This window comes from Mobula birostris, chromosome 20 (assembly GCF_030028105.1).
Source record: "Mobula birostris isolate sMobBir1 chromosome 20, sMobBir1.hap1, whole genome shotgun sequence".
Classification (NCBI taxonomy): domain Eukaryota; kingdom Metazoa; phylum Chordata; class Chondrichthyes; order Myliobatiformes; family Myliobatidae; genus Mobula; species Mobula birostris.
The window spans coordinates 24,113,923-24,258,101 of record NC_092389.1 but is presented as its reverse complement, the minus strand read 5'-3'; positions in this window follow the sequence as shown (position 1 = coordinate 24,258,101).

Here is a 144,179-nt window from a genome sequence, read left to right as displayed (position 1 = left end):
TACAGGTTCATGTCTTGTCCCTCCAAGGGAATACACTTCAGAATTGACAAGAAAAATAAAAATAATTGTCTGGCATTATGATTGTACCACAAGATGTCACCAAATTACTTTGCGCAGATGGATTACACACTCAGTATGAGCTATCTGTTCTGCACAGGATGTGCATCTGAGAAAGTAAATTGAAGAAACAAGGTCAATATTATGCAATGATAATATATAAAAAAACAAGTTGCACAAAGTGTGTGTATTAGGTAATGCCAAATATGAATTTTTAAAGTAACATGTATTAGAGAACTGAAGGGGGGTGTGGTGAAGGAGAGGTTTCTGCAGTTTAGAGATTAGTAGGTGTTGTGATGAATTTTGATCTCGACATTGGGAAAATGCAGGCAGAATCAGAATCAGGTTTAATATCATTGGCATATGTCATAAAATTTGTTGTTTGGTGGCACTCGTACATTGCTATACATAATAATGGAAAAGTGAAAGTTACAATAAGAAATATATATATATATATATGTGTATTAATAAAACGTATTAAATTCAATAAGTAGTGCAAGAAGAGAGCAAAACAATGAAATAAAATAGCAAGGTTCATAGGCTCATTGTCCATTCAGAAATCAGCAGGGAAGAAGCTCTTTCCAAAACATTGTCCTCAGAGTCCTGTACCTCCTCCTTTATAACAGCAATGAGAAGAGGACTTGCCCTGGGTGATGAGGGTCCTTAGTGATGGATGCTGCCTTTTTGAGGCATCACCTTTTGAAGATGTCCTTGATGCTGGGGAAGCGAGTGCTCATGCTGGAGCTGGCTGAGTTTACAACTTTCTGCAGCTTCTTCCGATCCTGTGCAGTGACCCCATTGTACTAGATAGTGATGCAACCATTTAGAAAGGAGAAAGCATAAAGAGCAGTCAATATACAGGGAGTTATGAGAAACTAGTAAAGAATGTTGTAAGAAACAATAATGGCAACTGGATAGAGATAGTTAAGTGAAAATCATTAAGTCTCAGGTTACAAGCCAGAGGTGAATCAAATTGTATTACAAACGTTTTCATGTCAGGAATACGAGATGAATATTAGCAGAATTTTCGCATATACAGATGCAGTTATATATTGCATCTTAACTTTGCAGTGCTTCTAACATGTAACATGGTATACGCACCAGTCTGCTAAGTGGATGTGCTATCGAAGAATACAAACTGGTAACACTGTACACAACACCACACCAGAGTAAAAAAAAACAAAGACTTTATTCAGCATATACACACTAAGCATCAGATGAAGCCTGTGTCATAAGGAGGTGGCTGGGAACGGACCCAAGTGCAAGACACCGACATTGAAGTACTAGGGACAGGATTAGGATACAGGGTGAGGGCTAGGATATGGACACGAAAACTGGGAACCTGGAACAGGACAGGACAAGGGAGCTAGGAGCCAGGGCTTGGACTCCGAGCCAGAGACTGGACAAGGACCCAGAACCTGGGTCTTGCCTCTGGCTCAGACCCCAGAACTAGGCGAGGCTTGAGACCTGAGGCTTGAGGTCAGAGACTTGAGGCGAGGCTTGAAGCCTGAGACTTGAGGTGAGGCTGGGAACCAGAGACTTGAGACCAGAGACTTGAAGCGAGGCTTGAGACTTGGGGTCTTGAAGCTTGGCTTGGGGTGAGGCGAGGCTTGACTAGAGGCTTGGGGTCTTGAAGCTCCTCCTGGGCAGGGCGCGGATCTCCACCCGACGGAGGCAAGAGACAGGAAGGGACAGAACCCTCCGTAGGGTAACGGCAATCTGGCCTGGATTACCCGACGGAGGCAAGGGACAGGAAGGGACAGAACCCGCCGCAGGGTAACGGCAATCTGGCCTGGATTACCCGACGGAGGCAAGGGACAGGAAGGGACCTAGATACAGGGTGGCTCAAAGACCAGACTTCAAGCGAGGCGAGATGAGAGTTACCGGCAAGGCATGGCAAGGGTTCAGGCAATGCAAGGTGAGACAAGAACTTCGGGTGCGGCGAGGCGAGAGTTACCAGCAAGACAAGGCAAGGCTTCAGGCAAGGAAACAGAAGGCAAAGGAAGGGATACAAGGAGTAAGGACAAGAACAATCCAGCAGCCACGCCCTGGTCACTGTATGTATTTATGCAACCAGCCCCAATGAGAATCAGCTTTCTCAATTAGTGCTCAACAGGAACAGAAACAGGGTAGACAGGAAAACCTGGAGCAAGAGTCGATGGACCGGACCATGAACCGGAATGCGGACTTCACGGACCAGGCCATGACAGCCTGAGGGTAGAAAAGTGAAATATTTCGGGGGGAATTACAGAGCCAGAGCAGTTAAGGGTGTTAAATTAGAGATGTGCAAAGGCTAGAATTAGGAATGAAGAGGGAGCTGGATGATTTTGCGTAGATTGGAGAGGTAGGTACTATGTTAGGGCAAGAAGCCCCAACAAGTCTTGAAAGTAGATAAAATTGATAAAAGTCTTAATGAAATTGAGTTTAATGAGCAGCTCCTAGTTCCTGGGTCCCTGGTGTCAACATCGCTGATGATCTATTCCTGGGCCCAACATATTGATGCAGTCATGCCAGCAGCTATATTTCATTAGGAGTTTGAGGAGATTTGGTATGTCACCAAAGACTCTAGGAAATTTCTAATCTGTATTGTGTAAAGCATTTTGACTAGTTGCATCAAGGTCTGGTCTTTATGCACTAATGCAAAGAATGGGTAAAAGCTGCTTGGGTTGTAAATTCAGCCAGTTCCATTATGGGCACTAGCCTCCCCAACATCGAGGACATCTTCAAAAGGTAGTAGCTCAAGAATGCAGAATTCATCCTGAAGGACCGCCACAATCCAGAAAATGTCCACTTCTCATTACTGATGTCAGTAAGTACAGGAGCCTGAAGATGCACACTCAATGTCCAGTGAAGATGGCACCTGCATACAATGTTCCCACAGTCAACATCTTCTAGATAGACCATGAAGATATTTATTTCAATTCTGTTACGTCTTTTATGTCTGTTTTTTGTCTTGAACATGCTTCTGGAACTGTTAGAACCTGTGACTGAAGTTTGGAGATCGTTTGGGTGACCCAGTGCTCTGCAGTCTCTGAGAGGATTCTGGGAGGCAGAGGCAGCGAATATGAGCCTCATGGTGAGGAGACTGTGGGACAGATCATGAATCGATATCTGACTCCATTTCGCTGATTCAGGCTTCCATTGTTCGCCAATTAAAGCAATAAAGGAAATTGAAACATCGAGGAGAATGCTGAAGGTGAGCGCTGGCTTCCTGCTTTTTGATCGCTGGTGGGATCGCTCTGCTACTAGAGAAGGGAGACCACCTTCTGATCACTGGTGGGATTGCTCTGTTGCCAGAGAGGGGAGAGCCTGCCACTGTGCCTGGAGAACATTACCCAGGTTGTCTGTGTTTTGGATATGGATATGAATATGGACTTGGACTATGGACATTTTTCAGTTTTATAGTTTCTTTTATATTCTGTTTTTCACCCTATCTTTCTTGTTTTTTTTGTGTGGGGGAGAGGGATTTGGGGCTTGGTGTGCCTGTTTCATTTCTGTTTGTTTTTTCATGCAGGGAGTGTGGATTTGGGGGTTGATGATCAATGCTGTTGTTCTTTTCTTTCTAGGTTTCATGGCTATCTGGAGAAGAAGAGTTTCAGAGTCGTATAGTTTGGTAAAGGAACCTTTGAACCTTTTGCACCTTTTTGAATTTTGCATTTTGGTCTTACTGCATGCAGGCATAGCCACATTTGCTGAGGAGCTGTAACTGGCATTGAACTTTTTTGCAACATCCCCATATTGTCGGAAGGTCATTGATGATGCATTTTGAAGATGGTTGGGTCATCTCTGAGGAACTATAATTTCACAGAGTTGGGATAATTAAACTCTGAAAACCACAACTACATTCTTTTTTAAAAGTTAACAGTTCAGCCATTAGAATGGGTTTTCTTTGATTCCCATTGACTTCTATTTCACTGGGTACCTTGATGCTCAAATGCAGCTTTGGTTCAATAGCAATTATTCTCACCTCACATTAGATTTAAGCTCTTTGGTCCATACATCAGTCACTAAATTTATGGATTGGAATTTGACAAAAACATACTGAGTACTTGCTTGAGTGGTGCATCCAAAGTGGACATATTATAACCTAAGTGTGAAGTCATGCTTTTCTGGATTTGACAGTGAAGTAAACTGCAAATTAAATTGAACATAAATTGAAGTCACTCAAATAGATAATGGTAACAACTGAAACTGAACAATCATTGACCAAATAATTAATAGGACCATATACCAATCAGAGGTTGGAACTTAAGATTGAATGACTCATCACTTCTCTTCCCAATGCTTTTCAAAGCTCCTTCTATCTACAAGACAGGAGTATGAGTGAATACTCCAACTCTGCCTGGATGAAACTCCAACAACACTTTAGAAGCTCAACGTCTTAAAGAATAATGCAGTCTACATAAATGAAAGATATTTGTTAAACTATACATTCACTCTGAGTATTTCCAGGTGATTTTGACTACAGTATCTCCATAAAATGTGTGGCACTAACTTGTGAAAACACCTGTCAAACACATAACCTCCAATACCAAGGACAAAAGCAGCAGCTATGTGAAACTCAGGCTCTAACAAATTCTCCTCTATATCAAACAGTAGTTGTGCAATGACAAGTATTGCCATTTCTTTTTCATCACAAGGTCAAAATTATGTTACTCCCTACTTAACAGTTGCAGGAGTACCTTAACTCCAGTTGCTTAAGAAGATGTCTCACAAACAGCTTCTCATAGCCTTTGCAGTTGGGCAGTAAAGCTTATCCTAAGAGATGTCCCTCTGATAAATAATAAAGCTATAATTAGTAATTGTGGAGAGAGAAGTAAATGGCAGACATGCATTTCACAGCAATAATTACTGCTAACCATGGTATATAAAAAGCACAACTATTGTGCAGGGAATGAAGAGGAGTAATTTTACCTTAACATTTACAATTTGATGTAATATAAGTGAGTGCTTAAGTGCCTGTATCAAGGATTCATTTAAGGATAACATGTTTGACAGGTACAGCAGAATTTTCAGAATGTGATAACTAGATTAACACAAAACAATTGATAGAGTTTATATGGATAACATAATACAGTAGATGAAGTCTATAGGGATCATCAGAAGGCACTTAGTAGAAAAGAAGACACTGTTGGGCAGATGCAACCAATTGCCAGAGAATCATAGCAAAATACAGCAGAGAAATTGGTTCCTTCCCTAAATCAGTTCCTTGGTGCTGCTTCACTGAATTTGGCAATTGCTCCAGTCCTGAGATGGATTGCTCTTTTTTTCAACATTATCTGCCTTTTTCTCTGATCTCAGAACTAACATCGTACCCAAGTTAACCAGTGTATAATGAGTTTTCCTTTTAAGTTCTTGTGCATTGAAGGAATGTCTATTTGTTTTAAACAATGTATTAATTCTATAAATGTGGGTTGTTGCTGTCTGTCGAAGTACTCCCAATGGATATCAACACATTCAGGACATTTTCAAAAAAGGAAGCTGTGTACATACATCTATTGATGCTTCTGGACACATCTTCAGTGATGTTCCTGGAATCATCGGGTGTTTCGGGTCTTTCACATCATACAACCTCCTCCAGGTGACCCAGCCGGGGCTGATCAGACCCCAGCTTGTGTCCAGGTGGCTAGCTACTTATGACTCCATGGCTCCCCTCTTTTGAGCCACAGCCATCTTGAGGCCCTCTCTGCCGCATCGGTGGTACTGCGGATGGCTCTCCTCTTCCTCTCTCCCTCGATGCCCAAAATGCTGAAGGCTCTAACTAAAGAACGGGCCATGAATCCCCTACAACCACCCTCCGCTGGGAGACACCTCGCTCTCCATCCAGCCTGCTGACAGTTGCTGACCAGTCCTGCGTACTTGGAGAGCTTCCTTTCAAAGGCCTCCTCCAAGCTATCTTCCCATGGGACTGTCAGCTCCAACAGCACCACTTGCTTAGTAGACTCAGACACTAGGACAATGTCTGGTCGCAGGGTGGTGGCTGCGATATGGTTGGGGAACTTCAGCTGCCGTTCGAGGTCCACCAACAGCTGCCAGTCCCTTGCAGAGGTCAGGATGCCTGCAGATGTTCTTTTGGTGGATACTGGCTGCTCCCCAGCTCTGACAAAGGCAATGGTCTGCTTGGAGGGTCGGGACCACTTCGCCCACTCAACTCCTGCGCCGACGGCTTCAGCGATGCTCTTCAGGACCTGATCATGCCTCCACCTGTACTGTCCCTCACCAAGTGCCCTTGCACAGCCGCTGAGGATGTGCTCCAGGGTTCCTCGCTTGGAGCACAGTGGGCACGCAGAGCCCCATGTGTGCAGGTTTGATGGGAAGGAAAATACCATCAGCTATAGATCCCCTCCTCAAAATTCACATAGCAAATGATCCAATTTTGTTCCCCTCCCCCATTTGGTTCCACCTGCCCACTATCACTCCTTATCTGGTTCGATTTATCACCTTTCTTACTTATCAGATTTCACCAGCTGCAGCCTTTTGTATCTCCACTTATCATTTTCTAGCCCTTGTCTCTATCTCCAACTTCCCTTCCCTCCACTTGGCTCCACTTCTCTCTCTGCTTATCTGCCTCTATCAACCTCCCACCCCCCAAATGATACCTCCCAACTCCACACTTTCCCCACTCCTTACCTGAATTCATCATTCCCCTCCACACCTACCAGCCCCTTCCTCAGCTCTTTATACTGGCTATCACTGGTCGATATTTTCAGTCCTGAGTTTGAGTCTTGACCTGAAATATTGTTTATTTCTTTGTCTTCAGGAATGTTGCCTGACTTGCAGTTTGATTTTTGCTCCATATCTTGGTATCTGGAGTCTTGTGCTTTTACAGAGCAAATTTTTTGATGTATAGGGTTTAAGCTAGTGAACATGCACAAATCCAATAGCCAAATCTTATTAATTGAATTGTATTGCAATATATCATACAATAGGTGTACTTCCCATGTAAATATTAACTAAATAAATAAGTACATAGGAAATCCATATGTAAGAAATCAAATTACATTGGTATCTACTGTATTTTGTTTCTTATTATCTCAACAAAAATTCTTTAAATAAAGAACTTATATAGCCCTTTCATGTTTCTGGAATTATTCAGTCCTGCACAAGCAATGAAAGCCATTGTTTCATTCAAAGTTTCCTCAACATCTAGGCCCAAATGAAGTACTCAAGTGGCTTTAAGTAGACTTAACTGCAACACCTTACAGCTGTGCGGTAAATGTGCACTCACTGAGCCAAGCTGACACTTCAATATCTTTTTCAAGTGAAATCAATAAATGTATGAATTTGATTAGAGCATTAAATATCCGAATGCAAAGCAGAAGTGTTATAATCAATTGTTTTCTTCAGCCATCCCTAACAGGATTGGAACTAATATAGAACCGTTCTGACTAATCTTTTCTTCCTATTACCAATGACCTTCAACATTCCTAATATCTTTACACCACTGTTTATTTAAGATGTTACTTTCATTTATTCTCTTTCACTGCCCATTCTTCACCTTATAAGAAGGAGTTCAATGGACACACCTGTATCTGTTTTCTCTTGCATGAAAAGAAAATCAACTTTTCCACTTATTCATGCAGTCAACAGTCAGTCCTTCCAGATTGCTCGATGCAAGTTTATTTCCCTTTAACCACAGCTTCATTGTTTCCCTTTTTGCTTTGAATATGTCTATATCTCCCTTTCCATGTCCAAAAGTCCATGGTCATTTGAAACGTGGTCAAGGCCACAGAATCTCTGGGTTTTCAACTCCCTTTGATACCTTTCCAAATTCCAATGTGGAACGAGGAAAGATTGCAGTTCAGTTCGATCATGACAGAACTAAGCCGTGTGCAGAGGCAGGAATCAGGCGAATTGGACTGATGGACACTGTGGACAAACTAGGGATACTGTTTTACTGCCAGAAGTAGCTTAATTGTCCCGGGGATGGGGGGCATTAAACTTGAATGCTAGCCAAGGTTGTAAAGGAAGATCTGAGGTCAACAACAGTGATTATGGTGGGTGAGATTGGCTGCGAGTGTTGTTAGCAATTTCTGTTCTCTCTGGCTGTTTCATGAGACTATGTAAAAGAGGTAATGATTAGCTTTTCATGACATACTTCCAATGGTTTGCTGACCCATTGTGTGTATGCATGGTGTGGGCAGGCAGAAAGAAACCTCTACAAATACATCATAAACAGATAAGGCCCTTTACTTATACATGCAAAGGAAGGCCTTCATCAGACTTATTTCCTAACATCGACTGTGGAGTTTAACAGGCGTTTGAACATGCAGCTGAATAGATTCAAGGTTCATTTCCAGTACATAAGTCATTTCCAGCTCAGTGAAGTTTAAGAGACCACTAGACAGGTATATGGAGGAATTTAAGGTGGGGGCTTATATGGGAGGCAGAGTTTGAGGGTCGGCACAACTTCGTGGGCCAAAGGGCCTGTACTGTGCTGTACTGTTCTATGTATATTTAAGTGTAAAATAGAACAAAATAATTGTTATTCTGGATCTGAGGTAGCATAAAGAAAACCCACAAAGAGGTAAATAACACAATAATAAAAAAAACACAATAAATATAAATACATAAGATTGCTTATATACATTGATTGTATGTCCATACGTTGCCATGGAAAAGCAGCATCCACCATCAAATATCCTCACCACACAGGCAATGCACTATTCTCATTGCTGCCATGTACAGGTGACTCAGGACTCACACCACCAGCTTCTAGAAAAGTTACTACCCCTCAACCATAGGGCTCTTGAACAAAAGGAGATAGCTACACTCATTTAAGAACTCTTATATTGTTATCTCTTGCTCACTATTTATTTCTATTTATATAAATCTGTATTTGCACAGTTTGTACAATTCACAGTTCCTGATATTGACAGTTTACTGTTCCTGTTCTATAGATAGATTTGTAGAGTATGCCCGCAGGGAAAAAATCTCAGGTTTGTATGTGGTAACACGTGTATACTCTGATAATAAATTTTACTTTGAACTTTGAAATGTGAAGTGATGCTAGGCACAGGAGTGCCTGTACGTAATGAACCTGACACTCAATGATAAAGTAGAGGTGGAGGTGTGTGGTGGGATGGGTTAATGGGTGGTGGCGTTGATCAGCCTTACTGCTTGGGGAAAGTAATTGTTTTTGAGTCTAGTGGTCCTGGATTGGATGCTACAGAGCCTCCTCACTGATAGGAGTGGGAAAAACAATCTATAAGAAAGGTGGGTTCAAAGATTCAAAGGTCAAGTTTAATGTCAGAGAAATGTATACAATATACATCCTGAAATGCTTTTTCTTTGCAAAACATCCACGAAAACAGAGAAGCGCCCCAAAGAATGAATGACAATTAAACGTGAGAACCCCAAAGTCCTCCCCCCCCCCCAGCTCCCTCCTTTGGCAAAAATAAATGCGCATCAGTACAATCACTGAGCCCAAGCATGTGCTACGCGATAGCAAAGACACAGACCTTGCAGTTACCCCAAAGGCTTCTCATTTCATCGGAATTCAATAACCCACAGGTTCTCTCTCTCCCTGGCAAGGGAGAGGGAGGGAGGTGTCCCTAATTTTCACAGCGAGCAGGAGACATAACAACAACCCACTGGTTTACAATCTTAAAAGTCCGTTTCGTCACTCTTGTCGAGCTCTGTGTCTGAAGATCGCAAAGACCTTGGGTGCGATCCATCATGATATTGCAGGCCCTCCTCTGGCACCTTTCTGTACATATGTCCTTGATGGCAGGTAGGCTGGTGTTGGTGATGTATTAGGCAGCTTTGACTATCCATTGTAGAGTCTGCCTGTCCATACCAAGCAGTGATGCAGCTTGTTATGATGCTCTCTACTGTGTATCTGTACAAGGTCATGAGCATAGATGTGCATAGTCCAGTTCTCTTCAGCCTCCTCAGAATGCAGAAGTGGTGATGAGCTTATCTAATTGTGTGGAATGTGTTCTAGGACCATGAGAGGTTGTGTGAGATGTGCAGTCCCAGGAGTTTGAAAGTGCTCGCAGTTTCCACTGCTGTGTCACCGAAGTAAAGGGGGATTTGAGTGGTATGAGTACTTCTGGAGTCAACAACCATCTCCTTTGTCTTGTTCACATTGACGAAGAGGATACTTGCATGGCACCATGCCCCAAACTCTTCCTCTCCTCTCCATAGGCCATCTCATCATTATTGGAGATGAACCCCATCACTGCCAAAGTTCAAAGTTCAAATTTTTTTATCAAAGTGTGTGTAATGTAAGCAACCTTGAGATTCTTGCAGGCAACCTCAAAACAAAGGAGCTCAACAGAATCCGCAAAAAACCCACACACACAACAAAGACTGACGAACAGCCTATACGCAAAAGAGGACAAATCATGCAAACAGTAAAACATAGTAAATTAATAACAAATAGAACATGAGGTGCAGAGTCCCCCAGAGTGTCCACAGCTGTGGAGTCAGTTCAGTGCTGAGGCAAGTGAAGCTGGTCCAGGAGCCTGATGACTGTAGATTCACAACTGCTCTTGAACCTAGCAGCATGGGACCCAAGACTCCTGCAGCTCCTGCCCAATTGTAATAACCAGGAGACGTGTCAAACGCAGGCAGATGGGCTGGGCTCAGGTGGGGGATCTTGGCTGTTGTGTCACCAGCAAACTTGACAATGTGATTACTCAGGTATTTGACCATGCAGTTGTGTGTACGCTGAGTGTGGCAGTGGGCTCAGCACGCAGTCCTAGGGGGCACTCGTGCTGAGGATGATGGGGAGGAGCAGTGTGCATCTTGAATACCTGAGGTCTATTGGTTAGGAAGTCCAACACCCAGTTGCATAGTGATGTATTTAGACCAAGGAGTAGGCGTTTGCTCACTGAGATCTGTGGATAATAGTGTTGAATGTTGAACTGAGATCCAAAAACAGCATTCTGACATATGTGTCCTTTAAAGTTATAAGCTTGATGTCTCAACTATAATGCAGTTTTTCCTCAGTCACTTAACCATGCTGGTCAAAACAGTAGTCATATTCTCAAATCAGTTGAAACTGTTGTGTATTTAATATTTCAGTAATACTTGAGTAATATTGTAAATATATTGTTTAAAAAGCATCCTTTGTTGTTTACAGAATTCATTGCAGGTTATATGTAAAAGTACATGAATGACATACATCAATACACTGCCACGTCATAAGTGTGTGTCTCACTAAAGTAAAAAAAAACTAAAAGTACACGAGTTATCCCCAGCTCCATATTTTTTGAGTAATTTTATGTTCTGGAGTTACAAAACATAACAGTAGCAATGAATAAGTTTTAAAATGAACTCAAGACGGCTACCTATCTGTTGAAGCACAGCAAGATGTTTGAGTTAAGAAGAAGCACAGCATGATTTTATATTTTGCAAGAGAAGATTATGGTTGACTTAAAAAAAGAAGAAAACAAGTGAAATTCATGAGTTCATAAGCAGTGATTATTGGGTGATAATAATAATACATTTTAAAAAGCAAGCAGTAATGGCTGGTTACATTTAAAAGATAGACACTTTCGATTGTACAACAGATAACTGGATATTGTATACTGAGCGAATTGAGCAGTATTTTGAGGCAAACGAAATAGACAATGAGAGGCGAGTGCCAGTTTTACTGAGTGCATTGAGTGAAAAATCATACAGTTTGCTTAGAAGTTTAACTGTTCCAACTAAACCAGCCGAAATGATCTTTGCTGATATTGTGAAAGTAATGCAGGAACATTTAGAACTAAAACCATTGTCGATTCCAAAACACTTTAGGTTTCAAAAGGTGGAATCAAAAGGAAAGGGAGTCTACTTCAGCTTGCGTGGCTGATTTGAAGAAATTGTCTGAGCATTGTCAGTTCAGTGATGGGCTGAATGATACACTGAGAGCTTTAGTTTGAGGAATCGTACAAGAAAACATTTTATAACAGCTCCTAATTGAAGCTCAACCTACATTTAAAAGAGCAGTTGAAATTGCTGCATCAATGGAAACAGCAGCCAGAGATGCAATTGAGTTGCAGTCAGGAATGAAAGTGAGTGTGAACAAATTTGCAACATTTAAACAGAAACTGACCTGGTTGAACAAATTGTGTTACTGTTGTGGCAGGGGCTCACATGCACCAGACCAATGCAGGTTTAAAGGTGAAATTTGCAGAAAATTTGCACAAAGTAGGACACATACAAAGAGCATGTCGGGCAGATAAAAATAAAAGTGCTACACAGGGAAGAGAAAAAGAGAAAATTCAAGTTTCTGTTTCAAAAAGAGCACTAATCTGCATGCTGTTAATGAAAAATAATGACGAGAGTGACAGAGGACTGGGTACTCTTGTGAAAAATAACACAAGACAAGCAATATAGGTTACATCAGAATTCATGGAACTGGATACTGGCTCGGCTGTTTCAGTCATTCCACAACATGAGTTTGAGTGGCTTTTCAAAGATATTGAACTGAAGCCTGCAGGTACGTATCCAATTAAGAACTTATACTGGAGAAAAGGTAATTCCTGTAGGAATGACATTTATAACAGTGAAATACAGCAGCCAACAAGCCACATTGGGCTTGTATGTGAAAAGAATAGAAGGGCCAGCATTGTGGGGCTATGATAGGCTGAGACAACTACAACTTGATTGGAGATCTAGCCACCATTTGCAAGCCATATCCCTTGCAATAGAGTCAACTGAAAGCGAATTAAGAAAGGTACTGGATAACGCCACAGCAGGTGTTTAAGGATGGCATTGGAAAATTCAAGCATAGGTTAAATAGTGTTAAATGAAGATACCACACTCAAGTTCCTTATACCATCTGTGATAAAGTGGACAATGAACTAGATCACATGGAATTTTTTTCTAAGCTTGAGCAACACCAGTGGCCCCAGTATCCAAGAAAATTAGGTCTGTCAGGATCTGTGGTGATTTTAAAGTCACAATCAACCGAGTACTGAAAGTAAATCAATGCCCTCTGCCAGGGTAGAGGATACCTTTGTAAATCTTTCTGGAGGAAAACACTTCAGCAAAGTGGACTTAGCTGAAGCCTGCTTACTGATGGAGATGGAAGAAAAGCCCATAATGTTTCTTACCATAAGCACTCACTAAGGGCTTTATCGCTATATTAGGACATGAGTAATTCCCAGCTTTGTTTTTTTAAATTAGTTTTAGGTTTTGGAATTACAAAACATAACAGACTGACACAGCAACACACACAAAATGCTGGAAGAACTCAGCAGGCCAGGCAGCATTAGGGTAGATTTAGGAGTAGATTTGAAAGGTGGTGAGAGGGGAGACAGAAATGCCAGGCAATAGGTGAAACTTGGAGGGGGAGGGATGAAGCAAAGAGCTAGGAAGTTGATTGGCGATAGAGACAGAAGGCCATGGAAGAAAGAATAAAGGGGGGTGGGTGGGAGTAGCACCAGAGGGAGGTGATGGGCGGGCAAGGAGATAACATGAGAGAGGGATAAGGGGATTGGAAATGGTGAAGGAGTAGGGGGAGGCATGACTGGACGCTTGAGAAATCAATGTTCATGCCATCTGGTTGGAGGCTACCCAAACGGAATATAAGGTGTTGTTCCTCTAACCTAAATGTGGCCTTATCCCGACAATGGAGGAGGCCATGGATGGACATGTCAGAATGGGAATGGGAAGTGGAATTAAAATGGGTGGCCACTGGGAGATACCACTTGTTCTGGCGGATGGAGCGTAGGTGCTCGGTGAAGCGGTCTCCCAATCTAAGTTGGGGCTCACCGATATACAAGAGGCCACGTCGGGAGCACCAAACATAGAATATGACCTCAACAGACTCACAGGTGAATTGTCGCCTCACCTGGAAGGACCGTTTGGGGCCCTGAATGGTAGTGAGGGAAGAGGTGTAGGGGCAAGTGTAGCACTTGTTCCGCTTGCAAGAATAAGTGCCGGGGGGAGATCAGTGGGGAGTCGCGTAGGGAGTGATCCCTGCAGAAAGCTGAAAGTGAGGGGGGGGGGGGGTTGAGAGAAAGATGTGTTTGTTGTTGGGATCCTTGGAGGTGGAGAAGGTTTTGAAGGATTATGTGCTGGACGTGGAGCCTGGTGAGGTGGTAGGTGAGGACAAGAGGAAGAGGTGGCAGGAGGATAGGGTAAGAGCAGACGTGTGTGAAAGAGAAGTGATACAATTGAGGGCAGTGTTGATGGTGGAGGAAGGGAAGTCACTTTTTTTTGAAAAAGGAGGACATCTCCTTTGTTCTGGAATGAAAAGCCTCATCCTGAGAACAGATGCAGTGGAGACAGAGGAATTGAGAGAAGGGGATGGCATTTTTTCATGTAGCAGGGTGGGATGATGTATAGTCTAGGTAGTTGTGAGAATTCATTGATTTATAATAGATATCGGTGGATAAACTGTCTCCGGAGACAGAGACAGTGAGATCGAGAAAGGGAAGGGAAGTGTTGGAAATGGACCAGGTGAATTTGAGGGCAGAGTGGAAGTTGGAGGCAATACAAGTAACAGGGTGGGACAGACACAGTCCACAAAAGATTAATACATTGTGCAAACCTCCTTATTCTCATTGCAAAATGCATCAGTCAATCAAAACAATTAATATCTGCAGCAAAGGTGAATAATTCAATTAAAACAGTATCACATAGCATTACATCATTAACACATATAAGCAATCACCACATAATCACTGGCAACACACTGACCATCCTTCTCACTGAGGCATAACATGATCAGTGTAGTCAGTCGTACAGTGTGATGCTTGTTGCTTACTGTGTAAAATGCCAGAGATCAGGACATTTAGTTTGTTATTCTAAATATAATGATTACAACTCCAATCATGTGTAAGAACACTGAAGGACCAATAGAATGAGATGCAAGAATGAAAACACACACACACACACACACACACACACACACACAGTCTTCACTGTAATCTTAGCAGTTTACTATGTGTTATCACATGAAAGTCAAGGACAAAATTACAAAATTGCTCACACTTTTAGGTGACAAATTATACATCTCTGATAACAGAATTACAGTTCAATAATGGTCAATTTTGGTCTATTTTGTTCCTAATATTCGGCCACATTTTTTCCAACAACCCTACATAGAACGCGCTCCTCAGTGTTGCCGTGAGGGAAATGGCTCCTGGAATGACTCATCCTGTTCTGGCAGTTTGACATGGTGATTACCCGACAAGCCTCAGTCATAGCGTACATCAGCAGCATTTGGTCATAAGCATGCTTGTGGTAGACCTACCATCTCCAGGAGGAAAAAGCACTCCTCAATAGGGTTGACGAATGGTGAAGGAATTCCGTGGACATGCGGGGATGAGTCTGAATGCAGATGAGTGGCGGAAAGATACATTGTCCCAAGTGATTAAGCCATTGGTCCTGGTATCCCATTCCTCCTCGAAGGCTAAGAGTTGTCTATAAAGACCTTCAAGGGATGTGATAAGATGTGGGGAGTTACATGGCCCAATTGTTGAGATGTTTGACAAAACTCCAGTGTTTGATATGGCTGCACACATGGCAATGCTTGAACTTCTCTGGCATTGCCCCCCTTTCCTTTGCTCTGCAACGTTCTTCCCTCATCTCCTTGTCTTAGACAAGTTTGGTATATCAACAAATTTGCAATGGTTGCTTACTGTAATGAGCTTAATTATGGAATTCACTGTGTTACTTCCACACTCCACATTAATTGATGACCATGATATTACATACCAAAATGCAGAAAATACTGGAAATGACAACGTCAATTAAATTCTCAACTTCATTTTAAACTAAGATATTGATACTGATTCTCACATAATTTAGTACTGGATTCCATTACATATTATTCATGGTTTTTCTTGCTTACAGGTAAATTTCATGATCTTTGGGTAGACATTTATACCAACCTTCTTAACCTGAGTCTTGGTTGTGCAATATTTCAGAGCTCCAGAGAGAGAGGGGGAGGGGAAAAAGGAGAGAGAGAGAGAGAGAGAGAGAGAGAGAGAGAGAGAGAGAGAGAGAGAGAGAGAGAGAGAGAGAGAGAGAGAGAGAGAGAGAGAGAGAGAAGGGAGAGAGAGGGACAGAAGGGGGAGAGAGGGAGAGGCAGAGAGAGAGGGGAAGAGAAAGAACAAGAGAGGAAGATAGAGAAGGGGGGAATAGAGAGGGGAGGAGAGAGAGATGGAGGGAAGGGTTGAGAGAGAGGGGAAGAAAGGGGGAGAAAAGAGAATGGGAGAGAGAGGGGGAAATAGAGTGAAAGAGAAAGGGGAAGAGGGAGAAGGGGAGAAAGAGAGGAGAGAGGAGGGAGTGAGAGGGAAGAGAGAGAGGTGGGGAGAGAAAGGGGAAGAGACGGATGTAAGAGAGAGAGAGATGGGGAAGGGAGAGAGGGGTTGAGAGAGGGGGAAGAGAGAGAGAGAGAAAGGGGAGAAAGAGAGGACAGAGGGGAGAGAGAGAGAGGGCAAAATCAATGATTTTTCTTACAAACATTTAAAGGGAGCTGATATACTTACACTATACAAAAGAAACATATTCAATTTAGCAAAATTATGTTTTTCTACATACTTTGGACAAGTATGATTATTTAGTAAAGTGTTGCAAAATTTATACATTTCTTCACTTAAGACTGTCAAAGATATGTTGGAAATCTTTTACTCTATACAAACTTTTCAAAGCATTCCATTTACTTAATGCTTGTGTAACATTTAAAAATATTCAGAGGATATTAGCATATAACTTAATTAGCCAATCATTGTGTTCAATAATAAATGTTACATTGTACTCATATTTTTTTTCCGAACTGAAACATTATGTTTAATTTATAATTTCCACTTTCAGTTTAATAATATTTTTGCCTTTATACATACAGGTGGGTTCTGTCAAACATGAATTTAAATATTCTGGAAAAGAATTTATTTTCTTCATTATATACAGTTCTGTGCAAAAGTCCTAGGTACATATATATAGCTAGGGTTGCTAAGACTTTTACATAGTACTGTATTTATCAACATGGAGCAGAGAGCAAGTTTGTAAATCTAGTGGGGGCAAAGATGTTGAGATGGTGTGAGGGGTGTGGGACAGGTGGCAGAGAAGGAGTCCCAGGGGTGGGGATGGGGCGGGGTGGAGGAGGTGACTCAGGTACAGATACACCCAGCCCTGAGGCACCAGGCAAGGTCATTTGATTCATAACAGTTGATTTATTCATCATTACAGAATGCCTCTCTGGTGCTTCCTGCTCCCTCCCCTCTCTCTGCCCCCCTCCCACTCTCAGTCCACAACAGAGACCCATATCAGAATCAGGTTTATCATCACTCACTAATGTCGTGAAGTTTGTTTTTTTTTTGTGGCAGCAATACAGTGCAATACATAAAATTACTATAGTTCTGTGCGAAAGTCTTAGGCACCCTATCTATATATACAGTATGTGCCAAAGGCTTTTGCCCAGTTTTATGATATGTTCCTTTTTTGCCATCACAGGAAGACCTGGAAAATAGAGGACACTTTATGATAGTCAATTGGCCTCCCAAACCGTATATCCTTAAGATGTGGGAGGAATCTAGAGCACCTGGACAAAACTCACATAATCACAGGAAGAAGCTGCAAACTCCACACAGACAGCATGAGCTGTCAGGGTCGAATCCAGGTCACTGAAGCTGATAGGAAGCAATATTACGTGTGATGCCATTCAAGTTTAAATCCATCTTTTCTTCTATTACTATTTCTTCAACCAATAAAGACCAATTCATCTTATTCAGGGACTCTGAATCAAGGCTCTTTCTGGTCAGGAAAAAGAAGAAAAGAACATCACTTTTTGTCAGCTAGGTATAAATGAATACCCTGACAAATATAAAAAGCTTAAGAGTAAGCTTGGGGGGAAATCAGAAAAGTAACAATAGGGTATGAGATGGATTTGGCAGACAGGGTTAAAGATAATCCCAAGAGGTTCTTCAGTTATATTAACTGTAAAAGTGTGATTAAGGAAAGACTTGGTCCTCTGAAAGACCATCAGGGCTGTCTATATGTGGAACCGCAAGAGATGGGCGAAATTTTGAATGACTATTTCTTCTTGGTGTCTAATAAAGAGAATACCATGGATGCCAAAGAAATGAGGGTAAAAAATAGTGAGGTCTCAGAATATATGCATTTTACAAGGAAGGAAGCATTGAATTGCATTCAGGTGGGCAAATCCCTATGGTCTCACCAAGTACACACCAAACCTTACAGAGGGCCAGGGAAGAAACCATGGAGGCCCTTGTAGACATATTGGCTTCATCGTTAGCCACTAGTGAAGTTCCAGAAGATAGGAGGGTGGATAATATGGTTCCATTGTTCAAGGAGGGTAGCAAGGACACGCCAGGGAACTACAGGTCAGCGAACCTGACTTCAATTGTAGGGAAGATACTGGAGGGAATTCCAAGGGATGAGGTCTACTATCATATGTATAGTCAAGGTCTGATCAAGAATAGTTTCCATGGTTTAGTGCATGAGAGGTCATGTCTGATAAATCTTTTGAAGACGTTCGAAGAGTAGCTAAGGGGATGGATGAGGTAGGGCAGTTGATATTGCCTATATGTAATTTAGTAAGGCTTTTCACAAGATCCCAAATGGCAAGTTGATCAGGAAAGTTAGGTCTCATTGGATTCAGGAGGAATTGTGAAGTGGGTTCAGAACTATATGATAGAAAGTAGAGGGTGATGGCGGATGGTCAATTCACCAGCTGGAGGTCTATGACTAGTGGGGTGCCCCAGGGGTCACAACTGGGATCTCTGCTATTCATTATTTATGTAAATGATTTTGATGTGAATGTACATGGCATGATTAGCAAGTTTGGTGATGAAGCTAAATTGTGTTTGTTGATAGTGAAGAAGGTTACAATGAATGACAAAGAGATTTGGATCAGTTGAGAAGACATGCTGAGGAAGGACAAATAGTTTTCAACTTTGACAAGTGCATGACGGGGCACTGCTCAGTATTGTGAAACAGAGGGATCTAGGAGTACAAGTTCACATTTCGCTAAAAGCAGCTGTGCAAGTAGACGGGGAGGGGGGTGGTAAAGAATGTGTTTAGCATACTGGCCTTCATCAGTCAGGGCATCAAATTTAGAAGTAGGGATATTACATCGCAGTTAGATAGTCATTCGTGGGACTACATTTAGAGTGTTGTGTAGTTTTGTTGTTCACCTTGTTATATAAAAGACATTGTCAAAGCTGGAGGAGTTGTAGAAGATATTTACAGGGACTAGAGGGACTGAGTTGTAGGGAAAGGTTGGCTATGCTGGATCTTTACTCCTTAGAGCGTAGGAGAAGTTTATAAAACCATGACGAGTATGCATAAGGTGGACAGTCATGGAAGAGAAATTTAAAAGAGATCTGAGAGGTAATTTGTTGACACAAGGATAGAGAGTATCTGGAATGAGCTGCCAGAGGAAGAGGTTGAGGCAGGTAATTGCAGCATTTTGGAGGCATTTGGATAGGCACATAGAGGGGAGGGACTTGCGGGCGTTATGAAAGCACCTGGGACTAGCAGGGAGGATGTTGTGGTTGGCATGGACCATTTGGGCTGAAGGGCCTGTTTCTGTGCTGTATTAGTCTATGACTCCATGACTCTATCTGCCTTCTCAAGTGAATGTAAAATACCCATGCATCACTTTGCAAAAAAAAAGAGATCTTCATAATATTTGCCAACACCAAAAAGTATTAGTTATTATAATTATAGTGCTATATGTGAGACCTTGCTATGGCTAGATAGCATTTTTATTCTCACAGTGGGTTATGCCTGGACTCCTATTTGAGATGTTCAAACATTCTGCATGGATCAATTCATATGCTTTTGTACTCTTATCTGGAGTTTATAGTTAATCTTCTTAGTTAATATATAGTTAATTATTAAAGCAGATAATAGTTACCAGAACCTTTCTTTTTGATGTCATTGATGGCCATAGTGGAATACAGCAGGATTTCCCAGTGACCACTCATTTCAATTCTACTTCCCATTCCCATTCCGACGTGTCAGTCCACGGCCTCCTCTACTGCCAGGATGACACCACACTCAGGTTGGAGGAGCAACACTCTATATTCCGTCTAGGTAGCCCCCAACCTGATGGCACGAACACTGATTTTTTTGAACTTGTAATGTGACCCCACCCTCTCCTTCACCATTTCCCATTTCTGTTTCCCTCTCTCACCTTATCTTCTTACCTACCCATCACCTCTCTCTAGTGCTCCTCCCCCTTTCCTTTCTTCCATGGTCTTCTACCCTCTCTCATCAGACTCCCCCTTCTCCATCCAGTTATCTCTTTCACCAATCAACTTCCCAGCTCTTTACGTCACCCCTCTCTCTCTCCCAATTTCACCTATCACCTGCTATCTTGAACTTCTTCCTCCCCTCCCCCCACCTTCTTACTCTGACTTCTCCTCTTTCTTTCCAGTCCTGATGAAGGGCCTCGGCCCAAAATGTCGACTGTTTATTCCTTCCTGTAGATGCTGCCTGGCCTGCTGAGATACACAAGAGTAAATTTCCATACTAGCAGCCTATAAGTTCAGAGCTGTGGCTGTACTCAAAGACATCTTCCTAAAGAAAGTGTCTTGATGTGGATTGTAATCAGGCATTTCAGTCCCAACTATGGGGACACTACGATCTAGTCCTGATCAGCAAGTGAATCATCTGATTCAAGAGTCACTTAGGTAAATACATAATACATTGGTCACTACATTAAAGTATAGGCCATTTATATTTTACACAATTCAGTAGATACACATGACAGACATGAGGTGCTCAATATGTTGTACAAACACCATAATTACCAGATGTATAAATAGAGACATACCTTAGAATTGGCACATGGTGCTGATCCTTTCAATGTTGCTTGATCCATTGAGCTTCAGTTTACTGGAAACTTATGTCTAGAGCCTATCAATCAATTCCCACCATTATAACACTGGATCGAGATTTAGCCACACTAACCCAACAATGTAAATGGTTTCATTCCTTGGTTCAGAGGTCACTGAGCATGCACTCTTTGGGAAATGCCTGGAGCTGTTCAGATTCGAGTGTATTATAAGGAGAGGATGGACAAATATGGATTGTTTTCTCCAGAGAGGGGTTCACAGACTTTTTAATGCCATGGACTAATACCATTAAGCAAGAGGTCCGTAGACCCCAGGATGTGAACCCCTGCCCTAGAGCATCTGAGACTGAGAGGATAACCGAGAGAGCATTTTTAAATTGTGACAGGCATTGACAGGGTAGATAAACCCAGCATTTTATCCTAGGGGAGAAATATCAAATATTAGAACAGATGCATTTAAGGTTGTGGGGGGGGGGGGGGGGTTAAAGGAGGAGTTTTTGACATAAAGAATGGAATTTGCCTGGTGTGCGTTACCAGAGGTTGTGGTGGAAGCAGATATGATAGTGGTGTTTTAGAGGCATTGAGTCAGACATATGAACATGTGTGGAATTGAGGGATATGGATCATGTATAGACAGATAAGTTTAGTTTATTTTAGCAATATGGTCAGCATAGATTTCACGGGCTGAAGGGCCTGTTCCTGCGTTGAACTGCTCTGTGTATTGTTGTGTTGATTCAATATATCTCCAACTTGGTTTCACTTTCTTGTAGAACCTCAAATGACTGCAACACCTTCCCCTCATATTCCATCACTCCTTTGCACAGGCCCCATTTCTGCAAAGTGACCCTTTCTAATGACTATCAATGGGAACAAAATGGCCATGTATCCAATCACTGAGAATGCAACTGAATTTGACCAACCAAAATGCAAATGGTACACTGGGAGCCCTGATTTTATTCATTGAATCACATATCCATCATTAAAAAGATAGAAATTATTTTCAATGTGTTTTCAGAACTACATAGAGTAATATTTTCATTGAGTGCATTAAAATGCATTACTCTTGATACTTAAATACATATACAGGCACCTGAAATTTCAATGTGCGATCTCATGCTACATGGCCATAATTATAAGGGAAAATTGACATGACCTCAATCAAAGCTGCATGAATATTTGAAATCAGCCATTTATTCCATTTTCCAGAAATCTGGAGAAATTGCATAGTAATTCTCTCTCAAGAATCGTGGGGGAAATAATCAACTACTATGAGATTAAGCAGGCTATACTTTAGCAGAGGTACGAATACGTTGCTATGATTTCCAGGATTAAAAACCAGTAGCAGAACAGAGGGAAAATGACTAGCTATGCTGTATACAGTACTAAGTTCAAAGTATCAAAAATTATGAGGTGCCCTGTGATTAGGAGTCTGTGTCTTCGCAGTGACACACTGGGAATAGAATTCGCTGATCTAAATATTATAGAACCACAAGAGCACTCTACAGTAAATGAACAGAAACTGTATCAGTGGCTTCAGCTAAAAATCAGGACACTTCCAAAATGGAGCTTATCTGATGTATAATCAACATCTCATTCATGAGAGCAAATGATCAGATAAAATATTTATGGATTCCCTCAGTTTGCAATGTAATTTTTGGTTTAAATTTCATTGAATTGATCATGGTTAACAGCTCAGTATACAAAAGAGACAATGAAGAGGAAAAATCAATGAATAACTGAATGATTTTCACTTCTCCAGCCTATGTTTTTACCTAAATCTTACCACACTTACTTTCTTACCTTCACTGACCCCTCCTTGGTTATGTTTTGTAACCCCAGAAATGAATCAAAAGAAAAGCATGGGAGCTGGAACACGTTTTGTCTACTTCATTTTACTTTAGCGAGACGCTCAAAAATGACATGGTGGCGTAATTATGTATGTCATTTATGTACTTTTATATATAAATTGTAATGAATTATATAAACAACAAAGAATGCTTAATCAAACAATATATTTACAATATTGTCCAAATATTAAATACATAATACCCTTCACACTTATCAGAACATTCCAAACTTTATGTCATGTCAGTTGGTCATTTTACGATTTTATTTGACTATGATGTATCCAAACTTGTGCAGTACACTTTGATTTTCAATTTAAGAAGCATCTATGAACAGTCAGAGAAACCACTGTTCAGGAGAAATTACACTGGACAGCAAATTGTTTCGCAAATGTTGCTTCCTCTGAATTTTTTTTTATCATAGGACACTTGAAGCTGAACACAGATATAATTTCAGACTACTCATATCACATAAGACTTTGGAGAAACAAGAAATTAACTTTTATTGAATATAATGCATTGAATCGCATAACAGTGCTGTTGCTTTGCAATAGTTCAACTAAGGTAAAGATGTTTTGTTGATGATTTTCATTTGTTTTCAGTGTCTGAGGCTTCTCGCTTAAATATGCAACAATCATCAGCCAGTATTGATGAATTCCAGTTGTCCTGATACCATTTCTCCATAACTGCAATGTCCTGGTGAAACCTTTCACCATGCTTGTTACTAACAGCGCCAAGATTTGCAGGGAAGAAGTCTAAATGGGAATATAGAAAATTAATCTTTAGTGACGCTTTGCACTTCATGGTTTTGTATGCTTCAAGCATGTTGCCAACCAGCTGCATGTAGTTTGGTGCTCTGCAGTTGCCAAGAAAATTTTCAACATCTTTGAATGATTTCCATGTGATTTTCTCTGGTCCCACTAGAAGTTCTTTGAATTGCCTGTCATTAATGACCTGTTTGATTTGTGAACCAACAGAAGCGCCATAATCTTGGTATCGGTTATTCTGGGAAACATTTGTCTCAAATATTGAAATCTTTCATGGAAACTTTTGTGCCTTGTGACATCATGGCATCTTCAACTGTCTTCCTTACACTCCATGTCTTTGGTGTTTTTGATACTGGTAGACTATTATCATGCAGCACAGGTCTTAATGGATTTCTCTTTTTTAGCAGAGAAACCAGACACACTGGTCAGACAGAAGTAGCAGTCTGTCACATGATCCTTCTGTTCTCATCATATCATCAGGATAGCCAACAGCACTGACTTCCAAATACCTCTGAGCCAAGCTTTAAGATTGACAGCACATATTGCACAAAAATGTGAGGAGCCCAGGCTTTGTCTTGGTTGCCAATTTTACACCCAAAGTAGGCTTTCTTAATAAGAGGAGTCATGCTCCATCTTTGAAATTTAAGCAGAACCTCGCCACAGATGTAACAGAAAGTATTGCACCTGTTATAATATTGGCAAGGCATTTTGCTATCACAAATACTCCTGAAAATACAATTATTTTCTTATAATGAGTACACGATTATTTTCTTGTAATGAGTGCACACGCACAATATGCTCCGCATGTAGGGCATGCACATCAACGTGATCGCAAACTGATATGCACATAGACGCAATGCAGAGAACGGTGTGTGCGTGATGCTTTTGTAGCCTTTCTAAAACCTGCCCTGCCATGCAGCATCCACCCTGTCTAAGCATGCCCAGACACCTCTGGGCAAGACAGAAAACTTTTCAGCTTACATTATGGGCAACATTTTAATTGACTTGAATTATGAATTAAAATAACAAATATAGGTGATTTCAAAAATTGGTGTGCAATAGGGAAATTTCATTGTGATTTTCATGATCAGCAGCCCAAAATCTATTAGATACACCCAAAAGTTTTCAGGAAGCAAAGTTTCTGTTGTCCAGTGTTGTCAGCAATTGGAATTTGTCAATATGTCAATTTTGCCATGGAGTTGCCTTTGGGTGCATGAGAATGGACATTGGCAATAATATGAGTGAGTAAAATTCTAAGGTTAAAATATACCTCCCATGCTGACAAGCAATCTGCTGAATGAACTTTGCATGTTGAGAAACATCTATACAAGGAAAGAAATTGTTGATGTTTTGGGTTGAAACCTGCATCTGGACCTCTGATGCAGGGTTTTGACCCAAAGCATAAACAATTTCTTTCTCGCCTCAGATGCTGCTCAACATGCTGAGTTCCTGCAGTGTAATGCTGCTCAAAAATCCATTATCTGCAGTCACTTGAGTCTTCACTGTCCATGGCTCTATTGGCATTAAGTGGATCTAAAATGAATTGTTTTCATGTTTTATCAACATCCCTGAACATTTGTGATATCAAATAAAACAACTTTGGTTGGTAGCTTGGAAGTGAACTTAGCTTCGTTTTCAACTTGAACTTTGTTTCTCTTATAACCATATAACAATTACAGCACAGAAACAGGCCATCTTGGCCCTTCTAGTCCATGCCGAACTCTTACTCTCACCTAGTCCCACCGACCTGCACTCAGCCCATAACCCTCCATTCCTTTCCTATCCATATAACTGTCCAATTTAACTTTAAACAGCAACCTCAAACCTGCCTCAACCACTTCTGCTGGAAGCTCGTTCCACACAGCCACCACTCTCTGAGTAAAGAAGTTCCCCCTCGTGTTACCCCTAAACTTTTGCCCTTTAACTCTCAACTCATGTCCTCTTGTTTGAACCTCCCCTACTCTCAATGGAAAAAGCCTATCCACGTCAACTCTATCAATCCCCCTCATAATTTTAAATACCTCTATCAAGTCCCCCCTCAACCTTCAACCTTTCCAAAGATGCTGACTAACCTGGAACATGGAACATAGTACAGCACAGGAACAGGCCCTTTATCTCACAATGTTATGCTGAAACAATTAAATTAGTAATCAAATGGTCAATTAAACTAAACCCTTCTGCTCACACAATGCCCATATCTTCCATTTTCCTCATATTCATGTGCCTATCTAAATGTCTCTTAAAAGTTTCTATTCTAACAGCCTCTATCACCAGCCCAGGTAGCACATTCCAAGCCCCCCCTGCTCTGTGTAAAAAGCATGCTCCTCACATCCCCAATAAATTTACTCCCCTCACCTTAAATGCATGCCCTCTGGCATTGGACATTCCAACCCTTGGAAAAAGATACTGTCTTTCTACTCTATCATCCAACATCAAACAAGTCAACAAATTCAAGTGCCTTGGCAGCCTAATAACAAGTAATGGCAGGTGTGACACAAATATCAAATACAGAATAGCAATGGCGAAAGAAGCTTTCCAAAAAATGAAGACCATATTAACAGAGAGAGAGATGAGCATGTACACTAAAAACAGAATACTGCAGTGCTACATTTATTCTGTCCTGACTTATGGAAGTGAATGCTGGACCATTTCTCCAGCAATGGAAAAGAGACTAGAAGCAGCTGAATTATGGTTCTACAGGAGAATGTTAAAAATATCATGGACCACACACACATCAAATGAAGAAGTTCTCAGAAGAGCCCAAGCAGTTCGATCACTCATACCAACAATAAGAGAAAGACAACTCAGATTCCTAGGACACATCATGCGGAAAGATGAACTAGAAAAACTCATACTCTCTGGAAAGATTGAGGGGAGTAAACCTAGAGGAAGACCTTGGCTTATGTAGATCAAAAGCGTAACCAGGTGGCTACAAATCGAGGAAATGGAAGTCATCCAAAAAACGAAGGATAGATCTATATGGAAAACCATGGTCACCAAAGTCTGCTTCGGATATGGTACCTAGACAGACAGACTCTATCATGCCTCTCATAATCTTATAAACCTCTAATAATCTCCCTTTAGCCTCCGTCACTCCAGAGGAAAGAACCTAAGTTTGTTCAAACTCTCGTTATAGCACATGCCCTTTCATCCAGGCAGTATCCTGTTAAAACTCTTCTGCAACACACATCAAAGTTGCTGGTGAACACAGCAGGCCAGGCAGCATCTGTAGGAAGAGGTACAGTCGACGTTTCGGGCCGAGACCCTTCGTCAGGACTAACTGAAGGAAGAGTGAGTAAGGGATTTGAAAGTTGGAGGGGGATGGGGAGATCCAAAATGATAGGAGAAGACAGGAGGGAGAGGGATAGAGCCAAGAGCTGGACAGGTGACTGGCAAAAGGGGATACGAGAGGATCATGGGACAGGAGGTCCGGAAAGAAAGACAAGGGGGGGGGGGGACCCAGAGGATGGGCAAGAGGTATATTCAGAGGGACAGAGGGAGAAAAGGGAGAGTGAGAGAAATAATGTGTGCATAAAAATAAGTAACAGATGGGGTACGAGGGGGAGGTGGGGCCTAGCGGAAGTTAGAGAAGTTGATGTTCATGCCATCAGGTTGGAGGCTACCCATACGGAATATAAGGTGTTGTTCCTCCAACCTGAGTGTGGCTTCATCTTTACAGTAGAGGAGGCCGTGGATAGACATGTCAGAATGGGAATGGGATGTGGAATTAAAATGTGTGGCCACTGGGAGATCCTGCTTTCTCTGGCGGACAGAGCGTAGATGTTCAGCAAAGCGGTCTCCGCCACCTCCGACGGGATCCCACCACTAAGCACATCTTTCCCTCCCCCCCCCCTGCATTCCGCAGGGATCGGTCCCTACACAACTCCCTTGTCCATTCGTACCCCCATCCCTCCCCACTGATCTCCCTCCTGGCACTTATCCTTGTAAGCGGAACAAGTGCTACACATGCCCTTACACTTCCTCCCTTACCACCATTCAGGGCCCCAAACAGTCCTTCCAGGTGAGGCAACACTTCACCTGTGAGTCAGCTGGGGTGATATACTGCGTCTGGTGCTCCCGATGTGGCCTTGTATATATTGGCGAGACCCAACGCAGACTGGGAGACCGCTTTGCTGAACATCTACGCTCTGTCCACCAGAGAAAGCAGGATCTCCCAGTGGCCACACATTTTAATTCCACATCCCATTCCCATTCTGACATGTCTATCCACGGCCTCCTCTACTGTAAAGATGAAGCCACACTCAGGTTGGAGGAACAACACCTTATATTCCGTCTGGGTAGCCTCCAACCTGATGGCATGAACATCGACTTCTCTAACTTCTGCTAGGCCCCACCTCCCCCTCGTACCCCATCTGTTATTTATTTTTATACACACATTCTTTCTCTCACTCTCCTTTTTCTCCCTCTGTCCCTCTGAATATACCTCTTGCCCATCCTCTGGGTACCCCCCCCTTGTCTTTCTTCCCGGACCTCCTGTCCCATGATCCTCTCGTATCCCCTTTTGCCAATTACCTGTCCAGCTCTTGGCTCTATCCCTCCCCCTCCTGTCTTCTCCTATCATTTTGGATCTCCCCCTCCCCCTCCAACTTTCAAATCCCTTACTCACTCTTCCTTCAGTTAGTCCTGACGAAGGGTCTCGGCCTGAAACGTCGACTGTACCTCTTCCTACAGATGCTGCCTGGCCTGCTACGTTCACCAGCAACTTTGATGTGTGTTGCTTGAATTTCCAGCATCTGCAGAATTCCTGTTGTTTGCGTTTAAAAACTCTTCTGCACCCTCTCCAAAGCCTCAACGTCCTTCCAATAATGGGGCAACCAGAATTGCATGTAATGCTCCAGATGTAGCCTAACTAGAGTTTTATAAAACTTGCTGAGTATATCTGGTGTTGTAGTTTCTGTTTCAGCTCATTGATTTTTTTTAATCACACAAATGTGTGCAAGTAACCAATCTAAGCTCATACAAACTAATTTCAGTGAGAAGGAAAATCTTGGAGTCATAGTCCTACTGAAGAGAAACTGTACTCCTATCAAGTACACACATCACTGAACTGTTTTAGGAACTTCCATTACCTACATACTTTAATCACAAATCAAAGAATGTATTAAAGAAGGCTATCAGACTCCTGAAAGAACTAATTAAAAAAGGTTAATTCCATTTGTCACATTATTCGATCTTATTGCAACCAGCAGTCACCTCATTACCTATTCATTACTCATTCCAGGCAGAGCATGGTTTAGCTATAATGAACTCATTATAACTGGGCCATACTGAGCATAGGGCAGATGAAGTGATCTTATCATCAGAAATAACACTAGTTTTCCAGGGGGCTTAGAGCAGTGAATTTCTTTTAGTCAGCTACTTCAAGCATGTTATCATGCATTAAAGAACATAGAACATAGAATAGTATAGCACAGTACAGGTCCTTCGGCCCACAATGTTGTGCCGACCCTCAAACCCTGCCTCCCATATAATCCCCCACCTTAAATTCCTCCATATACCTGTCTCTTAAATTTCACTAGTGTATCTGCCTCCACCACTGACTCAGGCAGTGTATTCCACTCACCAACCACTCTCTGAGTAAAAAACCTTCCTCTAATATCCCCTTTGAACTTCCCACCCCTTATCTTAAAGCCATATCCCCTTGTATTGAGCAGTGGTGCCCTGGGGAAGAGGCACTGGCTATCGACTCTATCTATTCCTCTTAATATCTTGTATACCACGATCATGTCTCCTCTCATCCTCCTTCTCTCCAAAGAGTAAAGCCCTAGCTCCCTTAATCTCTCATCATAATGCATACTCTCTAAACCAGGCAGCATCCTGGTAAATCTCCTCTGTACCCTTTCCAATGCTTCCACATCCTTCCTATAGTGAGGCAACCAGAACTGGACACAGTACTCCAAGTGTGGCCTACCAGAGTTTTATAGAGCTGCATCATTACCTCGCGACTCTTAATCTCTGTCCCTCGACTTATGAAAGCTAACACCCCATAAGCTTTCTTATCTACCCTATCTACCTGTGATGCAACTTTCAGGGATCTGTGGACATGTACCCCCAGATCCCTCTGCTCCTCCACACTACCAAGTATCCTGCATTTACTTTGTACTCTACCTTGGAGTTTGTCCTTCCAAAGTGTACCACCTCACACTTCTCCGGGTTGAACTCCATCTGCCACTTCTCAGCCCACTTCTGCAACCTATCAATGTCTCTCTGCAATCTTAGACAATCCTCTACACTATCTACAACTCCACCAACCTTTGTATCACCTGCAAACTTGCCAACCCACCCTTCCACCCCAACATCCAGGTCGTTAATAAAAATCACGAAAAGTAGAGGTCCCAGAACAGATCCTTGTGGGTCACCACTAGTCACAACCCTCCAATCTGAAAGTACTCCTTCCACCATGACCCTCTGCCTTCTGCAGGCAAGCCAATTCTGAATCCACCTGGCCAAACTTCCCTGGATCCCATGCCTTCTGACTTTCTGAATAAGCCTACCATGTGGAACCTTGTCAAATGCCTTACTAAAATCCATATAGATCACATCCACTGCACTACCCTCATCTATATGCCTGGTCACCTCCTCAAAGAACTCTATCAGGCTTGTTAGACACGATCTGCCCTTCACAAAGCCATGGTGACTGTCCCTGATCAGACCATGATTCTCTAAATGCCCATAGATCCTATCTCTAAGAATCTATTTCAACAGCTTTCCCACCACAGACCTAAGGCTCACTCACTTCCACAGCCTCCAGGCACATCTTCCCACCTTTATCTCCAATCGGTCCTACTTTCACTCCTGTCATCCTTTTGTTTTTCACATAATTGAAGAATGCCTTGGGGTTTTCCTTTACCCTACTCACCAAGGCCTTCTCATGCCCCCTTCTTGCTCTTCTCAGCCCCTTCTTAAGCTCCTTTCTTGCTTCCCTATATTCCTTAATAGACTCATCTGGTCCTTGCTTCCTAAACCTCATGTACGCTGCCTTCTTCCACCTGACTAGATTTTCCACCTCACTTGTCACCCAAGGTTCCTTCACGCTACCACTCTTTATCTTCCTCACCGGGACAAATTTATCCCTAACATCCTGCAAGAGATCGCTAAACATCGACCACATGTCCATAGTACATTTCCCTGCAAAAACATCATCCCAATTCACACCCGCAAGTTCTAGCCTTATAGCCTCATAATTGGCCCTTCCCCAATTAAAAATTTTCCTGTCCTCTCTGATTCTATCTTTTTCCATGATAATGCTGAAGGCCAGGGAGTGGCGGTCACTGTCCCCCAGATGCTCACCCACTGAGAGATTTGTGACCTGACCCGGTTCATTACCTAATACTAGATCTAGTATGGCATTCCCCCAGTCGGCCTGTCAACATACTGTGATAGGAATCCGTCCTGGACACACTTAAACTCTGCCCTCTCCAAACCCTTGGAGCTAATCAGGGGCCAATCAATATTAGGGAAGTTAAAGTCACCCATGAATTCAACCCTGTTATTTTTGCACCTTTCCAAAATCTGCCTCCAAATCTGCTTCTCGGTATCTCTGCTGCTACCAGGGGGCCTGCAGAATACTCCCAATAGAGTAATTGCTCCCTTCCTGTTCCTGACTTCCACCCATACTGACTCAAAAGAGGATCCTGCTACATTACCCACCCTTTCTGTAGCTGTAATAGTATCCCTGACCAGTAATGCCACCCCTCCTCCCCTTTTCCCCCCTCTCTATCCCTTTTAAAGCACTGAAATCCAGGAATATTGAGAATCCATTCCTGCCCTGGTGCCAGCCAAGTCTCTGTAATGGCCACTACATCATAATTCCATGTATGTATCCAAGCTCTCAGTTCATCACCTTTGTTCCTGATGCTTCTTGCATTGATGTACACACATTTCAGCCCTTCTACCTTACTGTCTTTACACCATTTATTCTGCTTCTCTTTCCTCAAAGACTCTCTGTATGTTAGATCTGGCTTTACTCCATGCACTTCTTTCACTGCTCTATCGCTCTGGGTTCCATCCCCCTTACAAATTAGTTTAAACCCTCCCAAACCATGCTAGCAAACCTACCTGCAAGGATATTCCTCCCCCTCGAGTTCAGGTGCAACCCATCCAATCTGTACAGGTCCCACCTTCCCCAGAAGAAATCCCAATGGTCCAAAAATCAAAAAACCCTGCTCCCTGCACCAACTCCTCAGCCACACATTCAACTGCCATCTCCTCCAATTCTTACCATCTCTGTCACGTAGCACTGGCAGCAATCCTGAGAACGCCATCCTTGAGGTCCTGTTCTTCAGCCTTCTGCCTAGTTCCCGAAACTCACACTTCAGGACCTCATCCCTCTTCCTGCCTATGTCGTTGGTCCCAACATATATCACAACTTCTGGTTGCTTTCCCTCTCGTACCAGGATGTCGTGCACCCAGTCAGAGACATCCCGGACCCTGGCACCCAGGAGGCAACAAACCATGCGGGTGTCCTTCTCACGTCCACAAAATCTCCTGTCTGCTCCCCTGACTATAGAGTCTCCAATGACGACAGCTCTTCTCTTCTCTGTCTCACGCTTCTGCACCACAAGGTCAGACTCAGTGCCAGAGGCCCTGCAACAGTGGCTCACACCTGGTCGGTCGTCCCCGCCAACAGTATCCAGGACGGTAAACTTATTATTCAAGGGAATGGCTACAGGGGTGCTCTGCACTACCTGTCTGCTCACCTTCACTTTCCGCCTCTGACTGTCACCCAACGACCTGCTTCTGGCAGCCTAGGTGTGACTACCTCCCTGTAGCTGTCATCTATGACTGCCTCATTCTCCCTTCCGAGTCGAAGGTCATCCAACTGCTGTTCCAGTTTCCTTACACGGTCTTCCAGAATGCCCAGCCACATGCACTTCTGACAGATGTGACTCTGCGGGAGAGGGGAGTTCCCCCAAGACTGCTACATCTCACATGAGAGGCACATCACTGTCTCAGATGGCATTGTAAAAACTAACTGGGAACAAGCTTGTTCTCTGCCTCTTCTCGTCAAAGCCTCTCGAATCAAAGCTTCAAAGCTCCACTCCTTCACTGGCCCACTCTCTCACTGGCCGCTTTCCACAGGGAATGCAACTTTTTACAATTAAAAGTCTGTAAAAACGTAAAAAGAAGTGAAAATAGATACCCAGCAATTCCCGAAGCTCATGATTTAAGAAATAGCCATTGTCATAGAATTGAGGCTTATTTACAAACTAGATGTTAGTGGCTAACTGACTGCACAAATACTGAAGCTCAGTAAGTCATGGTGTCATGTTTATAGAACATAGATTAGTCCATTTGGCCCATGATGTTGTGCTGAACTTCATGCCAATATGTATGAAATAGTCTGCTCCTGTGTATCATCCATATTCCTCCATTCCCTTCATATTCATGTGTCTATCTAAAAGTCTCTTAAACTGTCCAGATTGCCTGACCTCATACTACACACAATAACCTATTCCAGGCATGTGCCACACTCTGCATAAAAATTCTTGCCTGTTATGTCACCTTTAAATTTCCCCCTCTAACCATCAAAGCATGTTCTCTGATGTTTGACATTTCTACCTTGGGGAGAAGATTGTCTACTTTTATTCAGCACTATATCATGGAGAGCTTGCAGCAGTGTGCAGTGCTCTAAGTTACAGAGCAATTTCAGCATATATCTATACTGCTGGAAAGACGAATATACAAGAAAGACTACTTGCATGCAGGTAAATCTGTTACACAAGCAGATATACGTAACCAGGAGCTAATAACTACATCCATAGCACAAGGTATTTTTAATCATATGAGTGTGTGTTCCTTTTTTTGGCCATCTGCATTCAGTGCTGCATCCTGATTATGAAAGACTGTCTGATGTCTGCAGGTCTAAGCTTAGGACATTGGGTTACAAAAGTTCATTGAGTTACAAAATACAAATAGAAAAATGGAAGTTAGCTACTTAGTTCATCAACCCTTTTGTTGACCCTTCTTCCACACTACCTATGCCTCCCATAATTTAAAATCTCAGGTCTTCCCTCAGCCTGTAATGCCCTAGGAGATCAACCAAGTTCATCTAGCCTTTCCTTATAGCTCTTACCTGCTAATCTAGGCAACATTCTGGTAAACCTCTTCTGCATCGTCTCCATAGTCTCCATATTTTTCCAAAAATGGGGCGGCCAGAACTGTACACAATGTTCCAAGTGTGGTCTGACTAAAGTTTTATCTAGTTGCAGCTTAATTTCTTACTCTTACGTATATTCAACAGCTCTACCAATGAAGGCAAGCATGCCATATGCCGTCTTTACCAGATTATCCACTTCTATAGACACCTTCAGTGAACTATGTACCTGGACCCAAAGATACCTCTGTAATCAATGTTATTAGCGAGTCTACCATTAACGCTCATCTTTCCCCTTTCGTTTAACCTCCCATAGTGCAGAACTTCACTCTTGCCCTGATTAAGCTCCATCTGCCTCTTCATTGCTCAGATCTGTAGCTGATCTGTATTGCACTGTATCTTTGATAGTCTTTTACACAGTCCACAGCTCCACCAGTCTTGATGTTATCAACAAACTCATTAATTTACCCATCTGCAGTAACGTGCAAAAGACGTTTCTTAAACATTTCTTATATGTTTTCAGAATCACAATCAGGTTTAATTATCACTGGCAGGTGTTGTGAAATTTGTTAACTTAGCAGCAGCAGTTTAATGCAATACATGATATTATAGAAAAAAAAATTCTTAACAGTAAATAAATATATGTATGTTCAATAGATTGAAATAGTGCAAAAACAGAAGTTAGATATGTTAAAATAAAAGTGGGGCAGTGTTCATGCGTTCAATGTCCATTTAGAAATCGGATGACAAAGAGAAAGAAGCTGTTCCTGAATTGCAGAGTGTGTGCCTTCAGGCTTCTGTACCTCCTACCTGATGGTAACAGTGAGAAGAGGGCATGCTCTGGGTGAAGGGGGGCCTTAATAATGGACATTATCTTTCTGAGGCACTGCTCCTTGAAGATGTCTCGGATACTATAGAGGCTAGTACCCAAGATAGAGCTAATTAATTTTACAACTTTCTGTAGCTTCTTTTGGTCCTGCGCAGTAGCCACCCCCCCCCCCGCCATACAATGATGCAGCCTGTCAGAATGCTCTCTTCGGTACATCTATATAAGTTTTGGAGTGCTTTAGTTGACAAACTAAATCCCTTCAAACTCCTATTGAAATATAGCCACTGTCTTGCCTTCTTTATAGTTGCAGCAATATGTTGGGACCAGTTTAGTTCTTCAGATATCTTGACACCCAGGAACTTGAAATGGCTCATTCTCTCCATTTCTGATGCCCCTATGAGGATTGGTTTGTATTATAGATGGTATCTGAGTTATGCCTAGACACACAGTCATGGGTATAGAGGGAGTAGAGCAGTGGGCTAAGCACACACCCCTGAGGTGCACCAGTGTTGATCATCAGCGAGAAGGAGATATTATCACCAATCCACACAGATTGTGGTCTTCAGCTTAAGAAGTTGGGGATCCAATTGCAGAGGGAGGTACAGAGGCCCAGGTTCTGTAGCTTATTGATCAGGACTGGGAATGATGGTGTTAAACGCTGATCTATAATCAATGAACAGCATCCTGTCATAGGTGTTTGTATTGTCCAGGTGATCTAAGGCAATGTGAATTGCCATTGAGATTGTGCGTGCCGTAGACCTATTATGGTGATAGACAAATTGCAGTGGGTCTAGGTCCTTGCTGAGGCAGGAGTTCATTCTAGCGATGACCAACCTCTTAAAGCATTTCATCCCCGTTAATGAGTGCTACTGTGTGATAGATGGTATGGTCTCCACAGAGCCTTGATCTCAACATCAATGAGGCTGTCTGGAGTTACCTGGAGAGACAGAAGCAAATGAAACAGCCAAAGTCTGCAGAAGAACTGTGGCAAATTCTTCAAGATGCTTGGAGCAACACACTAGCCAATTTTCTTATAAAACTGCACAATAGTTTATCAAAAATAAATTGATGTAGTTTCAAAGGCATAGAAAGGGTGGTCACACCAAATATTGACTTGATTTGGTTTCTTTAATGTTTACTACATGCTGTATTATTTTTGATATTTAGAAACTTCTCACTTCTGAAAGCATCTTTGCTTTACAGATTTTTTTACATGTTGAAAAGACTTTTGCACAAAACTGTACATTTTCATCCAAATCATTGAGATGCATCACAAACCACGGAAGTCCCAGCTTCGAACCTTGTGGAACATCACTAGCCATGCACCTCCAGCCAGAATAATAGCCTTCTACCCCTACTCTCCTTCTTCTGTGTGTAAGCCAGTTCTAAATCCAAACTTGCAATTCACCCTGGATCCTATGCTTCTTTATCTTCTGAATCAACTTATTGAATGTCATGCTAAAGTCCATGTAGGGAATGTCCATTGCCTTACCTCATCACGTTCCTTTGTCACCTCCTCAAATAATTCAATCAAGTTTGTAAGGCATAACCTACTCTGTACAAAACCCTGCTGACTGACCCTAAGTAGGCCATGCCTTTCTAAGTGTGCATAAATCCCATCCCTCTGTCTCCTCTCCAGTAGCTTCCCTATCACTGATATGAAGCTCACTTGCCTATAATTACCTGGATTATCCCTATGTGCTTTCTTGATCGAAGGCAAATAACTGTATAGAATGGAAATGCTGTCAAAATAAATATTAAGATAGAACCTAAATCAATATTGAATTAATATTTCCTTTCTCTGGTTGCTGGGTTTAAACAAGAGTATGGATGTGATTACATTCTTCTCCCTGTCACACATGCAAACATACAAAAGTACATACATGAAAACATTCTGACACAAACAGACATGCACAAACATACAGGCAGAGACTTACTGGCAAACACATATGTTGGATTTGTTTTCCTTGGAATTTAAGAGGCTGTCAGTGTACCTCACAGAGATTTGGAAAGTTATGGAGTTATAGAGAGGAAGAGAGATATTAGAAAACCTTTCTCCATTGATGAACGAGAGAGCATAGTTTTAGGTTAAATGGCAAACAGTTCAGAGAAGATCCGAGAGAGATCATTTTCTCTCAAAAGCTTGCTAGAATCTGGAATTCACTTCCTGTGTGGATGATGAAGGCAAATCCCATCACAAAGAAGTATCGAAATGAGCACTTGAATCTCCAAGGCAGTGAAGACTGTGGACTGAGTACTGGATCAGTTAGATCAGCATTCCCAACCTGCGGGCCACGGGCCCCTCAGTTAATGAGAAGGTATTATCTCAATAATGTTGTGTCACATGTTAAGGTAGCATTTATTTTAAACATGTTCAGATTAATTTTGCAAATAAATTCTTTGTAAGCAGCTAAGACACATTACAGGAGAATTTATTTTGACAGCGCTCATTTCTTTGGACTGATACACAAGGTCTTCATTCAGTAGCTGCAAAATCAGCTGTCAAGCAGTACAGTCAGGCTGAGTGTACACTTTCCTCTTATTGTTAACTTTTTTTTAATTTTATTTTTATTTGGATAAGGAATTCACAAATATCATGTACTTTTTTCACACATATAACCTTTTCTATTTTTTTATATGTATAAAACTACAATTATTTATACATTCTTAAGTACACATTGAGATGATATAAAAGGAAAATAAACATTTAAATAGATAATTATGTACTGTGGTAAATCTAACCTATTAGGCTAAGTAATGGAATTAGTTGTTAAGAAAAATGGTAATAATAGTTTCCATATAACCCTTCTGGACCATTTCCACTGGTCCAAAATGTTGTATATAAGCCTATGTATCAACCATTGTAGGTGTTTATATCCTAATTTGTTCATGCTTGCTCCTGCCCGCAGACATAATTATCCAATCCCTATGTACTTATTTACTTAATTTTTTCATTTTTTTATCCCTTTCCCAAATCTTTCCCTTTGCTTGTGTTAATTCTCTATTTTCCAAAAGAAAACAAAAAAAACAAACATTTAGACTAGGGGTGCTTACGTTAGCAATATTACTGTGTTGATGAGAAGAGCAGTATAAATCATTAGGAGAGTCATCTAAAGTCTGCTCGCATTGGGGTTATATATTCAATCCATTTATTCCAGATTTGATAAAATTTTTCTTTTTGAGTTCTCAGGGAGTAAGTCAACTTTTCCATTTTAAATGTTTCCAAGATAATTTCGTACCAATCTTCTAATGTAGGTGGTATTGGATTTAGCCATTTTCTAGTGATTGATTTCTTACTTGCCGCTAAGAGGGCCTGCAGCAACTTTATATCTTCCTTCTGTTCAAGAAACAATACATGCCCCAATAGAGCGTCTCAAAGTTCAGAGGTATCTGGGACCTAAGTACCTTAACTAATGTTCTATGAATACCTTCCCAAAATAGACTTAATTTAGGGCAATCCCAAAAAATATGAAAATGATTTGCCTCCTTGGAGCCGCACCTTCTCCAACACATCACATTTGTATCTTTATATTTTTCCTGATATGGGGTCTTGAAGTACCTTATAATGTTTTTCCAACAATGTTCTCTCCAAGTCAAAGAATTAGTCGAGGACCATTGAAAGCTGCAGATTTTCTCCCAAGCCTCCTCTGAAAGTACCAACCCCGCTTCTTTCTCCCACTTCTCTTTAATATACAGTGTATTTACATTTTTAGCATTGGAGAGTGCACTATATAATCGAGAAACTGATTTACTAGGTATTGAACTGCAAGCCGAATTCAGAATCTTGAAAAATTCTAATTCTACTGTTGATAGGTCTGTATATCTACAACTCTGGTTAACATAGTTTCGTACTTGAAGGTACCTAAAAAGTCATTATGTTCTAGGCCATGTTTGTCCTGCAAGATTTGGAAACTTTGTAATACTCTTTTATCTATAAATGAGAGGTAGGTTGTAAGACCTTTCTTTATCCATAGCTCAAATCTTTTATCTCCTCTGTTGGGAAGGAATTCGGTATCATATGCACACCATCTAAAGAGTTTTAACATGTTATTAATTCCACATGAATTAACCACCTTCTGCCATACTTTTAATGTAAGATTTATCCAAGCGTTTTTAGATTTTTCCAACTGGGCCATCAATCCTTTGTCAGCTATTGAGGCCTGAAGAGGAAAACTGTCAACTAATCCAAATTCTATTTCCTTCCATCTAGCCTTATATTCCCTATTACACCAATATAACAGAGGGGTTATCTGTGAGGCATAAAAATAATTTCTCAGGCAAGGAAGAACCATACCTCCTCCTTCCTTCCCTAACTGTAAGGTGTTATATCGAATTCTAGGTTTCTTTCCTTGCCAAATGAAGCGGGAAATCCATTTGTCCCATTCCCTGAATTGATTATCATCCACCTCCACCGGTAAAGTACGGAAAAGATACAATAACCGAGGAAGAATATTCATTTTTATAGTATTTATCCTTGAATTTAAACTTAAAAAGGGGATAAGATTCCATCTATGCATATCTGCTTTTATCTCTGAGATTAATGGCCCATAATTTACCTGTGACAGTGTTGAAAGATCCTTCGGCAGGGTTATTCCTAAATATTTTAATGATTTAGCTTCCCACTTAAGATCATATGTATCCTGCAATTTTTTGGATGGTGTATAATTTAGGGACATAACCTGCGTTTTCTTTACATTTATTGACTTTATTGTCAACTTTCATGAAGTTTTCATGAAGTTTTCTCCGAGGCTGTGTGGAGGTTGCTATTAGATGAAGTTGATGCAGGACCCAGACACAGTGAATAGATAAAGATGGAAACACACTCTGTTCTATAGACAAGTGCCTCATGCCATATTATACTCTTTCAGGCATTAATGGAAGCAGTAGGTTTACAATAGAAATTTTGTAAAATGTGCTCACTGTTAGAGTGGATTTCTTTTGGGTAGATGATTTGTTTACACTTAAATGACTTTGGCCACCAGACTTCTATTTTAACTGTGTGACAAAGGACTGTGGACTGAGTCCACTACAATGGGCTTCCTAAAAGGTGTAAATACCAGATGCTTCTGGTGCCTAATGCTGTAGTTTCAAAGACAGTATTATCTATACATTATAAATATTAATTGTCTTCTATGTTAGCACGTAAAATGCCAAATAAATGTATTGTGGATTGAACTAAAGGCTGTGGATACCAACCAGACATGTTGGCATCGGAAGAAAAGGATGAAATCCAAAGGTGTGATATTTGTATGTAGCTTCAAAAAGAAGCATTGTCTAAGTATTGTCTATAACATTTTAAGTAGCGATTGCCTTTGTGTTTAGCATATAAATATCAAGCCCACATTGAGCTAACAGACCTTTCTGCGGAAAGCGTCTCCATCTGTTAAGATGCCTGCTGTATCTTGTTGTGTCAAATAAAGAAGCTGCTTTGTATCTATCAGTGACTCTGTCTCTCCGGTAATTTCATCCACGCTACAACGCTCACTTTCACATTCCACTCATATATCACTTGTACAGTTGAAACATACAATTTGTGTGAAAAAATGTGAAGCACTCACAGAAGGACTGTGCCCACCTGAAATGCAGGATAAATGAATACTGGCATTTTCATTACCATCAGATGAATCCTTCATCAACAGCAAAGCATCTCATATTCTCCAAAGTTGCTTCTTCATTTTGTTATTTATTAATTAACCCATAAAGCACAAGGGCATGGAACAGAGATTCAAGGCACTCCTTCCCATCAGTAGAAAGCTAACAGTCTCCATCTGCTTCTGTAGCCCTACAAACAGCAAGCTACATCTTAACAAGAAAGGTTATAATTTGTTAGTTTGCAAATCAGATGATGGGCCAAAGTCCAAAAGTACAGGGTATCAACAGATGAGTAAGAATGAATATGAGTTATATTGTGAAAAAGCACTGTGATATTGATTTGCGACCTTTATTTTACATTAAAGGAAACAATGTAGACTGCAAAGCTATAATATTTTGCAGAATTCAGGATTTATGAAAGTGACCAATAAGAAAATTTGGCCACATATCTTTTAAGGGTTTGGGCAATATAATATGGACATATTATTTAAGAGGGTATTCAAGTTTAAAGTTCAAGTTTAATTGTCATTCAACCATACACAGGAATACAGTCAAATGAAACAACGTTCCTCTGTGGCCAAGGTACAAAACACAGAACCAGCAGTCACACACAGTCCACAGCACGTTTAGCACATATAATTATGATAACAGAAAAATATACAATTATAAAAATATAATAATACAGCCCAAGTCCTTAAGTGTCATGGTCTGTAGATTGATAGTGCACGGATGTTGGCCTGGAGCCACGTTTCTGCAAGAACAAGTCCACCACAGTTCCTCATCTCTCACAGTGCAGCTGCAGATGAATGCAATCTAGCTTGTCTTTCATCAAGCTAACACTGGAGGGTAGCACTGACCCAGTAAGCAATCCTGCAGGACATAGCCAGCTCCTGTGCCTCCTTCCCCGGTGGCCGTAACAGCCAACCCCGAGGCATGAGGTGGGCTTGGGCCCTGTTCCTTGCCAAGAGGGCAAGATCACTGTATTTAATTCTGATTCAGAGTGCATGATATTTAACTATGAAAGCAAACATTCTCAGTGTTTTCCGAATTCATTTTTCTGGATCTGTATGCTGCTAGAAAGGGCAGTCTTCATGGGCTATCTACTACTACCTCTGAACCAGAAGGCTTCTTGTGCCATTGAAGAGGGCCTTTCACAGTTAGCTACATTAGTTAGTTTGGAATCCTAACCAGACTGGATGGCAGAATATCTCCCCTTAACGGTATCAGTGAACGAGATAGGATATAATCCATTATTTGTATAACCCATTGATCAAGTCAGCCTCAGACAGTTAGATGTCAAAAAATTCCATTTGTCAGAGAATAATGTTATCTATGACTCAGTCATATTGTTACAAAGCTCAGTTTTCTGGAAACAAACTAGTTGCACAATTATTTCCTCACAATGAAAGCATAAAACACTTAAAGCCAATGATTTGCAACCCCGAATACAAACTTCAGTTATTCTATATTTACAAGTGATATCTCTAAGATCTAGTACAAACAGAGACAATCAACCAGCAGTTCGTTTGTGCGCACTAAATATCACCAATGTCTCACCTGAAAATATTTCATATAATATTAATGCTCTATAGTTCTGTTTGAGATACCATTCCATGTTAAAGAATCAAGAGCAATTTTTATTCAAAGGAATTTATAGCTGTACAGATGTTGCTTGCTTTGTTGAAAGTTACAAGGAAAGAAGAGACATCAATATCAACATAACGGTTGATTTCCCTTTATCCATTTTTAGGAAGATGTCAGGCTCAACAATAATTCTTTCACTGAGGAAAATGGCTTTGATCTGTTGACAGCTTGTAGCATGGCAACAGTGTAAGCATTATGACAGCCCCATCAGTTTTTGGTGCTCTCAGTCCCAGAGTAAAAATACAAAGAGCACTTGTAATTATCCCTGAGACTGTCATGTTGTGTGATATACCACTCTGGCTAATCACAGCACAAGATGGTTCTGAAATGGAACAATTTGACTGGTGACTGAAATCTGCACTCATTAAAAGATAAATAAGAGATTTGAAACACATTTACTGGGCACCTAACATACTGAGAAGATGAAGTGAATTCAGTAGTATCAGAGGTGAAGTCTGAATTCAAATTATTGAAGGAAAGATTTGTGTATGATCTGAAAAACCAAATAATTCTGAAGGATTGGAATAGAATTAAGTTGCACTCTTTGATGTGTTTTGAGTTCATGTTACCTTAAAATGATGTTGATCATGTTTACAGTCAGGGGATGTAAAGCACAGGGATTGCAGGCTACAGTGCAACATTGTGTCAGTTACTCCTATGGATTGGGAGGTAACTCTGCTTCAATTGCATTTTAAATAAGGTTTCAATGGTGATAATCCATAATGAGAAAGTTTACTTCACCCTATGTAAAATAACATTTTAAATGGAAGCTTTTTTTTTAGCGGGTCGCATCAGACAGTCAGCCATTCTTGTCTGGCGCATGGTGTCAGGATTGGTCTCCTTTTAGGTTAACCAGGTCACGATATGAACGCTCCTGACTCGACCCTTTGTTTTATGAGGCTGAGTGGCTAGCTTGACGCTCAACCCGGCACGGATGGAAAGCATTCTCGGGGGGTGGCCTGACTTGGATTCAAACTCGGGAGCCTTCGCTCTGGAGTCCGGCGCTGATGTCTGGTCCACCATGGTTGATCAGAATCAGAATAAAAACTCATTTATTTCGCTGACTTCAATCACATAAAATTTGTTGTTTTGAGGCAGTGTTATAGTATAAAGACATAAAATCACTGTAAATCACAAAATAAGTAATGCAAACTAAAGGTAGAGCAATTTGTGTTCAGGGATCACTTAGAAATCTGGTGGCAGAGGGGAAGAAGCTGTTTCTGAATCATTGAGTGTGGACCTTCAGCGTCCTGTACCTCCTCCCTGATGGTAACAATGAGTAGAAAGCATATCCCAGATGGTGAGGGTCCTTAGTGATGGATGTAACCTTCTTGAGGCACCGTCTCTTCAAAAATGTACCCGACAGGGGAAGGGTTGTGCCCATGTTGGAACTAGTTGAGCCGACAACCCTCTGCAGCCTTCTGCAATCCTAGTGCAGTGGAGCCTCCATACCAGACTGTGATGTAAACCAGTCAAACTGCTCTCCACCACTAATCTGTAGAAATTTGTGAGGGTCTTTGGTGACAGACCAAATCTCCTCAAACTCCTAATGAACTAGAACCATTCATCTCAGCTCTACTTTCTTGCACTAACCCTATATCTTTTGATCCTTCAGTTCTGATGTTGAATATACTCTGTGACGTTACATCTTGGGGAATGAACGACAAAGATTCACTTCCTTCTCGGTGAAGGAATATTTTCTTTGTTTTTGGGATCATAAGTAAAGTTACAATTGTGATAAAATGATAAGCTTGAGATAATGGATGAAGTAAGAATATATAACTTTAATAGAACACTCTTCTCTTTATTTCGTTGAAGGTGCTAATTCATGTTGCAGTATAGAATCGAAGGATGGCGATTTCCCTCCCGGACTTTACTCAAGTGGCGACCATCAGTGTTAAGCTTCTCAGTGATGCATTGGTAAATTATTTAAGTACTCAGTTTCTATGCCATGACCAATTGTAACAAGATTCACTCTTCCCAAATGTATACTTTCTAGCAATATTCATTGTCCCCAATGTATACTTAATTTCATCTTATCCTTCTATCGTCAATAGTACATCCCTTCTTTCTGCACTTTCTTGGAATACCAAAGGAGGTATCTGGTCCTTTGTTGATCGAATATTTTAAGGGGTAAACCTGACTTTAAAGAACTTGAAATGTTCAGCTCCATGCATAAGAACTGCCGTAGAAGTGTGCTTGAATTGATATTCTTTTGTTTTAATATTCTTGCAGTTTAACAGCATAAACTTTTAGTCTTGTATTGAAAATCAAGTATTGACAATCAATCTTGTATTGAAATACTGAGATCTATTGTTTACAACTGATACCAGCAAGAGCTTTGCAGAATATACGTTAATACAATGTTGCAAGACCCGCAACTGTTTAGATTTTTGTTGGATATCAGATATTGTACTTGAGCACAACATTAAACACAAAGGAAATATAAATGTAAGTGATGGTTTGATGTTTTGATTCCTTGCTATACAGAAAAAATATTATTACCATTTGAGCTGCAGCCTGTGTTAAGCAGCACAAGCAGATAATATCTCAAATGTAAACAGTGTCAATTTGAATAATGTGCACACCTTTCATGAAGAGGAAATTGGAACACAGATTTACAGCTGTTCTATCACCATGAGACTTCCAATGAACATGACCTGAGAAAACAATCCTCTCCAATCACTGCTTTCAAAATCCTTAAATCAGGTTGGGCTAATATTTTAAATATATTTATGCAGAGACATTACACAAAGAAAATAAAATTGTATCCCTTCAGAATTACAATGTAAGCCGTTTTGGAGTGGACGGTTACTGCATACGTTTTCCACTCAGCTGCATTTAAACAATAAAGTACAAAATTCATAATAGGTGATTAACTTTAACCTTATTTATCTTCCCCCAGACCCTTGCCAAAGTTATTATGCTGCATGGTTAGGTAGTGCATTATTGCTGTTAAGATATGTCATTTTTCTTATTCTTACAATGAAATGCTAAATAAAGGTTCCATCTGTCTGCTTCAATGGATTAGATGAACTGTAAAGACCTTACAAAGAAAGAATTTGCATTTATATATCATCTTTCATGTCCTCAGGATGTTGCAAAGTAATTCGCTGGTAATGCATTGCTTCTGTAGCCTAATCACTCTTGTTATGTGGCAGCTAATTTGCACACAGTAACATCTTACAAATGGCATTAATGCCTGACAAGTTATCTTGATTTTGATGTCGTTGATTAGGCCATTAACTCAGGAAGGAAATCTACTTTGAGATTATGCAATGGAGTATTTAACATCCATTTGAACCAACAAAGTTTTCATTTAAGGTCTTCCCACACCTAGTCCCAGTGACTCCAGGGCTTTGGTGCCAATATTCTGCATGAGTTATCAATCCTTATGGGGATATAAATCATTGGCATGTGTTTCTGAAAGACAAGGTCCAAAAGCAAACCTGGAAATCAAAAACTTAAAAAAGCACAGAAATACTGGAAATACTAAGTAGATCAGGCAGCATCGGTGGAAAAAGAAACAAAGTTAACTTTTCAGATTGGAAATCCTTCATCAGAATTGGGAAGTAAAGGAAAAAACAAGGCAGTTTTACATTGTAGAGATGATGTGGGAGGAATAAAGAGATCCTTTGTATGTACGTATTAATGTATCTGTCTATCTATCAGTGTGTCTGTCAATCTGTCTATCTCTCTTTCTATGTAACTATATGTCCTAAAAACATACAAACTGCTGGAAGATCTCAGTGGAACAGGCAACATATGAAGATGTGAAATGGGCAGTTGATGTTTTGTGTCAAGACCCTCAATCGTCCAGCAGCAGTTACATCCACAGTGATGAAGTGTTTTGAGAGATTGTTGAAGAAACATATCAACTCCTGCCTGAGAAGCAACTTAAACCAGCTCCAATTTGCCTACCGGAGAAACAGATCCACAGCAGATGTCATCTCATTGGCTCTTCACTCAACCCTGAAATATCTGGACAGCAAAGAAGCCTACATCAGGATGCTCTTTATGGACTACAGCTCACATCTTCTTGAAATTAATCAATAAACTCCTAGACCAGTGGTTCCCAACCTGCACTCCACAGATCCCTTGCTTAATGGTATAGGTCCATGGCATAAAAAAGGTTGGGAACCCTTGTCCTAGACCTTGGTCTCAATACCTCCTTGTGCAATTGGATCCTCAATTTCCTTACTTGCAGACCCCAGTCGGTTCAGAACGGCAATAACATCTCCTCCACAATCATCATCAGCACATGTGCACCACAAGGCTGTGTGCTTAGCTCCCTGCTCTACTCGCTTTACACTTATGACTTTGCAGCTAAGCACAGCTCAATGCCATATTCAAGCTTGCTGATGACACCACCGTCATCGGCTGAATCAAAGGTGGGGATGAATCAGTATACAAGAGGGAAATTGAAAATCTGGCTGAGTGGTGTCACAACAACAACCTCATACTAAATGTCATCAAGACCAAGAGCTGATCATTGATTTCAGCAGGAGGAAACAAGAGGGCTATGAGCCAGTCCTCATCAGAGGATCAGAGGAGGAGAGGGTCAGTAATTTTAAATTCCTTGGTGTCATTATTTTGGAGGACCTATCCTGGACCCAACATGTAAAGCTGTCTCTATTTCCTGAGGAGACTGAGGTCCTTTAACATCTGCCGGACGATGCTGAGGATGTTCTACGAGCCGCTGGTGGCCAGTGCGATCATGTTTGCTGTTGTGTGCTAGGGCAGCAGGCTGAGGGTAGCAGACACCAACAGAATCATTCGTAAGGCCAGTGATGTTGTGGGGATGGAACTGGACTCTCTCACGGTGGTGTCTGAAAAAAGGATGCTGTCCAAGTTGCATGCCATCTTGGACAATGTCTCCCATCCACTACATAATGTACTGGGTGGGCACAGGAGTACATTCAGCCAGAGACTCATTCCACCGAGATGCAACACAGAGCGACATAGGAATTCATTTCTGCCTGAGCCAATAGGCTGGTCCTGAACTTATTTCCTGGCAAAATCTAGATATTACTATTTAACTATTTATGGTTTTATTATTACTATTTAATTATTTATGGTGCAACTGTAATGAAAACCAATTTCCCCTGGGATCAATAAAGTATGACTATGACTATGACTATGACTAAATGCAATTTTTGAAGAAAGCATGGCTGTGCCTCTACTTCCTTAGAAGTTTGCAAAGATTCAGCATGATATCTAAAAACTTGACAGACTTCTATAGGTGTGTAGTGAAGAGTAGCTGCATCACAGCCTGGTATGGAAACGTCAATGCCCTTGAACAGAATATCCTACAAAATAGCAGATACGGCCCAATCCATCATGAGTAAAGCCCTCCCCACCACTGAGCACATCTACATGAAATGCTGTCACAGGAATGCAACATCAGGAACCCCCACTACCCAGGTCATGCTCCCTTCTCACTGCTGCCATCAGGACTCACACCACCAGGTTCAGGAACAGTTACTACCCCTCAACCATCAACCTCTTGAACCAAAGGGGAAAACTTCACTTAACTTCACTTGCCTAATCATTGAAATGTTTCCATAACCAATGGACATACTTTCAAGGACCCTTCATCTCATGTTTTTGATATTTATTGTTTAATTATTATTGTTCCTTTCCTTTTGCATTTGCACAGTATGTTGTCTTTTGCACAAGACAACAAGCATGCAAGTTGGTGCAATCTTTCATTGATTCTGTTATGGTTATTATTCTATAGATTTATTGAGTATGTGTGGAAGAAAATGACTCTCAGTGTTGTATATAGTGACATATATGTACTTTGATAATAAACTTACCTCGAATTTTGAACCCAGCTTGAAATGTTGCGGGTCTATTTCCCTCTTTAGATGGTGCCTAACCTGCTGAGTTCCTATGCTGGTTTGTTTTTTTTTGCTCCATATTCTAACAGTCTCTACCTGTTTATTCCTCCCACAAACATTCTGCAAGTTTGACTTGTTTTCCTTTTTTTCCCAGTTCTGAGAGAAAAAAAAACTTCACCCTGATATATTAACTCTGCTTCACCTTGCACAGACACTTTTGCTGCGTTTCCAGAATTATATGTCGTTAATCCAAAAATAAGACTTGCAAATCAAAGAACAAATGTTGTATGGAAAGTGTGCAGGAGAATCAGAAACTAGCCAATGGCATACTAAAATTTAAGGCCATCCATGCTCCAAACACTTAAAGGAACTACTTCACAATGAAAAGATTGGAGGAAACCTTATTAAGGACAGGAAGGTAGTCATCACAATCTCAAACAAAATCTTCAAGTCCTGAACTGAGATTTTGCCTTGGTATCCTTGACTCTATTACCTATTACAAACTCAGTTCTCATACAGCCTACCATCTGGCAGCTGGAAAACAGCAAGGTCTCTGAAGTTCTTCTGCATGAATTCATTACCTCATTTTCCTAGCCGGTTACCTCAGAATAATAATGTTCATTTTCATGAAAGGATACCAAATTGTTTGCAGTAATTACAAAGACGCTTTCCTGCTGTGCATCATAAGCAAAATCATAACAAGCATCCCTTTCAATAATTCTCTTCCAATGGCTGGAGCTCCTCTGAGATGCAGTGTGAGTTCCACTCATTGGAAGGTTCCCGTGACAAATCTGGGAAAATTTCGGAAGCAGAGCCAACCACTGTACATGCTCTTCACTGCCCTCACAAATCCTTCAGATTTATCAACAACCTCACCTTAATTTTCTGTTCATGCTAAACCAGCATCCCATATCCTGACATCAGACTGCTTGGATGCAGCAGCAGCTGGACAAGATGACACAGGGGCAAACCAGATAATTTGCACCTGTACTGCATGGTGTGAGGCAATAACATCCTCCATTTCCTTCCAACGTTTAATTCTAATGCAAAATCGCCTTCCAATATCCATCAATATTCTGGGGCTATTAACCAATCTGATAAGCACTGAGGAATGTCAAAGACCAGATATGTTATAATGAGTGGTTTATCTCACGACTCCCCTTAGCATGACCATTATCTACAAGACAAATCAGGTGTATGACTAAATAATTTCAATAGTTTGGACAACTGCAACTTCAATAACATTTTGCAACCTTAAAACCATCCATGACATCATCTTGCAACTCATCCACCACTCCAGGCATTCAGAGCAGCCACAGGCTGTGGTATGTACCATTTCTTTGATATACCAACTCTTTGTCATCACTTCCCATTCTTGCAGACCCCATCACCTCAAGGTACACAATGGGAAAAATACCTCCCACCCCCACAAGCTTCTCTCCACTCACAGCCATCTAGAGTAGGTCACTATCCCATCATGGGGTCAAAATCCTTTACTGTGAAAGGACGTTTGAGCATGTGGATTTCAAAGGTTCAATGAGGCTCATTATCCTTTGACCTGAGCAATCAGCAGGTTTCCAATAAACACTTTTCTAGTAATGCCTATAAGCCCTGAGAACTTAAATAAGAATCCTTCATTTTGCAGTGTTCTTATTTGCCACAGAAAACTAACAGATCTATTTGAACAGCAATTGTTTGTCTACGAATTATCTCAGAACGTTCTAGTGACGTACAGCGCATTGCACAAATTGAGACGTTTCTTCAGCTTATTATTGTAACGAGAGCTATGGATGGTGGTGAACCCAATTGCTGGGTTAGGTCTAGAATTAACTCAGACTTGAAATAAACAAGGTGGATTAAATGAAATCCCATACAGTAGTAGTAAAAATAGAACTGAGTGCTCAGCACAATGCCTTTAAATACAAACTTTCCATGAAGGAATGTGGCAGGCAATAATTGGCAGTCTGAGTCTTAAGCTAGCCATACTCAAAACTTGGATGCCTGCTGCTGTTCAGTCAAGACCATAACAGAACCCCATCCCCCCCTACAGCCAGCTCCTGATGGCCCAGCGCAATTAGGCTGGTGCTGCATCTTCTATCAAGGTCAAGTTCAGGATGCCCTGTGAAGAAATCCAGCTTCGTGCAGGTGAGTAGTCCCTTAACAATTCTGGGAGGCAGAAGAGGTTTGGAAACCAGAGCCAATGGGCTTGAGGCAGGAGACGTGGAACGTGGGGTGAATCCGCATGGTGCTCAGGAGTTGGAGACGATAGGTAACTGGGTTGATGCATCGCAGGATTTTGAACGGACCAATGTAATGAGCGGCTAATTTTCTAGACTCAGTCTGCATGTGGAGATCTCTGGTTGAGAGCCAGACCCGCTGACCAGGAAGAAGTGCTGTCCCTGAATTCGCCAGTGGTTGCCCTGGTCTTGTTGCCACAAATTGTCCAACAACAACTCTCGCTTCAACACATTTCTGATGATATCTCTGAACCAGTTGGTCCACTGATGGAACCCCTACCTCTGCTTCTTGTTCCAGGAACAGTGGAGGACAGCACCCAAATTGGCATTCAAAAAGGGACATCCCAATAGATGAATGCTGACGTGTGTTGTGTGGAAGCTGTGCCCAGGTCAGGTTGTCACTCCAGATGGAGAGGTTCCCCAAGGCTAAAGATCTGAGTGTTCTCCTTAGTTCCTGGTTGACCCTCTTTGTTTGCCCATTGGTCTGCAGATCGAACCCAGATGACAGACCAGCAGAAGCCCCAATGAGTTTAGAGGCCTTCCAAAATGTAGGTTCAAATGGGTGGGGGGCACAATTGGAGACAGTGTTCTAGGGGAAACTGTGAATCCTGAAGACATGCTGTAACATGAGGTTGGCGGTCTCTGAAGCTGATGGTAGCTTGGGAAGGAGTAAGAAACTACAAGACTTGGAGAATCAGTCTACAACCACCATGATTACCGTATTACGCAGACATGGTGGAAGACCATGACAAAGTCCATAGAAATGTGGGTCCAAGGCAAGAAGGAATGCGGAAGGGCTGAAGCAGACCATGAGGCTGAGCTCAAGGTTCTTTATTTTGTGCATAGACATCACACGCCAAGATATATTCCTGGACATCTTTAGTCATCCCTGGCCACTGGTAATGTCTCATTATGAACTTTAGGGTGGGTTCCACCCCAAATGCCCAGCCAGGTTTCGAGTGTGTCCCCAGATGAGCATGTCCAAACAGTTTCCGGAACAAAGATACATCTGGGAGGACCATACCCGGGTCTGCCCCATGTTGGTCTTGGGCTCGGCCAACTATCAAGTGTATGTTCCAGCGGATGGGTGCCACCACTCTAGAGCTGGGAATTATAGTTGAAGGGTTCTCTTCCCCATTGGGTGCTTTGAACTGTCAAGAGAAGGCATCAGTTTTTTTTTTTAAGTTTTTTTGATCCTGGACAGTAAGTAATAAGGAAGTTGAACCTATTAAATAATATTCACCAATATACCTGCCTGGTTTTCAGCCTCTTTGAATCCTGGATATAGACTAGATTTTTCATGGTCGGTCCATACCACAAATGGATTGTTGGATCCCTCCAACCAGTGCCTCCACTCCTCCAGTGCTATTTTAATGGTCAACAATTCCCAATTCCTGATGTCATAGTTTGCCTCCGTGGGAGAAAGACATCTTGAGCAGAAGACACAAGGATGCAGTTTCTGGTCCAAGGCTGGTCATTGGGACAAGGTGGCCCCTATTCCCATGTCTGATGCTTCAACTTCCACCACAAAAGGCAAGTCCAGATCTGGTGGATCTAGGATAGGTGCCGACATGAACCTTTGTTTTAATTCTGCCAAAGCCTCCTTGGGCTCCAGGGTTCTGTGGAAGGGCCCAATAGATTTCTTTGTGAAGTTGGCGAGCAGCACTGTTACTGAACCAAAATTGTAGAGTTGTTTCAGAGGTGAGTTGCAACCAAATCCAAATGGCCTGGGTCTATTGGGGTCCATTTGTAGGTTGCCATTAGATATTACAAACCCAAGGAAGGAAACTGGATACATGGATTTTGCTTTTCAAGCTTGATTCTTCAGAAGCCATTGTAGAACGTGCCAGACATGCTGGACATGTTCTTGGGTGGATGTAGAGAAAATGAAAATGAAAATATTGTCTAGGTAGAGAAAGACGAAGTGGTGTAGTATCTCCCAGAGTACGTTGTAGATGAAGGCTTGAAATACTGCTGGAGCGCTTGACAACCCGAAAGGCATGACCCAGTATTCATAGTGGCCGATAGGTGTGTTGAATGTTGTTTTCCTTTCATCTCCCTTATGAATGCAGATTAAATAGTAGGCACTATGGAGGTCCGATTTGGTAAATATTGTAGCTCCCCGCAGAATCTCAAAGGCCGTGTTCATGAGAGGAAGAGGGTACCAGTTTTTAACAGGGATCTTATTTAGCATCTTTGCTTAGGGCAGGGACTTAGTCCACCATCCTTCTTGGTGACAAAGAAAACTCCAGCCCTACCGGGAGATGTGGATGGTTCAATAAACCCAGACACCAGACCTTCTTGGATGTAACCCTCCATGGCTTTTCTCTCCAAGACTATTAAAGAGTAGGGCCATTACCGAGGATTGATGGCACATTTGTAGTCCCAATGAGGTGATAGAGTGGTGGCCTTTCTCTTGTTAAGACCTCTAGCAGGTCTGAATATTTTAGAGGTACTCTAGGCAAATCAGATGAACTTGGGTTAGAGGTGGAAGATTCAACAGGTAACTCAGGAGGTGTCTTCGGCCCCTTTTGGAGGCATTTCTTTTTGCACTGGTTTGACCAGCCCAGAACGATATGAGTAGTCCACTTGAATCTAAGGTTGTGGGATGACAGCCATGGATAACCACCAAGGATGACCCAGAATGAGTGGTATTTTTGGGGAGCAAATGAGGTAGAATTGAATTGATTCCACCTGCTGGCTGACCTGCTGGCTTGAGCAGAAACGTTTGGTGGGTGATCTTCCCCAAAAACCAAAGGTCTCCCATCCAAGGCCATGGCAACTAGCCACCGGTTGAGACACAAATAGGAAATTTTCAATCTTCTGGCCAGACCAAGATCCAAAAAATTCCCCACTGCTCAGGAGTCAATAAAGGCATCTCAAGAATGTTTTTAGGCTCCCTGGGAAAGCGACACAGGGAGCACAACTCCAGAGGGAGCTGAACTGGGAGTTAGGCTAGCAACTGTCACAGCTCTCACTACACTAGAGATCCCAGGAGTTTCTCAACAGCTTGGGACAGAAGGTCCAATAATGTCCAACCTCTCCACAGTAAATGCAGCACCTCTCCCTCCATCTCTCTTTTGGCACAAGGGCGCCTGATCCAGCCTATTTGCATAGGCTGGGATTAGTGGCAGTCAAGGAGGAGTCCTAGCCCAGGGAATAGGAGAGGATGGAGGATAGTTGGGGGCATCCTTCAGCTTATCACTCAACCCGTTATGGAATAGAACAGTTAGTCCTTCCATATTCCAACCTCTCTCTGTGGCCAAGAAACAAAATTCTATGGAATAATCAGCCACAGACCAATTTACCGGCACGAGGTGAGGAGCTTTATCACAGACCTATGTCCTCCGACGCGGTGATAGAATATCCTCCTCAAAGTCTCTGAAAATGTCTACACTGGCACAGATGGGTGAATCCTTCTCCCAGAATGCAGTAGGACAGGCACGGGCTCTTCCAGTAAGGAGCAAGATGATGTAGACTACCTTACTGTGTTTCAACTGGAAACTTGGATGACTGTAACGCAAAACATAAGGAGCATTGTATTATGAATCCTTGACATACTTCAGGGTTACCGTCATACTTCTCTGGAGCCAGTAGGTGCAGTGATCCCTCACAAGTATTGACAGAGTTTGAACATGCCTAGAATTGGCAGCTGCTGTGGCCAAACTCAGATCCTGCCTACTGGGGTCAGAGATTTTCTGGGGAGTCATGTGGATCTCCTGAAGCATGCTGTCATGTATGCTACAGTTGCTCCCTGGTAGGTCAAAACAATCAGCAGACATTCATACTCTGCTGGGTTCATGATGGCTCAATCGAGCTATGGATGCTGGTGAACCCAAGTGCTGAGTAAGGTCTCGAGTGAACTCAAACTCAAACTAAACAAGATAACACAAATGAAATCCAAAGGCAAAAAGCACAAACAGACTTTCCATGAAGGAATATGGCAGGCAAAAATTGGCAGTCTGAGCCTTAATGGGACAGCAGCAGCTAGCCATACGCTGGGGGATTGGACTTCTGAAACTTGTATGTCTACCACTGTTCAGTCAGGACCATGACAGTTGTGGTATTATGAAGGAAGGAGAGCCTTTCACCTCTCCATTACCTATATCTCTCTATTGGCACTCTTGCAATAGGAAGTCTAAGGATGGATCTCGGCATGAAGTTGTATACTTTGCAGATGTGTCCAATCATTTTCTTTGAGTGATAAGTCACTCTTGTAATCACCTTCACTACTGTCTGATTTCACTATCTCATTTGTTGTGTGGTGAGCAGAAGTATATCACTCAAGTGAACTGACCTCATATTTCAAAGTGAAGATGGCTATCAACACCGCAAATTTAGTTCTAGACTAATTGCAATTGCAAATTATCAATTCCAACACTGACATAAGCAGCATGTATAGAAGCCATGAGGTAAAATAAATGCAAATTCCTTTTTTTCCTTGAACCAGAAACTTGTAGTCAGATTATGTTGTCCCATAAAGCAGAAGGGAAGCTTTTGATTGTGAGATTGGACATATTGTTTTGTTTTGAACAATAAATTGTTTATGCATCTCAATAAATTGTTCTGTCAAATCTCCATTCCATCTGACTTCATCAGGGTTAGTCCTAAATTATATGAACTGTGAAACCTCCAGAGCCAAGCCAAGTATTGTCTTCAGTTACTTGTTTTGACTTTTCAGACCTCCATTAGTAAGATTTTTTTCCACATTTCAACTCTCCAAAGTTCAATCAAAACAATTAACTACATTCAAGTCTTCATCTCAGCTTTATCAGAACTGAAGATACAACCCTGTTACTAAAATTGAGATAGTTCTAAGGTAAATCTGTCACAGTTTCACCAACATTAGATCATTGAAGGTTGACGGTATTTGAAGAAGTTTATGTCATTGTGCCAGGCATATTTTGACCAGAGATTCTAGAGGTAAAGAAAGGATAATGTCAAGCAATTTACTTTGTTTTTACACCCCTGGACAAGAACTTCTGTATTTGTTTTGGCTTGAACAATGAACATATTCACAACTCCTTCGAGTAAAATGAATTGTAGGTGGATCATGACTAATCAGCTTCTTCCCACTCTTATGTTCCTTAATTTCCCTATTATCCAAAAATGAAATATACATTGTTATGGAAGCATTAATAGAGCAAAGAAAAATAAATGAGGTAAGAATTATGTAAGGCTAGCTTGATCTAATAAAATGAAATCATATAAATTGCTTTTCTTTTCCCTGTGCTCCCTATCAGTCTGTAGTTATCCCCTGCATGAAAGCAAAGGGATAGTTTTGTGGAATGCTGTACTCAAATACTTGGGCTGTTATGTCATGAGAAATCCTACCACATAAAACAAAGAAAGAAAGAAAGAAAAAAAGGAAGGAAGGAAGAACTAAGTGAGGGAAAGGAAGACAGGAAGGAAGGATATTAATTGATTTATTAAATTTAATGGCTTCAGGATGTACCAATTCATCACACATAATGAGCCAAAAAAATAAAATAGATGAGTTCACGATGGAGTAGGTCTCAGAAGAAGGGTAGCAAGGTGAACAGAGCTTTTTTCTGATTGAGGTTAGTTCTGTACAGCACCTGAGACTTCTAGAGCTGTTACAAGGTGATACACACAGAACGAACATTGCAATTTTTGAGACTTGCATTATTTACCTCACAGGCAAAGCAAAATTATTTTGGAAGAGACAAACTTATTGATTGTAAAGGCCCTTTCCTGCATTTTTAGAGGTGAGTTACTCATTTCACATGAATTCCTGTCACGTTTATGAGCTGTACTGCAAAATCTAAGGAAGCATGTCTTTTATGACTGCCAGCAAAGAACCAAGCTCCTTTGTACCCATTTCTAGATCAAATGTGAATGGTGTTTTGCTACTGTGCTAACTATACCTATACAGTACTTATATTGTGATCTGGTGATGAACACTTTGTTTTGAAATCTGCATGATTTTTTTTCTTTAATTTTAATTGAATACAAACTGATTAGTAGGAGAAATGGTTAAATTCTCAGTCCGTTAGCTGCAAGGAAAGATTTAAAACTTCGTTGCGGCTTCAGAATTTTCGGATTGAAGACAGAATCAAACACCTCTTGTTTATGTGCTTATGATTGTGGATTCCCAAGGAAATCGCAACTGTATTTGAACCAAAATGCAATGTAAGTTTGCCACACTCCTTAACCCTGCAGGACAAGGAGATAACACAACTGACAATCCTAGCTCATCACATAGTGCCAGTTACACAGAAAATGGGACAAAAAGACTGATTGTTTCAGTAATTACTTTCCAAGTCAGACTTCTATTTTCATGTTTTAATTAACCTCTGGACAGCTATTTGTTTATTTATAATTGGGTAGTAAGGTGTTTGGTAAGATCTGTGTGTTGTTTGCAAATTTACATCTGTTTGAAGACGAAAAATGGTCACACTGACATCGCTCCATTGTACACTTGGGATTTTCAAGCATTCAATTTCATTTCGATCTGCCATTGCTATTTTGCATCTACATAAAGAAAAGTTCAGGGTAGGTGCTCAACTCTATTCTCACTAAATCTTTCTGTTGTTTCCAAAATAGTCAACGATTGCTGTGCTGGACATCTGGAATCTAATCAAAAAATGCTGGAAATGCTCGGCTTGTCTTTCATTAAAACAAGGAAAAATTAGAAACCAAAGATATTTTAAGTTCAGAAAAGGGGATGGTATGAGATGTAGGGAGTGGATAGAACAAAAGAATGTGCCCAACAGGCCAGAGGTAAGAAAGGTTTTATGACACAAATTGCAGTCAGTTGACATGTAAATGGAGGAGGATTAGTAAAGACATGGGAGAAAGGAAATGCCGGAAATCTCCGATATAAAATGCTGCAGTGCATGAAATTCTGAAATAAAATTGTCCCACTGGTCAGGAAGCATCTGTGGAGAAAGAAGAACAGAGTTAACATTACAGAATATTCAGTGAAGATAAAAACTGGAAGATTGGTTATCTGAAACTATTATGTACAATATTGAGTAATAATATCATGTCTGATTGGAAGGTTAGATGCTCCTGATATAAGTGAATTATTGCTTCATGTCAGATTCAGATTAGACTAGTTTGTTGTCACACACAGCAGTAATGAAATTCTTTGGTTACGTCAAGATCACAGATTAAACCACGTGCAAAGTTATAATGACTGCGACAATAATTGCAGCAACAAACACAAAAACAAAAAAAACCAAAGATAGCCGTGCAATCTGAAGTAGTGAAAAAGAAGTGCTGAAGTGACATTAATCAAATAATTGAAAGATACAGTTAAGAGCCTGGAAATATAACAGCACCAGATGTGAAAGTAATGGTTAGTTCCGAAGTTTGATAGCACTGTGGAAGAAGCTGTTCACAAGTGTTGTCATTTGGGCTTTCAAACTCCTACATCTTCTAACAGAAGGTATAAATGATCAAAGAACATTTGAACACTAGATGATAGGAAATCAGATGTTCCATTTTTATATAGCAACCCACAAATATTTAAAGCATCTTGTGGCGCTCAGCATATCTCATATCAAATATCTGTACCTCAGTCATTGAATACTGATGAGGATTCTCCTTGGCTGATCCTTGGTGACTCTGACTTTCTTCTGAAACCCTTGCTCCACCTCCTTCTCCTCTCTCATCCAGAATCTTGTTCTGCTCTGTTTGATTTTATTTTTATTTTCATTTTTATTTATTTGGAGATACAGCATGGTAACAGGTTCTTCCAGACCAATGAACCCACACCTCCCAATTATACCCAAGTGACTAATTAACCTACAACCCCATGTTTTGGAATGCGGGAGGAAGCTGGAGCGCCTGGAAAAAACTCATGCAATCACAGGAATCGAACCTGGGTCACTGGCACTATAATAGATTTACTCTAACCACTACACTACCATGCAGCCAGAGTCTGGCCATTCCTAATTTGACAAAGAATCCCCACTGGGGCATTCATATCATGAAGGAGCTACATTTAGCTTTCAGAAGAATGTCAACAAGTGGAGCACCAGGCATTAAGCCAAAGCTAGGTAACCTTGATAAAGGAATTGTAACGGAAACCGGAAGCATTAACTGAGCATAATGGCAGCAGGGTAAAGTAGTGGTTAGCGCAGTCGCTTCACATCACCAGTGATCACTGATCAATGTTTGATTCCTGCTGCTGTCTGTAAAGAGTTTGTTTGTTCTCCCCATGACAGGATGTGTTTCCTCCAGATGCCCAGGTTTCCTCCCAAATGACAAAAACTTAAAATATGGTTAGGTTTAGTGAGTTGTGGGCATGCTATGTTGCCACTAGAAGCATGGCGACACTTGCGGGCCACCACCAGCGCAATCTCGAACTGTGTTTGCTGTTGATGCAAAATGACTCATTTTAATGTATATGCGACAAACAAAGTTAACCTTTAAAAAAAACATCCCTGATTACTTTGAGTACTGCTGGTAGCAGGGAGGGAAGGGCAACTTTTATGAAGTCAGAGGGTCCTAGAACTATACAGCATTTTGGACATCATTGCTGACCAAGTTGCCCACCATTTGCCTTCATTTGGCCCATATCACTTGAAACTTTCCTGTCATGTACATATCTAACAAAGTATCATTTAAATGTTATTATTGTACCAATCTCTAACACTTCCACTGGCAGCTCACTCCATATACTCTCTATAAAAATCTTCCCCTCTCACGTTATGTCCACTACTTTTGGACTCTCTTACACCTGGAAAATAACTGCAATCGCCGAGTTTACCTATACTCTCATGATTGTACAAGTCTCCATATGACAATAAGACATAGGAGCAGAATTAGGCCATTCGGTTCAGCAAGTCTGCTCCATTATTTCATCATGGCTGATCTGTTATCCGTCTCAACCTCATTCTCCTGCTTTCTCCCCGCATTCTTTGATGCTCCGACTGATCAAGAACCTATCAACCTTGCCCTTCAATATACCATAAGACCATAAGACAAAGGAGCAGAAGTAGGCCATTCGGCCCATCGAGTCTGCTCCACCTTTCCATCATGAGCTGATCCATTTTATCCTATTTAGTCCCACTGCCCCGCCTTCTCACCATAACCTTTGATGCCCTGGCTACTCAGATACCTATCAATCTCTGCCTTAAGTACACCCAATGACCTGGCCTCCACTGCCGCCTATGGCAACAAATTCCACAGATTCACCACCCTCTGACTAAAAAAATTTCTTCGCATTTCTGTTCTGAAAGGGCGCCCTTCAGTCCTGAAGTCATGCCCTCTCGTACTAGACTCCCCCATCATGGGAAACAACTTTGCCACATCCACTCTGTCCATGCCTTTTAACATTCGAAATGTTTCTATGAGGTCTCCCCTCATTCTTCTAAACTCCAAGGAATACAGTCCAAGAGCGGACAAACGTTCCTCATATGTTAACCCTCTCATTCCCGGAATCATTCTAGTGAATCTTCTCTGTACCCTCTCCAACGTCAGCACATCCTTTTTAAATAAGGAGACCAAAACTGCCCACAGTACTCCAAGTGAGGTCTCACCAGCACCTTATAGAGCCTCAACATCACATCCCTGCTCCCATACTCTATTCCTCTAGAAATGAATGCCAACATTGCATTCGCCTTCTTCACTACTGACTCAACCTGGAGGTTAACTTTAAGGGTATCCTGTACGAGGACTCCCAAGTCCCGTTGCATCTCAGAACTTTGAATTCTTTCCCCCATTTAAATAATAGTCTGCCCGTTTATTTTTTCTGCCAAAGTGCATAACCATACGCTTTCCAACATTGTACTTCATTTGCCACTTCTCTGCCCATTCTTCCAATCTATCCAAGTCTCTCTGCAGACTCTCCGTTTCCTCAGCACTACTGGCCCCTCCGCCTATCTTCGTATCGTCAGCAAACTGAGCCACAAAGCCATCTATTCCATAATCTAAATCGTTGATGTACAATGTAAAAAGAAGTGGCCCCAACACTGATCCCTGCGGAACACCACTGGTAACCGGCAGCCAACCAGACTAGCATCCCTTTATTCCCACTCTCTGTTTCCTGCCAATCAGCCAACGCTCTATCCACGTATGTAACTTTCCCGTAATTCCATGGGCTCTTATCTTGTTAAGTAGCCTCATGTGTGGCACCTTGTCAAAGGCCTTCTGAAAATCCAAATATACAACATCCACTGCATCTCCCTTGTCTAGCCTTCTGGTAATTTCCTCAAAAAATTGTAATAGGTTTGTCAGGCAGGAAGGAATCAATGCTGAGTTCTGCCTATCTTGTCATATGCCTCCAGGTACTCTGTAACCTCATCCTTGACAATCAACTCCAACAACTTCCCAACCACCGACGTCAAGCTAACAGGTCTATAATTTCCTTTTTGCTTCCTTGCCCCCTTCTTAAATAGCAGAGTGACATTTGCAATCTTCCAGTCCTCCGGAACCATGCCAGAATCTATCGACTGTTGAAAGATCATCGCTAATGCCTCCGCAATCTCCACAGCTACTTCCTTCAGAACATGAGGGTGCATTCCATCTGGTCCAGGAGATTTATCGACCTTTAGCCTATTCAGCTTCCTAAGTACTTTCTCTGTCGTAATTGTGACTGCGCACACTTCTCTTCCCTGCCACCCTTGAGTGTCCGGTATCCTGCTGTCTTCCTCAGTGAAGACTGATGCAAAATACTTGTTCAGTTCCTCTGCCATCTCCTCATCTCCCATTACAATTTCTCCAGTATCATTTTCTATCGGTCCTATATCTACTCTCACCTGTCTTTTACTCTTTATATTCTTGAAAAAGCTTTTAGTATCCTCTTTGATATTATTTGCTAGTTTCCTTTCATAGTTAATCTTTTCTCTCTTAATGACCTTCTTGGTTTCCTTTTGTAAGGTTTTAAAAACTTCCCAATCCTCTGTCTTCCCACTAATTTTTGCTTCCTTGTATGCCCTCTCCTTTGCTTTAACTTTGGCTTTGACTTCTCTTGTCAACCACGGTTGCATCCTTTTTCCACTCGAAAATTTCTTCTTTTTGGGAATATACCTGTCTTGTACATTCCTCATTTCTCGTATAAACTCCAGCCACTGCTGCTCTGCTGTCTTTCCCGCCAGTGTCTCTTTCCAGTCAACTTTGGCCAGTTCCTCTCTCATGCCACTGTAATTTCCTTTACTCCACTGAAACACCGACACATCAGATTTCGGCTTCTCTTTTTCTAATTTCACAGTGAACTCAATCATGTTATGATCACTGTCTCCTAAGGGTTCCTTCACCTCAATCTCTCCAATCACCTCCGGTTCATTACACAATACCCAATCCAGTACAGCCGATCCCCTAGTGGGCTCAACAACAAGCTGTTCTAAAAAGACATCTCACAGACATTCTACAAATTCTCTCTCTTGAGATCTAGTGCCGTCCTGATTTTTCCAATCTACTCGCATGTTAAAATCCCCCACAATTATCATAACACTGCCCTTCTGACAAGCCTTTTCTATTTCCAGTTGTAATTTGTAGTCCACATCCCTGCAGCTGTTTGGAGGCCTATAAATAACTGCCATCAGGGTCCTTTTACCCCTGCGATTCCTTAGCTCAACCCATAAAGATTCTGCACCTTCCGATCCTATGTCACCTCTTTCTAATGATTTGATATCATTTCTTACCAATAAAGCCACGCCTCCCCCTCTGCCTACCTTCCTATCCTTCCGATACACCGTGTATCCTTGGACGTTCAGTTCCCAGAGACATGCATCCTTTAGCCACGTCTCAGTGATGGCCACAATATCATACCTGCCAATCTGTAGCTGTACGACAAGATCATCCACCTTATTCCTTCTGCTGCGTGCATTTAAGTACAACACCTTAAGACCAGTATTTGATACTTTTTGCTTTGATTTCATTGCAACTTTATTGCACTGCAACTCATCCCAATGGCTACACATTTGCCTCATCACCTGCCTGTCTTTCCTGACATCTTTACTGCTCATTATCTTAGATTTATTTCTGTTTTCCCCTTCCTCCACTCTATCATTCCGGTTCCTATTCCCCTGCCAAATTAGTTTAATCCCTCCCTAACAGCTCTATTAAACTTTCCCGCCAGGATATTGGTCCCCTTCGGGTTCAGGTGTAACCTGTCCTTTTTGAACAGGTCATACTTTCCCCAGAAGAGATCCCAATTATCCAAGAATCTGAAGCCCTGTCCCCTACACCAGTCTCTCAGCCACACATTCATCTGCCTGATCCGACTACTCCTACCCTCGCTAGCACGTGGCACAGGTAGCAATCCCGAGATTACTACCCTGAAGGTCCTGCTTCTCAGCTTCCTTCCTAACTTCTGGAAATCTCTCTTCAGGACCTCCTCCTTTGTCCTATCTATGTCATTGGTACCAACATGTACCAAGACAACTGGCTGCTCACCCTCCCCCTTTAGAATATTCAGGACCCGATCCGAGACATCCCGTACCCTGGCACCTGGGAGGCAACACACCATGCGGGTATCTCTGTCAGGCTCACAGAATCTCCTGTCCGTTCCCCTGACTATGGAATCCCCTATGACTACCACATTCCTCTTCTCTCTCCTTCTCTCCTGCACAACAGCGCCAGGCTCAGTGCCAGAGACCCGGTCACCGTGGGCGTCCCCTGTCAGGTCATCCCCCTCAACAGCATCCAGAACAAGATATTTGTTGCTGAGGGGGACAGCCACAGGGGTGCCCTCCACTATCCGGGCATTTCCCTTCCCTCTCTTGACAGTGACCCAGTTCTCTGACCCTTGTAGCCTAGGGATGACTACCTCCCTGTAGCTCCTGTCTATCACCTCTTCACTTTCCCTGATAAGCAGTAGGTCATCAAGCTGCAGCTCCAGATCCCTAACACGGTCTCTGAGGAGCTGCAACTCGGTGCACCTGATGACTTGGCCTATATAGCTGTCTGCGGCAATGAATTCCACGGATTCATCACCTTCTGGTTGAAGAAATTCCTCCTCATCCCCGTTCTAAAGAGTCGCCCTCTATTCTGAAGTTGTGCCACTTGGCCCTCGACTCTCCCACTATAGGAAACATCTTCTCCAGGTCCACTCTATCGAGGCTTTCAAAATTCAAAAGGATTTAATGATATCCCCCCTTATTCTTCTAATCTCCAGTGAGTACAAGCCAAAGCCCTCAAATGTTTCTCATACGTTAACCCTTTCCTTCCCAAAATCATTCCTGTGGACCTCCTCTGGACTTTCTCCAATGCCAAAACATCTTTTCTTAGATAAGGGGCCCAAAACTGCTCATAATACCCCAGGTGTGATCTGTATGATGCTTTATAAGCATTAGCATTACAGCTTTGCTTTTATATTCTAGTCCTTTTGAAATTAATGCTAACATTGGATTTTACTTCCTTACTACCAACTCAAACTGCAAGTTAACCTTCAGGGGATCCTCCACAAGGCCTCTCAAGACCCTTTGTATCTCTGATTTCTGAATTTTCTCCTGGCTTTAAAAAATAGTCTACAACTTTATTCCTTCTACCAATTTGTGTGACTGTACACGTCCCTACACCTATATTCCATCTTCCACTTCTTTGCCCATTCACCAAATCTGTAATAAGTCCTTCTTCAGACTCCCTGCTTCCTCACATTGCCTGTCCCTCCAACTCTCCTGGTATCAACCGCAAACTAGGCCAAAAAGCCATCAATTTTATCATCCAAATCATTGACATACAATGTGAAAAGAAGCAATTGCAAATTGACCCCTGTGGAACACCCCTAGTCGCTGACAGCCAACCCTTATTTTCACTCGTTACCTCCTGACAGTCAGCCAATCTACTACCCATGCTAGTATCTTTCTGGTAATTCTCTGGGCTCTTATCTTGTTTAGCAGCCTCATGTGTGGCACCTTGTCAAAGGCCTTCTGGAAAGTTGAGTGAAGTTATCCCCTCTGGTTCAAGAGCCTATGTAGATGTGCTCAGTGGTGGGGAGGGCTTTACCAATCAGGGACTGGGCTGTATCCACTACTTTTTGTTGACTTTTCCTTTCAAAGACATTGGTGTATCCCTACCAGGCTGTGATGCAACCAGTTAATATACTCTCCACCACACATTAAAGTTTTAGATGATATGCCGAATCTTTGCAAAATTCTGAAAAGTAGAGGCACTGCTGTGCTTTCTTTGTAGTGACACTCGCGTGCTGGACCAAGGACACCTCTGAAATGATATTACTGAGGAATGGTGTTAAAGATGTCTTGAAGGGTACCTTTAATATTTCTTTGAAACTGTTCGCTATCCCCGCAGGCTTCAAGCCAGTCACCATCATTCCGGTGCCTAACAGAGCGACAGTAACTGGCCTAAATGATTACCAGCCAATAGCATTGACTTCTACAACCATTACATGGCTTGAGCAGCTGGTAATAGATTGTAGAAAGTACTACCTTCCAGTTACATTAGATCCTTTACAGTTCACCTACCACTCAGACTGGTCTGCTGATGATACCAGAGCCTTGGCCCTCCACTCTGTCCTGTCCCACCTAGAAGACAATGCCTCATATGCCAGGATATTGTACAGGTGACTTCAGCCTCAGCGTTTAACACAATCAACCTTCACAGGCTGGTGGGTAAACTGTCCTCACTGGGACTCGATACCTCTCTCTGTAACTGGATCAATTCTATTACAAGAATCACCCCTTGTAATAATGATCAGTGAGGCACAGAGAATCAGTATATACCGACAAGTAACTTTTATTATTTCAACTAAAAAGGCAGGTGGGTTCACACTCTTATCTACTTGTGTGCTCCCTACTAGAACCCCTGACACTCTATGTACAGTCAATGAAGAGAAAAAGATATTACCCGGGAAAGGAATATACGCTAGTCAGGCATTCCTCGTGGTCCCGATCTCCATGTGTCCGTTGGGTCCTCCTTATCTGTGATAGTTGGTCTCTGGCTGCTGAAGAGTTATCACCCTTGCATATTTGGAGCTCCTGAGTCTTATACTGTTCCTCATCAATGAACCATTGGATCTCCATCCCATTGGCTCAAGGTCACCTGACCTACCTGGGTCACCTTCTTACTGGTCATTGTACAGGGCTACAAACCAACATTGTTCCATGGCTCTGCCCACCCCAGCCTTGTGTATTTGTGACTTTACACTCAGACTGGTCCAAACCAGTTAAATGAGGCAACCCAGACAGAGTCTAATGAGATTACCGATTACAGGTCTGGCATTTTACATAACAAGTAGCTACTCCTTTGAGAAAGGTCTCAGGTATATTGCTCTGATTAGATTGTCCCAGAGCAAGAATCAGTTCAGAGTCCATTCCCTTTACGTAACAAATGGCTACTTGTTTGAGAATGGTCTCAGGTTTAGCAGATCATTACCTGAAACTTCCTGTGTCCACATTCAATTTCTCTGATTAGATTGTCCCAGATCAAGAATCAGTTCAGGCTGCGTCCACACTAGACCGGATAATTTTGAAAACACCAATTTCGCGTAAAAACGATAGGCGTCCACACCAGGCGTTTTTAAAAATATCTCCATCCACATTGGAATGGATATTTGGGCGAATCTCCTCCTACTGAGCATACGCAGGACACACAGAAAACAAGCGAAGAGGAAACCGTATACTTGGTTCGCATTTGTCCAGTTACAGACCAGAAAAACTTAAAAGGAATTGCTGTTGGCTCTCACGCAGGAGGACTTAAAATTTAAAAAAAACAAATACTGGAGCGTATGGAGGCGACCGACAGGGAGTTCACGAACAGTATAACCCGGCTGACAATGAACATTGAAAAACTGACTAACTGTGTTGTATTAATAAAGCACTTTGTTAAATGTATAAAACATGTCTGCATCAGTGTTATTTTGTATTTCCATACAATGTTACATTAGGCTGTTACACATCTATTGTTAAAGAAGTACTTGCATAAATAGGTAAACCAGCTTCATACAAGCAAGGACAGAAAACAGGGCAAAGTGAGTATCTAGAGTGTTACATAACCGGCAACAATGAATATCGATCGAGACAGGTTATATAAAAACAACCAAACATTTATTAAACACGGATAAACAATAAAAAACAAACGAAAACCTTAACCAGAAGTTAACAGCTATGCAGCTGTTCAACAAACCGTCACTCGCCACTGGTTCTTAAAGCGTTAAAGTCAGATACAGTTCTTAAAATGGTAAATTCGAAAGTCCAACAGATTTATACTTTCAATTGGGAGAGACTTCTCTGGAGAAGGATTTATTCATAGACGCGACTTTCCTGTTGGTTCTGTCCAAAGGATTCACGATGCAGGAAATAAATGGCTTAGAACAACTGACCTTAGTTTCTAGACAGCAAATCCCGCATGAACTTCCCTACCCTTTTGGCAAGAGTTATCTTCGATGCAGGTCGCTACTTCTTCAACGAAGACTCAATAAGACCGATCCTTTTTTAAACTGCCGAACAGTCCCGACTTCTCTTAATCCTTCATATCCTGAACTTCGATGAAGTCTTCACTCTCCAATACTGCTGGGAAAAGGTACATCAACAAATCTAGCAAAAATTGCCAGCCCAGCACTATTGTACCTTGCAACAGAACGTAACACTCCGTTTTAAAAATGAAACTGCGTCATAAAATAAATACGCAACAGAAACGGGGACAGACGCACGTTCTAGCTGGAAAACCAAAACTAAAAAGCTAACTGCGTCATCTGAAGTCTTCCCTTATAGACCCGTGGTGCACATGTCATCACGTGGCCTCACATCGGTGGGAAAATTACATCAGGTGACCTCCAAAAGACCATTACATCATTCTCACAAGATCTCCTTGAGGTATGTAACAATAGGAAGAGGTACAGTCGACGATTCGTGCCGAGAACCTTTGTCAGGACTAACTGAAAGAAGAGATAGTAAGAGATTTGAAAGCGGGACGGGGAGGGGGAGATCCGAAATGATAGGAGAAGACAGGAGGGGAAGGGATGGAGCTAAGAGCTGGACAGTTGATTAGCAAAAAGGATATGAGAGGATCATGGGACAGGAGGCCTAAGGAGAAAGAAAGGGGGAGGGGGAAAGCCCAGAGGATGAGCAAGGAGTATAGTGAGAGGGACAGAGGGATAAAAAGAGAGAGAGAAAAAAAAAAAAAAATATATATATATATATATGTAACCAGGTGACCATTGGATCTTATTCAGTATCGTTAGAAGTGTACTTAGGCATCCATCCGGGTAATGCAGAATAATTGCCTGTGCCTTTAAGGGAGATGGTGATGTCATTATGCACGCGCGGGATAGTGGGAGACCATTTTACTTTCTGCTGAAAATGTGGTAGGGCGTTGGAATTGGGGTCCTCCCAGAGTGTGCTGGGCATGGTGAGGAAAGGTGAGCATTAATAGACAATATCCATGTGAATTTGTTTATGCTTGTTGGCAGATCGAGAATATCGGTATGTTGACATGTTTTACATGTGGATGCTTTAGGTTTCCATGAGTGAAGGAAGCAACGCTGGGTAGAGTGGCTTATACCAAGTTCCTCACCATCCAAGTAGGTCAGTCTCCCTGTAATTTAACTACCAGGCAATACCTTGTAAAAGTTGTGCCAAAGTGAACATTATGTCTAACTTTATTGTATCAGGACTAATTATGAATGTAACCGCGTAACGTGAATGTTTAGTCTCTGTTCGGAAGTTCAGCATGTGTGAACGTCTTAGATGAGATGTATTCACTTACATTTTCCGCTGTTATGTATAAGATGCAGGGTGGGTGGGATTCTAATATTGTTGTATTGTGTTCCTTAAGGATTGCCACTACCCTATTTGTACCGTATTAGTACCTTATTAGTTCTGATATTTTTTACACTGCATACACAATTCTGTTCATACACAAGGGTGTGAATCGAAAGTTAAACTGAGATTGTAATGGCAAGTACTGGTTGTAAATTCATTCGTTTTGTTTCGCGACCCTCTTCTGGCACTTAAACATCGAAAACCAATAAAGGAATTAAAACCCAAAAAAATATTTGTTGTCCTGCGTGTGTACTTTTCCCCAGGCTACATATATTACAATAATAATAAATAAATAACAGATGGTGTTCGAAGGGGAGGTGGGGCATTAGCGGAAGTTAGAGAAGTCAATGTTCATGCCATCAGGTTGGAGGCTACCCAGACGGAATATAAGGTGTTGTTCCTCCAACTTATATTCTATTTGGGTGAAGCCACACTCAGGTTGGAGGAACAACACCTTATATTCCGTCTGGGTAGCCTCCAACCTGATGGCAAGTACATTGACTTCTCTAACTTCCGTTAATGCCCCACCTCCCCTTCGTACCCCATCCGTTATTTATTATTATTATTATTATTATTTTCTCTCTCTCTCCTTTTTCTCTCCCTGTCCCTCTCACTATACTCCTTGCCCATCCTCTGGGCTTCCCCCCTCCCTCTTTCTTTCTCCCTAGGCCTTCCGTCCCATGATCCTCTCATATCCCTTTTGCCAATCAACTTTCCAGCTCTTGGCTCCATCCCTCCCCCTCCTGTCTTCTCCTATCATTTTGGATCTCCCCCTCCCACTTTAAAATCTCTTACTATCTCTTCTTTCAGTTAGTCCTGACAAAGGGTCTCAGCCCAAAACGTCGACTGTACCTCTTCCTATAGGTGCAGCCTGGCCTGCTGCATTCACCAGCAATTTTTATGTGTGTTGCTTGAAATTCCTTGTGTTTGCATTTTCAAAGTGAGTATACTTACTTATTCAGTAAGCTATGGGTCAAAGTATTTGGTGAGTACATTTTTAACTCTTCTGGCTTCAGTCTCATTGCCGTCTGTTCTGAAATTGTTAGGTTACGTGGGGGGTTGCGTTCAAGTAAACAATGAAATGCCGCCATCTGTTCCGGCATGTCATGACAGCATTTTTAAAAATATCCGTTTACCCCGTCCACACTGCTCTGCACAATCGCCGATTTCAAATTTACACACTCCGGAGGGCGTTTTAGAAAATTTCTGTTTTTGGGGGAGGAAAACACTGTTTCAGTGTGGACAGAGGGTCAAAATGAAGAGAAAAAGCTTCAGTTACGGTTTTATCCCGTCTAGTGTGGACATAGCCTCAGAGTCCATGCCCTTTACATAACAAATGGCTACTTGTTTGAGAATGGTCTCAGGTTTAGCAGATCATTACCTGACGCTCCCTGTGTCCACACTCAATTGCTCTGATTAGATTATCCAAGAAGAAGAAACTGTTCAGAGTCCACAAAATGGGGGGAAACAAAGACAACTGGCTTGTCTGCTTCCCCTGTCCTTGATCAGGTCCCTCCAGGGCTGTGTGCTCAGCCCGCTACTGACTCATGATTGTACTACTAGATCCAGCTCAAACTGCATCATCAAGTTCGCTGATGATACCACAATGGTTGTCCTCATCGGCAATAAAGATGTGTCAACATACGAAGAGGAGGTAGAGAGCTCGTCAAATAGTGTGAGAACAACAACCTGAGTCTCAATGTGGACAAGACAAAAGAGATGACTGTGTACTTCAGGAAGGCACAGGCTGTCCATTCACCATTGTACATCAATGGCTCTCCCGTGAAGAGTACAAAGTTCCTGGTTTAGCCTTACTCAATTTTAAGTTTTATTACTGGGCAGTCAATATACGGATTCTTACGTTTTGGTTATATTATATTAATTGAGAGGACTGTCCGGTCTGGGTTTCTTTAGAAGCTAATTCTGTTAATAAATTTTCTATCATTTCTCTTCTTGGGTCCTCAATTCCTTTATCTTTAAGTAATTTAACTGATAATTTTGTAGTTAAACACACCTTGAGGATTTGGGTACAATTTAGAAAATATTTTGGTTTATTGAGTTTTTCACTTTCAAGTCCCATTTTTTCTAACTTTTTTTTAAACCGTCTATGACTGATGTAGTTTTTAAAGAGTGGAATAGATTGGGTATTAAATGTTTTCAGGATCTGTTTGTTGGAGATGGTCTCTCTTAATTTGACCAACTGTCAGCCAAGTATAGCCTACCCAAAACCCACTTTTTTCGATATTTACAAATTAGAGACTTTTTGCGTTCTCAAGTACATACATTTCCTAAAAGTCCAGATAAGAATTTACTTGATACAATTTTTAATTTGAAACCCTTCCATAATGGATCTATATCTAATATTTATGGTATGTTGTTGGGAATGAGAAATATTCCTTTAGACAAAATTAAAAATCTCTGGGAACAAGATTTACAGATTCAAATTTCTGAGGATACTTGGAGTGAAAATTTTAAATTGGTTAATACCTCATTGTTATGTGCCCGTCATTCGCTTCTACAATTTAAAGTGGTTCCATAGGGCCCACGTGACTAAAGATAAGCTCTCTCGTTTTTATTCAGATATATCTCCCTATTGTGATAGATGTAACAATTGAGAAGCTTAACTAATTCATATGTTTTGGACTTGTCTGAGTCTTGAAAAATATTGGAAGGAAGTATTCCAAACTTTTTCGGTGCTTTTTAAAGTAAATTTTAAACCTAATCCCTTGACTGCCTTATTTGGTATTGTTGGAGGAAATGATATTATTTTGGAGTCACATGATTGGCATATTTTGGCCTTTATTTCGCTTATAGCCAGGAGGGCATTGTTGCTTAGGTGGAAGGATGTCACTCTGCCTACTCATACTCATCGGTTAAATGGTGTTATGTCATGCCTAAATTTAGAGGAGATTCGCTGTTCAATTTCTTAACGTAGACAAGATTTTTTAACATTGTGGGGACCTTTTTTGAACTATTTTCAAAATCTTTAATTTGTATTAAGCACAGATGCTTGGCTAACAATATGTTTTACTATATGATAAGGATTTTTTCCTTTATTTTTAATCAAACTGCTGGTTTTTTTGGTAGTGAGTTTACTTTTTTGTATATAAAATTATCTCTTTTCAATATTATGTTTAAATTTAATGTATAGGGATATGGGGTAATGAGACTATATTTATGATTCCAAAATATTGTAATTGATATCTATTATATATCCTACTGTACTCTGTATTCTTTTATGTAAGAAATCAATAAAAATATTGAAAAAGGAAGAAAAAGAAAGAAGTATTGGGACTAGGACTTCCAGACTGGGTAGCAGCCTCTTCCCACAGGCTGTGACACTAATGAATACCCTGCCACAACCAAGGTCTCGTCACTAGGACAGTGAGCTGTTTATTGCTTACTGTACAGTTCACTATTTATCGTTTGCCCATGCTACACTCTTCACATGCATTTTGAATTATATTTTATTAACTTACTTATGATAAGTTGTGTGTAATATATGTTTTGTGGGTGCACTGTGGTGTTGTTATATTTGGTTGTATATACGTACATTCAGATGACAATACAGTTGAACTCGAACTTGCCAGGTACACCATCTGGGCTGGATGCTTTCCGTGGATTCACCCTCCTGAAGGATATTCTCCCATTGGCCTCTGAGACTGAAATTACAGGGTCATGGGAGGACTATGGGAGTTTGTGAAGGTGCTTCCAAGTTTTGATGGCCCAAAGCATGCATGAAAGGCATTGAAGCCACCTGGGTGCAAAACCTTGTTGTCACCTAAGTCGCTTAGTTTCACTTTGTAGGAGATGATAGCATTTAGGCCCTGCCACAACTGTCGAACATCTTGCTGTGATTCAAGTTTGGTCTGGAATTAACATGTGAGATGGCTTTCTGGAGGTCGTACCTGGACCTCTTGTATCTTATTTGGTTGCCAGACTCGAACAACACTGATCTGACCCTCAGCAGATTGCAGAATTTTGAATGATTTTGTGTGGACACACTCATCTACAGTTGTTTTTATAAAGTCCATGACAATTGTGAAATATTGATTCAGATCCACTGATGAGTCCTTGAACACAGCCTAGTCCACTGACTCGAAGCAATCACTTAGCTCTTCCTCTGCCTCCTGCAACAACCACTTTGTTGTCCTTATCTCTGGAGTCCTGCTCGTTAGCCTCTGCCTGTAAGCAGGTAGAAGTCAGACAGACAGATGATCAGATTTCCCAGAATATGGTCTAGAGATGGAGTGGTAGGCATTCCTAATCATAGTACAGCAGTGGTCAGTGATCCAATCCTGATGTAGGGTCTTGGCCTGAAATGTTGATTGTTTACTCTTTTCTGTGGATGCTGCCTGGCCTGCTGAGTTCCTCCAGCATTTTGTGTGTGTTGCTTGGATTTCCAGCATCTGCAGATTTCCTCTTGTTTATGACTGGTCGGGTGTATTGAGATCCCTGGTGCTGCAGGAGATAAGTTGATGAAAATTGGGCAGATATTTCTTCACACAAGCCTGATTAAAGTCCCCAACAATGATCTGATAGATGTTGGGGTAGGCTGTTTCTTATTTTCTAATTGCTGCACTCAATACTTTGAGAGCTCACTTAAGATCAGCCGTTGGTGTTATATAAACTGTGGTCAGTAACATGAAGGAGAAATCCCTTGGTAAGTAGAACAGCTGGCACTTAATCATTACGTGTTCAAGGTCGGGGGAATAAGAGAGTGACAAGACAGTTCTGTCAGATCACCATGAAGAATTTATAATGAAACACAGACACCCCTTCCTTTTTCCTTATTCAAATTCACGGTCTGATCCATCTGATATATCGAGAAGATGTCAGGTCTTACCAAAGTATTTGGCATGTCTGAGGTGAACCATGTCTTTTTGAAACACAGAATGCAGCAATGCCCTCATTTCCCTTTGACTTCTCTTGTTGGCCTTGTTTGTCTCATCTTCCCTTTAGAATATTTCTCCTTCTTTGGGATGTATCTATCCCGCATCTTCTGAATTGCTCCCAGAAACTTCAGCTACTTTTGTTCTGTCATCATCTCTGCTAGTATCCCCTTCCAATCACTTTGGCCAGCTCCTCTTTCATGCCTCTATAATTCTCTTTACTCCACAATAATACTAATACATCTGACTTTAGCTTCTCTTTCTCAAATTACAAGTGAACTCTATCATGTTATGATAACTGTCTCCAAAGGGATCCTTTACATTAAGCTCCCTAATGAAATCTGGTTCATTACACAACATCCAATCCAGAATTGCCTTTTCCTTTGTGGGCTCAACCACAAGCCTACCCATTTCGTAGGCATTCTACAAATTCTTTCTCTTGGCATCCATCATCAACCCAGTTTTCCCAATCTACCTTATTTAACTGTGTGACCACTTTCAGGGAACTATGTGCCTGTAGACCAAGGTCTTTTTGTTCTTCATCTCTCTCCAGCGTAAGTCAAAGTACCATTTTACTATAGAGATATTCAGCCACATGGAGCAAAGGCTGGAGAATGGAGAGATTGGTGGTATTCTGCAGTACCACAATAGTCACAGTGATATCAAATAAGCATTGAGCACTGTTTCATGTCATGCTTTGTTGCTCGGTCATTTGTAGCTGATGAGTGCCCGTTTTACCAAAATAACATCTTAACTAGTTCCTATCACCTCTCAGACCTATTTTAGAAACTTTATACATTCACATTATCATTAAAAAAAACATTTCACAGACACAATTTATTCCTACAATCATTTTCTTCGTAAAATATTAAATAAAGGAATGAGTTTAGAATTGACTGCTCTACTGAAAAGCTGGAAATGAAATTATTTATTTCAAGGTGTATCCTAGACAAACTTTCATCCTGGCCATTGGGGATTCTATCAGCTCTCAAACATCTCTTCCACTATATGCAAACTAGAACCTTCTGAACTAGCTCATACATTGTGGTTCAGTGCCTTGACTAAACCTTGAGACTAATTATGGATGTTTGCAGTCACCATTCTAAACTAGCGATGCCTTTAATTGGAAGATCATTCCACCTATTGATTACTGTGTGTGAAAAACTGCAAAATATTCCCCCATTTCTCATTGACTTATTCTCCCCTGCTCTGCAGGTTCTCTTCATACATCCCAATAAGGGCTCCCTCATCACCCCTGAAGTGTCTCAAGAGCCATTTTAATCTGATTTATTCAAAGGGAATAAGTAGGTAGTAGATGCAGACAGATTTTGTATTCTGCACTTCCTCCACTTCTCTTCACTGAAGGTATTGCACTCAACATAGAATAATAGGATAGCAAGGTGAAGAATCTGTATGCAACCAATCAAATGGGTTTCTTGCCTACTGAGTAAAATTTCTCCCTGCAAGGGATGTATGATGGTGGTGCACATAGTTCCAGCAGCCCTCGGGGTCCAACCAAGATGTAATTGTTTATCACAAGACAGCGGTGGATATTAAGAACATCAGGTACTTCAGGTTTACCCATCAGTGAGCTGCTCGAGAGCGGAGGTGTTGAACTTAGTGCGTACGGTTGTTGTGTTGTCACCTGGACTTGTTGCATACCGTTGCTGTGCAAAGGTGGTACATAGTCCAACAAAAGGTGCAAATAATTGTCCAGGATGTTTTTATTTTGACCACAAAACACTATTAGACATCGGTAATGTAGAATACTGCAAGTCCAGTTCACTGGTTTATTGGTGAGACCGATGGCGGGCCAGCTGTGTTGCCTCAGTTGTTGCACAGACCAGGCCCTCATGCCATGATGCAGCTACCCAGGGGAGGAGATGCTGGAGGTGATGTGAGAGAGAGCAAAGGGGTCTGCGGGGCGTGCTGGAATCTGTATGGGTTTGGGGGCTGCCTCCTCCCATCAGTGCTACTCTCCAGTGTTTGCTCAGTGGAAGACAAGCTAGACCAGGACACCAGCCCATGCACCATCAATCTACAGGCCATGTTTTTCTGCTGTCATTGCTACATGTGCTGTGTGCTGCTGTACTGTGCTTTCGTTGATAGATAGATAGATAGATAGATAGATACTTTATTGATCCCAAAGGAAATTTATTGATCCCCAAAGGCACCTTAGCCCCAGAGGAACACTATTTCATTTGGCTGTTTTCATGTGTATGGCTGAATGACAACTGAACTTGAACTTGAACTTCAATCTTTCAGTTGCTCATATTACTGTTGGTTTATTATTGTCTTATGTACCAAGATGCTGTGAAAATCTTGTCTTTTATTCTAAAAACATGAGAAAATCTGTAGATGCTGGAGTTCCAAAGCAACACACACAAAATGTTGAAGGAACCCAGCAGGTCAGGCAACATCCTTGGAAATGAATAAACAGTCGACATTTTGGGCCAAAACCTTTCCTCAGGGCTGAAATAGAAAGGGGAAAAGGCTAGAATAAAAAGGTGAGGGGAGAAGAAGGAGGCTAAGTGAAGCCAAGAGGGTGGAAAAGGTAAAGGGCTGGAGAAGAAGAAATCTTACATACTTTTTGTAGAGATCAAGTCATTACACAGACTTTTGAGCTAGAAGGTAAAGCAAGAACAATGCAGAACAAAATGTAGAAGATACTGAAAATGTACATTGCAGGTAAACAATAAAGTGCAAGATCATAACAAGGAGGACTATGTGGCTAAGAGTCCATTTTGGACATGTGAACTAGAAGCTGTCCTTGAGCCTGATGGTACATGATTTAAGGCTTTTGATACTTGTGCCTGATAGAAGAGGGGAGAAGAGAGTATGTCTGGGGTGGGTAGGCTACTTTACTGAGGCAGCAAGAGGCATAGACAGAGTCTGTATAAGATAGACTGGCTCCTGTGATGTGCTGAGCAGTTTCCACAAGGCTCTGCAGTTTGTTGTGGGTTACCTGCAAAGCAGTTGCAATACCAAGCTATTATGCATGCAGAAAGAATGCTTTTGATGATGCATCAATAAAAGTTGGTAAGGGTTGTTGAGGACATGCTGAATTTCTTCAGCCTCCTGAAGAAATAGAGGCTTTGGTGAGCTTTCTTGGCCACGATATCAACGTGGTTGGACCAGGATAGGCCATTGGTGATGCTCATACCTTGAAATTTGAAGCTCTCAACTTCAATACCAGTGATGTATAGAGGAGCATGTCAACTGTCCCCCTTTTCTGAAGTAAATGACTACTTTTTTGTTTTATTTACACTGAGGGAAAGGTTTTTGTCATGACAATGATATGACTTTGTGTTGTATCTAAAGTCTGAGGTATACAAGGTAAATAGGAAGGGAGCCAATACAGTCCCCTTTTGGACCCCAGTGCTACTAATAGCCATGTCTAACATTCAGCTCTGAAGCCGCACAAACTGTGGTCTGCCAGTCAGGTAGTATTGAAGGTACTGTCGTCTAGTCAACGAGCAAAAGTCTCACTCAGTCCATTGGGCATACCTAGCCATTCTTGGACTCACTAAACTACTGAACAGTTGTAAAAATCTATTTGGTTCATTAATGTTCTTCAGAGGAGAATGTCTGCCATTCCTGCTTGTTCTGGACTATATGCGGCTATGCTTACACAGTGATAGTGTATGTTGATTCTAAAACGATCTAGCAAGCTGCTCAGTCATACTGCAAGCATTATTTTAAACCAGAAGCACAAAAAGAATAACACCAACCTAGGCATTGAAGTCACACTCAGCAAATTTGCAACCTTACAGTGTCGTTGCAAACATATGGGGACTAGTGTCTAAATTGGGTCAATTATCCCACAAATGAGTTAAGCCCAGCTTGATGCACTCGTAAGTTCCAGACAACATAACAGAGCCCTTCATCGTAAACCCCTAGTCAATTCTGCCCCACTAGCAGGATATACAGTACATCCAGGAAAGACTAACCATGTGAGAACTCAACATTGGCTTCAGACCCTATGAAGTCTTAAGGCATAAGGTCAAACATGGGAAAGACAACCTCTCCCTTATGACCACCTCCCATTCACCCTCAACTGATGAAGAAAAGCTCTCCATGTAAAATAGCAATTGGAAGACCAGTGAAAATGAAGCACAGAATGTACTCTGGGTGAGGGAATTCAATGTCAATCACATTGATTATTGAAACTACATATTCAATCACATTGGAACTACAGGATGTTTCCTATAGCGGAAGAGTCTAGGACCAGAGGCTGCAGCCTCAGAATAGAGGGACATCCATTTAGAACAGAGACAAGGAAAAAATTAAGACATAGGTTGATAGGTTGTTGATTAATCAGAGTGTGAAATGTTACGGGGAGAAGGCAGCAGAATGCGTTTGAGAGAAATAATAAATCAGCCATGATTGAATGGCAGAGCACACTTGATAGGCTGAATGGCCTAGTTCTGCTCCTAGTTCTTATGATCATATGGTGTTATGGTCAAGTTTAGCTTAGCAACATTCATACTAACATAGCTTACTGAGGACTCTGTTGGTCGGGGTCAACTATGGATGCTGCATACCTGCTGACTGTGTATATGCAAGCCATTACACAAGCCAGGTAGTATGATTTGGAGAACAAGCTGTTGTCCATTTCCACACAACTGATGGATCCAAAGGAACGGTGGTATACTATTTGGTATCAGTGGCATTGCAGAAGTTGCCAGTCAGCATTGAACTCAATATAGGACTACCTTGGGCACTCCAGCTTTGGATTTTTCCCTGGGGTTTAGTTCTGAAACCCTCTCCATTAGTAGCAAAGCCAGAAGACAGTGGAAGTTTGAGATCAGAATAGATCTGCCTGGAGCGACTGGATTTTAGGCACCAGTAACACACATTTTCCCTAAAGTAGATGACTGGCAAGGGCCTGACGTATGTAGTGAATTAATTACCACATAGAATTATAGAACATAAAAACTAGTTCTTTGGTCCACCAACTACACTAATCCCATTTACCAGCATCAGGTCCACCTCCTCGCCTATCTACCCATGACAAGTGCATCTGTCCATGATAGCAAATATAGAGCAATTCACTGCATTGGTTTTGTGACATCTTCATTCTGATATTACCCTCCATCATGTTGTGTAGTGCTAAACAATAGACTCAAGAATAGATTGGCAGCACAAATCTTGACATTCATGAAACACCAAGGCCCATTTGTAGTAGCAGAGATATACATCCCCACAATGTAACCTCGCAGTCTGGCATGTACCTTGCTCTTCCATTACTATCAGGCCAGATGATCAGCCCAAGATCAGTAAAGAGAGCAAATGAGCAAATTAGGAGCTGGTGTAACTAAAAATGAGGTGGCAGGCAAATGAGGTTGGAACACAGGATTGTGTGCATTCCACATAGCAACGGATAAGAATCAAATAATAGTCATAGGTTAGTAACCTCATAAAAAGAGCATATGCTTGTAGTACTGCCACGTCTATCCATGATAGGTGACGTGCAGTTAAATGTTAATGGGTGGACGAGTACTCTCCAAGAATATCTCAACCTCAGTGATGTGAGGATAAAGCAAGCTTGTGGTAAAGGCCAGGGTGAAGCATTGAAACAATCACATTCAGTGCAAGATCCATTTCAGCTTTGTTCTGAGATGCCCACTTTCGCAGAAGTCAGTCTTCTGCCAATTTGATTCACTTGTGAAATGAAAGAATAGGCAAGAGCACTGGTTACAACAAAAACATTGGGACAAGACAACATCTTGACATATTAGAGAGAGGTCAATAATGTTATCTACTCAACAATGTAGAATTTACTAGGTATGACCTGTTCACAGAAAGCAGGAAAAAAATCGACTCGGGTTAATTACCACTCAATTAAGTTTGAGTTGACTCTCAATCATCATAAAGAGTTTCATCAACAATGCTATAAAGTAACACCTTCTCTCCAGTGTTAAGATTTTGCCAGGGGTTCAATCACTCATCTTAGTCTTGTTCAGGACATGAATCAGTGATGAATTCCAAAGGCTGATGTAACATCAAGGCAACATTAAGGTAAAATGTGGCCTTAACATCAAAGTAAAATTTGACTGCATGTGGCATCAAGAAACAAATATCAATGGGTATTAAGGGGAAAACGCTCCAATAGTTGGTCATAAGCAGATAAAGTTGAAGGTCAATCATCCCAACATCAGAATTTCACTCTAGAAGTTCCAAAGGGTAGAGTCCAAGGTCAAACCATCATCAGCAATTTCAGAAGAGAGGATTGCATAATAACAAAGTAATGTTGTTATCAAAGCATGTATATGTCATCAGATACTACCCTGAGATTCATTTTTTGCAGCCATTGACAGTAGAACAAAGAAATACAATAGAATCAATGAAAAGCTACATACTAAGACGGATAAAATTCTGCAAATAAAAAGTAATAATAATAATAATAATAACTAAATAAATAAATACAACTGAGAACATGAGTTGCAGGGTCCTTGAAAGTGAGTCCACAGATTGTGTTCAATGATCAGTTTAGTGTTGTGGTGAGTGAAGATGTCCATGCTGGTTCAGGAGTTTGATGGTTGAAGGATAATAACTGTTTCTAAACTTGATGGTGTGGGTCTTTTAGCTCCTGTACCTTCTTCCTGATGGTAGCAGCGTGAAGAGATAGTGGCCTGGATGGTGGTGGCTCTTGATAATGGATGCTGCTTTCTTGTGGCAGTGCTCTTAGTAGCTGTGCTCAATGGTGGGGAGGGCTTTTCCTGTAATAAACTGGGCTGTAACCTTTTTTTTTGTAGGTTTTTCTGTTCTTGGACACTGGTGATTGCATACCAGGCCATGATGCAGCCAAACAGTATATTCTCTATCGTGCATCTATAGAAGTTTGTCAAAGTTTTAGATGACATGCTGAATCTGTGCAAACTTCTAAGAAAGTAGAGGCACTGCCATACTTTCTTTGAAATGGAATTTATGTGTTCGTCCCGGGACAGGTCCCCTGATAACATAACATCCTGAAATTTAAAGTTACTGACCGTCCCCCTCCCCGATACCCTGATGACTAATCAATCATAGATCTCCATTTTCTTCCTCCTGTAGTCAATAATCAGCTCTTTGGTCTTGCAGACATTAAGTGAGAGGTTGTTATTGTGGCATCACTCAACCAGATTTTCAATCTTCCTCCTGTATGCTGATTTGTCACCACCTTTGATTCAGCGAACGACAGTGGTTTTGTCAGCAAACTTAAGTATGGGATTGGATTTGTACTTAACCTCAGAGTCATAAGTATAAAACAAGGGTGTCATGATTGAATAACTAATTCAACCATATAAATATTGTAACTACAAGAACAGGTCAGAATTCAGCTACCATGCAGTGATGAACTCACCTCCTGACATACTAAAGTTTTCCTGTTGTCTATAGAACACAAATTAGAAACATGTTGGAATACTCTCTATTTGTACTCTCCATCCAGATGAGCAGCAGGTTCTGTGTATGGGTGGGAGTTAGGAGAACCGGTGAGCCACCACTAGGGTCAGAGGTTTGTGCAGGTCTGGAATTCGAGGGCCATTCTAATCCGGAGGTAGAGGCCCAAAGGTCAAACCTGGCGTAGGCCAGAAGTCAAAACCGAAGGTCAAAGTCCTAAGGTAGAGACCTTAAAGAGTCACAATGGTCCAAAGAAGACACCAGGGCCTGGGTCATTGAAGTCAGATGAAGAAACATGTTGTCAATCCTTCATTATGCCTGGATCTAAATCTTGGAACTCCACATCTGACACAATTGAGTGACAACCTTTACCAGCATGGCAGTATTTCACCACTGCCATCTCAAGAGCAATTATTGATGGACAATAATACCAGCTTTGCTAGCGATGTGATATGTCTCATACATAAATACCTTACTTGTATTTCAGAAAAAAATATTTATGGGTAGCAAGGGAGTTATAGTATTCGTGAAATGAATCATTGTATCACAGTCTTCCGTTGTTAATATAACAGAGAGTTTCATAAAATGACAGGAGGAGTAATATTCTTTGGCTTCTGTTGGAAATCTACTTCAAATATGTAGGAAGACTGTTCTGTAGTTATATTTTGGACTAAAAGTCATTTCATTTATCAAGATTGCTGTGACATGTTAACTGAAAATATTTTTAAAAATGACTTAACATATGAAAGCTGTCCTTATTACAGTTTCTTGTCATATTTCTTTAGTATGGCTTCAATAGAAAATGAATGTTTGAAAGAGATGAATCTACATGTTCAGTGGTAAGTCATGGTTTGTAGATAAGTTTCCAAGCTTTCTAATATGGACCTTGAGCTGAAAGCTCAATTTCACAAAGTTGCCCTCAATATCAATTATTTCTGACACAAAAAACAGGTTCTTTATGAAGCAGAGTTCAATCATATTGAGGCAGTTACTTTATTACAAGATCTAAGCTCAGAAACATGCTCTGCAATCCTATCACCTCAGCTGTTAGGCCCCCATTAGCTTTATTGAAACGTCTCAGGTCATGGGTGAAGGGGTAGATGGATGGGGGTATATTATTCAGTATTTTATAAGTTTACTGTGGATTATATATTTGCATATCTGCTGCTAGTGTTTTATTTACTTATTTATTTATTGAGATAGAGCACAGGCCCTTCTGGCCCTTCGAACCACACTGCCCACCAACCCCCTGATTTAATCTTAGCCTAATCATGAGACTTTACAATGACCAACTGACCTACTAACCTGTACATCTTTGGACAAATGTGAGGAATCCTGAGCACCCAAAGGAAACCTGCGTGGTCACAGGGAGAATGTACAAACTTCTTACAGGCACTGTCAGGAATTGAACCCGGGTCACCTGCACTGTAAAACGTTGTGCTAACCACTACTCTACCGTGCGTTTTTGTGGGTTGGTGGGGGGTGGCTGTCGGCCTGTTGAATACAACCATGAGAATAGGAACCCTGGAGTATCATTTTTGTATTAAAATCTGCAACATTCTGTACCTTGTTGCCAGACCTTAGCCACTTAATCATGCCCACAAAATCCATTCCAACCATCAGACACCCAATTCCAGCAATTCTATACCGTACCCTCCAAATATCCGGACCTGCCTCTCAGTTTTTTTGTACTACCTTACTTTCCATTTTTCTATTTTCTATTTATGATTTATAATTTAAATTTTTAATATTTACAAATTTTTATTATTTTTAATATATTTAATATTTAATATTTGTACTCCAGGGAGCGGGAAGCGCAGAATCAAATATCGCTATGATGATTGCACATTCTAGTATCAATTGTTTGGCGACAATAAAGTATAAAGTAATCCCATTTTATATGTCCCACATTCACATCAACTACCCATAGATTCTACCACTTATTTATACACTGGAGGTAATTTACAGTGGCCAATTAACCCTACAACCCTCATGTCTTTGTGATATGGGAGGAAACCAAAACACTTGTACAGTCACAGGGAGACTGTGCAGATTTTTTTTTCAAAATATACTTCATTCAAAAATAAATATATACAATTCGCCATTCAATAACTTTTCATCCTTTACATACGTTTCCATTATAGTCAGTACATATCCGTATTTATAGCCACCCACGTGGCACTCCAGTAGTTCAGCATTGTTGAGGGGTATACTCCCCGCCCACCGACCCCTCCCACTCCCACAAGTGGAGAAACCTATACCGTGGTCCTTCCCCACCGGGCCCTTGCGGTGGCTGCACCGAGTTTCAGTGCGTCCCTCAGCACGTACTCCTGCAGCCGAGAATGTGCCAGTCGGCAGCATTCTCCCACGGACATCTCCATGTGCTGGTAGATGATCAAGCTTCGGGCTGACCAAAGAGCGTCTTTCACCGAGTTGATGATCTGCCAGCAGCACCGGATGTTGGTCTCCGTGTGCGTCCCCGGGAACAGCCCGTAGATCAGAGAGTCCTCTGTTACGCAGCTGCTGGGGATAAAACGTGACAGTAGCCCGTCCATCCTCCACCACACCCTCTCTGCGAACTGACAGTGTGCAAAGAGGTGGGTCATAGACTCCTCCTCACTGCAGTCCTCCCGTGAGCAGTTTTTTTTTTACAAAATTCTTTATTACAAATGTCGGTGCTATACAATATTTACAAAACCAGTGACTGACATATTTACTACACTACAAACAGACAATACATGTTAAACCAATATATTGCCATCCTCATCAATGATGGCATTTACACCCCGCGGAGCCCAACGGTCCCGGAACACCTCTACGGTCGCCGTGGACTGTGCGTATTCCTTTTCAATGTTCACCCGGGCACGAACATACCCCCTAAACATAGCCAGGCAGTCCGCCCGGGGAGAACCTCCTGCCACCCTTTTCCAGGAGCCACGGATGGCAATTTTCGCCAGCCCCAGGAGCAAGTTGACAAGGACATCCTCATCCCTCTGTGCCCCCCTCCTTACTGGATGACCATATATGAATAGGGTGGGACTGAAATGCAACCAGAAGGCGAGAAGCAGCCCACGCAAATACGCCAAAAGGGGCTGCAGCCTCACGCACTCCACGTACATATGGTACACGGTCTCCTCCAGCCCGCAGAAGTGACACGCGGCTGGGAGATCCGTGTACAGACTAAAGAACTTATTGCAGGGCACCGCTTTGTGCAGCACCCTCCAGCCGAGATCCCCAAGGTGCATGGGGAGGACTCCCTTGTAAAGAGACTTCCATTGGGGACCCTCCTCACCCCCAGGGGTGGGGTGCGGAGACGACGTTCCGGGCGTACAGGAGGGATCTGACTGGGAGGGCCCCTCTCACCGCCAGCCAAGCGAGGTCTTGGTGCCTGTTGGTGAGATCTGGCGATGAGGCATTTTGCCAGATGAACTGGACAGTCTGCTCAGGGAACCACCCCACTGTGTCCATCACGTCCTTCTCCTGCAGTGCCTGCAGGACACTACGTGCCGACCACTGCCTGATGGCCCTGTGGTCAAAGGCGTTCTCCTGGAAGAACTTTGCTACGTAGGACAGGTATGCCGGCAACGACCAGCTGACTGGGGCGTTGCGCGGGAGTGGGGCCAGACCCATCCTTCGTAGCCAGGGCGACAGGTAGAACCTGGGCACATAGTGGTACTTGGTGCCCACATACCTGGGCTCTACACACAACCTGATGCAGCCACATACGAAGCTGGCCATCAGGGTGAGGGCGACATTGGGGACGTTCTTGCCCCCGTTGTCCAGGGACTTGTGCATAACGGTCCGTCTCACCCGCTCCATCTTGGATCCCCAGACGAATCTGAAGACAGCCCGGGTGATTTCCGAGCTGTAGGAGCGGGGGACGGGCCAGACCTGCGCCAAGTACAGCAGCCCTGAGAGCACCTCACACCTGATGACCAGGTTCTTGCCCGTTATCGACAGGGAGCGCCCTCCCCACAGTCCCAGTTTCTGTTTCACCTTGGCAGTCCGCTCCTGCCAGTTCTTGTTGCACGCCTCAGCCCCTCCGAACCAGATCCCCAACACCTTCACGTGGTCAGACCTGATGGTGAAGGGGACGCTGGATCGGTCGGGCCAGTTGCCAAAGAGCATGGCTTCGCTCTTCGTGCGGTTGACCCCGGCCCCCGATGCTAGCTCGAACTGTTCGCAGGTGCCAATCAACCTGCGAACTGACCTCGGATCAGAGCAGAAGACGGTGACGTCGTCCATGTACAGGAAGGTTTTCACTTGGGTCCCTCCACTGCCTGGCAGCGTCACCCCTCTTATGCCCTCATCCCTCCTGATGGCTTCCGCAAAGGGTTCTATGCAGCAGACAAACAAGACAGGGGAGAGGGGACAGCCCTGCCTGACTCCAGACCTGATGGGGAAGCTGTCTGTTTCCCACCCGTTGACCTGGACTGCACTACGGATGTCTGTGTAGAGCAGTCTAATCCAATTCCGGATTCCCTCCCCAAATCCCATTTTGGAGAGCACGTCCGCCATGTACGTGTGCGATATCCTGTCGAAGGCTTTCTCCTGGTCCAAGCTGACCAGGCAGGCGTCCACCCCCATGTCCTGCACGTAGGCGATGGTGTTCCTCAGCAGCGCGAGGCTGTCTGAGATCTTCCTGCCCGGTACAGCACAGGTTTGGTCTGGGTGGATCACCTGTCCCAGAGCAGACTTGACCCTGTTAGCGATCGCCTTGGACAGGATCTTGTAATCCACATTCAGGAGAGAGATGGGTCTCCAATTTCTAATGTCATCCCTTTCCCCCTTCTGATTGTAGATGAGGGTGATGATGCCGTTCCTCATGGACTCAGACATACTGCCGGTCAGAAGCATAGCGTTGTACACTTCCAGCAGGTCTGGGCCCATCCAGTTCCACAGAGCCGAGTACAACTCAGCCGGTAAGCCGTCGCTTCCGGGAGTCTTACCCGACCCAAAGGAACGGATGGAGCCTGTCAGCTCGTCCAGGGTCAGTGGCTGATCCAGACTCTCCCGCTTGCCGTCGTCTAAGACCTGCGTGATAGACGACAGGAAGTTGCGGGAGGCTGTGGATTATGTGGCCTTTTCGTCGTACAGACCGGCATAGAAGGACTTGCAGATCCTCAGTATGTCGGTCTGCGAGGACGCGACTGAGCCGTCCTCTTCCTTAAGGTTGTGGATCACAGAGCTCCCCCTGTGCACCTTTTGGAAGAAGAAGCGTGAGCACGTCTCGTCCTGCTCCATGGTTTGGACCCTTGATCGGAAGATGATCTTGGAGGATTCAGCGGTGAGGTGCTGGGCTTGCCGGCCCTTCACTTCTCGCAATTCCTCCCTGACATCCACCCCCTTCGACTGCAGAAGGAGAAGTTGCTGCAACTGTGTCTGAAGTTTACGCAGTTCCCTCTGCTCCTGCCTTGCCTTCTGGATACCCTTGCGGATGAAGAACCTCTTAATGTTCTCCTTGGTGGCTTCCCACCAGTGAACCGGGGAATCAAAGAAGGCTTTCAAGGTTCTCCAACCTGTGTACTCCCTCCCTAGTTCCCCGATGTTCTCTGGGGTCAGCAGTTTTGCATTCAGTTTCCAAGTCCCCCTGCCTGCCTTCTGGTCCTCCCGTAAGCGACAGGTGGCTCTCAGCAGGCAGTGGTCAGAGAAGAACACCGGCGTGACGTCGGTGGACCTGACCGTGAGGGACTCTGAGAGGAAGAGGAAGTCGATCCGAGAGCGGGCTGAGCCGTCCGATCGTGTCCAGGTGGCTTCTGGCTGTGCTCCACCTGTGGGGGTACCAAAGGCGTCGCGCAGCTTGGCTGTCTTCACCGTTTCCCTCAGGAGTCTAGAGGTACTGTCCAGCCTGCCGGGTCCTCCTGCCGCATCAATGGTGCAGTTGAAGTCTCCGGCCAGAACGACCGGCTGGGACGTCACCAGCAGCTGTGGGAGCTGCTCGAAGACGGCCAGCCGCTCGCTCCGCAGGGGTGAGGCGTACACGTTGATCAGCCGGAGCGGAGTGCCCCGGTATTTGACATCTGCTACCAGGAGGCGCCCCGCAACCACCTCTTTAACTTGGGTGAGAAGCTGCCTCCCCGCAGCAGAATCCCCAGGCCGGAAGCGCGACATTCGTTGCCCCCTGACCACACAGACAAACCTTTTTTCCACCACCGTGACCACCTCCGGTAGTTCCGGAGGTGTGGTAGTCCGCACTCCCGAAGGAAGGTCACGTCGGTCTTTACAGTGTCCAGGTACTGGAGCGTGCTGACGCATCGCCCAGTACTCTTCAAACTACGCACGTTCAAGCACGCCAATTTAAGGTCTGCCATCATTGTAAGTCTTTTATTTTGGCTGCTCTCCGTCCTCAACCTTGCCTTCATTCCCACCGCCTTTGTGAAGTTTTCCACCTCCTGTGGGCTCAGGTACTGCTGGTAGTACTCCCCCGGGTGTGGCCGTTCTGGTTCTGGGCCCGGGGGGGGGGGGTTGTTGGCTTCCTGGGCTGCTTCCCCTTCCAGCTGCTGGGTGCCAGCCGTGGCTCTGCTCCCGGATTCCCGGAGCTCTGTGCGTCTGCTGCTCTCCACCTCCTGTACTTGGGGGGTGGCCAGCAGACTTTCTCCCTCCTCTCTTCTCCTCTCCACCTGTTCTGCCAGCCGCTTCTTCCGCTGGGGCTGCTGGCCTCCCCCAACTCCTTCCTCCTCTGAAGAGGACAGGGTACCAGAGGTTGTGTGGTTCCCTGCCCTTTTCTTGTGTTGCTCTGCCTTCTGTCGCTTGGCCGCCGCCTTATGGGTCTTTTTGCGTTTTACGACCTTCCATTCAGTTTCCACCTCAGCTCTCCCCTCCTCCATGGACTCCTGCTCGTCGTTTGCCTGGTCCTGGAGGGTCTGCAGTGGGGTGGCAGGTCTTGGGGTGCCTGCACCTTCCTCCCTGGTCTCGTCATCCGTCCTGTCGGGTGCCTCGTCTGCAGTGCTGGCGGGTACGTCCGAAACTGCCTGGGCCCTTTCAGGGCCAGCACCTCCCCTGGTCGCCTGTGCGTAGGTGCCCCCACGCCTCGGGCAGGCTCTGTACAGGTGGCCAGCCTGTCCGCAAAGGTTGCAGGACTTGGCCTGCGTGCAGTCTTTGGTCAGGTGGCCTTCGGTTTTACAGTTCTTGCACATCACCACCCTGCACTGGGCTGCGATGTGCCCCGCCTTGCCGCAGTTTCGGCACACCCTGGGTTGCCCCGCGTACACCGTGTACCCTCGGTTCCCTCCGATGGCGAAGACGGAGAGGGGGGTGGATGATGCCGCCGTTGGAATCCAACCTCAGCTTCACCTTGACCTGCCGTTTGCTGGTCCAGATTCCCAGCCCGTCCTTCACGTCCGCTGGTGTTCCTACGCTGTCCACATACCGAGCGAGGAACGTAAGGACATCTACCACTGGCACATGCGGGATGAACATATGTACCGTGATTGTCCGTTCCTGTTGCGTAGCCGTTGCAAAGAGGGGCTGTGCTTTCAGCAGCGACAGCGGCGCCTCTGTCCCCTTCAGCTGAAGCTGCTGGTACAGCTTCTGCCACCCTGCAGCCTGCCGGAAAGTGACATCGAAGAAACCTGCGAAGTCCTGGACGCAGTAGATGTCATCGGGCGTAAATCCGCAGCATTCCATCAAGACCTTCCGGATGAAGGTCTCTCGGGTGAAGCGATCAGAGAGTCCTCTGTTTTTTTTTATTTCAAAATATACTTTATTCAAAAATAAATATATACAATAAACCATTCAATAACTTTTCATCCTTTACATACGTTTCCATTATAGTCAGTACATATCCGTATTTATAGCCACCCACGTGGCACTCCAGTAGTTCAGCTTAGCATATCATTGTTGAGGGGTATGCTCCCCGCCCACCGACCCCTCCCACTCCCACGGGTGGAGAAACCTATACTGTGGTCCTTCCCCACCGGGCCCTTGCGGTGGCTGCACCAAGTTTCAGTGCGTCCCTCAGCACGTACTCCTGCAGCCGAGAATGTGCCAGTCGGCAGCATTCTCCCATGGACATCTCCATGTGCTGGTAGATCATCAAGTTTTGGGCTGACCAAAGAGCGTCTTTCACTGAGTTGATGATCTGCCAGCAGCACCAGATGTTGGTCTCCGTGTGCGTCCCCGGGAACAGCCCGTAGATCAGAGAGTCCTCTGTTACGCAGCTGCTGGGGATAAAACGTGACAGTAGCCCATCCATCCTCCTCCACACCCTCTTTGCGAACTGGCAGTGTGCAAAGAGGTGGGTCACAGACTCCTCCTCACTGCAGTCCTCCCGTGGGCAGTGGGGTGCAGAGTCGACGTTCCAGGCGTACAGGAGGGCTCTGACTGGGAGGGCCCCTCTACGCAGCTGCTGGGCTTCTCCAAAGGTCAGGCTTGAACCCAGCTCACTGAAGTGGCTTTACCAGTTGTACATTGGCTTCCATCTCAAATTTGCTATGGAAAGTATACCACATCTGCACCATTCTTGGGCATATGGTAATTTTGAAGCAGATACATTTTATTAAATAGGAAGTGTAACAGCTCACACCTAGTTAAAATATTGCATTCTAAACATTTATTCAAGAATATGCACAAGTATGCAAATTGCAATGTAATTAAGCACCAGTACCCCAGAGAGTTACAGTAATAACCTAATATTTAGTAAGAATGCCAGTTAAAATGTTTTTTTTTGCAACTTGCTTTTAGTCGTATTGAGCAAACAGCCTTCATTTACATATATTTTCAAAGGAGATATATTGCCTTTTCAATTGCACTTAAATTTGTGTTGGTTCCAATTTGGTTGCACAGTAGCTTCTGAATAAATCAGATAGTGAAAGCTTATTAAATCGTAATCCCTTATTTAACTTGCTCTTGATTTTTAGCAGGTAGGCAGAGGAAGAAGCAAAATAGTTATCATTCCAACAAATTCCCTCTGCTGGGTCCTGGAATATTGTGGTTATGTTGCTAGGCAAATAACCTGGAGTGGTCTGAACTAATGATCCAGAGTCATGACCTCAAATCACAGAGTGGCAGGGGAATTTAAATGTGGTTAATTAAATAAAGCTATATTAATAAAGTGCGTATCAGAATCAGCGATCACCAAGCCACTGGAATGCTGTAATGCTGTTAAAATTCCCTTTTGATTGAAGTTGCTTCTATTAATTTATAGAAATATATAGTATGAAACAGGCCCTTCGACCCACCATCCATGCTGAGCATCAAAGACCCATTTAAACTAACTCCAAACTAATCTAATTTCATTCCCCCATATTCCCATCAGTTTACCCCAGACTCTGACACACTAGGGGCAATTTAAAATGGCAAATTGTAAACTACTGACTCGCAGGTCAACACACACAAAAAGCTGGAGTCCTCCGAAGGGTTTCGGCCCGAAACATCGATTGTACATTTTTCCATAGATACTGCCTGGCCTGCTGAGTTCCTCCAGCATTTTGTGTGTGTTGCTCAGACTTCCAGCAATTGCAGATCTTCTCTTGTTTGTGACCCCCAAGTCTTTGGAATGAGAGGAAACCAGGGCTCCTGCTGTTCTCGTTCACAGAATTGTCTTTGATTCTCAACATAGCACCCTGAAGTGGAGGAGCACCAAGCCCACTGTGCACCTAACTACTGTGGAAATACTTGAATCTCATAGGTGGTTCTGGTAAATCATTGTTTCCCCTTGAGCCAAGGCTATATATAACTAATACTGATTAAAAATGTTTGACCTGAAATATTAATATTATTTCTCTCAACAGATGCGGCCTGACCAGGTGAGTGTGTTCAGTTTCTTTTTGCCCATGTTATGAATCTAAGTAAGTTTTACTGAAAGCCTTATTTATAAAAATATTTGTTTTCCCAGGATTATATTGAACTCTTTTACTCAATTCAACTTCCTGATGTCTTTCTGTGGGAAGCTCATGAATACAGTTGTGAGAGACAACAAAGTGGGTGTGACTAAAACTTGATGCATCAGCAAGATTTAGAAACATGCAATATTCAAGGTAAGCAATTTGTACAAATGCCAAGAAAACATTGTGGTTACATTTCAAGGCAAGTAATCTCGTGGCCTGAACTAATGAGTCTGCAGGTGCTTATTCAATTGATAACTTCAAACCTGATTAAAGAGAGATTTGTTCATTGTTTAATCCATTAGCATTGAAATACTAGGTGGATAGTGTGATTTTTCTTGGCATGCTGAAAAATTAAATACTAGCAATGTGCTTAAGATTTGTTTTTTGAAAAGTAAAGACTGTAAAATGGACATTTAGGTCATATCAGCTGCAGTCAAGATGTATGAATAATATATAAATGCATTCCAAAAAAAACAGGACGTTTAGGATAGGTAGCTGACAACTTTCGCTGAGGAATGCTGCACTCTTCTCCTTGAAGGTTTTGATTTTGAGGAAGATTTGATAACCTGGTCACTTAAGATACATTAGGTCCAAGGAAGTGAGTTTGTCAGACTGAGGATCTATTTGTAAGATCACCCAAATATAGAGGAATGCATTACACCTACCAATGTCCATGATGAACTGATATTTAAGTAAGGGAAAAAATTCTCAATAGCATGACTCTCAAACTTCTTGAGATGCTATTGAAAGAAGACTAACATTGAGTATTTTAACTCCAGGGACCCTACAATCACTGTGTTCCTTTCCCACTCCTACTGGCAGCCTCATAGGATTATATAAAATTATACACTGCAGAAACAGGTACTTTTAACAACTTATCCATGTCAAACAATGTGCCACCTAGATTCTCTCTTCTTTTCTTCACTTTTCCCATTTCTATCTGTCCATCACCCACACACCTATCAACCAGGGCTTCCTCTTGCCAGGATTCCCCTCATAAATTCCCTCTTTCATCTGATTCTATTTGTCCATCATGTTTCACTTATCTGATTTCATATCACCTCCCAGTCTCTGTAATCACCTTCCCTATCCTTTTCCACTTCCTGGCTCCATCTGTCCAATTTTTATTTCTCTACCTCCACATATCATCACCCAGCCCTTGTCTCATAGTTCTCTCAAAACTCTTTGACCTGGCTTCATCTGCCCATCATCCCTCACCTCACCTGGTGCCACCTATCACCACCCATGTCACCACTTTCTCTCACCTCATTACACTGGCTATCTTTCTCCATACTCTCAGTCGTGATGCACATTGCGACCTGAAACTTTGACTATCTCCTTGCTTCCATGGATGCTGTTTCACTCACTAATTAAAAAGGGGCACTGGGTGAAGATATGAAGACAACTGGGATTGCATATTGTAGCATCTGAACCTGAACTGAATTTCAAATACACAGAATTTTTGAAGCAACATCTCATTCATCCTGCTGAAGGTATGTTTACATGTGTCAGATCTGTGCGACTAATCTTGGATAAGCACATGAAATTGGATTTTTGACATCAAAAATTGCACTCACCAAAATCAGTGATCAGTATCAGCTTCATTGAAATTGGGTTTCCGGGCGCTCAGCTCAAGATTATTGATGGGAATTTCACCATGCAAGGACGTACCCTTACTCAGGGTTGGGCAGTGTACTCAACTCCTGGATGTGTTCATTCCACATTCTTGAGTTGAACAATTAACCATTCCATAAACAATTAGAAAATCAATAAACCCAAAACTTTAAGTGTCAGCCCCATTAACCCCACATTTTATGTGACAAAAGAGAGAACATTTAGCTGTGTACAACCAGTTGTTTGCCTTTGAGGTATCAAAGGTCGACTATTAAATGTCTTGTGGGGATAAAAGTTACGTACATAGTGGGGAAGGATAGGCCCTTTTTGTTTTAGATATGATAGCTGTCTCAGTAAATGCAATTTCAGTGGTAAGTTGTATAAGCTTACAATTGAAGTCAAGGAATTTGATGCGGACAGTGAAAGAAAGGAAGGTATTAACACAGTAATATGTGACATACAACAGCAGACCTGTAGCAGTTGGAACACATCTATACGTTACTGTAGTCAGTCTGTAAAGCACTGGATAGAAGACGGATTGCTTGATGGAACCAGACCATTCACGTTCCCTAAACTTGCTTGTTACTACCTTCAGAAGGAAAGTGCTGATTTGGCCAGTAAAAACCAACAGAGCTACAACCAATTCATCAGTAAGGCAGGGTCAAACATATTGCCTATTGTACACATTTGTGTGCATATTGTACACATATATATATACTTACTGTAATTCAGGTTTTTTCCATATATTTTTCATGTATTGCATTGTACTGCTGCCACAAAGTTAACAAATTTCACGACATATGCTAGTGATATTAAACCTGATTCTGATTCTGGTTCTGTGATTATTCTGAAATGTCAATGGTTTAGCATTACACTCACCAGGAGATGATTCCTATGCTCCCTTGAAACTCTGGGCCCTGGTTCCCACAGAACCTGAATCTCAGCAGTACCTTTGTTATCATGCACCCTTATCGCTTAGCAGTACCCCAGCTTCTGGACTCTCTTTAAACATAGAAATACAAGAAACTGCAGATGCTGGTACCTGGAGCAACAAACAATCTGCTGGAGGAATTCATCGGCTCCAGCAGCATCTGTGGGAGGAAAAGGATTATTGATTTTTCATGTTGAAACCCTGCATCAGGAGATGTCACCTCAATGTATTCTATATGCCAAACATCTTTAATATCACTTAACTACTTTACATACAACCTCTTCATTCCAACTCATTACTTGTCTCATCACTCTTTGCATCCTGAGGAAATTCGGATCCATTGCACTTAATCCCTTCATTTAAGTCAGTGTATAAATTGTAAGTAGTTGATCTTTGTAGCATCCTGTGTCAACGTGACATTGAAATTGACACAGTTGTTCTTATTCTGTGTTACCTGACATCTAACTAATTCACAATCCATTGCATATACATATAATTCAAATTCTATGAGGATGAATGTAAATCAGAAAATCCAGAGCATACTCAGTGGCATTTATGATAAAGTAATAAAACAATTATTATTTAAAATTGATGAAATTCCATATGCCCTAATATATATACCAATTTTCAAATGGCACCTTGTCAAATGCTTCTGAAAATTCAAAGATGTCGCAACAACAGCCTTGCACTCAATGTCAATAAGACCAAGGAATTGAGCGTAGACCTCAGGAAGGGAAATTCAATGGAACACACACCAGCCTTCATCTCGGGCTCAGCAGTGAAAGGGATGAACAGCTTCAAGTTCCTGGGCGTCAACGTTTCTGAAGATCTATTGTGGGCCTAACATATTGATACAATTACAAAGAAGACATGCCAGTGGCTAGATTTCATTAGGAGACATGGTATGTTACCAAAGATTAGTAAATTTGTATATGTGCTGTGTAGAGCATTCTAACTAGTTGCACCACAATTTAGTATGGAGGAACTACCGCACAAGATCGGAAAAAGCTGCAGCGTGTTGTAAACTCAGCTAGCTCCATCATAGGCACAAACCACCCCACCACTGAGGACAACTTCAAAAGATGATGCCTCTAAAAGGTGGTATCCATATTTAAGGAAACCCAACACCCAGGATATGCCCTCTTCTCATTACTAACATCAGAGAGGAGATACAGGATGCTGAAGACACACATTTTAAGAACAGTGTCTCCCCTTCCACCATCAGATTTCTGAACAGGCAATGAACCCTGAACATTAGCTCACTATTTTTGCTCTCTTTTTGAAGTACATAGAATTTTTGTATATACTTATTATTGTAATTCATAGTATATTTCATGTATTTCACTGTTTTGTTGTCACAAAACAACAAATTTCACATGTCAGTGATAATAAGCCTGACTGATATTGAAATAACTAGTGTCTGGTTTCTGCTTATTTATGCTGTTAGTTGGACATAAAAAGCTGTTGTAGTTTGTCAGATACAAAATTCTGTTTCTCTTCATCTCATCATATTGTGTTATCAGGCATTTTTCTAGAACTTTTGCACTTACCAATTGCCTGTGTTTTTCAACAGTTCCGTTACATATTCACCTCTCTGATCCAGAGTGGTCATTCAGGGTTGCAAGAAATACAAACTCATCTGCAATCTATACATTTACCTCATCTAAATCTATCAGATTTAACTATTAAGGATGGTTCATTTTTTAATTATAATATTTTTTCAGTAATTTTCTTTTAGTAATATTAGCTACTTCTAGTTATCTACAGTCCTCTCATTCGACTCATGGCTCCCTGCATGCTAAGCTTTTGTCTGAAGATATTAGTTTAATATCTATGGGAATTCCTTATTCTATATTAAAATTGTTTTCATTTCTTTGGGACTGAAATTTACTTTTAATCATCTCTTTACCTATAAGAGATCCTATAATTATTTTTCTTACTTCATGCTAGTTACTTCTTGATTTGTATTTTATTATTCTTTATTAATTTCTGACCACATTTGCTGATTAATTAAACCCTCCCAATCCTCAGACTTAATATAACATTCTTCAAAAATGCACGTTTCTTCCTTTATTCTATCCTTAACCTCTTCAGTTACCAATGGCTTGCTCTCTCATGGGGGTTGTAAGGGCTTGCTACTCTCGTGGAGATTTTCCTTCTTTAAGGAATGCATATTCATTGAGGATTCTGAATAATTTCTTTACTTGCCTGATGTTGCTCATAGACTGTCACAATTTTCCAAACAACTTCAGCAAATCCCATCTCTTACACCTAAGAAATTAAAACTTGGATTGGTGCTAAACCCACACTCTCAAACTGTCATTTTTAAAAGAAAAAGAAGGGTTTTTTTTCAGTTAGTATGTGGATTGTATTTTCTCAGTCACCTTGTGGGTATGCATGTTGCTTGGATTGTTTACATTTTATGTCTAAGTGTTTCTCTTTGGACTAACTCTGGGTTTTTCACTTTGTGTGCAGGTGTCTCATTTGGAATCATGGGGATTGTTAAACTCTCTTTGTACTTATCGCCTTTATTCAATTTGAGAAGATTCAATTAGCATGGTACTTTTAAAGTCCTGCATTCCTGTGTGCTCCAGGGGGTGGATGGGGGGGTGGATTGGGGGGGGTGCACACTAACCCCTCTTTGCTCATTTGTTTTCGTTTCTTGTCTGGTGAAATTCAGACCGAGTTCTTCTGTGTCTCATGAGTGATTTCAGTTCTTCAAGATTTCTGTATAATTTGCCTGAGCTCCTGTTGGTTTTGCTGGTTAATTTCTGTAATAAATATTTTGTTTTGTTTGAGTTGCTGAATTCTCCGTGTTTCTGCACTTGAGTTCACCAGTGACCCTTATACAAACTTAATGTGAAATAGAAGGGCTTCTAAAGCGCAGAAACATTGACTTATACGAGGGGTGATTGATAAGTCTGTGGCCTAAGGTAGAAGGAGATGAGTTATTAACTTCAAACTTTCTGTATAATCACTCAAAGAGTTGAACTGCACGTGCATGTAACAAGAGCTGTAACTCATCTCCTTCTGCCATTGTACCAGCCCTCCTAGTGGATCAGTTTCTGGTAGAGGAGTGAACCCACTTAGCACCTCATTCTGAATCAACAACTAATTGAGGGGTTAGGAATATAAAGCCCTTTTCTGCCTGATTAGCGATGGCATGACAGGCCTGCAATGACCTCAAGTATTCTGCTCCATTCCCCCAGGGGAAGATGCAAAACTTTGTGGCAAATGTAAGAGATTTGGAAGATTGACTATTGCACTTCCCTGATCTTTGTTTCTGCAAAACATTCAGTCTCTGTGGCCCACACAAATCATTCACATATACAAATTCTCATGTGTAGTATTATCTTTCTATTGACTTTCCTTCACAATTAATGGACAAACCAAGGAAACTCCTTAATTTGCAGAATAGTGAAGCAACCTGTTTCCACACCATTGTTGCCAGAAACAACAGATAGCTATTGACATGACTGAATAAATAATTGATTAAATCTCAAAATCATGCTTTAAATTCCTGTAAATTAATTAAAATTAAGCTGGAGCAGAGCTTAATGTTGAGCGTCAACTTTGGGTGCAGTCTGTGATAAATGTAGGTATGGAATATATCCAAAGTACTGTTTGCTTTGAAAGTTGATTTCTGTACATATTCAATAACGCAGTGGTCCCCAACCACCGGGCCACAAAATGTGCTACTGGGCTGCGAGGAAATGATATGATTTGACGATATGAAACGATATGAGTCAGCTGCACTTTTCCTCATTCCCTGTCACGCGCTGTTGAACTTGAACATCCCCCCATTGGCCAGTCCGCAAGAATATCGTCAATGTTAAACTGGTCCGTGATGCAAAAAAGGTTGGGGACTCCTGCCATAATGTAAGAAATGAATGTCTTCCTTAAAAATATTTTGCTAAACAAAACTTCATGAATTGGAAAGTCCAGGCTAAATGTATTTTAGGTATTTTGGAAAAATATTTTCCAGTGGGCTGAGAATGGGCTCAATATAGCAAAAGATAAGTTTGTAACTTATGGATAGACATCATAAAGAATCAATGTTGTGAGAGTGAAAATTCATCAACAGAACATTCTTTTAAATTAATTTGTATATAATCCTAACTATAGGGTATATGAGGTGTTCAGGGAGTGAAGGGCCTTGTCGTGTCCATTTTGGAGCAGCTCACTCACCTTTGTTCTCTACTGGACATGCCCCTCACAATTTTGACTCAACAGCTACCTTGAAATGCACAACAGAAAAACTGCAAAAATCTGACATCATCAGATACGAAGGGCAACCGATCAATCAATCCTAAGTAATTTTTTTCAATAAAACAAGAAAATCAGATAGCAGTTTAGAATAGCAAAAGACACAAAATGCTGGAGAAACTCAGCAGGCCAGGCAGCAGCTGATTTCCTCCAGCATGTTGTGTGTGTTACTTGGATTTCCAGCATCTTGTAGACCCTCTCTTGTTTGTGGGAGTTTAGAATAGATTATTTCAGTTTTTTTCAAAATATAATAACTCAAAAATGGTATCAGCATAGTTTCATTAAAGTAATTAAACATAAGCTTTACAACAAGTTTTTAATTCATGAGCCTACCTGTGTTGTGTGAAGAAAATAACTTTAAAATAACCCAGAATAACTTTGAAAAAATATGTAGAACTAGTATATAGTAGTTTAATAAATTAACTTTTCTAAATTCTCAGTAGGTATTCTTTGGCTTTAAAGAGCCTTTCTTTTGAAGCCAATCCAAGTTCACAAACAAGCACAAGGGGAAATCATAGATGATTGACAGTATCAAGTTGCAGCCAGATTTGTACACAGGGCTTACACTGGAATGATTGTTCTTGATCAAGACCAAAGTTCAAAGTAAATCTATTATCAAAGTCATTCCTTCTCATGTGGGTATACTCAGCAAATCCATGGAATAGTAAATATAACAGGATCAATGAAAGATCAACCAGAGAGCAGAACACAACAAAATGTGCAAATGCAAATATAAGTAAAAAGCAATAAATAACAAGAATATGAGATAACAAGATAAAGAGACCTTAAAGTGAGATCATTGGTTGTGGGAACATCTCAAAGAATGGACAAGTGAGTGTAGTTATTCACTTTTGTTCAAGAGCCTGATGGTTGTGAGGTAGTAACTATTTCCGAACCTGGTGGTGCGAGTCCTGAGGCTCTTGTGCCTTCTACCTGATAGCAGCAGCAAGAAAAGAGGATGGACTGGGTAGTGGAGATCTTTTATGATGGATGCTGCTTTCCTATGACAGTGTTTTATGTAGATGTGCTCAATGGTTGCCATGATGTACTAGCCTGAATCCACAACATTTGTGGGATTTTCCATTCAAAGACATTGACGTTTCCATACAAGGCCGTGATGCACTCTCCATTACACATATATAGAAGTTTGTCAAAGTTTTCATGATGATCACTGAAACTTGGTTGGTAACAAGATGGGACACAACACAGAAGCTGAAGGGCCAAATACCACAGCAAGTGCAGTTATTGCTGTGAAGGGCAACAAGATTGATTAATACCATAAAGATCATAAGCTGAGAGGTATGGCTGAGGAGTGTAAATTTTTCTCTTAAAAGTACAAGGGGAAATGCAAGTTATATAAAACTCAAGGGCAATGATACAATACCTTAGAAGATCCAGAACTAAGATCAATTGAAGTTTGTTTTTGTTCATTCAGTTTCCATAGCCAGTATTTGCAACTCATCCCTAACTGCCTTTGCAAATGCGGTAGCAAGCCACCTTCTCGTGAATGTCTTTGGTATGAAACTACTTGGATATAGACCAAAGATAATGGAGCAATGGCTGGGAGTGTAACTTGAAGGGGAACTTGCAGTGGGTGGAGTCCCATACACATTCTGCCCTTGGTTTCTCTGGTGTTTTGTGTGGGGTTGGGAGGTATTTTTGGGAGGTTTGGGGAGTGGTAGGAGGAGTACCTTGCTGCAAGATGCCAGCACTGTGTCTGGTCCAATTGAGCTTCTGGTCAATATTGATCCCCAGGATGTTGATACTGATGGACTCAGAGGTGGTCGTTACACTGAACATCAAGTGGAGATGGCTAGACCATCTCTTGTTGGTGATGGTTGTTATCTGGACGTCTTGTGCTATAAACATTTGTTTGAGTTATGAGCTTATGCATGCGTTTCAGAAGAAGAATCAAAATATGATTTATTATCATTGTCTTGGATGATGTTTTAACGTAGCAGTACAATGCAAAGACATAACATTGCTATAAATTAAAAAATAAATAAGAAGTGTAAAATGGAATACCACAGTAGTGTTCATTGATTTATGGACCATTTAGAAATCTGACAGTGGAAGAGGAGAAACAAATTCTGAATTATTGAGTGTGTGTTTTTAGGCTCTTGTACCTCTTCCCTGATGTAGTAATGACAAGAATGCACATCCTAGATAGTGAAGTCCCTAATGGTCGGTGTCACCTGCTTGAGGCATGGCCTCTGGAAGATGTCCTGAATGGTAGAGATGTGTCTACGATGGAGTTGGTTATGTCTACAACCCTCTGCAGCCTCCTGCACATTGATGTCTTCATATCAATAGGAATTTACCTAGGCAGGTAGCTATTCACCTGAGATATAATTGTTTAAAGTATATTTTGTAGCAACATTAGAAAATTGGATTAAAATATAGAGTTTGAAGTTGTGTTAAAAAATGGCAAAATAGATTTGATGGATCAAGGCTTAATTTAGTATCTACATCATCATCATCATTATGTGCTATGTTGTATGACGTGAGCGATCATGGACTTTGACCAAGGTTGTTGCTGGCAAATATTTCTGCAGAAGTGGTTTGCCATTGCCTTTTTCTGGGCAGTCTCTTTACAAGATGGGTGATCCCAGCCATTATCAATACTCTTCAGAGATTGTCTGCCAGGTGTCGATGGTCTTATACACAAGACTTGTGATATGTACCAGCTGCTCATACGACCATCCACCACCTGCTCCCAAGGCTTCAGGTGACTCTGATCGGTAGGAGAAAGTGTTAAGGAGGTGCTACAACTTGTCCAAGGGGGACCTACAGGCTAGCAGAGGGAAGGAGTCCTTTGCTAGAGACATATCTCCATTTTACTACTCAAGCACCTATATCACTACGTGATAATCCAGGAATAATTCTTCAAGTTAATCCAGGTAAATAAAATCTCAGAATTTGTGGTACAGGGAGAGATCATTAGGACAACATATATGCTGTGTGTGCTGTATACTGATCAATGAAGTTGAATGTGCAGATGTACAAACATTGGATTATAATGACCCCCATGTTCAGAAACGTCAAGATCTCCCTTTATTCAAAAACTGAGACAAGGTGGCCATTAGAGAAAAATAAGGAGGAGTTGAGGAGTTCAAAATGTACCAATGATGGAAGAGTCAGGTATTGGAGGCATTAACATCCATAGGCTAGTGTCTTTTGTCATCTTAGATTTAGAGCATAAGACATAGGAGCAGAACTAGGCTATTCAGCCTATCAAGTCTGCTGTGCCATTCCATCATGGCTGATTTATTATTGCTCTTAACCCCATTCTCCAGCCTTCTCCCTGTGACCTTTGACACCCTTACTAATCTAGAACATATCAACCTCTGCTTTAAATATACCCAACTACTTGGCCCCCACAGCCATTGGTAATAAATTCCACAGATTCAACACACTCTGACTAAACAAATTCTTCCTCACCTCTGTTCTAAATGGACACCCTTGTATTCTGAAGCTATGCCTCCTGGTCGTAGACTTCCCTACTGTAGGAAACGTCTCTCTAAGTCCACTCTATATCGGCTTTTCAATATTCAATAGATTTCAATGAGATTCCCCACCCCCTTATTCTTCTAGACTCCAGTGAGTACAGACCCAGAGCCATCAAATATTTTCTTTTGTTAACCTTTCATCCCCAGGATCATTCTTGAGAACCTCCTTTGGATCCCCTCCAATCTTTTCTGAGATAAGGAGCCCAAAACTGCTCAGTATACTCAAAGTGCAGTCTGACTAATGCCTGATTTCTCCAGTGTAGATCATCAACTAGAGGAAATACCCAAAGCAAGTGCTGGCTGGAGTGAATGATTCAGACCTAGGCTCACTTGTGCTGAGTGAACTAAATCCATCTGGCGTTAGAGTGGCCTCACTGATGCTGGGACTATTTGGTTCGGAAAGAAGCCATGTAGACTTGAAATGTTGACCAACCATTGTTGCTAAGGGTAACTATTTGGGAAACAATTTGGAGAGCTTGATTGGATGTTGGTGTTGATGCCTCTTTAACTACGCAGTGATCCACTCCTCCCAGGAGGTGCCAAGGCTCACAGTTGATGAATGACAAAGCTGATGAAGCCATTCATAGATCCATGTGGTGGCAAAGAAAAAGTGCTGGGAGAAAACTAAAGAAAGAAATATACAAATTGAGTGTGATCACTGAAGTTAAAATCTGAAGTTCAAGGTGTTGAATATATTTTACACATTCCCATATAATTGTTGGATTCTTTCTTTCAGTTTACATTCACTTTGCCCACTTGCTTCTATTGCGGCTGTTAATCTGATACTTAATTACCTATCTGCTGGAGTCTAGTCAGAATCTTCAAGTATACTTCTCAATATAAATATACAAACAGCTTTTCTTTTGCAAAATAATTTCATGTTTATACAACGGTGTGATTTACAATTCAAATTTATTCTGGAAATCAAGTCTCACTATTTACAGAAGTTAAAATATTCTCAATATTCTAGCCATGTTGTTGCAATAAAATTAATCTAAGCAAATAAAACAGGAAGCAGGGAGTCAGAGAGTAGATTTGGAAACTCATAAATTGCAAGCAATGTTTCATAGAAATAAATAGAAGCAAAGGTCACTGAATTGGTAGATTAGTATTCAAGCAGGACTGTTAAAGCAATAACATAGAGTGTGCGGATGGTTCTGTCAGGAGGATTTGTGTAGAAGCTTGACAGTGCCATTACACAAAACTCTATTTGGAACTTGCTACCAGCACTTGAGTGGTTGAGGCATGGAAAGGTTTAAGGAAAATCTGTTTAATTACACAGGGGAGAAAGGATTAAAAGGATATGTCAGCAGGGTGATATGAAATGAGGTGAAAGATGGCTTGTCTGGATTTCAACACAAGCCAAGATATCTTCTGTGCTTCACAGTTTCATGAGCAACCTTTGCCATGTTTAACTGCAGACATTGTGTATTTTTTTGAGAATTATTCTTTGCATATTTAACATTTCAAAATTTATATCAACATTTAATTTTCACAGCAACAACCACCAAATGCCAGAAGAACTCTACAAATCTCACAGCATCCCCTGAGGAGAATAATCAGTCAACATTTTGGGTCGAGATCCTTCATCAAGACCAAACTTAAAAGTTCAAAGTAAATTTGTTAACAAAGTACATGTATGTCACCATATACCACCCTGAGATTCATAGCTTGCAGGCATACTCAATAAATCCAATAACCATAATAGAATCAATGAAAGACCACATCAATGGGGCAGGCAACCAATATGCAAAAGACAACATATTGTACAAATACAAAAGAACAAAATGAATAATAATAATAAATAAATAAGCAATAACTATTGAGAGTATAAGAGTCCTTGAAAGTCAGTTCATAGGTTATGAGAACAGTTCAGTGATGGGGCAAGTGAGGTTATCCCCTCTGGTTCAAAAGCCTGATGAGTCAGGAATAATAACTGTTCCTGAACCTGGTAGTGTAAGTCCTGAGGCTCCTGTACCTTCTTCCTGATGGCAGCAGCGAGAAGAGAGCATGGTCTGAGTGGTGGGGGTCCCTGATGATGGATGCTGCTTTCCTGCAACAATGTTCCATATAGATGTGCTCAATGGTGGGGAGGGCTTTACCTGTGATGGACTGGGCCATATCCACTACTTATTAAAGGATTTTCCATTCAAGGCATTGATGTGTTTGTGCCAGGCTGTGATGCAGCTAGTCAATATACTCTCCACCACACATCTATAAAAGTTTGTCAAATCTTTGCAAACTTCTAAGGATGTAGAGGCGCTGCTGTGCTTTCTTCATAATTGCACTTCCATGTTGGGTCCAGGACAGGTCCTCTGAAATGATAACATCAATGAATTTAATGTTACTGACCCTCTCCACCTCTGACCTCCTGATGAGGACTGGCTCATGGACCTCTGGTATATCTGAAGTCTGCTTTAAGCAGGTGAGTACCTCAGGCTGCCAAAGCGAGTTTAAAGATATTGGTGAACAATTCAGCTGATTGATCAAGACAGGTCTTTCATACTTTGACTAGCGACCAATTGCCATTTGGGATTGATTAGTTAAATTAAAGGAAGGCAGGGGCAAGCGCATCAACCATCATCTGATTGGATATCACCAGAGTGGTGATCTTAAGGCTTTAACTCTTCGAGGCTTCCGCGAAGAGAGGCTTCACTCAGAGAAAGCAAAGGAAAGAAAAGCTCCAGCTTTTTCATTCGCAAACACGAGGAATTCTGCAGATGCTGGAACTTCAAGCAACACACAGAAAAGTTGCTGGTGAATGCAGCAGGCCAGGCAGCATCTATAGGAAGAGGTACAGTCGACGTTTCGGGCCGAGACCCTTTGTCAGGACTAACTGAAAGAAGAGATAGTAAGAGATTTGAAAGTGGGAGGAGGAGGCATTCTCTTCTTTATGTCTGCTCAGACAGGACAGTAGAGATGACAGGCAGGATAATGCAATGCTGCTCTTGAGGGATGTGGGAAGGCAGGGAGACCTTCTGTGTCCCTGACGAACACAACTGCAAGAAGTGCACCCAGCTGCAGCTTCTAAAAAACCACATTAAGGAGTTGGAGCTGGAACTAGATGAAGTCTGGATCATTCAGGAGACTGAAGTGGTGTTAGATAGGGCATATAGAGAGATAGTTACACCCATGCTGCGGGACACAGGAAACTGGGTGACGGACAGGAAGGGGAAAGAGGTTAAAGAGCCACTGCAGAGTATCCCTGTGGGCCATCCCCCTTAGAAACAGGTATAGATCTATGGCACTGAGTCTGCCTCTGTGACTCAGATGGGAAGGGGGAAGAAGATGCATGCTGTGGTGATAGGGAATTCATTAGTAAAGGGAACAGACAGGAGGTTCAATGGGCAAGAATGAGGTTCCCAGATGGTATGTTGCATCCTGGGTACCAGGGTCCGGGATATATCAGATCAAGTCCTTAGCATTCTTAAGTGGGCGAGTGAACAGCCAGAAGTCGCGGTCCATGTAGGTACCAATGACATGGTTAGGATGAGTGATGAGGTTCTCCATAGGGAGTTCAGGGAGTTGGGTGCTAAGTTACAGGGCAGGACCTCCAGGATTGTGATCTCAGGATTGCTACCCATGCCATGTGCTAGTGAGGCTAGATCAAGGCAGATTATACCGTTTAATGTGTGGCTAAAGAGTTGGTGCAGGAGAGAGGGCATAAGCTTTTTGGATCATTGGTCTCTCCTCCAGGGAAGGTGGGACCTGTACAGAAGCGACAGTTTGTACCTGAACTGGAGGGGGACTAATAACCTAGCAGGAAGGTTTGTTAATGCTACACGGTGGGGTTTAAACTAGTGTTGCAGGGGGATGGGAATCAGAGTGCCAGAACATTTAGTGGCGAGATTATGGAGGCAGATGTTGGTTAGACCTCAGACAAAGTTAGGAATCAAAAGGTTGAGCAGGGTGCAACAAAATCGAAAAGGGTGAATACAGGACTGAAGGTGTTGAACTTGAATGCTCACAGTATATGGACTAAGGTAGATTAACTTGAAACACAGTTGCAGATTGGCAGGTATGATGTTGTAGGCATCACTGAATCATGGCTGAAAGACTATAGCTGAGATAGTAATGTCCAAGAATACACATTGTCTTGAAAGGACAGGCAGGAAGGCAGAGTGGGTGACATTGCTCTGTTGGTAAAAAATGAAATCAAATCATTGGAAAGAGGTGGCATAGAACCAGAAGGTGTTGAATCATTGTCGATGGAGCTAAGGAACTGCAAGGATAAAAAGACCCTGATGGGAGTTATATACAGGCCCCCAAACTGTAGTAAAGATGTGGCCTACAATTTACAGCAGGAGATAGAAAATACATGCCAAAAGGGCAATATTACAATAGTCATGGGGAATTTCAATACTCAGGTAGATTGGAAAAATCAGGTTGGTGCTGGATTCCAGGAGAGGGAATTTCTAGAGTGCCTATGAGATGGCTTTTTAGAGCAGCTCGTGGTTGAGCCCACTAGAGGATCAGCTATTCTGGATTGGGTGTTGTGCAATAAATTAGAATTGATTAGACAGCTCAAAGTAAAAGATTCCTAAGGGGAAGTGATCATAATATGATCAAATTCACCCTGAAGTTTGTGAAGGAGAAGTCAAATTCTTATGTATCAGTATTACAGTGGAGTAAAGGGAATTACAGAGGCATGAGAGAGGAGTTGACCAGAACTGTTTGAAAAAGAACACTGGCAGAGATGACAGCAGCACAGCAATGACTGGAATTTCTGGAAGCAATTTGGAAGCCACAGGATATATACAACCCAAAGAGGAAAAAGTATTCTAAAGGAAAGATGACACAACTGTGGCTAACAAGAGTAGTCAAAGCCAACATAAAAGCCAAAGAGAGGACATATAATAGTGCAAAAGGTAGTGGGAAGGTAGAATATTGGAAAGCTTTTAAAAACTAGCAGAAAGCAACTAAAATGTCATTAAGAAGGTAAAGATGAAATATGAAAGTAAGCTAGCCAATAATATCAAAAAAGACACCAAAACTTTCTTCAGATACATATAATGTAAAAGAGAGGCAAGAGTGGATATCTGACCACTAGAAAACGATGCTGGAGAGGTAGTAATGGAGAACAGTGAAATAGCGGATGAACTGAATAAATATTTTGCATCAGTCTTCACTGTGAAAGAAGCTAGCAGTATGGTGGAAGTTCAAGGTGTCAGGAGTCATGAAGTGTGTGAAGTTACCGTAAATAGAGAGAAGGTTATTGGGAAAATGAAAAGTCTGAAGATAGATAAGTCAACTGGACCAGATGGTGCATATCCCAGAGTTCTGAAAGAGGTGGCTGAAGAGATCTTGGAGGCATTTGTAATGACCTTTCAAGAGTCACTTGATTCTGGAATGGTTCCGGAAGACTGGAAAATTGAAAATCTCACTCCATTTTTCAAGAAGGGAGAGAGGCAGAAGACAGGAAACTGTAGGCCAGTTAGACTGATCTCAGTGGTTGGAAAGATGTTGGAGTAGAATATGAAGGATAAAGTCTCAGGGTACTTGGAGGCACATGATAAAATATGCCATAATCAACAAGGTTTCCTCAAGGGAAAATCTTGTTAATAAATCTGTTGGAACTTTTTGAACAAATAGCAACCAGGATAGACAAAGGAGAATCAGTTGATGTTGTGTACTTGGATTTTCAGAAGGCCTTTGACAAGTGCCACACAAGGCTGCTTAAAAAGCTATGAGCCCATGGTATTACAGAGAAGATTCTAGCATGGATAAAGCAGTGGCTGATTTGCAGGAAGCAAAGAGAGGGAATAAATGGAGCCTTTTCTGGCTGATTGTTGGTGACTGTCAGCGTTCCACAGGGAGCTGTTTTGGAATTGATTCTTTTTACGTTATATGTCAATGATTTGGATGATAGAATAGATGGTTTTGTTGCAAAATTTGCAGATCATATGAAGATAGGTGGAGGGGCAGATAGTTTTGAGGAAGTAGAGAGGCTGCAGAAGGACTTAGACAGATTAGGAGAATGGATGAAGAAATGGCAGTTGGAATATAGTGTTGGGAAGTGAATGGTTGTGTACTTTGGTAGAAGAAATGAAAGGGTTGACTATTTTCTAAATGGTGAGAAAATACGAAAGCTGAGGAGCAATGGACTTGGGAGTCCTTGTGCAGGGTTCCCTAAAGGTTAATTTGCAGGTTGAGTCTGTGTTGAGGAACGCAAATGTAATGTTAGCATTCATTTCAAGAGGACCAGAATTTAAAAGTAAGGATGTAATGTTGAAACTTTATAAAGCACTGTTAAGGCCTCACTTGGAGTATTGTGAGCTGTTTTTTTTGCCCCTTATCTCAGAAAGGATGTCCTGAAACTGGAGAAGGTTCAAAGGAGGTTCATGAAAATGATTTCAGGATTGAATATCTTATCATATGAAGAGCATTTGATGGTTCTGGGTCTATATTCAGTAGAATTCCAAAGAATGAGGGGTGACCTCATTGAAACCTATCAAATGGTGAAAGGCCTTGATGGAGTGGATGTGGGGAGGATGTTTCCTGTCGTGAGAGAGTCTAAGACCAGAGGACACAGCCTCAGAATAGAGAGTCGTCCTTTTAGAATGGAGATGTGGAGGAATTTCTTCGGTCAGAGAGTGGTGAATCTGTGAAATTCTTTGCCACAGGCGGCTGTGGAGGCCAAGTCTTTTTGTATATTTTATGCAGAGGTTGATAGATTCTTGACTGGTCAGAGCATGAAGGGATATAGGGAGAATGCAGCACTGTAGATTGGGACTGAGAGGAAAATTGGATCAGCCATGATGAAATGGCAGAGCAGACGCGATGGGCCAGTTGGCCTAATTCTGCTTCTATATCTTATGGTCTTATGGTCTATTCAGCCAGGTACCCCAACTGGGCCTGATGCTTTCTGTGGGTTCACTCTCCTAAAGGATGTTCTCATATCAGCCTCAGAGACTGAAATCACAGGATCATTGGGAAATGGTCAAGATTTATTATCAGGATTTAATTGAATTGAGAAGTAATGCAAATTCATGCTGCTCTGAGAGATATATTACAGTTTGCTTGGTCTACAAACTCAGGGCATTCATGTATCCAGAATGAATTTGTGCACTGAAGCTGTATCAATTATTTTCTTTTTTACATTGCTGTAAACACGTAATGACTAATTTCAGGAGTTCTACATTCTTGTAGCAGCTGAAACTGATCTGTTAACAAATCTCACTCAGACTAAGGATATTGCTGCTTGCGAACATTAGTTGTTACTTCAAGGATGTCACATTCTTCAGGATTGTATCATGTGACTAACTATTTTCTGGGCTGTAACAATATTTGTGGAAGGTTCCAGAGGAAGCTTGTGAAGAAACCTTGAATAAAATCTGCATACTTTTTTTGAGCTCTTTGTGTCTTGCTTTTATAACCCTGCACGTTGTCCAATGGAGTTTGTTAAGAAGCCACTGAATGCACACAGTTAATTATGTCTGCACTTCGCAGATGCATAGCTTGGGGTTTACTGCAGCAAGTAATATTGATGCAGACTCAGGAACAGCAACCTGCTTCTCCAATGTCATCCTTGAGCTCCTAAAGAAACAGCAAAAGGTCCTTATGCTCAAAGACTTAGGAGACTCTCCAGGGTAGCTGCTGCGGAAAGGGGGCAGGGGATTTACAGAGTTATAGAGTACTAAAGCACAGAAACACACCCTTTCAGCCCATCTAGTCCATGCCACCCCAGATCTTCTCTCTGGTCCCATCTACCTGCACTCAGACCATCCCCCTCTCATCCATGTGCCTATCCAAATTTCCCTTTAATGTTACAATTGAACTATCATCTACCACTTCTGCTGGCATTTTATTCCAGACCCGTACCACCCTCTGAGTGAAGAGGTTTCCCTGGGATATTTCATCTTCGACTCTGATGTTCCTCGGACATTGATCCAGTTTTAAACGTTTATATATGTACCTCTAAATTTACCCAGGGCACAACTATTGTTGGCAGAGTGTTAGATGGTGATGAGGAAGCATACAGGAGTGAGATAGATCAGCTGGCAGAGTGATGTCGCAACAACAACCTTGCACTCAACATCAGTAAGATCAAGGAATTGATTGTGGACTTCAGGAAGGGGAAGTTGAGTGAACACACACCAGTCCTCATCGAGGGGTCAGCAGTGGAAAGGGTGAGCAGTTTCAAGTTCCTGGGTGTCAACACCTCTGAACTTCTATCCTGGACCCAACATATTGATGCAATTACAAAGAAGGCATGACAGTAGCTATATTTCGTTAGGCGTTAGAGGAAACTTGATATGTCACCAAAGACTCTTACAAATTTCTAAAGGTGTACTGTGGAGAGCATTCTAACTAGTTGCATCAATGTCTGGTATGGAGGTGCCACTGCACAGGATCAAAAAAAGCTGCAGAAAGTGGTAAACTCAGCCAGCTCCAGTATGGCCACTATCCTCCCCAGTATCCAGGACATCTTCAAAAGGTGATGCCTCCACCAGTAAGGACTTCCATCACCCAGGACGTGCCCTTTTCTCATTGCTACTATCAAGGAGGAGGTACAAGAGCCTAAAGACGCATATTCAATGTTTCAGAAATAGCTTCTTCCCCTCTGCCATCATATTTCTGAATGGACAGAGAACCCATGAATGCTACCCTGTTATTTTTCCCTCTCCTTTTGCACTACTTTCTTAATTTAATTTTTATATATGAACTTACTGTAATTTATACTTTTATTTTTATGTCTTGCACTGTACTGCTGCCGCAAAACGACAAATTTCACAGCATATGCCAGTGATAATAAACTTGATTCTGATTATGTTTCTGATAGTTAAGTAAGAGCTGCAGCAGATCCCATCTACTGGTTACTGCACCCAGCTGCCTTCACTCACCTAACAGCAGTTCCAGTACTCCAACCCAACATTTATGCTATCTCTCTTCACTCCCCAACACTGAGCACAATTCCAATACCACTTTCATATTCACGTCTCAGCTTTAACATACTTCCAGTTATTCAGCAATGCCAGACAAATTGTTGCATACTCACTCACACTTGCCCTCTCTCTTGCAGGAGAAAACTGTTCACAATTGTCCACTGCAGACAGAACGCAAGAGCCTGTTTTGAGCATTGGTCAATGCAGACTGAAGGAATCTATCATCAGATAGCAGGCACATAGAGAGTGGATCATTAGATATCACTGAATAGATATTATACTTATCTTTAATCTCTATTTCTTGATTAAGGGTCTTGCTCCAAAATATCGATTGTGTATTCCTTTCCATGAGGCTGCATGGCCTGCTGAGTACCTTCACCATTTTGCGTGTTGCTTTGGATTTCTGGCATCTGCAGAATCTCTTGTGCCTCTGTTTTTTTCTTTCTTTTACTTTACAATTCAGGTGATTTAAACATGACCTTTCCCTGGGCTTCCCACAACCATGTCCATATCTATCCTTCAGAATCTCAACCTGAAGAGGTCTCAGATCGAGTCTTTGCACTCAAGAAAAAGGAAGGTACCGATAGTGACAACTGACACTTGCACCAGCCAGCTCAGTTTCTGCCACTTTTTATATAGAGACGGATGGTTCTGATCAGCATCTGCACATGCAAGTGAGCCCAGCAAGTGGGTCCAGGTCTTAGTTAAAGATAGTAAAAGAGATGCAGATGCAACACACAGGAACTGCTGGTAGAACTCAGCAGGCCAGGCAGTATCTATGGAAAAGAGTACAGTCAACATTTAGGGCTAAGACCTTTCAACCCTCCTTCGGGGCCATAAACATCCTGGACAGGGGTAAGAACAAAGAAAGCCTTGAAAAAGATCAGAAGGAAATTCTATAAAATAAGGGCTGTCTGAGATTTTGGAAGCTGCTGTCCTGAGAACAACCATCACAGAAGGAGGAGCCTGAGTCTGGAATTCAGAGAAGACTATGAAACCTTGTTGGGGTAAGCCCGGCCAGTTTATTTCACAAAGGCAGTATCTAAATTCTAGCTGTGAGTCATATCATTTGGTCCAAGAAGTGATAAATTGGAACAGTAAATCTAATGTGAAGTTATTAGAAATCAGTGGTGCACATAGGTTCTTACAAAACTTCAGTACTAATAAACATTAAGTTGTACTAAACCTTAATTTACAGTCTGTTCATTCAAGACATCAAAGGTAACAGGGTCAACACAATTCACCTGCTAACACAGACTGTTGACATCACAGTGAGACCCATGACCTGAAGCCAAACTAGAGCTGCAAATGATCACTTTTCACAGCCATCTGCTGTCTCCTCCACTGTTAACAATCCTTCACTCGTGTAGTTGGAGTCTCTGAAATAGTTCTGAGATAACATAACAGGCCAGGAAACAGAACACCACCAAGGGAAAACACAACATTAATTAGCCAGCCATACGTGTTAAGTATCTGAACTAGCTATATCCAGATACCTCACATATTAGATATTTGATATAGTGAACTGACTTATTTAGTCTTGTGCAATTGTGCTATATAGAAAACTAAAAAGCTACAAAATGGAAATAGTGTTACCATGGGATTCAGCTTTCTCTTTCTTCGGTTTCATTTTTGGGCATCGGGCATCCTCAAGGTAACAACTTTGATTGTTCATCCCACTGCCATTAAATTTGATGGTGTTCAGTCTTCTTCACCCATGGTGGTGGATTATTACAGTGAAGGAGATTCGGCTGTTTTTTTTTATATATTGGACGCTCCTATAACATCAATGAGTATATAAGAAGGGGTAGTATATTTCTAGGGAGGACGTTCAGTGACTTAGGAATCCACAATGCAGGTACTAAGAAATTCAATAACAACTACTGATAGCTTTTCAGTTATCAGCAGCTCAGCATAAAGTAGGGGTTCAGTGTCAGAGTTATTCAGTTCTGAAACTACCCCAATAACTTCAAAAGTGATTTCAACTCTTCTCTTTGTTATAGAGAGATATAAAGATAAAGATGAGGTTTATTTATCACATGTGCATCGAAACATACAGTGAAATGCATCATTTGCATCAACTGAAGTCAGCGAGGATTGTGTAAGTGTTGCTACGTTTCCGGTGCCAATATCACATGCCCACAACTTACTAACTCCAGCTTGTACATCTTTGGAAAGTGGGAGGACATTGGAACACCCTGAGGAATCCCTCATGGTCAGAGGGAGAATATACAAACCCTTTACAGATAGTGGTGAAAATTGAACCCCAATCTTAAGATGGTGATGTAATAGCATCATGCTAACCACTGCACTACCGTGCATGGAAACAGGCTTTTGGCCCACTGAGTCTATGCTATCAACCACCCATTTACACTAATCCTACATTATTCCTTGTTTTAATTCTTCTCACATTCCCCCCATATTCTGTCAGTCGCCAACAGTCAAAAGATAACTTATCATGGGTAATTAATGCACCAACTCACACATCTTTGGGATTTGGGAGGCACCAGATCACCTACCTGGAAGGAAGTCACCCAAACACAGGGAGAACATGCAAACACCACACAGACATCAGCCAAGGTCAGGATTGAACCTGAGTCTCGGGCACTGTGAGAGTGGCTCCACTAGCTGTGCTATTGTGCTGCCCATTTGCAATTCATGAAGTCCATTTTTAACTGGATAATTAAAAGAGCAATTGAGAATTTCCAGGCAAGCTTGTGTGAAGTGGTAGCAGGCATTATTAATTATATCACAACATGCTACATAATGACTACAGTTTACTTAGCAGACAGTTGCTGTTGCATATTGCTCATACTCAATGACTTTTTCTGAATAATGCCTCAAGTGAATTAAACTCAACTGTCTTTCACTCAATCAAGATTGAACTGACAGTTGTCTTTCATTTGACTTCTCTGAAGAATAAATCTGTTTTGCTATTTTTCAATCACAAATACATGAAATAAACCTTCATCGCATCCATTGAATTAGCTTCATCAGGGAATGGTGTTACAAAAACAACAGCAGGCAAAACACTTGTTTAATGTTTAGTTTGTATTTCATACGCTTAAATCATACCCCTTGACCAATTATCAGTTGGTTCAATACTTTTGTTGTCTTACCAAGAATCCTGCACTGGAATCAATCAATCCATATTCGACTTACTTTACCTACTTTGCGTCCGTTCAGGCGAAAAGTGCTGGATGAAACTTTACAACTCAAGATGGTACTGTAGTGCAGTGGTTAGCACAACTCTTTACAGTGTCAGCGAGAAGGGTTCAATTCGCGTCTCTGCCCATAAGGAGTTTCTTCGTTCTCCCTGTAACTCATGGGTTTCCTCTGGGTGATCCGGTTTCCTCCCACAGTCCAAAGACATAGTAAGTGGTCATTGTAAATTGTCCTGTGATTAGGCTAAGGTTAAATCTGGGGATTGCTGGGAAGAGCAGCTTGAAGGGCCGGAAGGCCCTGTATCTCAATAAGTAAATAAATAAAAGTCAAATTTATTGAACTTATTGCTGTGTGTACAAGTATGTTGAGGTACAGGTACGATGCAAAACTTACTTGCAGCAGCATCACAGGCTCATGGGTAACATTCATACAGAACATGTATGTTACATAGAGATTATAGCATTCAGTGAAAAATTACAACACAAAAGGAAGACCTTAATAGGTAAAAACAAAGACACAATCAAAGACAAGCAGACAAGTTCATGTAAAAGTGTTCCATTTCTGAGATCAGGTTTGATTTGTGCAGGTAGATTCAAGAACCTAATGATGGTAGGAAAGTGGCTATTTCTGAATCTGCTAGCATGGGACCACAAGCTTCTGTACCTCCTGCCTGATGGTAGCAGCAAGAACAGGGCATGACCCGGAAGGTGGCGATCCTTAATGGATTCTTAAAGCAGTCCTTTAGTTGCTGTCAGTAGTGGGGAGGGGTGTGCCTGTGATGAACAGGCTGTGTCCATAAATCTTACATCCCTGTGCGTTAAAATTGCCGTACCAGGCCCGATTCAACCAGTAAGGATATTTTCATCAGTCCACCTGTGGAAGTGTTTTTGAGTACTTGGCAACATGTCACATCTCCTTAAATTTCTAAGAAAGTCAAGGCACTGGTTCCCTTGTTCATGACTGCTCAAAGTGCTGGGTCCAGGACAGGTCATCTGAGATGTTAAGACCCAGGAACTTGAATGAACAAATCAACAATAAATGATAAATTTATTTCCTACAGAAGCACAGTAAGTTCCCCTCTGGTTTCAGAATTTTGGAAAAATACCATGACCTTTCACCTTTTCTATGCCGCTCATGATTCTACAGTGTATACCATTATCAGGTCACCACTCAGCCTCCTTTTCTGCATGTTAACAAAACCTCAGCCTATTGTGTCTCTCCTAACTCAAACACTCTTCTCTGGTAATACCATGGAGCATCTTTTCTGCACCATTTCCAACTTAATTACGTCCATCCTAGAGCTAAGCAACAGGAACTGCATATAATGGCGGTAAATGATGGCGACAGTGTACATCAGCAACTCTCTGCGGGCTGCAAGAATTTGTACCAGTTTTCCTCTAAAATGCACTCCTTTTGAAATATTTTTGCTGCTATCGGCAGTATATGAATTCCCTGCTAACAATGGACTGCAAAATTACATCAGCAATCTTCAGATCTCATATTCGACTGTTAAATGTGGAGCAGTTAAGCACTGCACCTTTAAGGGTCAATGCGTCAGGAAAGGCAGGACTCAAATCAGGCTGAAATACAGAGGGATGAGGCCTCCTCTGCCCACCATCTTGTTAGTGAACATATAGTCAGTTGAAAATAGGATTGATGATCTCAAGACAAGGCTGCTGTATCAGAGACAGATCTCCATTGTTTGTTGCATTGAGACTTGGTTAACAGCAAACGTGCCATATGCAGCTATCCAACCAGAAGGTTTTATGTTTTTCAGAATGGATCAAACCTCGAAGTCTGGTAAGGAAACAGGTAGCAGCGTATGCTTTTTAGTCAATTCTCGTTGGTGAATGGATGTTGGTGTTATGTCGACTTCTTGTTCCCCTGACTAATCATTAAATGTAGACCATTCTACTTGCCTCAGGAGTTCTCATCCATGATCCTGACTGCAGTTTATCACCAGCAGCTGATATAAACAAGCACTCGTGAAACTGCACAATGTTATCTATAAACAAGAAATGACCCATCCCGATGCATTTCAAATTATAGTTGGTGACTTTAACCAGGCCTATTGGAAGAAAACCCTGCCAATTATCACCAGCACATAACCTGTTGCACCAGAGGTCCCAACACCCTAGACCACTGATACACTTCGATGAGGAATGCCTATTGTTCCTTCCCAAGACAGAGTTTGGCAAGTCAGATCATTTGGCTGTACTCCTGCTACCTGCATACAGACAGAGCCTAAAGAGCAATTCTCCAGAGATCAAGTCAACCAAGAGAGCATTGGGGGAGGCTGAGGAACGGTTACAAAATTGCCTCGAGTCAGTAGACTGGGCCGTGTTCAAGAACTCATCTGAGGACCTGTATGACTACACTAGGGTCATTGCAGACTTTATTAAAACAGATGTGGATGAGTGTGTCCTCACAAAATTGTTCAGGGTTTTCCCCAGTCAGAAGCCCTGAATGAACAATGAAATCTGAAATTTGCTGACATCCAGATCAGAGGTGTTCAAGTCTGGAGATGAAGAATGCTACAGGAGCTGCAGGTATGATCTCTGGAAAGCCATCTCTTGGGCGAAGTGGAGATTCCGGACTAGACTGGAATCAACGAGGGATGTTCGACAGTTGTGGCAGGGATTGAATGCCATGATCACTGACAAAGCTAAATCTTGCGACATAGGGGACAGTAGAGCTTTGCTTCCAGATGAGCTCAATGCCTTCTATGCTCGCTTTGACCACCAGAACAGGGAGGAACCATTGCGCACCCACACGTCTCCAGATGATCCTTTGGTCTCAGTATCTGAAGATGACGTGAGGCTGCCTTCAAGAGAGGGAATCCAAAGAAAGCATCCGGTCTGGATGGAGTATCTTGCTGAGCACTGAAGACCTGTGCCAACCAACTGGCTGGTGTATTCAAAGATATATGGGGGGTGGGGGGGGAAGGCACCGTAGGCTCATTGTGGTCATTAACAGGAGCAGTGCTATATGCCGTGTGTATTGTCATGATTAAAAGAAAAGTTGATCGAGAAGACAAACTCAACATTCCAATGTTTTTTGGTAAGGCTGAGAGTCAAACAGCTTACTGTATAATTCTATTAAATAATAAAATCAACTATGGTTGTTTCTTAAAATTGATTTAGTTTATTGCTGGTTAATACAATTTGTGTTTACCATTTGAATTAAGTTTTCTAATGGCAAACTTAATAAACCTAAAATTTACAACGTACAGAGTATTTTGAAGGGAGAGGGTGAACAGCTGGAAGTCTTGGTACACGTAGAAAAAGGGAGGGGGTCCTAAAGGGAGAATTCAGGGAGTTGGATAGGAAGCTGAAAAGCAGGACCTCTGGGGTAGTAATCTCAAGATTGCTGCTTATGCTATGTGCTAACAAGCGGAAGAATAATATGATCAGGCATGTTAATGCATGGCTGAGAGTCCAGTGTAGGGTTCCTGGGTTATTGGGGCCTCTTCTAGAGGAGGTACGACCTGTACAAAAAGGACAGGTTACACCTGAACCCAAAGGGGTCCAATATCCTAATAGGCAGGTTTAATAGAGCTGTTCGGGAGGGCTTAAACTAATTTGGCAGGGGGATGGGAACCGGAGTGATAGGGCTGAGGAAGGGAAAAACAGAAGTAAATCAAGTGTTCAACATGAGATGATAGAAAGGACAGGCAGGTGATGAGGCATAATCACAGCCAATGGGATGAGTTACAGGGCAATAGAGGTGTGATGCAGTTAAAACAGAAAGAAACAAATACTGGACTGAAAGTTTTATTTGAATGCATGCAGCATAAGAAATAAAATGGACCATCTTGAACTTCAGCTACAGATTGGCAAGTGTGACGTTGTAGCCATTTCTGAAACTTGGCTAAAGGATGGCTGCCATTGGGAGTTGAATGTTCAAGGATATACAGTGTATCGGAAAGATAGGTTAGTAGACAGAGGGGCTGGTGTGGCCCTGTATATAAAAAGTAATATAAAATCATTAGATTATGAGAACACTCAGTCCTCTTTTATTGTCATTTAGAAATGCATACATGCATTAAGAAATGATACAATGTTTCTCTAGAGTGATATCACTGAAAAACAGGACAAACCAAAGACTAATACTGACAGAACCACATAATTATAACATATAGTTACAGCAGTGCAAAGCAATACCATAATTTGATGAAGAACAGACCATGGGCATGGTAAAAAAAAGTCTCAAAGTCCCCGAGTCGATCGACTCCCAAGTCCCCGATAGCAGGCGGCAAAAGGGAGCAGCTCCCTGCCATAAACATCCAGGCACCGTCAACTTGCCGATGCCTTGGAAGCAGCCGACACTGAGTCCGTCCGTCCGAAAACTTCTAACCTCCAACCAGCCCCTCCAATACAGCCTCCCGAGCACAATCCTCTGCCGAGCACCTTCAACCTCGCCCCGGCTGCTGAAACAAGCAAAGCTAAGGATTTCGGGGCCTTCTGCTCCAGAGATTCCGGTTACCACACAGTAGCAGAGGCAGCGAAGCGGGCATTTCAGAAGTTTTCCAGATGTTCCTCCGTACTCTCACCTCTGTCTCCATCAAATCAGAATTGTGCACGGTCCCCTACTTGACAGATTACAGATATCATTCACCAGAAAGGCCGCGCGCGCTGCTGTCACGCCACCATCTTCTCCTCCTCCTGATGATAGAAAGGGATGACATAGGATCGGAAGGTGCAGAGTCTCTATGGGTTGAGTTAAGAAATGACAAGGGTAAAAGGACCCCAATGGCAGTTGTATACAGGCCTCCAAACAGCAGCCGGGATGTTGATTACAAATTACAGCAGGAGATAGAAAAGGCGTGTCAGAATGGCAATGTCATGATAATTGTTGGGGATTTCAACATGCAAGTGGATTGGGAAAACTAGGCCAGTACTGGACTTCAAGAGAGAGAATTTGTAGAATGTCTAAGGGATGGCTTTTTAGAACAGCTTGTTGTTGAGCCCACTAGGGGATCGGCTGGGCTGGATTGTGTGTTGTGCAATGATCCAGAGGTGATAAGAGAGCTTAAGGTTAAGGAACCCTAATGGAACAGTGATCACAATATGATCGAGTTCACTTTGAAACTTGAGAAGGGGAAACTAAATTCCAATGTGTCAGTATTTCAGTGTAAAGGAAATTACAGTGGCGTAAGAGGGGAACTGGCTAAGGTTGACTGGAAAGAGACACTAGCAGGAAGGACAGCAGAGCAGCAATGGCTGGAGTTTCTGTGAAAAATGAGGGAAGTGCAAGACAGATATATTCCAAATAAGGGGAAATTTTCGAATGGAAGAAGGACACTACCGTAGCTGACAAGCGAAGTTAGAGGCAAAGTAAAATCAAAAGAGAGGGCATACAAGGAAGCCAAAGCTAGTGGGAAGATAGAGGATTGGGAAGCTTTTAAAAAACTTGCAGAAGGAAACTACGAAGGTCATTAGGAAGGAAAAGATGAATCATGAAAGGAAGCTGGTGACTAATATCAAAGAAGATACTGAAAGATTTTTTATGTATATAAAAGGTAAAAGAGAGTTGAGGGTAGATATAGCACCAATAGAAAATTATGCTGGCGATATTGTAATGAGGGATGCAGAGATGGCAGAGGAACTGAATGCATATTTTGAATCAGTCTTTCCACTGGAAGACATTTGCAGTATACTGGACATTCAAGAGTGTTCAGGGAAGTGAAGAATATGCAGTGAAAATTATGACTGAGAAGGTGCTCAGGAAGCTTAATGGTCTGAGGGTGGATAAATCTCCTGGAGCTAATGGAATGCACCCTCAGGTTCTGAAGGAAGTTGGACAGATTGCGGAGGAATTAACAATGATCTTTCAAGAATCGATAGGTTCTGGCATTGTACTGGATGACTGGAAAATTGCGGATGTTACTCCGCTATTTACGGAGGGTGGGAGGCAGGAGAAAGGAAACTATAGACCTGTTATCCTCACATCAGTGGTTGGGAAGTTGTAGGATCCAATTGTCAGGGATGTGATTATGGAGTACCCGGAGGCTCATGACAAGTTAAGCCAAAACCAACATGATTTCCTGAAAGGAAAATCCTGCCTGATTAACTTACCACAATTTTTTGAGGAAATTACAAGCAGGGTTGACAAAGGAGATGCAGTAGATGTGGCATACTACGATTTTCAGAAGGCCTTTGACAAGGTGCCGCACATGAGGCTGTTTAGCAAGATAAGAGCCCATGAAACTACAGGGAAGTTACTAGCATGTGTGGAGCATTGGCTGGTCGGCAGAAAACAGAGAGTGGGAATAAAGGGATCCTATTCTGACTGGCTGCCAGTTACCAGTAGAATTCCACAGGAGTCAGTGTTGGGACCATTGCTTTTTACAATATATGTCCATGATTTAGGCTATGGGATTAATGGACTTGTGGCTAAATTTGCCAGTGATACAAAGATAGATGGAGGAGCGGGTAGTGTTGAGGAAACAGAGAGTCTGCAGAGAGACTTAGATAGTTTAGGGGAATGGGCAAAGAAGAGGCAAATGAAATACGGTGTTGGAAAGTGTATGGCCATGCACGTTGGTGGAAGAAATAAACAGGCAGACTATTATCTAGATGGGAAGAAAATTCAAAATGCAGAGATGCAAAGCGACTTGGTTAACCTCCAGGTTGAGTCAGTGATGAAAAAGGCAAATGCAGTGTTGGCATTCATTTCTAGAGGTATAGAATATAAGAGCAGAGATGTGATGTTGAGGCTCTGTAAGGCACTCGTGAGACCACGTTTGGAGTACTGTATGCAGTTTTGGGCTCCTTATTTTAGAAAGGATATACTGACATCGGAGAGGATTCAGAAAAGATATACGAGAATGATTCCAGGAATAAAAGGGTTACCGTATGAGGAACGTCTGGCAGCTCTTGGGCTGTACTCCCTAGAGTTCAGGAGAATGAGGGGGGAATCTTATAGAAACATTCTGAATGTTAAAAGGCCTGAACAGATTAGATATAGCAAAGTTATTTCTCATGGTAGGGGATTCTAGGACAAGAGGGCACGACTTCAGGATTGAAGGACGTCTGTTAAGAACAGAGATGCGAAGAAATTACTTTAGTCAGAGGGGATCAATCTGTGGAATTTGTTGCCATGAGTGGCTGTGGAGGACAAGTCATTGGGTGCATTTAAGGCAGAGATAGATAGGTTCTTGATTAGCCAGGGCATCAAAGGTTATGGGGAGAAGGCAGGGGAGTGGGGATGACTGGAAGAATTGGATCAGCCCATGATTGAATGGCGGAGCAGAGTTGATGGGCTGAGTGGCCTACTTCTGCTCCTATACCTTATGGTCTTATGGTCTTATATCTTCAAACTCTCGCTTTGGCAGTGTGTGGTACCTATCTGCTTCATGCGGGCTTCAATCGTACCGCTGTCCAAGAAGAGTATGGTAACCTGTCTAAGTGACTATCACCCAGTGGCACTTACATCCACAGTGATGAAGTGTTTTGAGAGGCTGGTGTTGAAGCGTATCACCTCCTGTCGGAATGTTGACCTGGATCTGCTCTAATTTGACTACCGAAGCAACAGGTTCACAGCAGATGCTATCTCATTGGCTCTTCACACAACCCTGGAACATCTGGACAGCAAAGATGCATACATCAGGAGGCTCTTTATTGATTACAGCTCTGCATTTAACACCATCATCCCCTCAAAACTAATCAGTAAACTACAAGGCCTGGGCCTCAATAACTCCTTGTGCAATTGGATCCTGGATTTCCTCATTTGTAGTCCCCACTCAGTTCGGATTGGCAAAAACATCTCCTCCATAATATCCATCAGCACAGGAACATCACAAGGATGTGCACTTAGCCCCCTGATCTACTGGCTTTACACCTATGACTATGTGGCTAAGTACATTACTTATATCTGCATTTGCACAGTTTGTTTACAGTTAACAGTTCCTGATGTTTACAGTTTACAGTTACTGTTCTATAGATTTGCTAAGTATGCCCTCAGAAAAAGAACCTCAGGTTTGTATGTAGTGTCATGTATGTACTCTGATATAAAAGTTTATTTTGACTTTGAACTTTGAACTTAATACTCACAGGTGATTAAAATTTGAATTTCATTGAAGTGGTGGCAAATAGAGATTCAAAACTATTCAAAATGGAAACAAATAACTTGAAGATGAACAATGAAAGGAAACAGAGACAAAGTGATGTGTGTCCTTAATTGATTCACTCTTCAAAAGAGTTAACATAAAATAACTGGACTGAAAGGATCCATTAGTGCTTTACCATTCTATGACTCTATGGGTTTATAATCTTTACACCCAAGAAACACCTGTGTATTCTCTGACCAAATTATGGGGATAGATGACTCCTTTGCACTTTGGGCCTCAAGATAAGTCAGCTGATTGAATGGTAATAACTTGGTTTACATCAAGGGAAGTCCCACCACCCACCTGCCCCGAGGCAAGGCATAGAGTATAAAAGCAGAGGGAAAATGTTTGAATGGTAAGCAACAACATATAGACAACTGCTTGAGTATTGTGATGTTCTTGTTATGATATTACATAAAAATGGGAAGCAGATTTATGAGAATATTGCTAAGACTATATTCTTTAAGTTTTAACTAAGTCTGGATAGACTAAGCTTTTTTCCTTTGGAGTGAAAGAAACTGAGGAAGACCTAGTATAGGAATATAAAATTATGAGGGCACTACATATAGTAAATAAGGAAACAATTAGCAAAGGGGTGAGAAACCAAAGGTTCAGATTTTAAATAATTTTTAGATGCATCAAAGGGTGGATGATCAAAGGAAGTTGCACTGACAGTGTGGTACAACCCTAGAACTCACTATCTGTAACGATAGTGGAGACAGAAATATTATGCACTATTTCACTTCCTATTATCACACAAACATGTCTGCCCATGGCCCAGCCTCCTCGACTGCTGCGGTGAATCCAAACACAGGTTGGAGGACCAACACCTCATATTCTGTCTAGATACTCTCCAACCTGATGGCATGAACATCAATTTCTATAATATCTGGTAACCACTCCCCTCTGTTATCCTCCCCCCGTTTTTGTTTTATTCCCCATTTCGGTGCCCCTCTCCCCTTTCTCTATCCCTGTCTTCATGTCCTGCTCAGCACCTCCTTTCCTTTATTCCGCTATCCTCTCCTCCCAGATTCTTTCTTCTTCAGTACTTCACTCCTCCATCCATCACTTCCCAGCTTCTCACATCACCCCCCTCCCTGAGCCACCCACCTTCCCTCTCAATTGGTCTCACATATTTCTTGCCGGCTTGTAAACCACCACTCCCCTCCCACCCCCCGACCTTCTTATTCTGGCTTCTGCCCCCTTCCTTTCCAGTCCTGATGAAGAGTCTCAGCCCGATGCGTTGGCTGCTCATTTTCCTCAAAATTGTTGCCTGAACTGCTGAGTTCCTTCAGTGTTTTGTGTGCACTGCTCTGGCTCAAGTAATAGGTGGTGGAATTAAGTTATGTTGCTCTTTTTCAGCCAGCATAGATACATTGGGTCAAATTGTCTCTTTGATTTTATTCAGGGATTCTTTGACCCCACTCGACACTAAGGTAATAGAAATGACTTCTTTCAGTAAATACTACTTCAGATCACCCTTACATTTTTTTTAAACTGGAATCCTCTCTCTCAACCAAGGACAACTATTCAAGGCAATCACAAAGCTGTGTGAGGGGTTCGGAAGATTTAAAGTGAAGGTGTCTCATATCAGTATCAGGACTGGATTCAGCCTGACTGGACTGCCCTTTCCCAATAGGCTTCAGTCTTCCAATATGCTTTTGAGCAACGGATATAGGAAAATAAATGAGGCCTAAAGACATATTCAAGGGCAAAAAAATGTATGACAGGTGGCATTTATCATATGAAATAATTTTCAGACTGCTAAATAAGTTGCTTAATTTAAAATTTGGGCGAGATTGAAGTACTGCTGTTAATTCCATGCAAATAGCAATGTGCTGCTTGACAGAAGCTGAAGTAATCCACTCATCCAATAATCTTCAATTACCCTATTCAACCTAGTCTCGATAATTATAGTATACGTTTGCAATGCATTTATAGTGATAAATTCACTGTTACAAATTCCGTGATTCACTCAGTAAATAAGTATTGGTTTACTACAAATGCCATGAGCAATGAACAGGCTCTGGATGTAAATAATAACAGTAATCAGATAGATTTCTGAAGATTATTGCTATTGTGGCCAGATGTTTTAAAACTCTGAGGGTAAATTTGATGACTTTTGTATTAAGATGAGTGAAAGCAAACTGGCAGACTGATTTACATCTCCCTTGATTTTTATTTCTTTTGAAGTGAATTCACTTCATACTGTCACAAAATGTTAAATTACCCCAAATCTGTTTTCCTCCAGAAGAAGGTATATTTAGCGCGTTCAACAATTTGGAAGAAAATTTCAATCTGTATAAAACTCACTGGCAGCTTGTTCTTAATCCTTGCAGTGTACCTCGAGAAAATAACCTTAAACTGCCCAACTGAAAATTTGACTTCTGTACAAAGTTATCTGATGTTCTGCTATCACGTTGACAATCAAAAATATGAATGCAAGTAGCATGGTTTAAAAGCAATTACACCTCCTGACTCAGGAGTGTGTGACCCATCTTAGTCATTTCTGTGATTCAGTTCATTGTTGACAAGAGCTTTGTATATTGTATCTGTAGTCTCTTTGACGTTGTTGCTTACCTGGTCGAACAATAGAAGCAAAAAGTCATCATTAGGAATTCAACTGCCAAATAACAGTTGTGGCTTGTTTGGACAAAGATAATGTCCCAGAAGTCATACCACGTGGGACTTCTTAAAGAAACTAATAGACCGATATTCATTCATTTCATATACATAGTATTACAATATTTTAATAAAATGCCTTGACAACATTAAATTATTTGAGAATGTGCCTAGGGCCTCCTTGATGAAAAGCAACAGACCCATCAACCCCTGGGGATTTCTGGCCCATGGAGATAAGTGTGTAAAGATAAATTGAGATGGTAGTAACAATTCTGATGTCATGCATTGGGAACATACAGAAACCCTGCAAGATCAGTGGAAGGAGCACACTACCTCATAAACCAATCAGCAATCAATACAGTATATTCCCCATCTCTGTCGGAGTCTGAGTCCCCATATTGACATCATTGACCTTTGCACAACTGACAACATAGTTAAACTAAGTTATCCTTAATCTCAATTGGGAACTTGATGATGGTGAGGAAAATATGACTGATGTTGATGCTCTGGAGCATGTTGATATTAAGGGAGAGGAGGTGTTGGAGTTGTTAAAATACATTAGGACGGGTAAGTCCCCAGAGCCTGACGGAATATTCCCCAGGCTGCTCCATGAGGTGACGGAAGAGACTGCTGAGCCTCTGGCTAGGATCTTTATGTCCTCGTTGTCCACGGGAATGGTACCGGAGGATTGGAAGGAGGCGAATGTTGTCCCCTTGTTCAAAAAAGGTAGTAGTGATAGTCCAAGTAATTATAGACTAGTGAGCCTTACGTCTGTGGTGGGAAAGCTGTTGGAAAAGTTTCTTAGAGATAGGATCTATGGGCATTTAGAAAATCATGGTCTGATCAGGGACAGTCAGCATGGCTTTGTAAAGTGTCACATCTAACAAGCCTGATAGAGTTCTTTGAGGAGGTGCCCAGGCATATAGATGAGGGTAGTGCAGTGGATGTGATCTATATGGATTTTAGTAAGGCATTTGACAAGATTCCACATGGTAGGCTTATTCAGAAAGTCAGAAGGCATGGGATCCAGGGAAGTTTGACCAGGTGGATTCAGAATTGGCTTGCCTGCAGAAGGCAGGGGGTCGTGGTGGAGGGAGTACATTCAGATTGGAGGATTGTGACTAGTGGTGTCCCACAAGGATCTGTTCTGGGACCTCTACTTTCCTTGATTTTTATTAACGACCTGCATGTGGGGGTAGAAGGGTGGGTTGGCAAGTTTGCAGATGACACAAAGGTTGGTGGTGTTGAAGATAGTGTAGAGGATTGTCAAAGATTGCAGAGAGACATTGATAGAATGCAGAAGTGGGCTGAGAAGTGACAGATGGGGTTCAACCTGGAGAACTGCGAGGTGATACACTTTGGAAGGACAAACTCAAAGGTTGAGTACAAAGTAAATGGCAGGATACTTGGTAGTGTGGAGGAGCAGAGGGATCTGGGGGTACATGTCCACAGATCCCTGAAAGTTACCTCACAGGTAGATAGGGTGGTTAAGAAAGCTATGGGGTGTTAGCTTTCATAAGTCGAGGGATAGAGTTTAAGAGTCGTGATGTAATGATGCAGCTCTATAAAACTCTGGTTAGGCCACACTTGGAGTACCGTGTCCAGTTCTGGTTGCTTCACTATAGGAAGGATGTGGAAGCATTGGAAAGGGTACAGAGGAGATTTACCAGGATGCTGCCTGGTTTAGAAAGTATGCATTATGATCAGAGATTAAGGGAGCTAGGGCTTTACTCTTTGGAGAGAAGGAGAATGAGAGGAGACATGATAGAGGTGTACAAGATAATAAGAGGAATAGATAGAGTGGATAGCCAGTGCCTCCTCCCCAGGGCACCACTGCTCAATACAAGAGGACATGGCTTTAAGGTAAGGGGTGGGAAGTTCAAGGGGGATATTAGAGGAAGGTTTTTTACTCAGAGAGTGGTTGGTGCGTGGAATGCACTGCCTGAGTCAGTGGTGGAGGCAGATACACTAGTGAAGTTTAAGAGACTACTAGACGGGTATATGGAGGAATTTAAGGTGGGGGTTTATATGGGAGGCAGGGTTTGAGGGTCAGCACAACATTGTGGGCTGAAGGGCCTGTACTGTGCTGTACTATTCCATGTTCTATGTTCAAGGGTCTGCTGAGAAAGAAAACTTGTACCTCCGTGTCATATCAGAAGATGGCTTCTGCAAGATAAGGGTTTTCTCTACACCATATGTCTACTGATATACAGGGGGCAGCTTGCCTATAATAATGCCATGCAGCCACATTGTATGCAAGACCATAGATAATCAATCCATTTAAAAGTTTCTTACTCTGAGCATCTACTGATGCTGGACATCTGAAATAATGAAAAAGCTGCCAAACCTCAACAAGGCGGATAGTATCTGTGGAGAGAGAGAGAAAAATAAATAATCTTAATATTTCAGGTTAGAGGAAACGTTGCCTGACCTGCTGTGAATTTACTGTCTTAATACATTTGTAGTCAACTCTGCATCTGGAGCCACACACGAGTAAGCAGATGTTGGAATCTGGAACAAGAAAAAGAATTTCCTGGAGGAACTCATTAGGCAAACGGACAGCTGACATTTCAGTTCAGAACTTTTCCTCTAGACGAACTGCAAAATTGTTAATGGAATTTCCCAGCAGTTCTCTCTGGAAAAGCTGAGATCCAAGCTTCAGACAGAGCACTATGAAGACTTTTCCATTACATACTCATTGTGCTTTAGCTTCCTGTCCACAAAAATCAGGACTTCTACCACACACTTCTCCATTTTTTTCCCATTATTTCTGTTCGAAAACTTCTACAGATGTACTATTGAGAGCATCCTAACAGGTTGCGTCATCTCCTGCAGAGGGTTGTCACAAAATTCCATCATGGGCACAACCATCCACTTACACCACCGAGGATATCTTTAAGAGGCGGTGTCCAAGAAGGCAGAACCTGTCATTAAAAGCTCTCACCATTTGAACATGACCTCATCTTATTTCTTCTATTAGGGAGGAGATACAGGAGCTTGTTTAAGAAACAGCTTCTTTTCCTCTGCCATTAGATATCTGAAAGGTCCAGAAACCAATAAACACTACCTCGCTATTCCTCTTTTGCACTATTTACATATTTATTCTTGTAACTTATAGTAATTTTATGTCTTGCACTATATTGCTGCAGCAAAGCAACAACTTTCACAATATATGTCAGTGACAATAAAAGAATACTTTATTCTCAGCACCCAGGTTATGGAAGATGTCATTTACAATGTTATCAAGTAATAATTACAGTAATAATTTATGTGCTACTCTTCAGGTTTGGTTGATCCATGACCCAGAGAAACTGAGTCCTGAGCACAGTTATCTGGAATGTTACTGGAACTGAAAACAGTAATCACTGCTGCTGTCAATGATCCCTAACACATATCCAAGATCAGAGCAGCTGAAGTTGTTTTCATTACTCAGTTTATAAAATTTGACTAAATCATATAACAAATTTTTCTTCAAGTAACATCAGCATTGCTGAGTCTGTCTGATGCAGTCTCCTGTGCACTTTCATTTTTCATTCTTGCTCTTCCACCTCAACTATTGATGCTTCAGTAAAGGAAGACATTTATCAAAGTGATTCATTGCTGAGCATAAAATGTAGCTCAATTGTAACGTATATCATTGATGATAGAAAAGATTTAAAATATTCAAAAATAGCAGTTTAACACACGCACAATAAATCTAATAATTGCCTCTACTGGTTTATATATTGATGACAATCCAACTTTATTAATCTTTTATGCAAAGCTGCCTGAAGGTAATAATATCACAGGTCTCTTCTCACAATTTAATGTAAGTATTCAAAGGCAAAATCCATATTCCATGTCCCTTTCTTGATTCTTGCTCTCAGTGTGAAGTAAGGTCACAATTCATCAGCCATTAGATGTGCCTTCCCCAGGACCCGATCCTTAGTCAGAACTATAATGGTGCTTTAACCCTTTCCCACTGAAGCCTACCAAAATGAAATGTGAGCTTGCACAGAGTATAATAGAATTTGTTGAGCGTGTCAAGGATGATTGCACATGAATAAATTCAATCCTTGTGGGAGTCTTGCAAGAATAAATACTTCACCATCCTGTCCAGTTCTAGTTCAGCGGTATCTCAATAACATTCAGACTTTCTCCTTCTTTCTTTTAATCATGCAAATGATGAAGCCATGTTGTCAGCTTATAAAAAATGATGAACCAACAACACTGGTGAACTGCAGTCAAGTATATCTCTTGTACTCAAGTCTTTTTGTTGCTGTTTTCATGGATGACTTCTCCTGTAAGACCATAAGATATAGGAGCAGGATTAATCACTGTGCAGCTCCCTTACTCAGATTGTCGCACTCATTCAGAAGAAAAATCCCATCAGGAACGAGGTTATTGCATCATCCACACCAGGACCACTAGACTCAAAAACATTAACTTCCCTCAAGCCTTCAGGCTGATCAACACCACCATCTATTAACCCACTCCTTCACTCCCACCACTTCTGCAAACACATTACCTAGCTTCACTTTGTGTCCATACAACCAGTCTATATATATTAACAGTCTTGCACATTGTGTTTTATAAGATTGATTTATATCTGTTGTTTTTTTGTTATTTTATTGTGTTCTTTATACTTATTGTGTTTTATTTATGCTGTATCAGATCTGGGGTAAGGACCATTTTGTTCACCTTTACACTCGAGTACTGAAGAACAATGATAAACAACACTAAATCCCAAAGCTTGATCTTGAAACTGGAACTAAATCTACACTGACACTTATTTGAAATCAAAGTTCAAAGTAGCTTTTAGTATCAAATATGTCACCATATACAACCCTGAGATTCATTTCCTGTGGGCGTACTCAATAAATCTATAGAATAATAAATTTATTATTATATAAAGAAAGGTTGAACAAGTTAGGTCTTTATTCTTTGGAGCATAGAAGGTTGAGAGGGGACTTGATAGAGGTGTTTAAAATTATGAGGGGGATTGATAGAGTTGACGTGGATAGGCTTTTTCCATTGAGAGTGGGGGAGAATTCAAACAAGAGGACATGAGTTGAGAGTTAAAGGGCAAAAGTTTAGGAGTAGCATGAGGGGGAACTTCTTTACTCAGGGAGTGGTAGCTGTGAGGAACGAGCTTCCAGCGGAAGTGGTTGAGGCAGGTTTGATGTTGTCGTTTAAAGTTAAATTGGATGGATATATGGACAAGAAAGGAATGGAGGGTTATGGGCTGAGTGCAGGTCAGTGGGACTAGGTGAGAGTAAGCGTTCGGCATGGACTAGAGGGGCCGAGATGGCCTGTTTCCGTGCTGTAATTGTTATATGGTTATATGGTTATAATAATAACTATATCAGGACCAACGAAAAACTGCCCAACTTGGACATTCAACCAAAGTGCGGAAGGCAACAAACTGTGGAAATACAAAAAGAAGATACAATAATAATAAATAAGCAACAAATACCACTCTTGATGAAGACTCCTTGGAAGTGAGTCCATTGGTGGTGGGAGCATTTCAGTGATGAAGCAAGTGAAGTTGAGTGAAGTTATCCTCTTTGGATCTGGAGCCTGATGGTTGAGGGGTAATAACTATTCCTGAAGCTGATGGTAGTGAGTCCTGACGCTCTTGTACCATTTTGCTGATGACAGCAGCAAGAGGAGAACATGTTCTGGGTGGTGGGGGTCTCTGATGATGGATGCTGCTTTGAACTTATGGTAACTGCATCCCTCTGACAATAAACTGGACTGGTCAAAGAACACTGAGGCTGTCTACAAGAAGGGTCAGAGCCGTCTCTACTTCCTGAAGAGACTGAGGTCCTTTAACATCTGCCGGACGATGCTGAGGATGTTCTACGAATCTGTGGTGGCCAGTGCTATCATGTTTGCTGTTGTGTGCTGGGGCAGCAGGCTGAGGGTAGCAGACACCAACAGAATCAACAAACTTATTTGTAAGGCCAGTGATGTTGTGGGGATGGAACTGGACTCTCTCACGGTGGTGTCTGAAAAGAGGATGCTGTCTAAGTTGCATGCCATCTTGGTCAATGTCTCCCATCCACTACATAATGTACTGGGTAGGCACAGGAGTACATTCAGCCAAAGACTCATTCCTCCAAGATGCAGCACAGAGCGTCACAGGAAGTCATTCCTGCCTGTGGCCATTAAACTTTACAACTCCTCCCTTGGAGGGTCAGACACCCTGAGCCGATAGGCTGGTCCTGGATTTATTTCATAATTTACTGGCATAATTTACATATTACTATTTAACTATTTATGGTTCTATTACTATTTAATTAGTTATGGTGCAACTGTAATGAAAACCAATTTCCCCCTGGGATCAATAAAGTATGACTATGACTGTCCCTTTTCTCCTTTTTTTCTTTCCTCTCCCCTTCTAATGGAACTGGACCCACCACCCTTTTTACTTACCCTCCCTCAATTGTTCTATGTGCCTAATACTGACACACTCCTCTCACTGGTCCCTATTGCCATCTTTCTCCTTTATTCCATTCTCCACTGTCTTCTTCTGGCATATTCCATCACCACTCTAACATCATTCCCACTCTCCCTATCACCTGCCTATCACGCCCATCATATGGATCCAAGTATCACCTGCCAGCTTTTACTCCACCCCACCTTTATATACTAGCTATCTCCCCTTTTTCTTTCCAGTCCAGACAAAGAGTCCCAACCCAAAATGATGCCTGTCCATTTCCCACTATAGATGCTGCCTGACCTTCTGAATTCCCTCTGTGCCTTTGTGTGTTACTCCCTGATTTTAACATAACATTTTGGGTATTAAAACAAAAAAGTTAAATAACAAAGACAGCATTCGTGCATTGACGAACTTCTGTATAACTGTTAGTTAATCCTTATCAACTAGTATAGCAACCTGTAGTAACAATACACAGGTATACATTAACCATTCTCTTACTTATAATGTATCCTATCCGCATTTACATTTCTAACATACAGTTGATGATAAGAATGACTTTTGAAAGGCTTTTGAAACATGACCTATTGAAAGGCCTAGATAGAGTTGATGTGGAGAGGATGTTTCCAATAGTGGGAGAGTATCTGGCCAGAGGGCACAGCCTCAGAATACAAGGGCGTCCCTTTAGAACAGAGATGAGGAGAAATTTCTTCATCCAGAGAGTGGTGAAACTGTGAAGTTTCTTACCACAAATGTCTGCGGAGGCCAAGCCATTGGTATATTTAAAGTTCAGATTGATAGGTTTTTAATTAGTAAGGCATCAAAGGTTATGGGGAGAAGGCAGGAGAGTGGAGTTGAGAGGGAGAACAGCTCAGCCATGATCAAATGGTAGAGCAGACTCAGTGAACTGAATGGCCTAATTACACTCCTATGTCTTATGGCCCTGTGACTTCTAGATGATTTTTTATGCTGTAGATGCTTCCTCTTTAGCACATTGGAGAGAGAAATGATAAGCTGACCAAGCCTTCTATTCTTATGAAAAATTTAGATACAGTATTTGGTAAATTGAAATGAACTAAGGCAACATTAGGCCTATGAAATATACTGGTATTAAACCAGCACAATCTTAAGTTTAAAGAAAGGAAGTAACTGATTCAGTTTACCCACATGTTTAGTGATTTCAGAATGGCCCGAAGGAATTCACAGGGAATGTAGAATTTTTGAAATTAGATACCATAGTAACATTGGTAAAGTAAGATGGATAGAACAGGGAAACCATCAGAAACACAAAACAAAATGGTCAGGTAACACAGAGCCTGAGTACATAACTGAAAATGTCATGCCTTCAAAGTAATTGCAGCGACTTGTGTAGATGTACAAAAGACTTCCAGAGTAAAATAAGGTGGTTTGGTTAACTCCTCTGGATGCATGAACTGATAATCAGCTGCCTACAACTTCATGTGAGGAGCCATATCCCTCTATTGGGTGACAGTGATCACTCTATCCAAGGTGGCTAAGGGAGACACTAAACTTCTAATATTTTGAAATGATCATCAACAAAATTTCATCACTGAAAAGTTAAATCACATCACCTTCTACAGATTATAATTGAAAATAAACATCAACAGCTGATTTTTTATTTACCAAGGACAGTCTACTACCTCTAGTGTGCCAGTGCAAGCTGAAAAGATTCAAAATTAAATTCATTAAGTCATCTAAATTATTCTTTTCTATTAAATTTACCTTTTGTATATACATTCTGCTGTGAATTGGCACAATATAACACAGAAGGCACTGGTCACTTTGAAAATAAATGCAACTGGAAAATAATAAAGCACAGCTTGAATCATATGAGAGTTGTAGAGCAACGTAAACCATCAAAATTATTAATACCTGGATGAGAGGTAAACCAAGACCTTTGTATCAGTATGATTCAGCTTTAAGGAGTTTAAGAAGGAGGTTCTCCTACATAAAGTATTTAAGGAATTGGGTAACACTAAAAAGCATTCATGAAGATTCAGATACATACTTGAATTCTGCTAGCTTGCTCAACCCAGGGTATGTATTAAATCTGCCTTACTGCAAGTCAATGAGTCTAATTTTCTGATTGGTCAGCACCAGTTTGAGCTAGCAAGTGCTAACCAAGGTCATTGTTGCATTTCTTAAATTGTCTGCTACATGGCAATATACGAAATAAGAGCAATTTTGTCCAGCAAGCTGATTTATCGTTCAATGGATCATGGTTGAATATTATATCTGATGTTTTCCCCATACTCCTTCATGTTAGTACAAACTGTATCTAACTCCTTCATAAATATATTCAGCAATTTGAGCTCTACCACCTTCAGTGATGAAGAATCCCACAGATTCATCACTCTCTGATCAATCTAACAACATGCATTTGGGCTGAATGGCCACATAGCTAGAAGATCATAATAGTTTCACATTCCACAGCAATGCCAAAGCACAGTGTGGCTGCATCATTTTTCAGGAGCACTTTTCACTGTTCTGCCTGAATTTTCAACTTAAGGTTTACAGTTAGAGATACCATTGGAGAGGAAAAAAAGCAATATTGTTAGTGATCATGAGCACTGGTATTTCAGTTCTACTTCACTGTCATTCATGGCAAAGCAGTGAGATAATTTTGAGAACTAGGAGAAGCCTTATCATCTAATTGTCATTTCTGAAAATTCAGTCCATTCACACATCAAAGATATACTTTGCAACAATGTTTTATTCCATTGCATTGGAAAGCCTTTACTCCTTCTAAAAATTGTACCTTGCTATTTCAATGACCTCATTAACTTGCTATTAAAATCAACATTTCAGAATTTTCTTTTCCTTCTCTCTGATTTTCATGAGCTAGAGAATTTGTAAAATGACTTCAGTCCCAATTTTATCTCTGGAAGCTTGAATAAGCTTAATCTCTGTAGCTGCTTTAAAGGTGTCCCAGAGAGTGTGTTGCACAAATTGCACATATACGTACAGGTTTGTTGGCTTAACAATGATGAACTTGCAGCTTCCCAGTGGAAAAGCCTTTTAATGCCCCCTTCCACCCTCCACCAATACGCTCAATACTATTTAATGCCCTCCCCTACCCTCTGCCAATACGTTCAACACAATATTCATCTATTATGTGCAAGTGAAGAGGTTCCAGAAACAGTGGAATCTTATGAAAACCAACCATGTTGTTTGCGGAGGTAGGGCCAAGCCTTGGACGCTGTAGTCTCATACATGCTACCTTGTCGCAAAACGATGATGCAGAAGGTAGTTGAAAGAAGCATTATGGTCATTATTTCCATATATCGCAGTGTTCAATGCATCCTTTAAGAGAAGCAAAACAACATAGGCTGGTATAATGACTGTGACATATAGATGTGAAGTGATCTAACAGCCTGGTGGGGCAAGACTTAAGAGGCCCTATAATCTAATGAGACTGTCTGAAGTTAGACTATCATTTTTTAACTCCACAACTTTGCAAAAACAACTGTTGCAGCAATCCTTTATCATAAACACTTTGTTCTTATCCAAACACTTTTCGCTGCATCAGGAAGGAAGTACAGGAGACTTACTGTAGGTTCCACACTCAACAATCAGCATGGGTAACTTCACTCAACTCAACACTGAACTGATTACATAACCTATGGACCTACTTTCAAAAACTCTACAACTCACGTTCTCAGTATTATTTATTTAGCTAGTTATTTATAGTAATATTATTAAAGTTCTAAGTTCAAAATTCAAAGCAAATTTATTATCAAAGTACATATATGTCACCATATACAACCCTGAGATTTGTTTTCTTGTGAGCATACTAAATAAATCCAATAACCACAATAGAATCTATCAAAGACCGCACCAACTGGGCGTACAACCAGTGTGCAAAAGACAACAAACTGTCAAATACAAAAGTAAAGGGAAAAAAAAAGCAATAAATATCAAGAACCTGAAATGAAGAGTCCTTGTCAATCATCTTCATCAATTCCTTAAAAACTCAGTCAAACTTGTGACTGAAGCACCTTCAATTACTCCAAAAGACTGAGGTTTGGTAAAATACTGAAAGGCTTTTATTCGCTGTACAATACGACCTCCACAGTGAGTGTCTGCCCCCGGACTGAGGGGGAGGGGCAAGGCAAACACCTTTATACAGGATTCTGTGGGAGGAGCCACAGGGGCAGTCAGCAGAGGGGTGTGTCCAGACCGAGTTACAACATATATACATGGTTTACCACATTCACCCCTCCTTTTTTTAAAAAGAGTCCCGTGGGGTGAAGTGACTGACAATATTTACAAGAAGTATATTCACAGGTTAAGTCTATCAGGCGGTCGAGTCCGTCGCTGTGATCTATGTAGCACCGGCGATGGCGGTTGTGCTGGCTCCGGCCTGACTTCAGGTGCCAGCACATTAGGCGTCGGTAATCCCTCGTGCGTGTGCGTCGCGCCCAGTATGGGAGTATCGTGTGGTGTCTGTATAGGGTTTGGGGTGCACGGTGTCTCGTAGGTACATACATCGGTGGGTACGGGGTCAATAGTCACCACGGAGTGTTCAGGGTAGGGGCCCGGAGCTCCCGTGGGCGCCAGGTCGCGGATGGAGACCGTGTCCTCCCGCCCATCAGGTAAAACCACGTAGGCATACTGAGGGTTCGCATGAAGTAAGTGAACCCTCTCGACCATCGGGGAGTATTTATTGCTCCTCGCATGTTTCCGAAGCAGCACTGGCCCCGGGGACGTCAGCCAAGATGGTAGGGTGGTTCCAGTGGTTGACTTTCTGGGAAAAGAAAAGAGCCGCTCATGAGGGGCAGCATTGGTGGACGTGCATAACAGGGAGCGGATGGAGTGGAGTGCCTCGGGAAGGACCTCCTGCCAGCGGGAGACCGGCGGTCCCTTTGACCTGAGGGCTAAGAGTGTGGCTTTCCACACTGTGCCATTCTCCTTCTCCACCTGTCCATTCCCCCGGGGATTATAGCTCGTGGTCCTACTGGTTGCAATTCCCCTAGCCAGTAGATATTGGTGCAGCTCGTCACTCATAAACGAGGACCCTCTGTCACTGTGGATATAGCATGGGTATCCGAACAGAGTGAAAAGCTTGCGCAGGGCTTTTATAACTGACGTGGTAGTGGTGTCGGGGCAGGGGATGGCGAAGGGGAACCGCGAGTACTCGTCAATTACGTTAAGAAAGTACACATTGTGGTCGGTGGAGGGAAGGGGGCCCTTAAGGTCAACACTCAGTCGCTCAAAGGGGCGGGTGGCCTTGATGAATGGTGCCTTTTCGGGTCGGTAGAAGTGCGGTTTGCACTCTGCGCAGACTTGGCAGTCCCTGGTCATCATCCTGATCTCCTCAAGGGAGTAAGGCAGGTTCCGGGCTTTCACGAAGTGGAAAAGCCGGGTGACTCCCGGGTGGCAAAGGTCTACATGTAGGGCGTATAGCCGGTTGATCTGCGCGCTGGCGCATGTTCCCTGGGATAGGGCATCAGAGGGCTCGTTGAGCTTCCCAGGCCTGTACATGATGTCATAGTTGTAGGTGGAGAGTTCGATTCTCCACCTCAGAATTTTATCATTTTTGATTTTGCTCCGCTGCTGATTATTAAACATGAATGCGACTGAGCGCTGGTCAGTTAGCAGGGTGACCTTTTGCCGGCAAGATAGTGCCTCCAGTGCCTTATAGCTTCCACTATGGCCTGGGCCTCTTTCTCTACCGCAGAGTGCCGAATTTCAGGGCCTTGAAGGGTACAGGAGAAGAACGCCACTGGTCTTCCTGCCTGGTTGAGGGTAGCAGCCAGCGCAAAGTCGGAGGCGTCACTCTCTACTTGGAAGGGAATGGCCTCATCCACCGCATGCATTGCTGCTTTGGCAATGTCCCCTTTTATGCGGTTGAAGGCCGCGTGGGCCTCGGCAGAGAGGGGGAATGTGCTGGACTTGACCAGGGGGCAGGCCTTGTCTGCATAGTTAGAGACCCATTGGGAGTAATATGAAAAGAAGCCCAGGCACCTTTTGAGGGCTCTGATGGTATTGGGAAGAGGGAGTTCCAACAGGGGGCGCATACGGTCGGGGTCAGGGCCAATGACTCCATTCTCCACGACACACCCAAGGATAGCAAGTCGGGTGGTCCCAAATACACACTTGTCCTTGTTATAGGTGAGATTGAAAGATTTGGCCGCTTGGAGAAATTTTTGGAGGTTGTTGTCGTGATCCTGCTGGTCGTGACCGCAGATGGTGATGTTATCCAGATATGGGAACGTGGCCTTCAGTTGGCACTAGTCCACCATCCGGTCCATTGCCCTCTGGAAGACAGATACACCATTCGTGACACCAAAGGGGACGCGCAGGAATTGATAAAGCCTGCCGTCCGCCTTGAAGGCGGTGTAAGGGCGGTCCTCCCAGCGGATGGGGAGCTGATGGTAAGCGGATTTTAGGTCTATGGTCGAGTACACCTTGTACTGTGCTATCTGATTGACCATATCCGCGATGCGGGGTAGAGGGTACGCGTCGAGCTGCGTGAACCTATTGATGGTCTGGCTATAGTCCACGATCATCCTATTCTTCTCCCCGTTCTGAACAACCACCACCTGCGCCCTCCAAGGACTTGTGCTTGCCTCAATGATCCCCTCCCTGAGCAGCCGCTGCACCTCCGACTTAATGAAAGCTCTGTCCCCTGCGCTGTACCTCCTGCTTTTAGTTGCCACAGGTTTACAGTCGGGGGTCAGGTTGGCGAACAGCGGTGGGGGAGGGATCCTGAGGGTGGAGAGGCCGCAAGTGGTGTCAGTAGTGTGGCAGTTGGCATGATGTTGGGTGGGATGTGCGGGTCGGTGTGTGTGTGTGGTCAGTAGCGGGGTACGTGACATATCTCTACAAAACAGGGGATTTATGACAGTAATTGGCGGGAGGGGCCCATCATACTTCATTGTCACGCTTTTCAGGTGGCTCTGGAAGTCCAACCCCAACAGCACAGGGGCACACAGTTGAGGCAAGACCAGTAACGTAAAGTCCCGATATTCTGTGCCCTGCACCACTAGCGTCACTGTACAACCCCCCCAGATGTCTGTTGTATGCGACCCGGAGGCCATGGTGACCCTCTGACTTACCGGCCGTATCATGAGTCCATAATGCTGCACCGTGGCCGGGTGGATAAAACTCTCCGTGCTGCCTGTGTCAAACAGGCAGCTTGTCCTGTGCCCCTCCACCAGGATGTCCATCATTGACCTTGCGAGCTGGTGGGGAGCGCTTTGGTTGAGTGTCACGGAAGCCAGGGTAGGGTCGCTGTCTTGGTCCAGTGCGGTGGGGTGGCCCGTGAGCACCTGTTGGTCGTAGGCGGTGGGAGGTGGCGCCGACCAAGATGGCCGCCCCCATGTCTCGCACGTGGTGGTGGCGTGCAGGGAAGATGGCGGCAGGCAAGATGGCGACCCCCATGTCTCGCACGTGGCGCTGCTCGATCCCGCTCGCAGTTTTGACTTACAGACCTTGGCGAAGTAGCCCTTCTTTCCGCAGCTGGAGCAGGTAGCTTGTCGGGCTGGGCAGAGTTTCCGGGGGTGCTTCTCCAGTCCGCAGAAGTAGCACTTTGCGGACTCACGGCTGGCGGTAGCCCAGGTCGATTCGCCGGCAGGTTGTGGGGTCTGCGGCGCCCACGAGGCCATCGGGGGATCGCGTGCCTGGAGAGCGTCGGAGTTATGCAGAGCGGCCTCCAACGTATCAGCCAGCTCGATCGCCGAACTTAGGGTAAGATCGGCTTTTTCCAGCAGCCGCTGGTGCACGTACACTGACCTGGTCCCCATGGTGAAGGCGTCTCTCACTAGGAGCTCTGCATGCTGCGCCGCCGTCAGCTCCTGGCAATTGCAGGCCCGCACGAGCGTCCGTAGGGCCTGGACAAACTCAGCACTCGATTCCCCGGACCGTTGTTGCCGTGTCGCTAAGCGATGCCGAGCATAGACGCTGTTTATCGGCCGCAGGTATTGTCTTTTGAGTGCGTTCATCGCGCCGTCGTAGTTTGGCTGGTCTCTGATCAGCGAATAAACGCGTGGACTGACCCTGGAGAGTAGAACTCTGCGCTTCGCTACGGGATCAATCGCTTTAATCTCCTCTAGATACGCTTCGAAGCAGGCCAGCCAGAGTTCGAAAGCGTTTCCAGCGTCAGGCATTTGTGGATTGAGGTCTAATTTGTCTGGTCTCAGGACCTGTTCCATGTTTTAAAATGTACAGCGAATAAAATTGAAGCACCTTCAATTACTCCAAAAGACTGAGGTTTGGTAAAATACTGAAAGGCTTTTATTCGCTGTACAATGCAACCTTCACAGTGAGTGTCTGCCCCCGGACTGAGGGGGAGGGGCAAGGCGAACACCTTTATACAGGACTCTGTGGGAGGAGCCACAGGGGCAGTCAGCAGAGGGGTGTGTCCAGACAGGTAACTGAGTTACAACATATATACATGGTTTACCACAGTGACACAGGACCTTGTTTGCACAGGGCCATGCAGACTTCTCTGAACAAAACCCTGCTTTTCCAAAGGTAAATATGTCAATATAATCCCAAAGAATCTTCTCTAATACTTTCCCTACTGCTAATGTATAGCTCACGGGCCTATAATTCCCTGGTTAGTCCCTGTTGCTACTCATAAAGAAGGAATTGTGTTGGTTATTCTCCAGTCATCCAGGACCTTATCTGTGGCTGCAAAGATTCCAGTCAAGGCCCTACCTATCTTTTGCTTTGCCTCCTTAAGTAACCTTGGATAGATCCCATCAAGCCTTAGGTCTTATCACACAATGTTTTTTCAGGAGACCCAATACCTCCTCCTTCTTAAATAATGCCATGTTCTGGAATATCAACATTCTTTTTCCCAATGTTACCCTCATCCATTAACCTTCTATCTGGGGATACTAATGCAAAGTATTGATTTTGGACAATGTAATGCACTCAAGATGCTGGAGGAACTCAGCAGGCCAGGCAGAATCTATGGAAAAGAGTAAACAGTTGACGTTCCTGGCCGAGACCCTTCATTAGGACTTATCCCACTTGACGATGAAGAGCCTTGGTCCGAAACGTCGACTGTTTACTCTTTTCCATAGATGTTGCTAGCCTGATGAGTTCCTCTAGCATTTTGGGCGTATTACTTTGAATTTCAGCGTCTGCAGTTTTTCCCTTGTTACTGAATTAGGACCATGCTTACTTTGTCTGGCTGCTGCTGTAAATACCTCTTTTGTCCTTAAGTGGACCTACCCTTTTGCTAGCCACCCTCATGTTTCTGTATATATGTGAATTCATTTATACAGTATATGCCTTCAGGTTCTTCTTAATCCACCTTGTCAAGAACATTTCATCAATCCTTTTTAGCCCTTCTAATTCCTTGTTTAATTCCTTTCCAGCTTCCTTGGCCAATTTTAGCTTCCTAAGCCTCATACTGTATATGCATTTTTTGACTAAACTTATAATACCTCTTCTCATTCAAGTCTCCCAAAACATGTCATCCTTACCTTTTATTGTCACAGTAATACTCTAGTCCTGAAGTGAAACCGGGTAGCCTTTATACATCATGTCAGATGTGGATTTATTCACCAGTACATGCCTAATACAGTTGTAAGTAGTCTTCCACCACTTTCACCAGAGGACCAGGCTTAGCTCTACCTACAATACTTACAATATTATCTTGCTTTCCCTCCCCCCCACCACCCCCACTGAAACTTCGATCACATAGATCACATAACTAGGTTCATTTCCCAGTACAAGGTCTTGTGTGGCCTCTTGCCTACTTGGACTGTCTCCATATCATTTCAAGAAACCCTCCTGGATACACCAACTGAGTCCCTAACATAAAGGGTATCCTAGTGAATATCATCAATAAAATCACCAACCACAACTACCCTGATGTTTTTACATCATTCCATGATCTGCCTGCATATCAGTTTCTCTAGCTCCTGCTGCCTACTGGGAGACTGTTGTGTACATACATCTATTGATGCTTCTGGACACATCTTCAGTGATGTTCCTGGAATCATCGGGTGTTTCGGGTCTTTCAACATCATACAACCTCCTCTAGGTGACCCAGCCGGGGCTGATCAGACCCCAGCTTGTGTCCAGATGGCTAGCTACTTATGACTCCATGGCTCCCCTCTTTTGAGCCACAGCCATCTTGAGGCCCTTTCTGCCGCATCGGTGGTACTGCGGATGGCTCTCCTCTTCCTCTCTCCCTCGATGCCCAAAATGCTGAAGGTTCTAACTAAAGAACGGGCCATGAATCCCGCTCTCCATCCAGCCTGCTGACAAAGGCAATGGTCTGCTTGGAGGGTCGGGACTGCTTCGCCCACTCAACTCCTGCGCTGATGGCTTCAGCGATGGTCTTCAGGACCTGATCATGCCTCCATCTGTACCGTCCCAAAAATATAACCCTGTCATAGGGATTACAGCTTTTTTATTCATGAGTTCTACCCATATGATGGTCTCACTGGATGAGCTATCCAAGATGTCCCCTTTAGGTGCAGCTGGACATTCGACCTGATTATGCCAGTTTGACGTGCACAAATTGTCCGGCCATGTGTTAAAACTTCTGAAATAATATCTCTAGCTAGAAAGCACTTTGGAACATTGTAAGACTCTGAGATAATTTCCAGAGATGCTGGTGGAGACTAACACCAAATATTATTCAATGTTTTATTCAACAATTAACAAACCTCTAAAATTATTATGGACAAACAGTCAAAATCACCAATGCTACATGAGTTGCAATCTTGCCAAAGCCATGCATTACCCGAGCACAATTTTTAGAAGTACTTCAGTTAGTACAAGTTAAATGGTGAGGAATAATTGAATCTGTGTGCATAAATAGCATTTAGTTCTAAGTTAATAGTCATACTCACTCTTTATTTTTATATTTCTCTCATAAATTTTATGTCACTGTTTCGCAAAGTAAATATCCTAAGCACACTATAAATATACTCTCCTCCTGGTGATGAAGCTTAAAACCTCCACGGCTGGGAAGGTGCAATTACTTTGACATGGTCTGAGATTTGCATAGACCTGTAATTGATCAGCGAGTCTGTTTTTGGGCTGATTGATTGATAATTGTTGGCCTGATCATTTCGAGACCAACCCCACCGGCCACTATATCCCTGTTTTGTGCCATGAAACCCTGGAACATACTAAGATGTCAGCTAAAGTAGTGAACTCAGAATCCTGAAAAGGATTTAATTCCTTTGTTTTTTATCTCAAAGATGAGTGACATTAGAATGGAGAAGCAGTGGCCAGTATAAGGAGCAAAACAGTATATTATCATTTTTCAAAACTATATGGTGAGATGAAGTAGATTTTCCATTGATCAGAATTAATGCAGTTTATAAGACTAAGCTCTCCAAATTAATACAAATGCCACAGAATAAGATAGGATGGAAATGTTTTAGATCGGTAGGTCAGCATGTTCTTTGAGAAGCATTTTGGAACGGCTGCTGAGGGCATAGAAATCATTAAACAAAATGTGAGTTCTCCCTTTTTTCTGATATAATTTGTGGATAGCTAATTCTAAAAGTATCTTCCTCTGGGTCTAAATTCCCTAAGTAGTGCTGTACAAGGACATAGAAGAGGAGTAGGTTTGACTTATATGTGTTGGATGAATTAATTTTGCCAGGAGCAACACTAGGGGCAGAAAACAAACAGAAAACTCTGGAAGCATTCAGCAGATAGGATAGTCAGAGGAACAATGAAGCAGAGGCAAAGTTTTAGGTTGAAGAGCATCCATTAGATCTTAACTCTGATTCCCCTATGTTTGCAGCATTTCCTGTTCTTATTTCAGATTTCCATCGATCAGCCTGTTTCAGTGAAGTGTGTAATGCGGGTTCCACTTCCCTCCATGGTCTGTGTAATGAATTGATCTGTATATACAAGCTTTTCACTGTGTTTTGTATGCATGACAATAATAAACCAATTCCAATTACATCTTTATGACTGAAGGTATTGAGTTAGTCCATAATCCTTGCCAAAATAGCAAATATTCATGTCAAACCCTTAAAGATTTGAAGTTATAAGACTTTCTTTGAAACTGAGTCTCAGTTGTTAAGAAATCAATTGCCGGGGACTTCCGGGTCATCAAGGGAATGGCGGCGTAAGGAAAAGGTCTCTCGACAAAAAAGAAGGTAAACTGCCCCATAATCGAATTTAGACAAATACTTAATATTGCATAACTAAATTAATAAAAGGGGCAAGGATGATGTCTAAGAACAAGATTAAAAAGTCCGCTCCGAAGGCTGATAAACATAAAGAGACGCTGCAAGGCGACGGGCTTAGCTCCCCCACGGCAAGCCAGGACGGAGATAATGAGGGGGAATCGGTGACTCTGTCCTTGATTCTCGGAGAGATTCGCGAGTTCCGACAAGATAGCAGCAAACAGCTGGAAGATATTAAAGGAGAAATAGTAAAAAATAACTCGCGGATAGATGAAGCCGAAGCGAGGATTGTTGGAATTGAAGAGAAGCTACAAAACACAGAGGAGGTGATAGCAGAAATGCTGAAGCTGCAAGACCAGCTCCAGTGGAAACTAATAGATCAAGAAGGCCGCTCGAGAAGGGAAAATGTGAGGATTTACGGAGTTCCCGAAGGAACTGAAGGTAAACCCGGACTGATGATTTCCTTCGTGGAGAAGCTACTTAGAGAGAACCTTGATATACCGGCCGCAAAAGACCTACAGATAGAAAGAGCTCACCGCACGTTGGCACCACAGCCTCCAGCAGGCGCCCAGCCCAGATCGATTCTGGTCAGATTTCTCAGTTACAGAACGAAGGAAGAGGTGCTTAAAAGGGCATGGCAAAAGAAAGGTTTCATGTGGAACAACTGTAAAATCAGTTTAGACCACGACTACGCACCGGGGATTCTTGCCAGACGGAAGGAATATACGGAAACACGGAGAGTCCTGAAGGAAAACAACATCAGATTCCAGACCCTGTATCCAGCTCGGCTGAGAGTCTTTTACGATGAAGGGACAAAAACTTACGCTACGGTGGAGGAGGCAACATTGGACCTGGCGGACCGGGGACTACCTATTAAAGTTATCACCCAACCGGAGTCGCTACTGGAGAGGATTCGGCAGAAGTCGTGGCAGTTAGTGCGGCGAGGACGCTCCACACGAACCAGAGTGTCAAACTACAAGGAAAAGCTGCAAATATTCAGACGCGAATGTACAGAGAACACAGATTAATTAAGAGAAATGACTGAAAAGAGTAAATCGGACTTAAAGGTAAAATGAAAACTGGTAACTGAAAATAAACTAGACGGAATAACTTGAATGATAGCAATATGGTTGAGACATAAATAGGAGAAAATTATCTATGATTATTCAAACTGCTGAGGGCCCTCTAACACAGGGTGAAGATAGAGGTTATCCCTCTGAACTGAGGCGGGTCGGTGCTCAGGCCTCACTGTGGGAAGTCGGGAAAAATTTTCAAATGTTACACGTTCAAAAATGTCTAGGGTGTGGTTATATGTCTTGGTTTACTGTTGAGAAGGGATTGCTTACTGTTTGGTTAGAAATTCTACTAGAGAAAAATGCAAACTGAATTGGTAAAAATAATTTCCTATAATGTTAATGGGGTTTTGAATCCAATTAAAAGAAATAAGATTATGTCTAAATTGAAAAAAGAGAGGGCACAAATAGCTTTCCTCCAGGAAACACATATGAGCCAATCTGAACATGGAAAATTAAAAAGAATGGGCTTTAAGCATGTATTTTATTCATCATATAAATTGAGTCACAAAAGAGGGGTAGCTACTTTAATATCAAGTACTCTTAATTATGAACATATTTCAGAGACTAGAGACAAAGAAGGACGGTTCGTAAAAATCACAGGAAGAATAGAAGGTACAGAAATAACATTGCTGAATGTTTATGCTCCTCCAGATTGTGAATGGTCATTTTATAGACACATTTTTGACCTAATGGTCAGTTCTCAAGGGGTAGTAATTTGTGGAGGGGATTTTAATATTAGATTAAATCCTATATTAGATTCTTCAAGAATAGTTACTCAGAATAAACCTCTGACTCGGAAGGTGAATTCATTGATGGAGGAGTTGGGAATTATAGATGTCTGGAGGGAATTACACCCTACTAGTAAAGATTATACATATTACTCTTTCCCTCATTCAGCCTATTCAAGGATAGACTATTTCTTTATCTTTAATACAGATAGACTCAGGATAAAAAACTGTAATATTGCAACAATTGATCTGTCGGATCATAGCCCAGTCTCTATGTCTCTAATCCTGGAAAGGAAAATGAGGAAAACATTATGGAGGCTAAACTCACATATACTCAATAACCCGAAAGTAATGGAGAGATTAAGGGGAGAAATCAAAGAATATCTAGACCTTAATGACACGGGAGAAACATCACCAGTGATCTTATGGGATACATTGAAAGCTGTACTGAGAGGGAAAATTATTTCCATTAAAACTCATATGAAAAAAATCAATGCACAAAAATTAGCAGACCTTCAAAGAAAATTAAAACAACTTCAAGTTGTAGATAGCAACAAAAGTAATTCAAATCGAAAACAAGAAATTGCAAAGTGAAATTGACGATATTTATACGTTGGAAACTCAAAGAAATTTTCTTTACCTGAGACAAAAGAATTATGAAGTAGGAGGTAAATCAGCTAGATTATTAGCATATAAATTACGAAAACAACAAGCAAACAATACAATTCATAAAATAAAGAATCCAAAGACAAAGCTTGTGGAGAGTACAATAGGGAAAATTCAAGAGAGTTTTGAAACATATTATCGAGAGCTGTACTCCCAACCCCGGGCCCCCAATGAGCCCTATATAGACAGTGTATTGAATTTTTTAGATCTACCTAAACTTACAGATTTACAAAATGAAAGTTTATTAGAACCAGTAACTGTCAAAGAACTGAACGTGGCCATCTCTAGGTTAAAGGCTGGAAAGTCCCCGGGTTCTGATGGGTTTACCTCAGAGTGGTACAAGTCCCTGAAGACACAGTTAGCCCCATTACTACTTAACACCTTTAATTGGATCTTGCAGAGAGGAGAAACTCCACCTTCCTGGAGAGAAGCGATTATTTCAGTTATTCCTAAAGAGGGTAAAGATAAACTAGAATGTGGCAATTATCGGCCAATTAGTGTTCTTAACTTAGATTACAAACTACTTACATCTATATTAGCGCGCAGATTGG